The sequence below is a fragment of the Erpetoichthys calabaricus genome, chromosome 15, assembly GCF_900747795.2.
Source record: "Erpetoichthys calabaricus chromosome 15, fErpCal1.3, whole genome shotgun sequence".
Classification (NCBI taxonomy): Eukaryota; Metazoa; Chordata; class Cladistia; order Polypteriformes; family Polypteridae; genus Erpetoichthys; species Erpetoichthys calabaricus.
The window spans coordinates 75,424,634-75,560,500 of NC_041408.2; the positions used below are offsets into that span (position 1 = coordinate 75,424,634).

Genomic DNA, 135,867 nt, shown 5'->3' on the forward strand with positions numbered 1-135,867 from the left:
CAGCCGGGATGCCTGGAAGGACCGGGAGGTGGTCTATACGTCCCCCGGGCCATGAGGGGGCAACTGCCCTGGATGTTGAGGGGACTACGGGGAAGGAGCAAGGAGCCAGGGGGAGCCCCGAGCGTCGTGGAGCCCGGGAGATCGACACTTCTGCCACACCTGGGGAGGTGGAGGAAAGACCTTCCAGGAACACCTGAAGTGCTTCCGAGTGCAAGGGCAGCACTTCCGCCACACCAGGAAGTGGTGCCGGAAGAATGTCATTGAGCACCTGGAGCACATCCGAATGGAAATAAAAGGGGCCGCCTTCCTACAATCATGGAGCTAGAATCGGGAGCGAGAGCAGGACAAAGCTCCCGTGAAGAGAGGAAAGGCGGCCCACAGAGACTGAGACAGAAGCCCGTGAGGAGGGTGATTGGTGCTGGGAGCACTGTGTGCTGTGTGGGACTTGTTTATTTAATAAACCCGTGTGTTTTGTGTAAAGTGCTGGTGTTAGTCCGATGGTATTCGGACCCGAGCTCACAGTGGGTAAAGGATGAGTGAAAATAATGATAAATCAATATACACGTCTGGCAAACAAAAGCCCCAATACGATTAGGCTAGAGTCGAGGCCAACGCTGCATTTTCCCAGTGGAACACTTCAACTGTAAGAGTGGTCAGTGTGATGAGCGATGCCAAGAGGAAGCAGCAAAAACAGGTGGCTCTATCCAAAGAGGAAGAGGCTGCCGCAAGGGAAAGTGATTGGGTGCGTATTATTATACCAGACCCATCCATCCATCCATTATCCAACCCGCTATATCCTAACTACAGGGTAGTATGAAATAAAAAAAAATAAAAAAAAAAAACACGAGGTCTACATTGATTACTTAGATTTCGACCCAAATTAGGATCGGCAGCACAGCTAGAAGTGGTATTAAAGTTAATAAAAAGCCAACTGTTTTCTCAGTTTTAGTTCCTGCTTATTAAGCTTATTTATATTTATTTTTTTTTTATTTTATTGATTTTATTTATATTTATAATGAGAAACAGAATTTAATGTTAGCACAACATGAAACATAGACGTAGTCTAAAAATCTGACATTTTGATCAGAATACGCCTGCAGCAGGTTTTCAACACTCAACCTTGTAAACATCCTACTATAATGCTAATTTTGGCATAACATGAAGAGGGAGCGAGGGAATAAACACAATAGACAAGAATGGAGTACATCATCATCTACACAGAAAAAAATTATTCACAATACAAAGAAAAAAAAATGACCCCATTCTGATGCTACATCCACAAAGAAATGAAACCAGAAATGCATCAGCTTCTTAGCATTCTGCTGCCTTCAATGGAAGCCTTTCAAAATTGTAGCATTTTATTCACAGAGGGCATTTTGTGCCAATGCAGCTTCTGTTTCATGTTACAGTAAACTTGTAAAAAGCTTTATAATCACATTTACAATTGGAGTCTCATATTAAGAACGGGTGCAATTCTTGGATCAAAACCAAAACAGGCCAATCAGCCCAACAAGCTCGTCACTCCAGTTCACCAAAAGCTGAGATTTGCTGGTCCCTAGAGTCCTACTCTCCTTGTCCATGTACTTTCTTTTGACACCCGTGTCTAGTTTTCTGCCATAAACGGTAACTCCTATGTGACCAGTTTTCCCATTCCTTTTTCTGGAATGTGATCCCATTTTCTCTCCATTACTGCTAGGCTGCATTTTCTTACCAACTTTCCAATGCTGACATCTGTCATCACTGTTGTACCTTTCAGTGCACAAACCTCACCCATCAGTCCCTCACATTCAGTGGCACATGTTTGACTATTTCCATTTCAGTCCTGCAGAACTATAATGATTTTCTACTGATGGTTTTTAATGGAGATTGTTTTGGTTTTTCTCCTTGATGGTGCAGTACAGTTCTGCAGTCCGGAGACTGCTCAAGTTCTTCTTGTTTGTGTTTTGTTTCCTTACAGGCTTTGTCAATAATATATTAAAACGTATACAGTTTTATTACTTAAGAGTACTTACCGAACATAAAAATTGCCTGCTGGGAAGCTTGACAAATGGATTGACTCATCATTTGGTTTGGGTGGATCTGCAACTTGTGGGGACACAAAGAAAGCCACAGACACATTCGTCAAGTGTTTCTGATCTGTCGTTGGAGCTACCCGAGTAATAACTGGAGTAGTCATTGGAATCTTCTCACCTATTAAGCAAAAATATTATTTGTTGAGGTTGGGAAGAATTATGTACAGAAGAACATAGAAATCAAGGTATGCCCAATTTTCAGAAATACACCAGACCCATTAATCTCCACACAGCATATGTAAATTCAGATACTTCAAGCACATTCCAGAACATTCAGTTTTGGCCACAGACCACCATTTTCTTGATACTGACAACAAACCCAGTTGATACAGATTAAAAATGATCGTTTTAAAAAAGCAATTTCCTATTTAACTTTACACAATGTGACATTCCCTCTAATTCCTAACACATTTAATTGCCCATTTAACACTACAGAATGTCTGATTACAATAAGGGAGCAAACATGCCACCTGCACCCTTTACCATCCACACAGCCTGACAACAAATGTTCTAGATTTGAACATGAACCCAAAAATGTAGAAATAATAAGAGAGATTCATTCTAAAGAGGCCCTGAATATTCTGTAATAACTCTTGCTAGGACAAAGCAATCTGAACGAAACAACGTGCAATGTGCTCCTCAGTATATGGAGCGTCGAACAACCTGGGATGCCCCGGAGTCGTAGTGATAAGGTAGGCGCCGGATAACCGTTGCAACGTTTAACCTCCATTTGCAACTTCTGGGTGCATACTCAGTCACTCGACTTCTCATCAGGATGGTGGTGTACAGTATTGAGCAGCGCGTCTTCATGGTGAAAACCTATTGGGTCACCAATTCATTTAATCGATGTCAGAATCAACTGGATGATCGTGAGTTACTTCGTGTCACACATTGCCAAGCAGCATGGCAGGAATTGGGTCCTTCTTCGGTAACAGGGTCATTTCAAAGGGTCTTTGGCCACCACAGTCGCTGGATCTGACACCACCACACTTCTTCCATTGGGGTCTGCTCAAAGGAAAAGTCTATCGGAACAAGCCTAGCACCGTGGAAGATTTGAAGGAAAACATCCAACATGAAATTGCTGCTATTTCCCCCACCAAGACGACATGCCGATACGTTCAAGAACATGGAGCGCCACGTCGTAATGCATTTGGCAGAAAACGGAAACCACTTCCAGCATCGCACGTAATGCAATCGATTACACATACGTCAAGGTGTACAGCGTATTTGATTGGTTCAGATTGCTTCATCCTAACGGGAGTTACAACAGAATATTCAGGACCTCTTTCGAGTGAATCTCCCTGTATAATGGAGCTCACTCACAAGCAAGCAAGAACATGCTGAAGAATCAATGCCAAAAAAACTGCAACTGTGTGCAAATGACTTTTACTGCTGATCAGAAAATGTTTAGTAAATGAGAGCTTTTGACTCCTGTGAGGAAGAAATGAAGGCTTCCATTCCCTTTCTTTCTTCATATGTGAGACAGGGTGTGCGGGTCTGACAGCGGCCAATCCAGCACTTGTGTGCTGATGAATGAATGTAAGTAGTTTAGTGGAGTGAAGCCAAGTTATTTAGAAGTCCTTCCACATCCTGTCAAACAATGGCAACAGTCTTGTTTATCAGTAACAATAACCGCTGGGAGACTTGTGGGATTCCACCAGTGCTCATTCTTTTCATCTGCTACATTCGGCCTTTCAAAAGATCAGTTTCTTATTTTTTTCTGAGCTCATTTCTCTTTCCATTTTTTACAGAATAACAAAGCTGATCAGTCAGAAACAACACTCTTACTAGACGTCTGCTGCTCGGCAAGCTTCAGTAACTGAGGAAAAAAAAAAAAAGGCGTTAATTTCACCTACCAGCGGCATTATTTCCGTTGATGTACCAAAAAAGTCGCATGAAACCCAAGTATACAGCACGCGTGTAGGACCCTTCAAGTTCAGTTGTCATCCAGCAACTTGCCTCGTATCTCCGTTCTTCAAAATTCTGCAAGATAAAATCAGCGTGTGTAAAATGCCGACACTTGGGTTTTGTACAAGCCCCGATGCTTCATACAGAGTTTCTACAACTTGGCCAATTCAATAAATAGACAAGGATTCCACGAAGGGTTTCTAAATAGGCAAGCAGTGTCGTCTAGTGGAGTGGTCCTCAACGTTCAGTCCGCAGCGCCCCCCTGTGGCTGATTGTTCCAATCAGCTTCTCGATCAGTTTGTGTTTTAATTGACCTCATTGCTTAAATAGCTGCCTTATTTTTCTGTTTATTTTGCATTAAGGAAAGTGCCGTAGTGTCCAATTTATTTACACTTACAGGAAATAAAGACAGGTCTGTCTTTTTTCTGTATCTTTAAACGCTTACTTTTTTAAATTACCTTTTTCTGTGGAGGTTGCTTTCTTAATTGTATTTGAATACATGACAGCAGAGACCAACACAAATGTCTCTGAAAGGAGCAGACAATGTCAGTGTTAACCACTTGTGTGCTGATTAGTAAACAACTGTCTAAATGACCAGATTATTAAACATTATCTCACATTGCCACAGGGTCACAATCCTTTTACCAACTTGACGGCATATAAACACCCTGTGTGGTGAAATGAAGATTTGAAATTTTGATTTATCTGTCCATAGACTTTCTTCCAGTCTGCAGTAGTCCACAGCTGGTATTTCAAGGCTCTATTTTGTCCTTTAAGGAATGGCTTTCTTATTGTCACTCGCCCTGAAAACCTGCAGCACAAAGTCTCCTCTTTACAATGAGACTGACACTTACTTTTGTAGACCAGATGTTGTGCTGCGAGGCACCTGTGATCACACAAGCTGGTGACCCTCAGAAACTTGTCTTCTGATTGGCTTGTGACTTCGAGTCTCCCAGATCTCTTCCTTGCAGAGTTTCTTCCAGTTTCCAGTTCCTTTGGATTGTGCAGGACACCGCCATACTCACTGACACTTTGATTTTTTTTTTTTTTTTTGCAATTTCTCTAAATGAAAGGCCCAACACTTCAAAAGATAACGCTCTGCCTCATGTCATTTGTAAATTGCCATGTTCTTGCCATTATCACTGGAATTTGCAACTTTCTACAGTGTAATATTGTCCAAGCAGTACTTCAGAGGGTGTAGTAACACAGTCTGTTCCAACTCTGCTTTAAGACAGACACAGGGGGTTTTAACGCTTAAACCGCCACATACTTGGGGTTTAATGCACCCCTGGACTCCAAATACTTTTTTGCTGCACTTTTTAAGTAAACGTAACAATTCACAAAGAAAATGTGAAATTTTAATGGAACACATTTTTTTTCATGCAAAAAGCATCACAATTACTGCAACACTGATCATTTTACACACTGCCAATGAACTGTAAAAACTACTGCAACAATCAATTATTATACGTACAAGGTGCAACTGACGCCATTAATGAAATTCAGTAAAATCACCGAGCCAACTGTGCTTGAACTGGCTACACGCAAGCACACAGAGGCCAACGCTAGCAGTTGCAGGCTCGTCTAGTGCAGCGGCTCAATCCCAGGGACAGTGATGCTGCAGTGCTGCCGGGGCCGGCAGTGGTCATGAGCTGGCTGCTCAACAAATATACGAAACGGACTGATCAGCTCCGGTGTGCTGGCAAATTGCTCTGTGAAGTGACTACAGCCAGTTGCAGCATTCAATGAATGTACGTCACAAAATATACTCTGCTCCGGCGTGCTGGCAAATTGCATTGGGAACCGACTATAGCCGGTTCCAGCGGTTTAAGGGTTAAGTAATTGACAGAAGTTGGGACACCCCTGAAAATTGTTTGCTTCAACTTCCAAGACTGAATTTTCTTTAACTGCTGCAGGACATCTGTTGCTTGTAACCAATTAGTAGTTCCCTGAAGAAGGCCCATTTGTAATATTCTGAAATGTCCTTTTTCAGTTTTTGCTAACCTAAATTTTACATTTAAACCTCTGGCAATTTTGCGCGTACCTTTTCACCGCTTTAGGTCATCTGTTGCATTTCAACTGGGTAAATTTGAAGAGAAACTGAGGTGTTCTAAATCTTTTGACTGACAGTGTACACGTATTTGTTGTGTACATATAACTTACCTGATCTTGTACAGTGGAACCTCGGTTCACGACCATAATTCGTTCCAAACCTCTGGTCATAAACCGAAGCAATTTCCCCCATAGGATTGTATGTAAATACAATTAATCCGTTCCAGACTGTACGAACTGTATGTAAATATATTTTTAAAAATATTTTTAAGCACAAATATAGCTAATTACACCATAGAATGCAAAGTGTAATAGTAAACTAATGTAAAAAACATTGAATAACACTGACAAATATCCAGGCTCCCTGCTCAGCTGCACGTACAGGCTCGCTCTCAGCTGCACGCGCTCTCTCTCGCTCTCTCTAGCACGCGAGCCTGCCTGCTCTCTCTCTCTCTCTCTTACATTGCAGCAGTTCAGCAGTTCACGTCTGACCGAGAACAATGCAACATGTGTGGAAATCATCAGTGCGCACAAACCAAAAGGGAAACTGGCTTGTTCGTATACCGAGTGTATGGTCGTGAACCGAGGCGAACTTTTTGGTCGTAAACCGAGTTGTACGTGTACCGAGGCGTTCGTGAACCGAGGTTCCACTGTACATGGTTGGTGTTGTATTCACTGCCCACTGTGTCTAACATGCTACTGTCAATAACTTCTAAGTGACACTTGTAGCAGTGATACCATGGGAAGAACTCCATTTCCCAGCAGCCCAAGGGTGATTACCCGCATAGGATGACTGAAACGGAAGCAGTTGCTGCTGGGGAGGAAAGAGGCCAGCGGGAAAGTTGAAAAGGGGGGCCTGGCGAAGCGACGGGAGATCAGTGTTTTTTGTGTATCCTGTCCCAAAGTGTCGTCTGAAAAGTCAATTGTACCCTGGCTTGTTTCCCATTAGGATAAACGGACTGTCACGTACCTGCCTGTCGTGTGTATAGTGGTGGATTGATCTTAGTGCATCTTCAAAATGAGCGCTCCTGCAAATCTCACCCCTCGCCGCTCAGGACTACCGGTAGGACCGTTTCACTCATTTACTAAGGAAGTTGTTCTCGAGATTGTCATCTTCACGCCAAACCATTTCATCCGCTTCTTGCTGTATTGGACTGTATAAGGACGTTGTCGTGAGTGTTTATTGTTGTGGTTCAATGTTATGCCGTAGGGGAAAGGGGAGGTTTGTGTGATTATTGAGTTTTCATTTAATATATTATTTATTCATTCGTGGGCTTTGTATCTCTGCTTGTGAGTGTGTGCGGGTCGGGCCAAGGCTGGGTGCGTCCCTGGAATCTCCCCAAAAAAAATTAATAAATCACCATGTGAATCTTAGCGGCACCGGACCACTACACACTTAAGAATCGCATTGTGCTGTGTACACATAACAAACTTGAACTTGAATGTTGAAATCAGAGATGGATCAATTGGTACTTCATTGCAGTTGCGTTCATATGACATTTGCAGAAGGAGCATTTGGGCATAGCAGGACCAGCCACCACTTCTTTGACCTGTGAGTAATAAGCACAGCTTAATTCTTTGGTCAGTGCCATGCAAAAATTATGCACTTCCTTGGTCAAAAAGTGAATATCCACCTGTTTGACAGATTAAAATTTTATGAGGAGACAATCCAGTTGTTCTGTTGAGGAAACCCTAAATTGACATTAGGATGAGGGGAACAGCATGTGTCCACTTCAAATCTATTTCTGCACAAACTTTATGTATCTTAACTTTTAATAGTTTGTTGCATTCACTTAACCACTCCTGCTGACCGAGAATAATAAGAACAGTGCAAGTTATGCTCGATTTGTAATCTTTTACAATCGTCTTTTAAAACGTCGTTCACAAAGTGTGTTCCGCAATCACTTGAAAATATTCTTGATACAGCAAACCTTGGAATCGATTCCTTTAGCCAAAACTTTTACATGGAACTGCTTCTACCCACCTAGTGAACTTACCCACAATTACAAGCAAATACTCCAAACCCACATACTTAGGATCTGGCGAAGCTACCATTTCAGTGAGCACGAAGGGGCTTTGGACAAGCTGCACCAGTCTTTTTTGGTGCTTTGTTTATGTTACCTTGTTGACACGTCTCACAATGTCAGCAATGATATTGAGCAACTATTGAAAACGCCAAAACAAATCAAGTCTGCTTTAGCAGCTCAAACATGCTTGTCTTTGAAAGATGGCAGACCCCATACGCTGTAAGAAGGACAGATTTGTTTACAACTGGTTGACCATCACACAACACCCACAGTTTATCTAGGGCTCTAGAAACGCAGACCGGTCTGGATGAGTCTGGGTTGATGGGTAGGATGCAACTCTGAAATTCACTGGAGGATGTTGGCTTGTGCAGATCAGTAAGCTGTTTGGGTACCCACTTTGCACAAACTTAACGGTAACCCCAAGTCATCATGCACTGTGGCACGGGCAAATCCATAGCGGATATCCAAATGTGCAGCAAGAGCAGACAACATAATCGTCAATCTTCTCTGATGAAGGCATTCGCCATTTCGATGTGGGCTTGTGTATGTGTGTGATGTTGCTTGCTAACCAGATCGAGCTTTGTTGGTTACACTTGTTCTTCCCGCTTTAAAACTCTTCACCCCGTCATAAACTCTTCATTCAGTCATGGCCAGTGCCGGTGCTAGGTTATTTTGTGCCCTAGGCCAAGCTTTTTAGTCTGCCAACCAACTGTTTGGTAGCTAATCCGTGCCCCCCTTATGATCTGCACTCTAGACGAATCCCTAATTCACCTTAATGGTGGCGCCGGCCCTGGTTGTGTCTGTTTTCACTTCCATACTGAGCCAACATCCTTTGGTGAATTTCAGCAGGTTTCACTCCCTCTGCCCAAAGAGGTGCATTGTTTAATACAGTAAAACCTTGGATTGTGAGTAACTTGGTCTGCGAGTGTTTTGTAAGACGAGCAAAAATTTTTAATAAATTTTAACTTGATAAACGAGCGAGTAGTACATATACACTTTGTCTGCCGAACGTCACGTGATCACAGCTGAGCCAACGGTTTTTCTCTCTCCGTGAGATTGTGGGTAATCGTCTCCTATGCTTGGTCTCAGTCGGCATGCCTTACTCATATAGTCAACATCCATAAGGGCGGATATGGTTTACTATAGGATTGTGACCGTATGTGTGTGTGTGTAAAGCGTTTTTTTATTTTGTGTGCAAGCAATGAATCTGTTTAATGACAATGCAATGTCACATTCCCGCGAAATCCTCAAAAGCAGGCAAAAGCAACTGTCGTTGGATAGATTCCTTGTTAAAAGTCACCAAAAACGAAAAAGATTTCAGTAAGCCAACAGACAGCAGTGATTCCATTAGTTAGAGTGAAAGTCGTCCTACACAATAACCCTCCTCCTCCTCTTCTCTCTCTCGTCTCCCTGACACCAGCCATAATTCTTTTCAAAGGTAAAGTGCCCATTAATTTGTTTGATGTATTTTTACGTTATATTTTGTATTAATCATTTTTATATGAATATTTTTGGGTTATGGAACGGATCATCTGAGTTTTCATTATTTCTTATACAGAAATTCGCTTTGATATGCAAATGCTTTGGATTACAAGCACGTTTCCGGAACGAATTATGCTCGCAAATCAAGGCACCCCTGTAGTTCATAATCCCACAACACAGTGTCCATGCTCATTTGACCTTGGCTGCAACTAGACGAGTGGTCTCAAACTCCGGTCCTGGAGGGCCGCCGTGGCTGCAGGTTTTCATTCTAACCCTTTTCTTAATTGGTGACCAGTTTTTGCTGCTAATTAACTCCTTTTCTTTTCATTTTAATCAACTTGTTTTTTAAGATTTGTTCCTCTGAATTGCTTCATTTCTTTCCTTCAATGGCACCCAAACAGAAATGAAATGTGAAGTGAGTGCGCCAACAGAAGATCAACTAAGTCAGGGCCTCAAACTCTAACCAGTTGCTTAATTAGGCACCGCGTCTTGTTGTTAATTAAAGCCGTTCTTCAATTCCATGGTTTGTTGTTGCTCTCATCGTGCAATAACATACATTTCCTAAATTGCTGATTTTCCCTTTTCTAAGAGCGCACTGGTGAAATGTTTTGTAGACCTTAACAGATCAATATTCCTGAGACCTTTACCTTCCTTTATTTTCAGATATTGTGTGATGGACACAGTTTGCTGGTTGTGTTTTGGCTCATTTTATATCTCATTATTGTTTGGCAGCTAACAAGTCAATTACAATTGATTCAAAAGAAATTAATTATGTGCAAAAACTGGTTACTAATTAAGAAACAGGTTAGAACGAAAACCTGCGGCCACTGTGGCCCTCCAGGACCACTCAACTAGAGTAACTGCTGAGCACTGTGCTGTGTGTGCTCAAACTACTCATAAGCCATTGCAAACGTGTGCAGCATCTGATTCTACTTGTTGCAGTTACCATATCATTTTCAAATTGACTTTACTTTTTGATTTACCTTTGTATTTAGTCAGACAGATTATTGAAGATGACTATCTAGGGAAAACTAACAGAAGAAGACACTAACTTAGTTAATTAATTTAAAGCACACTTGACAGAGCTTACACTTGTGAGATGTGATCCTCACTTTCCTGCCTTGTTCACAGGTTTGTCCTCCCCTCCCACACATGTCCTGAGTAGCTGTGAGGCATTCTGGAAAAGTCACAGGTAGAATGGAGGCTTTGTATATGAATTTTAACTAAACAGATGACCACTCTCAGATGGTGGAGTTGTTGATGTGCCGGTCTATGGGGGTACAACAGCTGTTTGTTTTTTTCAAGCCACTATCTCCCAGCACGTTCAGATGTTTTGAAAATGAGAGGTTATAGCGATAATCAAGCGGATACGGCAATCACCACTGAAAGCCACACAGGCACTTTGAGAAAATACGAGAGCTCAGGAAGGGGAAGTGGATCATGCAGGAGTGGTCCATCAAATTCCCATAGTTGTGGTGATTTGCTCATTATGTGGGCACTAAGTCTGGGTCTTGTATGTGCTTACATCGTAGGACAAGTCAACTGGGAAAAAAAAAAAGATGTATCGACGTGACACAACTCTGGGCGTTACTGCGTTTTATAGGACTTCTCTTTGCACTGCGCTGTACTCAGCTGCACTTCTGATCAGTAACTGAGGCCTTGCATCTACATTTGCATGGATTTCAGCACCATAGCAGTTGATGCATGCGACGTCAAGCACCTGGCAATAACTATTTTTGTAATAAATATTTTTGAAAATGAATAGTAGGAGGTGTTTCGTGGCATTTTTGTGAAAATAAGAAAACTCGAAAGATAACTGGAAATGCAATGTAGTGGTTGAATACTGGTTCATACCAGCCATGCTCTCAGGGTCTGAGTTACAATATATACTTGCATTTAAGCTCTCCCACGGATAAGTCGGGGCTTGATATTACTGTATAATTTCCTGTATTTTATAATAATGTCAATGGTATAAGTCGAATGCTAAAAACTCACACTATTGGTACAAGGGATTATGATATGCTAACACCCACCTCAGAGAGTAACCATGGAGCACACGGACGTTTTTTTCCTATGTATTGTGCCTACATGACCACACGGTAATACCTGAACTATTCCGAAGAGATGTTTGCACTGATTTGTGTTTTTTATATCTCACACCCTCATACACCTTAATCGTAAGAGCGTCCCTTATCTACGTTCGATCAGAAGAAAATATGAAACTGGTTTTAAATTAAAATTCATTGAAGTGGCAAAAGAAATTGGTAACTGCGCTGCTGCAACAAAATTTGATGCATCTGAGAAACTGATGTGAGGTCTGAGGCAAGAAGATGTTAAAAAAAAAAAAAAAAAAAAAAAAAAAAAAAAAATAATGAAGGGTCGCATTTTTGAACGAGCGTATAAGTCGGGGTCTGATTTTATGATCGATTTTTTAGGTTTCAAGACACAACTTATATGCAAGTATATACGGTAAAAATAAATAAATAAATGAAGGTTGCCTGAGTCAAATGTTGTGAAAGTCCAGTAAATAATCATCTCCTAAGGTAGCTTCTCCTTCAGCTTTAGTTCATCTAGTTCAAGGGTCCCGTGTCTATATTTTACCACTGCGCCTTTTTTAAAGTCATTGTCATTAGAAAACAAACTTTGCTGATGACATTGTGATCTGTAGCGAAAGTAGGCAGCAGGTTGAGGAGACGCTGGGGAGGTGGAGATATGCTCTAGAGAGGAGAGGAATGAAGGTCAGTAGGAACAAGACAGAATACATGTGTGTAAATGAGAGGAAGGTTAGTGGAATGGTGAGAATGCAAGGAGTAGAGCTGGCGAAGGTGGATGAGTTTAAATACTTGGGATCAACAGTATAGAGAAATGGGAACTGTGGAAGAGAGAGTTGAAAAAGAAAGTGCAGGCAGGGTGGAATGGGTGGAGAAGAGTGTCAGGAGTGATTTGTGACAAACGAGTATCAGCAAGAGTGAAAGGGAAGGTCTACAGGACGGTAGTGAGACCAGCTATGTTATATGGGTTGGAGACGGTGGCACTGACCAGAAAGCAGGAGACAGAGCTGGAGGTGGCAGAGTTAAAGATGCTAAGGTTTGCGTTGAGTGTAATGAGGATGGACAGGATTAGAAATGAGGACATTAGAGGGTCAGCTCAAGTTGGACGGTTGGGAGACAAAGTCAGAGAGGCAAGATTGCGTTGGTTTGGACATGTGCAGAGGAGAGATGCTGGGTATATTGGGAGAAGGATGTTACTGATAGAGCTGCCAGGGAAGAGGAGAAGAGGAAGGCCTAAGTGAAGGTTTATGGATGTGGTGAGAGAGGACATGCAGGTGATGGGGGTAACAGAACAAGATGTAGAGGACAGAAAGATATGGAAGAAGATGATCCGCTGTGATGACCCCTAACGGGAGCAGCCGAAAGAAAAAGAAGAAAGCTCAATAGGGAACAATATTGTAATAAAAATTAAGATAATTATGACTAATAAATTATATCCAGGAAAGTATAAAAGAGATCATTTGTTCACAGATTATAAAAAAAAATATGTTACCACTAAAATCAGAACAGAATATCTTTATTTTCCTGTCCCCCAAAAAGCAAAAGATGGGGAGTTTAGCATTTTGAACAATCTATACAATTTTAATGGCTGAAATTTAACTTAAACTGCAACAACTGTGTTTATTGTAATGATACAGAAACTACAGAAATCGTCTCATGATCCACTGTAATGGAGCCAAAAGTTTTTGGGGTTCTGTAAACAAATAGCTTTTTGCAAAAAATGTGACCCTACACACATTCCAGTTAGGAATATTGTATTATCGTAGTATTTCCCTCTACTTACCCTTTACCTGTTTTCTCAAGGGTAAATGTTCTCGTCTAGTTCGATATCGGGTTGGTCTAATGATGCATTTTAAAATGAACACACACACACACATAGATAAACACACACACACAGGCCCTAACCACAACAGTGCCCCATGAATGACACACACACGCTGATTAACCCTTAGCACTTTAAACTACACATCAGCCTGTCACTCAGCACTTCAAGAGACTTACTTATTATCGGCACGAACAACATACAATGTTTTAGTGATATCTCAGACCTAAATATTACTTTTGGTCTACAAGAATACATTTAAACATACAAAGACTCAGCACTCTTGACTATAGGCCATTTATCAGCCAAGAATACCTTCTTTTTATCATACTGTCCCTTCTATTGAGTGGCGCCCTCACTCTCAGCCTTATAAACCTCACAGCACAGATATAATGGCAAAAAATCTGGCTACACTAGGTGCTCAAAGAAATCTAACTTATTAATTCAATCACTCTAGACATTAAGACAAAGCATAGAAAGTTAAAAGCAGCATGGTATGTATTACAAGAATAATAATATACCACTGGAACAAAGAATAATAGAAAATAGGTACTGATAGAAAAGTCTGAATATATATAGTCTTTAGGAAAAGCTTACGAAAAAGTTACAGATAACAAGGATGAATGTCCCAGGGAGGCGTTTGATATAGCAATCGATGTTCATGATGCCTTTCTGACGACCAGTGCCGTCTTCGTCTGTTCCTCTTCTTCTCCTCCTTCTTCTCTTTGATTCTTCTCCTTCTTTCTGCTCTTCTTCCTCTTTCAAACCAAGGTATATTTATTATGAAATGTCATGCCTTGGTTTCACAACACATGCACCTGATTGGCTGGCTGTCAATGTGATTGATGAATTTTGCTCAAACTCTTTCCCAGATAATAAAGTTCTTTGATATTGCCTCAGTCTCCCTTTCCCAAGCCATAAACCCAATTGTTCTCCCAGATGTCCATCCATAAAGTACTCAATAGCCGGAGGTATCAGCTCAGGCTTCCTTTCCCAAGTTATAAAGTAATTGAGCCACCAGAAATGTCTCCCTTTCAATGTTGGAAACAGCTGTTTTAAAAGTGAGGTGTAAGAAAACCTGCTTTGATTTGTCTTAGTTCATCTGTTGTCTTGTCTCGAACAAAATATAATGGAAACCAAAATGTACAGATTTTATACACCATAACAAATATTAAATTTGGTTTGTTAATCACAGAATGAGAGATTCTTTTCAATCAACAATATTTTTGATACACAAAAGTAGATTTTTTTTAAATTTCTTCCCATCATCATGTGTTAAACAATTCCTATTATTCTTTAAATTCATTCAATATCAGGAAGTTAATCACACCCTAGCTGGAGAGTTTCACTTAGCTTAAGCCGCTCTTTTTCTTTCATTGTTATAAATTCTATTATTTCAAAATAGAATGTAGTGTATTTTAATAATTAAACTTCTCAGATGTCAGGGGGTTTCTTTAAGACTTTGACAGGGGTTTGCAGGGGTGTCAGATAACTCAATGGAGGCCTGGAAAGTGATATTTTACAAGTGCCTGAATATACAAGTTCACACCTGCTGTGTACAGAGGGTCCTAATAAAAAACGGCTTCCTTAGTCAAATGTTGCGAACGTCAGGTCAATGATAATAATCTCTTAGACTAAAGTATCAAAATCCTGAGGTGCTTTAAATAACCAACAGAAAGAATCCAAGAGAGCTAAGAATTAAGGCCGACCAACACCAGTATACAATATGTGCCCACCCGCAATGTTCGTAAGGTAATAAAAAAAATGTAATTCTCATTAATTTTTGGCAGGATTTCGATGATCTGTTATATAGTTTTTCAAAGGCCAGAATAATAACTCGGAGCAGCAGTGTAAAGATAAAGTTTGCAGCATTAGAGCACAATATGCCGCGTTAGCTGCCCACCACTTTGCGCCTGCCATGTTTGGAGGGCCACAGTAAGTCAACTGGCAGAAAATACAACGTTGTTTCAGAAAAGTGAATAATAAATTCCTGCTGCCTTTGAAACTTATGAAACCTTTTCTAACATTTCTGGGCTACATCTAAATTTAAACCTTGTGTCTATTCACGAGTGTAACATGTCAAGTTCATATAACATACCTGTTAAAACGAACGTTAAATATTTAGGTCTTACTTTAACCAAAGACCCTGAGGTATGTGAAATGGTAAACATTCTGAATACGTTAAAGTACTAGGGTGTTGTACCGTGTTAGCCATTATGAATGTAGAGAAAAGCCAAGCAAAATGACACCTTTTATTGGCTAACTAAAAAGATTACGGATTGTCCATAACGAACACCATGTTCAAGCATAGGGGTGTTCATATGTGCACTTGGCACCAGGACACCCTAGGCCTCAGTTCGATGATCGACTTTGTGGTCGTGTCGTCGGACTTGCGGCCACATGTCTTGGACACTCGGGTGAAGAGAGGGGCGGAGCTGTCAACTGATCACCACCTGGTGGTGAGTTGGCTTCGATGGTGGGGGAGGATGCCAGTCAGGCCTGGTAGGCCCAAACGTGTTGTGAGGGTCTGCTGGGAACGTCTGGCAGAGCCCCCTGTCAGAAGTAGCTTCAACTCCCACCTCCGGCAGAACTTCGACCACGTCCCGAGGGAGGTGGGGGACATTGAGTCCGAATGGGCCATGTTCCGTGCCTCTATTGTTGAGGCGGCTGACCGGAGCTATGGCCATAAGGTGGTCAGTGCCTGTCATGGCGGCAATCCCCGAACCCGCTGGTGGACCCCAGCGGTGAGGGATGCTGTTAAGCTGAAGAAGGAGTCCTACTGGACCCTTTTGTCCTGTGGGACTCTGGAGGCAGCTAATAGGTACCAGCAGGCCAAGCGGAATGTGGCTTCGGTGGTTGCTGAGGCAAAAACTCGGGCTTGGGAGGAGTTTGGGGAGGCCATGGAGAATGACTTTCGGACGGCTTCGAGGAGATTCTGGTCCACCATCCGCCGTCTCAGGAGGGGGAAGAAGTGCAGTGTCAACACTGTATATGGTGGTGATGGTGCACTGCTGACCTCGACTCGGGACGTTGTGGGTCGGTGGGGGGAGTACTTCGAAGACCTCCTCAATCCCACTAACATGCCTTCCAATGAAGAAGCAGAGGTGGTCAAAAAACTCCTTGGTGGCAGGGCCCCGGGGGTGGATGAGATACGCCCGGAGTTCCTCAAGGCTCTGGATGTTGTAGGACTGTCTTGGTTGACACGCCTCTACAACATCGCATGGACATCAGGGACAGTGCCTCTGGATTGGCAGACCGGGGTGGTGGTCCCCCTCTTTAAGAAGGGGGACCAGAGGGTGTGTTCCAACTACAGAGGGATCACACTCCTCAGATTCCCTGGAAAAGTCTATTCGGGGGTCCTGCCGACTTGAACATCACATAAAGCGTTCATTTTCCTGCAGATCATCTAATGTAGTCTACCTAATTCTCTGCATGAAATGTCCTGACACTTCACTCTATGTGGGAGAAACTGGACAAACACTCCACCAGAGAATGAATTTGCACAGGTTCCACATTAAACATGGCAACACAGATGTTCCTGTAGCGGCCCACTTCAACAGCCATGGACACTGTGAGAGGGACTTTAAAATCACGGTGCTTATGGGTAACTTCAAAACACAGCAAGAGAGAAAAGAATGGGAAGTTAAACTCATGCTAAAATTTAATACATTACAACATGGATTGAATAAAGACAAGAGTTATGGCCAGATATGAGGATTGTTTACATCTCTCAGAATGGCAGACAACCTGTCTACAGATCCACATTGTTTTGAAAACTCATTACAAACTTTGTTGAACAGTTATCTTATCCAAACCATCCTTGACCATACATTGTTCTTCTCTCTCTTGTTAAATTAACCTTAGCCTGAATGAATCTATTAATTTTTTACATTTAAAGATTTACCAATGTTGTTTCTTGTCCTAGAGTGTGTATATAAACACAGGGAACTCTAGTTTCTGTATTACATATCGCCTGAAGAGGGGGCCTGAATTGCCTCGAAAGCTTGCATATTGTAATCTTTTTACTTGGCCAATAAAAGGTGTCATTTTGCTTGGCTTTTCTCTGAATACGTTAAAGAAAAGGAAGTTCACTTTAGTTTCGTGGCTTCAGAGGGATGTTAAAATTTTTGGAGGAGTGCTGCTTACCAAAATGGAACACTTGTCTAGAATAATTCATCCTGCTTCTCTTTTAGTGATGGCCTCCAAAAGTCATTAAAAAGGCTGAGGAGTTGAAAAGCAAATTTGAGGAAAAAAAAAAAACCCCATAACACGCCGGGATAAGCTTTATTGAGTTTGTTAGTATGAATGGTGAATTAAGACTGAAACAGTTGCAATCTCTTATTTCTCTTAATCAGTCGGTTTGTTCTAAAACCCTTTTAACAATCTTCAGCTAAAGTAGGTGAGGTGGAATTTCGTTTAAAATAGGATTTTGAATTGTCCAGGTTGCCTATAAAATCGTCTCATTTTCACCAGCAAGTCCTTTAAACATTGGAAATCCCTTCACAAGCATTGTTTTTCTCCCAAGAATGTGCAAAAGTGGAACAACAGGTGTATCAGAGTTAAAAGGAAATCTGTGTGTTTTTACCAGAATGGAGGGGTGACGGGACTTGGGGTTTCATGGACGATAAGGAGCTTGGCACAAAGTCCAGTTTAAATTGTTCAGTAAAATATTACAAAACAGTTTTGAAAGCTATTCCTTCAGCTTTAGTTAATCTCCTATTTTACCACAGTGTCTTTTTTAAAGTTGTTGTTATTAGGAAACAAACTTCAAAGGTAAAAAAAAAATGGCAATGATACAATTATTTTGATAATTCCGAGTAATAAATTCTATCCAGGAAAGTGATCATTTGTCCAAAACTTATATGAAAACAACTAAACGTACAACAGAATATCTTTCTTTTCATATCCTCCAAAAACAAACAAAAAGGCAATTTCAATTTTTGAAACATATATATATATATACACCTGTCTAACGACTTTTAAACATTGCCATTTAATCTGGTTAGCAAGAATTGCTTTTATTTTAGTCATACAGAAACTACAAATCATATCTTGATCTGCTGTAAAGTAGTTGAAAGTGCTTGAGGGTTCTGAAAACAAATGGCTTCACGCAAAAAATAAAAATATCATCCTTCATACATTCCTGGTAGAAAATACTCAATTTGGTTTGTTTATCATGGAAAAAGAGTGGATTTTTGATGAACAATATTTCAGCTTAACATTTTATACACAAAAACAGATTTTTAAAATCTCTTCCTATAATCATTTTTTATAAAGAATTAGTGGTCTTTATTCCCTTAAATATCGGTAAGTGTAATCACGCAATATAAAGGTATCCTGTCTCTTTGGAGAGCAGAATTTAACTCATTTCTTTAATTGTTACATACTGATATTATTTCAAAATATAATGTAGTCTATTTTTTAAATTACTCGGATGTCTGCCGTTTATACAGATATTAATATGCCTCTGATGTCTAAATTTTTAATTCTAATAAAGAATGTTTTACAAAACAAATCCACAGTAAAACTCGGTACACAGGACTCGTGTTCGTTCACCCAGCAGCGTGCGAAGTCGGAGAAGACAGAAACGACGATCCATACCAATTGAACAACAGTCAACACCGCCATCTACAGGCTACATAGGCAAACTACAAGGGCATTTTGGGGAGAACGCAGAATGCGAGAAAATAGGGGGCGATCAAGCGAGAAGGATCCAACTGGCACTGCAGAGCCATACGCCATAGAACAAGTAGCCAACTTCAGCCCCGTGTAATGAAGCCAGACAAATGTACCACAAAGAAAGTGCAGACGATGCTCGTATTTCGGATCAGTTCGTTTTAAGTTAAATGGTTCGTAATGCACCGTTTACCTAACGTTTTCACAGTTACATAAAAAAGAAATATTGAATAACATAGTGTCCAGTTATTACATCGGCCTCGCATCATTAAGTAGTTGCATGCGACTTCCTCACCTCATAACTCTTGACCACGACGTACGCTGGACATTCGAGTTCACGGCAAAACCAGGGCTCCCCCGACTCCGCTGAGTTCTGAACAGGAGCCGAAAGCAGGAGCTGAACTCCGTGCAGAAAAATGAATAAAACTGGGATGCGGCTGTGCATGACGAGGCGAAAACTGGCTACAAGCTCTGGAAATGACACGAAGCCTCTTAGGATTGACAAGCCGACAGCCGCTCCGCTAAATCAACCGACGATGTTTTGAAACGCAGCTTCGAGGCGTGTGTTATAAATGCCCATGGTACGTCGTTATTAGTTCGTCACTAATACTGGGCGGGGCAACGTTTGATTGACGCATTGTCCAAGACAAACACCTGACCCCAGATTGGTATGCTTAAATGTTGTACAAGTTCATCAAATTCGGCAGCGAAGGGCATTTTGATTCCCTTTACTGATTATAGTCCTTCTAACTATCCATTGAAGTGAATCGATTCTTTTGATTGATTTGACTCATCAATACAGTTCGGGGGTTGCGGCAGTAAAATAAAAAATCCTTCTTCACCTTTGAGTTCGCTTCCCAGGTCCTTCCTGCGTGGAGTTTGCATGTTCTCCCCGTATCAGCGTAGGTTCCTCCGGATGCTCCGGTTTCTTCCCACCGTCCAAAGACATGCAAATTAGGTGCACTAGCGATCCTAAATTGTCCCTAGTGTGTGTTTGGTGTGTGTGTGTGCCCTGCGGTGGGCTGGCACCCTGCTCGGGGTTTGTTCCTGCCTTGTGCCGTGGCTGGGATTGGCTCCAGCAGACCCCCGTGACCCAGTGTTAGGATATAGCAGGTTGGAAAATGACTGACTGACTGACTTTTGAGCGGATCGAAGAAAAAATGTTCTCAATTAATTCATTGTTATATGCTGGATTACACATTCTGATAATTCATATCATATAACGCCCTGTTTGAAAACATGAAATATGACAACATAGTAAAAATGCATAATTACAATCTGACAATATTGTAGCACTGTGCTCCCCTGTGTTGAGTGCCAATGGATTCTCAGTTTTTACATCGCTCTTTAGGTGGCTCGCTGTAGCCGCTCTAGTTGGAATTCATATGCGACTTTGGCAGACGTGCCATTTTCACAGGCTCCCCTGCAGCTGGTACTGTGGCTGCTCATTTGCATGACAAAATGCCAGCTTGTACAGTTGGTGGCTCCTCATAGTGTCAGCCCAGGGTGATACCACTTGTCAGTGCCACTTGTATAATTACTTTGGAGAATCATAAGTGAGCAAGAATTCTACCTCTTATTCGCGGGTAATGATTTAGTTTGAACTTGAAAGAATCATAAATGAAAGTGAAGGAGAATCATGTGAATCAGACTGGCAAACTTGCGCAAGCAAAGACTGATGACATCACGCATGCGCCACAGAACTCCTGTTGAGCTCCACTTAATCGATTCATGTAACCCCCTCAAAATAATCAACGGTGTGGTTTCCATCCATAATTTGTGACTGAAGACAACAAGTTATGCTGTAGATTTGTAAAGAGCTTTGCTCCACATGGTCATGAAATTAAATTTAACCTCAGGATTTCACGCTTAAAGTTATAGATATTCCAAAAGAGTAAATTACAATATCGAGAATTGCTGACCCTAGCGGGATTTTTAAGAAATGACATAACTACCACTTGTCATGGGATTGCCCCCACTTTGAATGCCAGGATAGCCATAAACCTAATCTCCTCTCTCTCTTGAATCCACCAATTCTTCCCTACTAAGTTTATCAGAACATATTAACTTCAAACTCAGGACGAGCTGATCAGTTAGAAGAAGAGAGTCAATTAAAGACAGAAACCTCTTTTAAGCGATTTGCCGATTAGACAACGAGAGTTGTCCTCGATTTCAAGATTGGGCAGAAGATGTGGTTCACAATGACAGGAGTCCGCCAGAGGGTTCCATTCCAGAAATTGAACCCAAGATTCATTGATCCAAAGGCGTGACACGTACGGTATCATACAAACTGTCACTTCTTAAGCTGATGTCACATTGTGGGACTATTTGACATGGAGCCAATGTCAGATTTGCCGATCGAAGTCATTGACTTCGTCGCTGCACCATGTCAAATAACACGAATGAAAATCACAACCACATTACCGGCCGAGCGCCCAATGGTCCAGCAAAGTTGGGTATCCGTCAATAAGGGCGCGCACATAAAGGCGACCTTCAAAAGGGCGACCTCAATTGGGCGCGGTGAATAAAAGCGCACATAAATAAAAGCGATCTTCAAAAGGGCGACCTCAATTGAGCGCCGAATAACTGCGCGCATAAATAAAGGAGTGCTTCAAAAGGGTGACGTCAATTGGGCGCAGCGAATAAAGGCAAACGCAACAAAATTACAGAAAATTTATTAGATAAAGGCAATGATTGAACGTATAAAAAGGTGAAAGCAAGTTACACTTGAAGCTGTAGATTATGTGCAATGCCACGTAGATATTCGAGATGCGGTCTATTAGCATAATCAAGGACAATTAATTTAATTCGCTCCGAAGGTCATCCTTTTGACCCATGTCATGAGCTGATATTCTATCATTCAAATGAGCGCCTATAAAACGGAGCTCCAACCAGTGCAGCAAAGGACGGCGAGCTGTCCTTATAGATAGACAGATAGATAGATAGTTTATTAATCCCAATGGGAAATTCACCACAGCGAGCCACTTACAAGAGCCATGTAAAGCGCAAAAAGGATCCACTCTGGCACTCAGCAGCAGCGCTAAAATATTCATATATTTTCATACACAATTAACTTTCACAAATGCAACTAAAGGCACGGAAGAACGAACGCATCTTATGAGGATGTGACACAAAACAGAATTCAAGCGATGATGAAATGAATCGTATAGCGTGATGTACCTGAATGCCCCAGAAACAATCAAACGTCATTAAATAAGTTGATTTAGATATAGCATAAACCTAAAGTGGGGACGTGTTTCGCGTGATATTTCTAAAGTTATAATATACGCGTACATTTCTTTCCTCTTCGCTTTCGCTGCCTAGATCGAGTTTTGACTGGCCTATGATTAGTACGTCGCTTCTGATGCGCAAGCCACGCCCTCACATGCATGACACCGCAGTTGGACCCTCTTCAAAACAAGTCACTGCAGGGCTACGTGATGTGACAAATGCTACACAGCGGAATAAAAACATCGCCGGAGTCTCTGTTGTGTATTTACAACGTTCATGTTTTATCAGAATATGTTTATGTTTTGTGTATTACACGTTGTGGTGACATACACACAGAGAAAGTTCTCGGATGCTGTTGACTACTTCTCATACTAAATTTAGCTGCCCACTCTACATAACCAAATGTCCACCCCAGAATGGCAGAAATAAGATGGCTGCAAGGAAGAAGTAAAATGTAGTGATCAGGGAAATGTTGGAATGTTAAAGAGGATCAGAAACGGAGCAGACGCATACGGCTTACTATCCGATGCAGGTAATAGAATACTAACTGCATGCCTAGGCTGCTGGGTACACTACATTTCCCAGAATGCTCCTTGCCGAGGTGGGGCATTTGTAGGTACACTACATTTCCCCGAATGCTCCTTGGCGAGTCTGGGCATTTGCACGAGCTCGGTGACTTCCGCAATTACGGCGCACCGGTGTGAATGGTGTCTATCGGTCTGAATAAATCGTTTCTTTTAACTCTTATTATTTAGACATGGAAAGCCACGAGTGCAGCACAGTTAAAGCAATTATGTTTGATTTGGACAACACACTGATTGACACTGCAGGAGTTGGAGTGCTTGCATTGGAAAAGGTGCGTTCAGGAGTTTGTGCGTCGTGACGTGACGGAAGGCGTCGTGGAAGGACTGGGAGGTCGGTGACGTGGATGTGCCGCCATCCGCATTATTGAGGCGAAGGGGAATGCTGTTGAAATTGTTTTAAGCACTTAACCGAAAACACCTTTTAAAAGCAGTTACAGTAGCGCAAACTGTCACTTTGGTGTCCACAACGACCATTTAATCGCTAGGTTTGTTAAGCGTATCTTGCTTATTTAAAGAACGTCTTTAGCCTGGACTGACGCTTACGGGTTTATTCTCGGAGCTGAAGTAATCATTATTATGATTTATTGTTCATTTTTAAAGGAATCCACTACATATTATAATAAGAGTCCTCTTAGATGTGATTGTAAAACTAAGAAAAAAAAAGTGCAGTGGGATATCCTTTAAATACCCAAAACATTTCATAGTTTAAACCAGGGGTAGGCAACGTCGGTCCTGGAGTGCCACAGTATGTGCAGGTTTTTGTTCCAATCCAGTTCCTTAACGAGAACTCAATTATTGCTGATGAAGCACATATTGCTTAAGTGACATTTTAATGCTTCATTTTAGTGGTCTCGCTTGTTAAGGTTCTCCAACCTTAATTGCTTATTTCAATCTTAAACTGCTGCATTCAGTGTTTTAATTGCTCCTTATTAGCAATAAGATGTAAAACGGGTAGGCAATGTCGGTCCTGGTGAGCCGCAGTGGCTACAGGTTTTCATTCAACCCAATTGCTTAATTAGAAACCAATCATTGCCAATCTCAGACCTTATTTAATTTTATGGCTTGTTAATCTGTGCAATGTAAGGCTTTTATATCGTAGATTTTTTTCCTTTCCAAGGATATCATCCAAATGATTTGAAGCCTAAAACAGATCATTTTCAGTCTGTCACATTTTTCTATTAAGTGTTTTATTAAATCAAACAGTGCATGATGAACACACACAGATGTAATTGGAAAAAAGCTAGCTGGAGAACTGCTGGCTGCTTTGTCTTTTACATCTTATTGCTAATAAGGAGCAATTAAAACACTGAATGCAGCAGTTTAAGATTGAAATAAGCAATTAATGTTGGAGAACCTTAACAAGCGAGACCACTAAAATGAAGCATTAAAATGTCACTTAAGCAATATGTGCTTCATCAGCAATAATTGAGTTCTCGTTAAGGAACTGGGTTGGAACAAAAACCTGCACATACTGTGGCACTCCAGGACCGACGTTGCCTACCCCTGGTTTAAACTTTCACGGAATACATTGGCATCCGTGGCAAATACGTGGGAATTAGCAGTACAGGTGGTAAATACGGCAGAGTCCGCGATACTCCAGGCTCTTTAATATCACAGTTTATTATGCACGAGCCTGTTATTAAATTAATGTGGGTAGTTCACAAATATAATATAGACAAATGATTCGGGTTCATAATCCTAGCAGAATACTGTATACCAGGGGCGTGCAAAGCCATTCCTGGAGGGCCGCAGTGGCCGCGGGTTTTTATTCCAACCCAGTTGTTTAATTAGAAAACAATCCTTGCCAATAATTACATTTCATGGCTTTTTAGTGCTTTAATTCTGCTATGTCAAGTCATTCTCAAATCCTAGATTTTTTTTTCCATTCTAAAGATATCCAAATATTTTGAAGTGTAAAACGGATGGGTAATTCTCAATCCTTGACTTTTTTGTCTTCTCTTTCCTTCCAAGTATTTAATTAAACCAAATAGTGCATGATAAATACACACAGGTGTAAAGGGTAACAAGCAAAATGGATAACTGCTGGTTTCTTTTGTCATTTGCATCTTATTGCTAATAAGGAGCAATTAAAAACCAAGAATGCAGTTGTTTAAGACTTAAATAAGCAATAAGGGTTCAAAATCTTAACGAGGGAGATAACTAAAATGAAGCAGAAGTGTTTCTAGAGCAATTAGTGCTTCTTATTAAGCAATTGGGTTGGAACAAAAGCCTGCAGCCACTGCGGCCCTCCAGGAATGACTTTGCACATCCCTGCTGTATACTGACCGTTTTTCAAAATCCTTTTTATAGGAGCTCCCCTGATTGACAGTGTGACCCCATGCAACTAAACTGCATTTTAAAGAAATTATTCCATACTGATGAAGTAAATGTAAAGTGTTACAGTAGTTAGCATTCTTGGCCCACCGTTTCCTGGGTTCAAACCCCAGCTTTTTATGGGATTTGAATGTTACCCTCATATTAGTGTTGTTTTTTTCTGAATTTTCCTGTTTGATTCCAAATATCAAAGATACGCCAGTTACATTGATTAACAGCGGGTCAATTTGGAGCCTTGTGTTTATTTGCCTCAATAACATATGGTGCCTGTTAGGATAGAACCTTTCCCACCAACTTGTATTGACATAATGTTTAAACAATTCATAAATTATCAGGTTAAAAATGGCATCCTGTCCAGGGATTGTTCCTCCCTCACCCCCTATGCTTGCTAGGATAGGATAAAGCAGGCTTCAAAAATGAAATGAATTATTGTATGTCACAAAGTAGGAACATCGTCTGGAGAGGGTGCCAGTCCATCTCAGGGTGAACACCCACAAATGGTCCAATTTAGCAGTGCCAGTTCATTTAAATCTGCATATCTCAGGACTGTGGAACACGTGGCACGTGAGCCCTGGTCTTCTTACTGCAAGGTAGCAGTGCTACCACTGTGCCGGCGTTTGTGTAACACTACAGTATATGTTATCTCTAACTATTTTGTTTTATTCAAAAGGTGACTGAACTTCTCCAGTCAAGACTTGGTGCTGAAAACAATGCTGCAGATATTTGTAGAAAATTCTCTGTCAAACTCCTAAAGGAAGAATTTGACCCCTCCAAGACGACTATAGATGATTTAAGAATATCACATTGGGAAGAAGCCATACAAGAAGTTAAAGGTACTGGAGCCAGTAGGTCATTGGCTGAGGAATGCTATCTTATGTGGAAATTCACACGTTTACAGCACCTAGCCATTGCAGAACCTGCGAGGAACATGTTAGTTGAACTTCGAAAAGTATATAAATTACTACTGCTTACTAATGGAGATACACAGACACAGAGAGAGAAGGTAAATGCTGTTGGAGCCGAGGCGTGGTTTGATGCTGTGGTGATAGGAGGAGATTATAAAGAACAAAAGCCTGCCGCTTCAATATTCCTCACATGTTGTGAAATCTTGGATGTAAAACCTAGTTGTTGTGTAATGGTTGGGGACTCCTTCGATACAGATATTCAAGGGGGAATCAATGCAGGCTTTAAAGCAACCATCTGGCTGTGCACATCTGACAAGAAATTCAAGGAAGAACTCATCAGTCCTCCATATTTAATAAACTCTGTACTTGATGTCCCTAAGATTCTGAACATTATAAACAAGAAACAGTCAAACTGAAAACGTGTGTGTGTTTAAGTATAAAGCAGGGTGTGGTAAATAGAAAAATTAAGCTTAAATTGATCCAATGGAGTGTAATTGCAGACCATAGTATCTATGAGGTCAGTCAAGCAACATCCCAACATCACGAAACGCCTATCACATTATACCGTGGTTAAGTTTACGGTTGTGGGAGGGTTGTCCGACACAAAGGTTGTTTCATGACTGACGTTGTGGCCATTAACCTGACCCAAGTCATAGGTATTGCAGGCTGCAGTTAGACCCATCTCAACTGATCACCATTACATGGAATTTTTGTAATCTTTTAAATGAAGGAAAATTGAATAATGGAAAAAAAAATTTGTTGTTGTAATAAATTTTCTAAACAACTTGCTTTGTCTCCTGCAGGTACTGGATACTGGCCTTCTATTGTCTTAAAACATTTTAGATAGACAGATAGATAGATAGATAGATAGATAGATAGATAGATAGATAGATAGATAGATAGATACTTTATTAATCCCAATGGGAAATTCACATTCTTCAGCAGCAGCATACTGATACAATAAATAATATTAAATTAAAGAATGATAATAATGCAGGTGAAAAAAAGACAATAACTTTGTATAATGTTAAATGTTAACGTTTACCCCCCCGGGTGGAATTGAAGAGTCGCATAGTTTGGGGAAGGAACGATCTCCTCAGTGTGTCAGTGGAGCAGGACAGTGACAGCAGTCTGTCGCTGAAGCTGCTCCTCTGTCTGAAGATGATACTATTAAGTGGATGCAGTGGATTCTCCATAATTGATAGGAGCCTGCTGAGCGCCCTTCGCTCTGCCACAGATGTTAAACTGTCCAGCTCCATGCCAACAATAGAGCCTGCATTGATCACCAGTTTGTCCAGGCGTGAGGCGTCGAAGAGGCCGCTCGCCACAACTGTCTGATAGAACATCTGCAGCATCTTATTGCAGATGTTGAAGGACGCCAGCCTTCTAAGGTAGTATAACTGGCTCTGTCCTTTCTTGCACAGCGCATCAGTATTGGCAGTCCAGTCTAATTTATCATCCAGCTGCACTCCCAGGTATTTATAGGTCTGCACACAGTCACCTTTGATGATCACGGGGTCCATGAGGGGTCTGGGCCTCCTAAAATCCACCACCAGCTCCTTGGATTTGCTGGTGTTGAGGTGTAGGTGGTTTGAGTCGCACCATTTAACAAAATTAGGGTTTAATTAAATTAACTAATTTTATTATACACATGGAGTTTAGCCATTTAAATTTTCACAATAAGCACAGCCCTGTTTAACTATCAAATGAAGATGAGTTTGCATCCAAAAAGACTTTATGTAAAAAATGCTTTAATGCTTGAAAATGCATGTTGATGAAAATGGTTGCATTTTACAAATACTGATAAGACTTTTCTCCATTTAGTTTTAGCAGATTGCTTGAAATGTTATGAAAAAATGTAGTATAAATGTTTTTGATAGGAAAGCGGCACCATGATGTTAAGGGGTCTTTTCACCAATCAAAATCCTCCCATCATGTGCCGAGATCACCAATGGAGAATCCCGAGCCCACCCGCTTGACTCTCCACACACGTTAAACAGCAGGCTGCCCATGTGCTGCATTGTTAAGTGTGATCAACATTCTGCTAAGGAGCTCTTTGTATTCATGCAGTGACACAGGCGCCCATGAGGATCATAATCCAGCCCTGGGTTATCGTATGACAGGATTTTCATCACGTTTATTCTCTTTTGAACGGCCATGCATACTGTAATGTCTAAACAGAGTAATGGACAGTGGTCTTACTGACCCCAAAAGTTACTCCCACAACTCTGTACTTGGCTGCAGTTGCCAATTTGTACAGAACTATGGCAGTGTGCCTTCAGGTTGGAATTGGCAGTTGGTAGCTACCTAGTGGTCAGACAAATGGTAATATGCAGCTACACAGCACTTCAAATGTTGATGTTAACGTTCTAAAATGTGGTAGCCAAAAACTTTCAGGAAAGTGGTTCTCGGCTATAACCTCCCAGAACTTTCTGACATGCGGCCTTTTCCACACATTTGAATTACCATGTAGATTAAAAGGCTAGCTACTTGTAGGCCTATGATGTGAGCAATTGCCTCATGTTGGTGAGAGACAGAGGTGGAGGTGGCAGAGTTAAAGATGCTAAGATTTGCATTGGGTGTGACAAGGATGGATAGGATTAGGAACGAGAACATTAAGAGGGTCAGCGCAGGTTGAACGGCCTTGGAGAAAGTCAGGGAGGTGAGACTGCGTTGATTTGGACATGTGCAGAGAAGAGACACTGGGTATATTGGGAGAAGGGTGCTAAGGATAGAGCTGCCAGGGAAGAGGAAAAGAGGAAGGCCTAAGAGAAGGGTTTATGGATGTGGTGAGAGAAGACATGAAGGGTGTGAGAGCAAGATGCAGAGGACAGGAAGATATGGAAAAAGATGATACGCTGTGGTGACCCCTAATGGGTGCAGCCAAAAGAGGAAGTCGTTGTTTTCAGATGTTATGAACTGTAATGGTTAACCGAGGCATAAAAATGATTAGAAATTGGCCAAGCTTATAGGTTTCTAGGGTAATTAATGGCACACGTACAGAGTACAATAAAATTCTTACTTGAATGTAATAATCAACATGCAGCACATCTTCATTCTCCAGTACTGTTATTAGCAAGTATAACAGTGAGGAGTGTGATCTCTTGGTAACTAGAACAAAGCTACTTGCACCTCTTTTTTTAAAGATGGAGTGCCAGCCCACTGTGCCTGTCCCAACTCACACTCTCCACCTTCCACACAACATTAAAGAGGTGTGTTAGCCAAAGCACTCCTAAACTATCCAGTGAATTTAATATTTTCAACACAATGTGGCATTGCCACACAGAGCAGTGTTAGTACGGCAGAGTCTTTAGGTGGTCTACCCTTTTGTGCACTGAATCTCATGTGTCTAAAATGTCTGAATACTATAAACAGTTAAATTGGTTCATACAAGCAAACAAAACTCAAAATCTCATTTAGGCGACTCTCCTCTTGTAGAACAAACTCCAACTTTGTGGCACTCTGTCAGTTGTTTGTGAGACACACCACAGCCATCTAGGGTACTTCCCATGAAGCAATGCCAGAGTTGGAGATACCACCCTTGATGGAGAAGCCTGGGGAGCCAATGCCATGTGTAGAGGTGGATTTGTCAATATCTAGTTAGGCTTCAACTTCCTGCGAGGGTTTAGCCTCTGTTCCCGTCTGTGGAGTTGCTATTTGTGGTGGTTTTATGGACGTTAAACGCATTACAATACAATACAGTTTATTTTTGTATAGCCCAAAATCACACAGGAAGTGCCGCAATGGGCTTTAACAGGCCCTGCCTCTTGACAGCCCCCCAGCCTTGACTCTCTAAGAAGACAAGGAAAAACTCCAAAAAAAACCTAGTAGGGAAAAATGGAAGAAACTTTGGGAAAGGCAGTTCAGAGAGAGACCCCTTTCCAGGTAGATTGGGCGTGCAGTGGGTGTCAAAAGAAGGGGGTCAATACAATACAGTACAGTACACAGAACAATTTCTCAATATAGTAAGAAATAAAAAAAAAAATATATATAAATTTTAGAAGTACAGAGCAGAATTTAACAGTAGATGATATATCCCATAATAAGATTTGTATTTGTATAGAGTCCTGGAGACCTCATCCTTCAAGCTGCCTCCCCCATTTGGCCATTCCACAGCTGAAACAGTGCTGGGCCAGCCAATCCGATGAAAGGACCCCTCTCTCCCACGATTCCTGCGATCCTCCATCTGGGATGACTTTTCCTTAGGCAGGCAAAACAACTTGGCAGGTGGGCCATGGCACCAAGTGCCACATTTGAGTACCGTACCATTAGCGGGTACGAGTTCTGTTTTCATATGTAAACATTTAGAGGCAATACAATGTTTTTTGTGTCTAATATTAATGAAATTTTAAATGCACTTTTTGTTCTTGGTAAGTTCTTTAGGAGCTCTTTTTTTTTGTATTCCAGAGCATTTTTTCCTCTAGTCTGGTGTGTTTAGGCAGATGTCAAAAATCCCAATTGCACTCCAGTGCAGACCACAGCAATTGGACCAAACGTGCAGTACCAAGCAAACCCTGCAGTGATTCACGTTGAGGTATAAATGCGATTCAGCACAAGACCAATTCAAGTACAGAGAATACTGTGCATTATGGGAACAAAAGTGTTAAAAAAAAGCCATTGTCATCACACTACACCATTTCTGGGCTATAATTATGTAATCTCAGCATAGAAATAAATCCACACTTAGAAGTTCACCTATAGCAGGTTGCACAAGTACCAGTCATTCAGAACACGCCTAGCCCCAGACTGAGGCTCATCCTCTCTCTATCTCTCTCGTGACTGGATATCAGTTGACCACGTTAAATAAATACTCCCTTGTGATCAGGTCAATCAAACCACATTTTGAGGTGTTGTTCTCTGCAACCAATGATCAAACCCTTAATTGTACCCCACAAGAGTGGTGCATACAAGTCGATATCTTCTCAAAGCAAATCGCTCCATTAATTTTGATACTGTGTAGTAAATGTTAAACATTTTAAAGTGAACATTATTAACAAGTATTTACCGGCCTAAAGACAGACATATGATTCAATATAACCTAGAAAGTAGTGACATTAAGCTGGAGATATGCAACAAACCTACTGTACAATGAAATGAACTTCACCCCATACATCTAATGTCTAAATGAAACTGAAGCTATCACCGTTTGTCCTCAACACAGTTGCCCCCTTTCCTGTAGTCGCCTTGATGAAACGTGTCATTTGTCGCATGTGAAGAATCATTTTCATGCCCACTGCTAATATTAACACAATACGCTTTCTATTCAGAGTTGTTTTGCTAAATAAACCACAACATTACAGCAAATGTGGAGGCCGATACTTCATGATAATTTCCCCCATCGTTTTTATTTAAAGAAAGACATCCATGACGTGCCCACGGTGTGTTTATTGTTATTTCCATTTCACTTGAAAATCTGTTGTGTGTTACGAAACCGAACTGGAAACTGAAACAAAGTAACTAATCATCTCCAAACTTGAAGTGTGAAAATAATTTAAACAAACCTTAAAACTGGGCCATTTGCACCATTCTAATGTAATCCCAGATGACATATCCATCTAAGAATAAAATGGTTACAAGATATATTTATCACTCTTCTGTAATATTCAGATTTTACTGCCAGAAAATAATAACTACATGAAGAATATTAGGTCTTCTTTTTTGTTACATAATAATCAACCTACATTATTATTGATTTAATAGGAGAAATTTTTGACCTTGCTTTAGAAAAAATACTTAATGTAAAATAAAACAAATGATTTGATCAACATAAGGAAAAGTAGAAGTTAAGGCAAGGTTGTCTTGAATATGTAGATTCACAATAAGAAATGTAATTGAACAAGTAGGTAAATACTTATTTAAAATAAATATTTAATTCAAAACTATTACATTTTGTAAATAAACCAACATATAAAATCTAGTAGTTTACTATAACATTATATAGTAATCAGATTCTTCAAAAATACAGCTTGCGCTGACACTTATTTTAGCATTCATTGATCCATTGTGTCGTGTACCTGCTTTCACAGTTCACACACAATATGCAATTGCACTTTTATCTACATATAGACATACAGCTTGCATGTTTTGTTTGAAGATTAAATACATTTAATCTTTATATTTTACATATAATACATTTATATTTTTTTATAAAGCTTTAAACATGCATGAAAATGTGTTTAAGAATGGTTGAAAGAATTCAGCGTTGACTGAGTCTGACTTAACGGTCAAGGACTTTGCTTCCAATTACATTTTTATCGTCAGTACATTGATTTGTACTTGCACTAAATAAAGTAACCCTGATGGAAATGTAACTATTCATACTGTACCTGCAAATTTCAAGGCACATATCTTCATGAAAGCTGTTGAGCAAAACTTCTCCTGGATACACTGGCACTTACAGTCCATTATCATATGCTGAACAACTTAGAAATAAATTCTTCACTGTTCAGAAAAGTGAAAAATTCAATCCGCTAATTAATTAACCAAATAAAAAATGACAGCCATTCCCATTCATTTCTAATGAAATGTTCATTTTCAGTCTTGACCAGTTCGAATTCCTATTTCACGTCAAGTTTGACTTTGATATTCATTGCAGCCAATTCAGCTACAAAATAACGGAAAACATAAGGTACAGACACCACTTCAACAGATTCACTTTTCTTACAGAGGGTGCAGATATATTTTCTGTGTCGTGTGGCTGACCAGTGAGGTGGAGGTTTCTCCAATAATGGAGACAGCAGGCTTCCACATTCTATACAGACATGGGCTACTGAGCGGTCAGAGCAGTTAAAAAGACGATCATGAAGTAGGAAGGAGGTGCCATGTGCAAGAAGAGCATCCCGCTCCATTTCCCCAAATCGGATGCCTCCCTGAATATTTCTTCCTCCAACTGGTTGGTTTGTGACCTTATCTCTTGCACCAGTAGTCCTCACCTGAAATTTGTCAGAGACCATGTGACGGAGACGCTGATAATATACAATGCCAATGAAAATATCTGCCTCCAATTCCACACCACTGATGCCACTGTACATCCGTTCTGTGCCATAAAAGTTGTATCCGGCTGCTTTCATCATCTCTCCAAAATAGTCTAGGGCGGAGTTGTCCTCATTGAAGGTGAAAGGGGTGGCATCATGGCTCAGTCCATGTAAAGCTGCCGACTTGCCTGCCATGCTCTCGATAAGCATGCCGATTGTCATACGAGATGGGAAGCCATGAGGGTTGAAGAGGATATCGGGCACCATGCCACTCTCTGTAAAAGGCATATCCTCTGTGGGCCACAGTCGACTAAGGATACCTTTTTGTCCATGACGGCTAGCAAACTTGTCACCAATGGTTGGGTTGCGGGGCACTCTGGTGGTGATGCAGACACGTTTAAATTTGCCAGTGCCACTTTCGTTGCTGCATACTTTAATGCTGTCCACAACACAGCTCTCTTTGCTCCTTCAAGATGGAAAATAAAAGCAGTGTGAATTACAAATTGAAAGGCAACTTTCAATAAGCAGTATTAATGAATCTTCAAAAAGTATTAGATATGCATTAAAGCAGAAAATCCATCTATGTATGGTGATATTTATCAGAATGTAAACCAAATATATGTTAACAAGTAAAAATGTTTTTTTTACAAGAAATCTGTGAAATAATTAATAGGTCTTGCTACATATCAGTCTTCCCTTTAACCTTAACCAGCCAGCATGATGCTAGCATGCATTACAATGTACACGGTTTCATATTTAAGCATGGTTTGAGAGTTAAATTCACAAATATCAATGCAAATAGTGACTATGTGCATAATTTAAATTTCAAGTATTTTCAAACCTTTGTCAACACGTGAAATGAACAACAGAAATAGAATGGAATACAAACAGCCTGGGTGATGAACCAAAGATTTCAAATTTTGATTCATCAGTCCATACGACTTTCCTGTCCTTTTCCTGTCTGCAGTAGTCCACAGCAGGTATTTGAAGGCCCTATTTTGTCCTCTAAGGAATGGCTTTCTTAATGTCACTCGCCCCGTCAAACCTGCAGCACAAAGTCTCCTCTTCACTTTGAAACTGATACTTGCTTTTTTCAACCACTGTTATGATATGCTTGAAACTGTTGTGCTGTGAGGTGCCTGTCACGCAAGCTGGTAACCCTCAGAAACTTGTCTTCTGATTGGCTTGTGACTTTGGGTCTACCAGATCTCTTACTATCAAGAGAGAGTTTCTTCCAGGTTCCAATTGCCTTTGGATTGTGTAGGACACCACTGGACTCACTGGCACTTTGATTTTTTTTTTTTTTTTTGCAACTTCTCTAAATGAAAGGCCCAATACTTCAAAAGGTAATAACGCTCTGCCTCATGCCGTTTGTTAATTGCCATTTTTTGCCATTATCACTGGAATTTACAACTACCTGCAGTGTAACATTGTCCAAGTAGCACTTTGGAGGGTGTAGTAACACAGTCTGTTCCAACTCTGGTTTAAGAAAGCCAGAGGGGTTTTTAAGTAATCAATAGAAGTTGGGACACCTGTGCAAATTGTTTGCAAGGCTTACTTAACTTTAATTGCTACAGAACATCTGTAGGTTGTAACATATTACTTGTTCCCTGAAGAAGATCCATTTGTAATATTCTAAAATTTCCCTTTTTTTCAGTTTTTGCTAACCTAAAATTTAAAATTTAAAACTCTGGCATGTTACTGCTAACTTTTTAACCATTTTCGGTCATTCATTGCATTTCAGTTGATTAAATTTGAAGGAAAACTCGGATGTTCTAAAACCTACCTCCAGTAGTGTATATAAATCGTAATCATGAAAATACAAGTATGTTTGGATCACTGACGACATTTTTACATACCAGAAAACCACATGGAATGCTGCAAAACTACAAAAGAATAAAGTTACTTGTTCATTATTCAGACTGTTCAAAACCATTTACTTACTTGTAGTATACAATAAAACACTCCCCACTATTAAGGTTAAGGTAGCTGTAATACGGATCGCCATAGTTTATAACAGCTCCAATGTAAGGAAGTCCATCATCGTCCAATTTATCAGTTTTTCTTGGATCATTAGGCTTAACGCCAAAAACCATGCAGTCATCACCCTTTCTGATCTTTTCATCAAGGTCTATCAGCTCGGTCTTATAAACACTGCCATGAGCAAAACCCCTCTCCCAGGATGCTTTATTCACGATCTGCAGACAGTACATAGAAGAGTGTAATTATACTGTACAGCATATTACTGTGTATAAGAACAGTTTAACACAAGATGATTCCTGGGCCTGAAACTGTGGACTAGCAGTTATTACAAAACTACAGTCTAAATATTGAAACTGAATTTGTACAAGATTTGTGCTATGAGAAATTAAGATTTAAATAGTTGCCATAACTGACAGAAGAAAATACAACATTTCAACATTGTGCAAGTTTGGACAAAATTACCAATTTTTAAGTATTACTTTCTTCTTTAAAGCTTTGAAAATACACAAATGAGAGAGCGGTAATATAAATGAAGCTTGTCTTGTAGACCAGGGGTTGCCAAGTCCGGACCTGGAGGACCACCGTGGCTGCAGGTTTTCATTCTAACCCTTTTTTTTTAAATGAGTGTCCTGTTTGTGCTGCTAATTAACTTCTTGTGAATTCATTTTAATTGAATTGTTTTTTTAAGATTTGTACCCCTGAATTTCTTCATCATTCCTCTGAATTGCTTCATTTCCTTCCTTAAATGGCACCCAAACAGAAATGAAAAGTGGGGGAGCCAACAGAAGACCAACTAAGTCAGGGCCTCAAACTCCAAACAATTTCACTCCAACCAGCTGCTTAACAAGGTGCCAAGTCTTGTCATTAATTAAACCCGTTCTTTAATTCCATGGCTTGTTGCTGCTCTTGTTGTGTGACATTTCCGAAATTGTTGATTTTCTCTTTCTAAGAGCATACTCGTCAAATGTTTTGGGGACCTGAGCAGATCGACATTCATGAGACCTTCATTTTTCTTTATTTTCAGATATTGTATGATGGACACCAGTTGTTTTGGCTCATTTTGTATCTCATTATTGTTTGGCTGCTAATTAAAGAAAAAGAAACAACTAATGGGTCTGAGTCTTCAAGAACAAGTCAATTAAAATTAGTTCAAAAGAAGTTAATTAGCAGCAAAAACAGGTCAATAATTAAAAAAAGGGTTAGAATGAAAATCTGCAGCCACAGTGGTCCTCCAGGACCGGAGTTGGCAACCCCTGTTGTAGACAATGCCTGAGGTGTGATGGCACAATACCACGTGTAATGAAAGAGCTGACTTGCATGCTTGAAGTAGTCAATCTAGAAAGTGCATTTTGGTCCCCTGAATGTCTTTTTTTACTCAAGTCAATGAGAGGATGAGTTATTGTGAATGAGAGGGTTGTGCTCTGTAATAAATGTGGCAGTGCATATATAGTAATTATGGAACATAGCAGAGGCTGTTGATTCTGCCAATACTGATGTAAACTAGAGAGCAATAATAACTGTCCTTAGCATTTTAACCTGCATCTTAGAAAACAGAGTGCTACAAATAAGCACAATGTAGGGATGACTTGAAAACTAGGTTTTTAGGAATCAGTTGGTTGCTGCCCTCCATGGACATTAAAGTAATTTATGGTAAAGTGCTACCTAACACTTCTTTTTAAAAGTGAACACATAAATACAGCGTATTTTAGTATGTATACACACACACGTGTGTGAACAAGCCCTCCATAGCCCGGCATATCTTCCCAGATTCACTGGATGGGTGTTATTCTCTGGGTTTGTATTATATTTACAAGAATTTCCAGTGCTGTGCTTGTTGTTGTAATGTACTGGATTTCGTACTGTAATACAGGAAACTCTCTTATGTTAAGATATTTGCTTTCTTCTTGTATTCTACTTCTTCATATTAGCTGATTACAACAGGTTTTAATTATACACAATAAAACAATAGATATCACTTACCATGGCATCCTCCATATCATAGCCCGTGTAAGAGATAACAGCTACCACCGCATTTGTCCCAATGGGGTAGTTGTCCATATTGTAATAATCATACATGTATGGTCTCACCAGTGGACTCTGAGGTGTTTGGAGACGGTATAACTTGTTGTCAGATCGGTCTAGGTATGTATATAAAGGGAAACCCATAGTTTGTTTACCTGAGAATATAGTATAAAAAGAATAATCAATGTCTTATGCAAAACATGAACACACACATTTTCATCTTCCACCTTAAATACTGTATTTTCATATTTAACTTTCCAAAAAAAAACAAAAAACCACAAATACACAATATATTGTGAAAGCTATAAATTTGTTATTCCAACTTCTGCTGTATCATGCTCCATGTCCATTTGTTGAGACACTTAAGTGGTCATAGGCTGTGTGAGGTCACATTATACATATAACAGGCAGTGTAGTGTTAAGGCTTTGGACTTCAAATCTTAACGGCTGTGGATTCAAATCCCACTACTGACACTATGTATTGATGAGCAAGTTGCTTCACTTGCCTGTGCTGCAGTTACAGGTGAAAAAAAAGTAGCCAATTGTATCTCAAAAGTTGTAAGTCGCCTTGGATAAAGGCATCAGCCAAATAAGGAAATGTAAATATAATAAATGTTGACTAAAAAAAAATGTATAACTTCTATCAATTTATATTTTTAAAAATTTTTCTGAGTAAAACAATTACATAATTAATCAGATACACATTTTAACATAACTTAGGCACATGCAGAAAATGATGTAAGAAATGCTAAATGATCTCAAAAATATAAACTGTTACAGTAGAAACAGGGGGGTTACAGGAATTAAGTGACGTAGAGCAAGAAGAAAACTGTCGGAAGAGGCAGAGAAAGGCAGCTGCTTCTGATTGTGCCTCAAGAGGAAAGACAAGACCTGGGGTGATAACACCTGACCAAAAGGCCAGATGCAGGGATAGGCAAAGAGACGTCAATGCAATTGCTCCACCACCAAGAGATATACCAGAATAAGGAGTAAACTGTCACTGAACAGTGGAGCCCCCACCCCCACCCCAAACATCGACTATGTAGCTGGCCAAAGGGCATTGCTGAAGGTGAGCCAGGCAGAAATTCACCATTTCCTTATAATTTCAAAAGCCCTCCCTCACAAAAGCAAGTATAACAATATTTTGGCCATTGAGCACCTTTGATCAGGCCCTAGCCTAATGTTACTCAATTGTGTTTACCTCTTTTGTAAGTCACTTTGGATAAAAGTGCCTGTTAAGCTAATAAATGTAAATGTAAATCTTGCAATAGTGACATTTTATAAGAATAACAGTTTTTACTTAAACTGTTACATACATTTATTATAATAGAATGTGACCATTACTTGCTTCCAAACTACCCTGTCACCTACAGTTGTAAGTATTAAATCAACGGTGAGAAACAAAGGATAACCTGATCCCCCCCCCCCCATGCTGATGCATTTAATGAGGCCTCAAAGTGGATGTTTTATGACAAATCACTATTATAAACGGAAACTGGTAATTGCTTATGAAAGAGTGACAATTTCAGGAACCACAACTGGCTGTGAGTTAAATGTGCAAGTGTACAAAACTGTTCGCTTTAAAGTGTTGGGTATTATGGATCTGTCTGCCAAGTTTTTCTTTTCTGTTTAGACAGTACAAGTTATTTGAAAAAACTCACTGTCTGGAAATGTAATACAGCAGATAAGTAGAGGATGAAGCAGTCCAAATCTGTACAGCTGCAGGATATTATTATTTTCTCATTTGATTAGTTCTTATTGAAGGAGAAATAGATAGATAGATAGATAGATAGATACTTTATTAATCCCAATGGGAAATTCACATTCTTCAGCAGCAGCATACTGATACAATAAATAATATTAAATTAAAGAATGATAATAATACAGGTGAAAAAAACAGACCATAACTATGTATAATGTTAAATATTAACGTTTACCCCCCCTGGTGGAATTAAAGAGTCGCATAGTTTGGGGGAGGAACGATCTCCTCAATCTGTCTGTGGAGCAGGACAGTGACAGCAGTCTGTCGCTGAAGCTGCTCTTCTGTCTGGAGATGACATTATTTAGTGGATGCAGTGGATTCTCCATAATTGATAGGAGCCTGCTGAGCGCCCTTCGCTCTGCCACAGATGTTAAACTGTCCAGCTCCATGCCAACAATAGAGCCTGCCTTCCTCACCAGTTTGTCCAGGCGTGAGGCGTCTTTCCTCTTAATGCTGCCTCCCCAGCACACCACTGCGTAGAAGAGGGCGCTCGCCACAATAGCCCTCTGCTATATTTTAAATCCGAGAAGACAGTATTTTAACTAAATTAACTGTGATCATTTTTTTCATTTATTTTTAGCATTCACAAAAACAACACTGAATCAAATTTTTTTTTTAATTGATATTATAATAAAAGCCTTTATGTGGTCAGGAGGAGGAGAAGGCAGAGTAATTAATTGTTTAGTTAACGAAATGTAAAAATACAGTCTAAATTTATAAATCCAATAATGCCATTTTCATATCACAAGAACCTTGTTTCCTCCTGCTACTCAAAGATGTAGTAAGTGTCATAAGTGTTTAAATACTACTTCAATTAGCGATTCAAGAGTCTGTGGAATGATGGTGATGGGGCTGGGATCAGTCAGTAAATTAAGAAATTATGATAATCATTTTAGGACATGTGCCTTAGGAAGAATAGTGCTTAAAATGTAACTATTAAAAATTATTAAACACAAACTCCCCACAGCTGACTCTTCTAGCACCAGGCCATTCCAAGAACCTGACTTATGGTATCGTGCGGTTTTGGGGGGTTGGGGAGGTGAGTTGATACAACACAATTTCATAAAAAAAGATAAAACCTAACTGAATGAAATCTAATAAAGGGAAAAAAAAGATAAATCATTTACCCATCTGACACTGGTACATGTTTCTGGGACTCTGGTTATGGTCGGAAAATGGGATGAAGTTGGCAACAACACTAAGCATGCTGTGTGGGAACAGCTCTTGATGAGATGTAACTCCAGGAGCAATTTCATCTGGCGTTATTGCAACATCAATGAAAAGCTAGAAAAGGAAATTGAAGAAATGAACTCCAGTATTCTTGCAAATTACAGCCACTTTCAGACTAGGATTGGATATGTGCTAGCAACTGCATTGTGATCATTTTAGTTTACCTGAAAATTGAAAACTATATTACTTTAAAAAATTAAAAGGCATTTATCCTGAAATAATTGCCTTAACAAAAAATACTCTGAAACAAATTATTATTTATACTTTTCACTTAACAAAAACAGCATGGTGGCGCAGCATTAAGCACAGATGCCTGCCTCACAGTAAGGACACTGGGGTTCAGGTCCCGTGTCCTCCCTGCATGGAGTTTGCATGTTTACCCCGTGTCTGTGTGGGTTTCCTCTGAGTGCTCTGGTTTCCTCCCACTGTCCAAAGATATGCATGTTAGGCGAGTTGCCTACACTAAACTAGCCCAAGTGTGTGTTTGTGCCTGCGCTTGCCGTGCAATGGACTGGCACCTTGTCTAGGGTTTGCTCTTGCCTTGAAACCCTATGCTAGCTGGGATAGGGTCCAGGAGAAGAAAAAACACCGAGCCCACCCTCCAACCCCCATGAACCTGTTCTGGATTAAGCAGGTTAAAAAATGACAGGACTTAAAAATACAATCTATGAACTACCAATTTGTGTTTTCCAATAGTAGAACATGTTTAACTTAAAAATAAATGATATGAATAAATATGCACATACTGAACAAGTCAATTAATGAAAGTTAACAATTTATGTTTACAACTAACTACTCATGTCTGTGTTATAATTATTTATCAGTGTTAGGGAGTTTTTGCATGTTTTAAAAGGATTTCCCCTTGGGTATTAACAAAGTATATCAAAATAAAGAACAATACATACCCAACACAAATACTAACTGCCCACTGGTCAAAAGTGATATATTTTCACTTTTAATATGTAATTGCTAAAATGGCCTGTAATTTTTTTGTGTGATCCTTAACATGCTAAAATTTTAACAGAACAGATGTTAATAATTAATGGTCTGACATGACTTATGTTCAGAAACATGCTTTTGCACACCACTGCTATAAAAAGCTGTTATTTGAGTATTTCTAGCCTATCAGTTAGCTTGATTGAGTACAGCCGTTCTACTCGGACCTCTTCCCTAAACATTTTTTCTCACTGAATCCCAGGCAGGCAGCGGATTCTAAGATGCCATAATGACCATTTCACATGAAAAAGGTCTTCTCAAAATCAAAGTTGTGCCTTACCCATTGTAATATTTGGTTAAAAAAAACAAAACCTACTGATCAAGTTTACATGCTTTCTATATTATGTATATGTGTATATTATGTGTGTATTATCATTCACTTCCGTTCGAATATTTCCATGACATTGTCAAACTCATGGCAAAGTAAACTGCAGGGTTCGCTCATCACTAGTAAACAGGTAAAAAGTATAATGTGGTATCCTTGCTATTGAATTATTATCTTGTGCTGTAAGATGAAATAGTTTGTATAAGAAATGAAAACACACGTACAATAATTACACATATAAGATGTGAGTTCAAAAGATCAGATAACTGCACCATAATAAAACTGAATAGTCTCAGGTGAAGATCAAATTCATTTTCATTAATGGGATAATTATTCTCAGATCCTAAATCATAAGTATGCTGATGAAAAACTAAAGTACCAGTTAAATTCCTTTTTTTTTTTTTTTTTACCTGTTCAAAAGTGCCAATCAGTTCTTCTTTTCCCAGTAGTAAATTCTGGACTGGTCGAACCATTCTGCAGGGTGTAGTGAAGATTAGCAGTCCTGGGTAAATACTAGCTTTTCCAGTCATCGGAACAAGAACAATTTCAGTTGCTGGTGGGATCTTCTTTTCCTTAAGTACCTGTGGCAATGTTCATTGTAATTTTACTTAGATAGTCCCTTTTACTCAGTTCTTTTTAATTATGTTTACAATATATAATCATTAAGAGACTAGAGGGTATTAGGAATATGTAAGCAGTGATGCAGACTGTAACACATTATCCTTGGGTTTTAATCTACAGTACAAAAACAGTGAACAACATTATTATTAATACTGCTAATACTGTGGGGTGGTAAAATCGAAAAAGTATTCAGCAGTCTTTGCTAACATTATTAACGTCTTTGCAGTCTAACCAAATAACTAAAGGCAGATGATTAAAACACTTGTAAAAACACTCACTGTGTGAGATTAAACTTTGTAAGTCCCCAAAAAAATGATGATAAAACACTGAAACTTTCTGCCTGAAGGGCCTGATGGTACATGATGACATGTGGTCTGTATGCTTTAGTAGGTAATACTGACTGCACTTACTGCAAATGAAGATTCAAAACCATAACCAACATACAATAAACCCTTTTACTATTATTACATCATAACTGACTGCATTTCAAAATGTATTGATTATTTAATGTAGCCAAACATATCATGTCACCCACTGCACTTTAACTGTTAGTACAACTGAAATAAATAAAGCTTTGACAGAATTAATAAATTCTCAAGTTACCTTAAATTTTCTCAAAGCACTTGCCACAGCAGGAGCGAAATGCCTTTCAACCCAGCCTATCATGTTTCCATCCAAAACCACAGGGTAGCTTTCTGAGTAAGGCTGACATGGAGTGGCATCTACTGGCGTAACTCCTGAAACACAAAATACAAATGCAAAAGGTCTTCAAACACTTGTGCTATCTGAAAAATAAAGCACTAATAAACATTACTTATTTGAAAATCAAAGTACTGTACCTTGAAAACAGATAGACAGAAAGACAGACTAACAAAAATTCCTTTTTAACACACGGGGAAAATTTAGATTTTTAATCAAAGCTTATTTATTAAATAACTCACACACTATGGTCTGAACACACTCCAGAATGACTAAAAAGAAAGAAAACTTGACATTTTGGAGGTAAATCATTAAATATAGAAATTGCTCATGAAAAATCACTACTTATGAAACTTTATCCATTAACAATAAGACAGGAGCAGACTAAGCTTAGTTTTCAGGATCCAAGCATGAAACTGAATTTGCATGACTCATTCTTGTTCTTTATGCAGCACCTGTTCAAACCAGTAACCTCTTTACAAGATTGTGATGAAGTCACAGTCACCAACTGTGTGCAACCTCTACTGCCACATTGCCAATTTAGTTGTTTTATAAATGCTCACCTCAATTGTTTGTAATTGTGTATTTCTTACTTTACACAAACTAGAGTTACAAGTGTTCTGTCGAAACAGAAAAGTTACATGCACTTACTGACATTGTTCAGTTCAACTTGGAAACTTAGATTCATAAAGTACAGCAAATAGGAATATCAAAAAGCTGCAAGTATGAGAAGCCATACCCAAAATAAAACACTGAAGAGAATAAAAACTCAAACAGCAGCATATATACATTGTAGGTATGTACAAATGTGTGTTGGTAACATCAAATGTAAGAAATCTACAACTAATACTTCCTACTAGTTTGTAAGAGGATAAAAAAAGCTGGAATTAGGCTGTCAGCCTCATTCTGGCTCCAGGTGCCAAAGGAATGGGGCATTAAAGACATTAGTCTATGTTTAGACATTAGTCTTTAAGATAATATAAATCATGCATCAGATGGTTTTCATTTATCTTATTTTACCAGTTAAATTCTAGATATTATTTTATATTACCTTCTTTGAAAAAGCATGTTACCATATTTAGGATGCAAAAAATCTCATTATTAAAACTCTCCACGCTGCAAAAAATGTAAATATCAGTTTATTTAAATGCACACTTAAATGTGAAAAAAAAGTTATTTATTACTTGTACTGGTAAATCTATTTGTGCATATAAACAAGAGTTGTTTACTTTTTAAATGAAGGGTAATATACATTTAGAAGTTATATCTTTTGCTTTGCAGTTTTGAGTCCAGACCTCAGGCACACAGAGATGCTGTGGCAGCGCCATAAATGAGCTTTACGTAATTAAATGCTATAAAACAGGGGTCTTCAATCACAGTCCTGGAGGGCCGCAGTGGCTGCAGGTTTTTATTCTAACCCAGTTGCTTACCGTAATTAGAAAGCAATTCTTGCCAATAATTTAATTTCATGGCTTGTTAGTGCTTTAGCTCTGCCATGTCAGTTCATTCTCATATCCTAGATTTTCTTCCCCTTTCTAAGGATATCATCCAAATGATTTGAAGGCTAAAATGGATGTGTAATTCTCAGTCCTTCACTGTTTTCTCTTCATTTTCCTTCCAAGTATTTAATTAAGCCCAATAGTGCATGATAAATACACACAAGTGTAAATGGTAACAAGCTAAATGGAGAAATGCTGGTCTATTTTGTCATTTGCATGTTATTGCTAATTAGGAGTACAGTCGGACCTCGCTAAATCGAACTCAAAGGGACCCGAAAAAAAATTCAACTTACTGAGTTTTTGAGTTAGGGAAAACAGCGTAATAGGCACGGGTTAATCAAGGACATTATTTTTCCGGCTTAATTATTATATAACCGTTTATTATATTGTCGTTTTATACATATACATGTAAGCTACATACCGGTACATGCATCTACAGTATGTACTATGGAACAGTGCAATGAAACAGGTTACATTTAGAGAGAAAAAAAGTCTGTTAACTTCGTTTGGTATTGATGTGCCGATGCATCTCGCTCGACAATCTCCTCAATCTCGTCAATGGACCGAAACAAATTTTCCTCAAGATCCGGCGTAGCTTCCAAGAATCTGTGCAGTATGTCAATAGCCTGCCTCGCTTCTTTTCGGCTGGGGACAGGCTGAGTATCGACATTGTTGCCGTACTCTTCTTCATCCCCACTCTCATTTTCCTTTTGTTCCTCATTTGCCACCTCAGCAATAATGTCAGCATCTGTTAGTTCTCCACAAACATTCACCACACTGTCAACTTCGAGAAAATCTTGAAAGGACACTTCCTTATTGACGCCAGTAGCTGTCAGAACCGTGGACCATTCTTCAGGACTTGTAAGTGCGTCGTCTGTTTCCATTGACATTCTCTCCAAGTGCTCCACTGAATCGTCAACGGTTTGCTGTCCAAAACCTGCTTTTTTGAAGCAATTCTTGATTGTTTCCTCCGGAACTTCATCCCAAGCTCTCCGGGCCATTAGCATCGCTTCTGGCAGGTCAATTCCTAGTGGGCGTTTATCTTCGAAATCCTGCAGCAATTTTCTCACAATGAGTTTGCGGTATCGCAAGTTGAAATTGTTAATGATGCCCTGGTCGAGAGGTTGAAGCTTAGATGTCGTGTTCGGCGGCAAAAGCTTTCATGACAGGGATATGGTTATGTGCTGTGCAATTGTCAATGAAAAGAATGATTCTTCTTTTCTTCCAGACCATCGCTGCATCCACTTTCTTCAGTTACTTGGAGAAAAGCTCTGATGTCATCCAAGCTTTCTTATTGGCCTTGTAATGCATAGGTAGCGATTTCACATTTTTGAAGCATCTGGGTTTCAATGATTTCCCAATCAACAATGCGGGCAATTTTTCTAACCTACTCATGTTTGCGCCCAAAAGAACAGTCACGCGCTCCTTACTTTTCTTTCCGCCGTGGCAAGGTTCACCTTTGAAAGCCATTGTTTTGTCTGGAGTGCATTTGAAGAATAAACCAGTTTCATCTGCATTGAAGACGTTATCAGGACTAATCTTCAACAATTTCTGGCAGTTTCTGCATCTAAGGACTGCAATCTTCTTCTGGCACTTGCGCACTTTCGCCACATAGCCTATTAAACACAATTCCGTGTCTTTTCTTGAATTTGTCCAGCCCACCATTGCTGGCTTTAAATTCTGAATGGCCCAACTCTTTGGCAAATTCTTCTGCTTTTGCTTGCAAAAGCTTCCCGTCAACAGGAACGTTCCTATTCCTCGCTTGCACAAACCACTTCAAAACACATTGTTCAATGACGGGATACTCACATTCCCTCATCCTCTTCTGATGGTCACATGACTTCTCACTGTACAGTTTCAAAATATTTTCTTTTTCTTTCAGAAAAGTAGACAGTGTACTAGTGGGAATGCCGAATTTCTTTGTAATTTCCACTTTCTTTTTGACGCCCTTTTCAATGGCTCTGATGACAGTAACTTTTCCGCGATTAACAACGTTTTAAGCTTACGCTTACCAGTTGCCAATTTTGGGGCACGTACCATACGGGAGACTATGGAGAAGCACACAGACACAAACACTATTCAAGGCTCCTCCCGAGAAGAGACTGACAAAGGTGAAGGGAAAATGGGTTAAAAACGTCTTTCTTGAGACAATTTGGAAATTCCAGATGCCACCCGGTTGGTTATGACTCATGGAGCACCGAAGGGACGCGGATTATTCCAGCCACTCCCTTTAGTTTTCGGACATTTTTGGTCTCAAAATAGATGTCCTACCCTCAGAGAGTCGCTTAATCCCTTGTGGAATGCATTAAGATAAGACTTTGCATCCCTTTTCTTGGTTTTCCGGACCACGTGTTCTGAAATGTATCCTCAGAATAATAACCCAAAGGCCATAGAAAATTCGACTAACGGAGGTTGTGAGCCGAAAAGTTTTCGAGTTGAGGAGATCTAAAATATATTGGTCTTATGGGAATCCGGCCGGGGACTAACGAGTAATTCGACATAGGGATGTTTTCGACCTTAGGGAAGGTCGACTTAGCGAAGTCCGACTGTAATTAAAAAACAAGAATACAGCGGTTTAAGACTAAAATAAGCAATAAGGGTTCAAAATCTGCAAAACCTGCAGCCGCTGTGGCCCTCCAGGACCGTGATTGAGGTCCCCTGCTCTGAAACATAAATAAATTGATGTACATTTCCTCCACAACAACATAAGAGGATGCTGCATTTAAATATGTAACATGCAGCTACCATCAACAAGGTTAAGCTTTACCCATATCCTTAACCAGTTTCTAAGAAGTAGTTTTGAAAGCCCATGCCAGTTCTTATCAATGTGGAGGAGTTTGCAGGTACTGCTTATGTCTTTGTGGGATTTTACATGGTATAACCAGCTCTTTCTCCCCAAGAATGTGTTTCTTGATGCAGAACTGACTAGATCCAAAACCATCCCTTTTGTACCCATGGCGGAAAATAATTACAAGAGAGAAATTTGGTACAAAAAGAGAGATACTGTATATGTATTTAACTTGCTTTAAAAGATAACATTCATTCCCAGAATATAATGTATAATCCTTTATACATACATACATATTCAGGCCAGACAAAAGCAAAGAGACATCACAGCCAAGTGGGAGAATGCTGAGACACAGATGTCCCATCCAGCAGCAAGGAATGTCGGTGGCATAGTGAGACACTTCTGACGCCTTGCTGGATCCTCATCATTATAAACACTCACATTATTACATATTTATAGAATTCATGTCAGATATGGGTGACAACCAGAAGAATTGGTTGCTTATTAATACCTTCAGTGTCTCTGGGTTTTTTTTAAACCATTTTGGTCAACTAGACATCAGTACCTTTTAAAGTAACCTGCTTGTGTCCTTTACATGTTTTCTGCTTATCTCCCTAAACTGACTTACACCTGTCATTTGTCAATCTCTCTGGAAGTCTCTCTTTCTCTCTCTCTCAGCTGAATTGCATGGCTTTGTGAAATAAATTTCACAAATTACATCTGGCACAAATAACCTTCTTCCTACACATGGGTGGATTTTACCCCATAACCCAAAAATGTACGCGGATTACCGGCTCTACATTGGCCTAGTATAAATGAGTGCATACATGTGTTGTGAATTAGGTTAGTGCCCCATTTAGGTTTAATTCCTACCTTGCACTCAGCCTGGCAAGTATAGGATCCATAATGCCGAGACTGGACAGAGTAGACATTTTTTTCAATCAATTCACCCATTGTTGACCCTACTTAATCCAATTCAGGATAATAGTGGCTGCAGTCGAAAACAGCAGCAGAGGACATAAAGAGCCAGTCCATCTCATGGCACACTCACCCATACTCACTCAAAAGGGACCAATATAGAGTTGTCCCTTAATTTAACACAGCATATTTAAATTGGGATGTACCAATTTGAATTTTTCCAGCACCTTGCTCCTGCTCCCTGTTTCCACAAAATACTGATCCAACAACAGAATTGTATCTTTCAAGGTGACAGAAGATTTACCTTCCATCCAAAAATTACACTGATCAAACAAGAGTAATTTCTCTTAAGAACACAAATATTTACAAATAATAGTTTGTCTGCCTACTTATGCTGAGCGTCATCTTACATAAATTGCATACTATAAAAAAAAAAAAAAGAGAAAATAAAAACAATGGAGACTGATTTATAATGTTAAAGTCATAAAGCAACAATTTTTGGTTATGTTCCTTAAAAGGGTAACGTTATTAAATAAACCTATTGCAAACACATTATACTAAAGCAGTGGTTTTGAAATTGTTAGCTGCATGAAGCATTTTACTTTTTTTAAGAAACGATAAATGAAAAGAAAAGCAAGAAAACTTCAAAAAGTGTTATTTGTAAATAGATCACTTTGAAGATATATTTAATAATATCAGTGTGCAATAGCAGGCAATACACAGTTAAACTGCCAACTGAAGACTAACACTTACCAAGTGAGCAGAGTAGAGCAGCTATGGTAGGTGAAACTAAACATTCAGACACAATTTCACATGTGGCAGACATATGATTCATAAGACCACAAGGTTCTCCGTCAGGTGTATGAACAGGACACAGAAAACCCCAGGACTCTGGCAGCAGTCGCCGCACTGTGGTGGTCCTCATCTTGGCAAAAGCAGCACCTCGATGTATGCAACGAAAGTGAGACAAGTATCGAATAAAGTTCAGCTTGTCAGCCACTACACAGAGACCAGAGTCCTGCAGCATTCCCAGGCCTAAAATAAAAATATACGTAACATCAAATAATTAACAAAAAGTAATCAGCTGCTCAGAGTAAAAATAAATACGTATTTCTAGATTTTTTTATATGCAAGGTCATGAATCATCCCTACAGAACTGAAAAATGCAGAGCATTTACATGCATATACCTGTACATAATCCTCTTATAGTGAATAACCCAATTAAATAAGAAACCTGATTTATGAATCCACTTTTACATGTGTTAAGTTATCGTATGGAGTTCTGCTTTGGCAAAACTCTCTTGACATCATTAAACTGTGCACAATCTGAAGAAAAGCCTGACACCCATGATAACTTTCTTATCTTATATAGAGAAAAGCCAAGCAAAATTACACCTTTTATTGGCTAACTAAAAAGATTACAATATGCAAGCTTTCGAGGCAACTCAGGCCCCTTCTTCAGGCAAGATGTAATACAGAAACTGGAGTTCCCTATGTTTATATACACACTCTAGGACAAGAAACAACATTGGTAAATCTTTAAATGAGAAATTTTAAATGTAAAAAATTAATAGATTCGTTCAGGCTAGGGTTAATTTAACAAGAGAGAGAAGAACAATGTATGGTCAAGATCTCTGGATAAGATAACTGTCCAACAAAGTCTTTTGAAGTTTGTAATGAGTTTTTTCAAAACAATGTAGATCATTTTATTTAAATGAGAAATTTATCTTATATATAAACGTCTACACGTGGAAGTGTGTCTGTCTGTCTGGCCCGGAACTGAGAGGTGGAGTTGGGGTAAGGGCTCCATCCCTGAGGAAACAAAAACTCGCTTAGCCGCTAATACACAAGCGAGGCCAGCATGTCATCAAAATGAATCTGCTTAGCCACTAATACGGCGAGGCTAGGACATCAGCAAATCGGTATCCCTTTTACTTTTCCTCCCGCCGCTAATACACAAGCAAGGTGAGCGCGTCGGCAAAACGAAACCCCAAAGAAAGACAAAGATGAATAGCCGCTAATGCACAAGCGATGTGAGCATGTCGGCAAAACGAAACCTCCTAGGAGAGAGATGTCCAGAGTAGTTCCTTTCAATTACCAGACATCACTACATTTCAATTTTTTTTCTGACGATTTCAACAGTTTCTAGGACCCCAGGCTTTTTACAGCACAGGCTTACACAGCTGGTATTTTATAAATATGTTTAGTCAAACTATGACTTATTTATATGTTTCTGTTACCGGAATGCACAAAGTACATTTTTTTCAACTTGACTGAGCGCCTGAGCCCTGCAAATTACCTAGTACGTGTGCTTCTTGCCTTATACTCAGTGCTGCTTGAATAATAACAACGTGGGTTTTTACTTCAATAAGATCCTCCAAGTATTGCATTAGGTTACGTGTTACTTTAAAAAGTAATCAGACTACACAATAGACATTACTTTTATTACAATACTGCTCTCAAGATTGTGTTGCTGAGTTTAGCACTATATATTCTGGTCATCAACATAAATGTATCTATTTCTGAAATACTGAGACAGATTATTTCAGCCAGGAGAAGGAATAACTGGGATAATAAATGCACTAATAGTTTCAACAAGAAGAAAAATGAATAGGATTTCCAAATTAATACCAGTTAACACCTTATAATCATTACTGAAAAGTACAAAAAATGCTTTGTGTTGCAGTTGTTTTTTGTTATATTAAAACAGATTAATTATAATTTAAATTATTGCTCTGAGGTCTTCAATGGCACGCCACTGATAATGAAAAACATGTGCAGAACATAGACTGACTTGAATTCATATCATACAAAAATAAATGTGTCCCCAAACTGTGACATGGAGAGCAGCAGTATATTAATGTTGTCACTGCAATTTATTTCAGAAACTAAAGTTTTCCTTTAACTGCATCTCTTGTTCTATTTACAAGTTTGTAAGCAACAAAAGACTCCCAAAGAAATGTACAAATCAGAACGACACAACTGTTAACAAGTGTATGCAAATTAAGCAATGGCAGGTCAGACTGATAACACACTTCCAAATTTTAAATATCTACACTCTGTATGATGGCACCCATTTTCATACCTAACTGACCCAAGTGATTCATTATAAATTTTTCCTCTACATTCAATTATGTTACAAGCGCTCATGCAATATTTTCAAATGGAGCATAGGACAAGTAGCATATTAATGGACTGGGACACAAAACTTAATATTGGAGCAAGTGACGCCACATTACCCAACACAACAAAGATCAGAGCGACACACACAGTATTTTTCTGAGGAACACTGCTTTCCCTGATTCTATTGACAACTCTTGCTGAATATTTGGCAAATGACTAATCTAAATTTTTTTTTAATAACAGAAATGGCTCTTGTTATTTACCAGTTTTAGATCGAAGATTTCCCGTTGCTAAAAGATATTCAAAGGCTCTAGTAACTTCCATTCCCATATTAAAAACTTTTATGAGTCCTTCTGAGGTTAGAGGAACATCTGTTTTCTGCATCTTTTTCTCCATAGCAATTTTTACAGATACCAGCCAAACCTCCATTCGCTCCTGTAGATTAAAAAAAATATATATAATTTCTTGAAATGGATTCTTTATCAAGTAACAGCAAGGAAATTAAAGCATACTATTTCAGCTATACTACAAAGTATATAATATCAAACAACTTTGATAGGTTTCCATGGGCCTTCCTTCAGGAGTCTCTTGATTTTATATTATGCTTCATAAATAAGGTATATATTTAAACCGTATTAATATAATTTTATATTATAAACGTAGAAATAATAAAAATAAACAATTTCACATATGCTATGAACCAAACCTGAAAAAAATTTACACAGAATATGAACACTAACTCATTTGACCAGTGTGTGTTTAATTTCACTAGGATACACATTTTAATAGTTTTATACAGTCCTTTAATGATAAGCAAGAAAAAGTTAATCCCAAAGAGATATGTGACAAGTTTGTGAGTGTTACGAATGGTACCACAGAATATTAAACAACCCAATACCTTAATAAAATCTTAGTTACGGATGGTTTTTCCCAACAAGTGCACTTTATATAAAGAACAACTTTAATGCAAACAGGACATTTGCCAATATAGTTTACAAATTCCTATTCAGAGAACTTCAGCAAAATATGATAAAGTCAAAATGTGAATGTCCCAGGAGGTACTATTATCCATTACACTACTTCAGAACTTATTTAATCCTCTCTGTGAAGAAAAATGCTCCCAAGAGCTAATTAAAAATACTGTAATTTTAAAGTAACAGCTGTTACCCCACTATACTAATTTCCTTCATAATTTTGAGTACTTCTATCATTTCCTCACTCAATCTCCTCTGGCCTAAACAAAGAATGGTCATTTCAGCTCATTCAATCATTCCTAGTAACTCGTACCTCACAATCATGGAATTAGTCTAGTCACTCTACTCACTCATTTTCTTTCTGCAATACCCTATCAAAAGCTTTTTGACAGTCAAGTTAGATAGATAGAAGATACTTTATTAATCCCCAAGGGGAAATTCACATACTCCAGCAGCAGCATATTGATAAAAACAGTATTAATTAAAGAGTGATAAAAATGCAGTGCAAGTTAAAAAACGCAAGGTGGAGAGTGCGAGGCAGGCATAACAGTCAATAACATTGTACAATGTTAACATTTATCCCCCCGGGTGGAATTGAAGAGTCGCATAGTGTGGGGGAGGAACAATCTCATTATTATTATTATTATTATTATTATTGTTAAACTAGGGGGCTTCGCCCCGTGCTCCCTTCACTCGCCAACCCCTGTGTTTGGTTTTCTGGATACACACTTTTAAGATTTTTTTTTTCTTTGAATTGTTGCTATTTCATTAGTTTCACTTTTATTTCAGAACTTTTGTAAAAACAATATTTGGAATCTTTCGAGTCCCAATATGCTGAATCTTAAATGAGGTCAGGGAGACGTGTTTAATGACGTTGTACCATAATTCAGGTTAGGTTTCTCCGTTTGGAATTTCAGCACAGACAAAGCGATCTTCATCATCAGCAGTTAATCATTTTTTTTTGCAAAGTAACCAACAAATGCATGCGAGGTAAACCCATTTTTGAAATTCTCTTGGCTTAAACTTCAAAGCCTTACAATATTTACATACTTCTGACATATCACCTGTGTCCATATATTCGATCTCTATTCGCCTTTTAGTTATTTCTCCGAGTAATAATTTCTCTTTTTTTGCACTAATGAGATGTTTACTTTCTTTTTGACACGGTCGTTTTTTTCTGCTTTCATATTCTGCATCTTGCTCTGCATGTGTTTCACGCCTATGTGTTTTTTTCTTTTGAATTCCAGTTTTCATTATCTATAACCTGCTCTGCATGTGTTTGGCCCCTTTGTTTTATAACCTCTTTATGACGTTTTACTTTGTTTTTTACTCTGTCTTATTTCTGACCTCGCTCTGTCCTGCTTTTTTTTCCCCAATGACACCTGGTCCGTGGTGATTATTTTCCCTTTTTCGAGTAATAATTTCCATTTGTTTGCGCTACTGCGATCTTTACTTTCTTTTTATTATACTTTCTAATTTTCCTACTTTCATATTCTTTAACTTTCTCCACATTTGTATCGCGTGCACTTTTTTTTTTTTTGAGCTTTTCGAATTCCACTGCTTTCATAACCTGCTCTGCATGTGTATAGCGCCAACATTTGTGAACAGGTTTATGAAATTCTACTTTGTCTTTTACTCTGTCTTTTAATTCTGAACTCGATTGGATGTGCTTTGTTTCAGTTCCACTTGTTACGGGCTGATAATTACTTTCCTTATTTTCTGAATTTGCACCTAGATTATTTTTTCTTTTTTGCTCTTTTTTCTCTCCAACGCTTTTGAGTCTCTTTTCTCCGCACTGCTTTCTTCTTCGTTTAGTCGTCGACGTTTCATTTATAATGTATTGTCCTTATACGCTTTATATGCGGGAGACCCTGGATCTGTGTGTGCTCAAATCCCTCACATGACTGAATGTTTTTGCTGCCCCGTTGTCTTATTTGATATTGATCATTAGTAGGGCGTTTCTTGCAAGAATCTCATGTGTAAGGTCCTTGCGGGTCTTTTAACTGTCTTCCGTGATCTTAACGTGAAGATCACGTCTCGACGCCCTACTGTTTCTCTCCAGGATTTTTTTTTATAATAGAGAGACAACATCATATCACTCCTCTGGTCAAATGCATTTGTTGTTTTGCTATCAAACTCAAAGTGTCCAAAACTGCAGGTGACATTTCACTGGCACATTATAAGAATCAACTTCCTAGATTTGCACTTCAGACTATATATTATGCACCCAAATATGTTAACCTCCTTAATTGTTTCTGTACACTGCCTGGATACAGATGGTGATGAATCCACTATGTCTCGAGAGTCTTCCTCAAAATGTGGACTTGCAAGTTTTGCACTCCTGATGAGTAACCCGTACCCAACATTTTTAACTAAGTGCAACATTTCGCATTTATTTACATTAAATTTCAGACTTTGGTCCAGATCCATCAGTAATGATTCTATTGAGTCTGTGAACCCTGCTGTTACTCCTACGATGGGTCATCTGCTAACATAACAGTCTGTTGGTTACATTTTTATCTACATAATTTCCTTAAGTTTAAAAGGTGACATTTAAATGCAAACATTAAAATCCTTAAGCATTCTAGGATAATGATTATGCAGTACTGGGTAATTTATTTCAGCCTTTTTAATCTCTGCAACACTTCTCACTCTAAAGCCATTTAGTACCCTCTCAATAGTCTCTGTAGCAAACAGCAACTGAGAGGTTATCGACTTCTTCACAATTCAAAAAAAATATGTAATCTATTGCTGTGTTGAGTTGAAAACATATTAACCTTTGCAGTTCAGTGTAACAGTGCCCATGCTGGAGGTTAGGGCAGTCCTTCGTAAGGCACATTCACACACACACACACCCTGACAATCATAATCTAATCTGCACACCTTTGTGACGTAGGAAGAAATGCAGAGAAGCCAAAGAAATTTTATGCAAATACAGAGAAAGTGTGGACACTTCAAAAACACACACACACAGAGGACGTTGTTTTGGAGAATGAAATCTACAAAACTGAAGCTAAACATGTCACTCCAGTGTTAAAAGGAAATATGCAATTTGCTTATTTAACAAATCTTTTATGTAGTTCAGTTCTTTCCTTGCTAAAGCATATGCAAGACTTGTCCAGTCTCAGTCTTGCTTTACATAACAAAACAAAAGTACACACACATTATATATTATATATATATATATACACACATATACACAGTAAATAAGCCGCAAATTATCTTAGATGATGAGCTGATTGTAAAGCCACATGGGAACTTCTCCCATGAACAGCTCACAACAGCTGTGTAGCTCAGTGCTGCTCCTAACCAACCTACCTTTAAAAACATCAGGTAGAGCTGTCCAGGAGTTAAGACCTCTTGACACATTAAACTGTCAGGGTTTTCTTCCATGCATTCTTCCTTGGCAAAAGCGAACAACTTCCGTGTCATTAAGCACAGAAGATAAAATTTTTCAGAATTAAATTTTAAGTGAATGCAAACACATCGACTGCAAGAAAAAAAGAACAGAACAAACTGATAATCCATGCTAAAGTAAATGCATTACACAAACCTTAGTTTTAGAATGCAAGCTGTTCATTTATTTTTAATATATAAAACCTATATCACACACCAGCCAATTTTAAAACCTAAACCTGGAATAATCATTTCAAACACATGGTGTATTGTTCAATAAAATGTACTTGATGTATTACTTAATCAATCTTAAGGATTTAATTACAATGAGTATGTCAAAAATTATTGGTTTTCAATTTTTAAAGCTTTCTCAATAAAATATTTCTGTATATGGCTGGTGACAGCGCCTCCAGATGGAATGTTGTACCCTGGCTCAAGATTACTGATTAAAATTCAAAGGCTTTTGAGGTCAACTGTGTTGATGGCCTGTTTTATCATTGTTTCATCATTTATCATTGTGATTATCAGGGAATGCCAGTCAGACTAGCTTTCCATCTTGGTGCTTGCTGCCTGCATGTGAAACTGTTGCAGTCCAACCTCAGTGTCAATTTATTTATAGAGCACAATTAAAACAACATCAGTAATGCTGTAACCAAAGTGCTTTACTTTAAAGCATACAATGAACATAAATAAAACAAATAGAAATAAAGTACAATAAAATGAAATACAGCCAGTGGTGAGTTAAAGAAAAGAAAGAAGATGACTAAGAGTAGTGCAACCATCAGTATCGGTGAAGGTTACTGAAAGCTACAGAACAGAAATGGGCCTTCAATCTCGTTTTAAACAGTTCAGTTGAAGGTTACTTCTTAATGTAACGAGATAAAGAGTTCCACAGACGATGTGCAGCAGCTGTAAAAGCCCTGTCCCCCTTAGTTTTACACTTATTGCGAGGAACCATAAGAATTAACTGACCGGTAGAAACCTCAAAAGTGACACGCTTGTTTGTTTAAGTTGTGTTGTAGATTTGCAGCTTTTGTATTTGAACATTATAATACAAAGTTTGCAGGGATGTTTATTTCTCTTTTGCATGAAATGCTTCCAAACCAAGCTTCATTTAAAACACTTTCTTTTCTGTTTCCACGTGCAAAACAATCATGTTTAATTAGAATATTTTCCTCAAGTGTTGATTTAAATGAACAACACGTATTGCTATATTGGGCAATAAAACAACAAGACAAATAAATTTCACAAGGCAAATTAACCACATAATAACTAAATTTGGTTTAAACAGTGAATATAACTTAATAATTGTAAATATCCCTAGTAAAACTGAATGGAATTCTGAGCTTTAGATACAGCAGATCAACAACTAAATGACTTCACAAAATAATTAACCCGTTTAAAAAATATTTTTTTTATAATAAAAATCCAACACATTTTAACTCCTCAAAAAGCCTGTTGCACACCCAAGAACTACATTATATTTCTTTATTTGATGTCATAAGGTAGAAAGGGGAGAGATAATGTATCTATCTCATCAGAGATATGTTTTCTTTCACTCGGATGTAGTGTATAACAAAGAGCAACTGTCCTCTATATTACAAAAAATTATTTTTCTACCCATTCTAATATCAGTATAATGAAAATACAACACTGAAATTTAAAGGTGACATAAACATTGTCTAATAAAAAAATGTATAATCATAGAAAGTACAAGTGCAGAAAAATCTACTTAACCAACAAAATGATCACACAAAATCAAGACAGACTATAAATCTGTTTTGATTTACAGGAAAAAAGGCATACTCACTCTAAAAGAATTTCTGCACACTCTTCATTGGTGGACCATTCTGGCAAGTTCATCTTCACTCTAAATCTCTCACCAAGATAGTTGAGAACTTGTTTCTTCGTTATACATCCTTCTTCCATCACCATACGTAGCATTTCAGTCACACAGTTTCTAAAGAAGGAATTGTCCTCTCTTCCTTTGATTAGTTCTTGGTATATCTGATAATCTGTAAAGTCAACTAAAGCCTAGAGGAAAAAAAATTAAATAAATACACATCATCAGGAGACATTTTTGCCAATCTATAACATAACTAACTGCAATACAACTGTTCTGTTTCTACATAAAAACAAAACCAAAATCACTTGAATAGCACATATTATCATCCCTGAACATAACTGGTACGCATTCCATAATCAAGACAGGTTTTAATCATTTTAAAATGCCTATAAGAGTAATCAAATTGATAATCTGCGGTTTATACTTGGCAAAAACCAGGGCTATGTATATATATGTGTATATATATATGTACATATGTGTATATATATATATGTAGCTATGTAAATTTGTATATGTATATATATGTATATGTGGATGTGTATATGTATGTATATATATGTATATATGTATATATATGTATAGGTATATATATGTTTACATAACCTCTTTAACACACTACTTCTCCGCTGCGAAGCGCGGGTATTTTGCTAGTAAATAATATAAATAGCCACGACAGGATTACTACAGCCTTTCAACACAAAGTTTAACAGGTTAAAAAGTAGCCTGATGATTCACGATGGCAGTGCTAAAATGCTTTGTATCTTGTATGTTGGGTGCTTTCAGTCAACAAAGTAAATATTCTACTGTTCAAAACTTTGGGGTCACCCAGGAATTTTAATGTTTCTGATAGAAAAATTACACTTTTTTTTATCTAGATGCCATTAAATTGATTTAAAAATATTGCCTCGGCATTATTAGTGTGTACACTGACCATTATTGCTTGAAATGACCGATTTTTAATTTATTTCTCACATTTGAAAAACCAATAGACTGATATGTTTCCTGAGGAAGCTGTTTCATTTTGGTTATTTATGAACCCAGAACTGAAATTTAGGAATGCTAGTACCTTGCAACACAAGTGAACAGGATAACAGGTTTCAGTGCTGCTAGTGCAGTTAAAAAGGTTTCTCTAATAGCCAGTTAGCATTAACACATGACTAATTAATGACAACCATGGGGAGTTTACCACTATGACACTAAAAGAACTGCTGCTGAAAACAAAGCTATGCAGCCATATACAAATAATAAATTAAAAATTAGTTATTTCAAGCAGTACTAACCATTACACACACTAGTAATGCCTTTGCTATATTTTTAAATCAGTTTAATGGCATCTTGATAAAGACAGTATCAATGTCTATCAAAAATTCTGGTTGACCAGTACTATATATTGGCTTAAATTACAAATAGAGGAGTTGGAGTCGGTGGTACCATAAATTGAGGAATCGGAGTTGAAGATTTTGTGTACCGACTGTAAAGCTCTGGTAAACACAGATCTGTGTCAAATTACAAAAAAAAAAATTCAGAACACACATTAGTTGCTCTGTGCAAATTCTCCAATTTACTCTTGGTGTTTGTCCAGTGGGGGCTCAGTTGTCTCGTGGTCTCAGACCCCTACAGATTCTGTTGTATTTCTAAAGCCCCTGGATTTTTTTTTTTGTTGTTTTTTATATCCTCCTGGCTATCGGACCTTACTTTATTCTTTGTTACTTAGCATTGCCTAATCTTATTTTTATATATTTCTTTTTTCTTTCTTCATCTTGTAAAATACTTTGAGCTACATCATTTGTATGAAAACAAGCTATATATAAAAAAATATTTTGAAATTAATACCGTATTTACTCATGTACCACGCACACATTTTTTCTCAAAAATTAGCATTAGAAAATCAGGTGCGCGTCATACATGAGAAATTTTTCTTCTGTAATGTTTACTTCTTCTGCTTGGGCTCTCTCACTCGCGCGACAGAAAAAAGAAAAACTTTCGTCATGCAACAAAAACAGAAGGGCATTTCACAGAAAACATGCCCTAAACGCTTCCTATACAATCACAATGCACGTCGTACACGGGGGGGGAAAAAAGTTTTTCGCGATTTTGTTTGTAAAAATTAGGGTGCGCATCTTACACGAAGGTGCGTGGTTCACGAGTAAATACGGTATCTATCATATTTCACTGCCCCCACTTTTTAGCAAAATATAAAAAGTGATTTTAATATCTACAACTGTATAGTAAAACTGCTAAATCAAAGACAATGTGTTATTTTTCCATACCTTGAGTGCAAAACCCAGTGGAATAAAAAAAAGTTCTTTGTTGTAAATGAAATTAACATTTACAGTTCCATTGTCCAAATAATGCAGGTTCATATTAATAGCAGTGTGCTCGTCCCTTACACAACGCATTGAAACACCTGGGGAATAAAAAAAATAAACAAACAGGGAGTGAAATATGGGAATGGACTGAAACAGCAAAGTCAAGGACCCTGGCCAATAGGCTGTCACACTAAACAATTTATAAAAAAAATCATGATGACGGCTTTACAAAAAACCTACTGAAATACTTTAACATGTCAAAGAAATATAAATTACACAAGAATGATAATTTACCATACTGAGTGTAGCCTTGACCTCTGCTCTTCCACTTTGGTCTTGCCAATGCAATAGGAAAATTCCTTCTGGGCATAATCAACATTCTTATTACCTTCTCTATTCCATTTATTATGAAATATCCTCCCATTTCCTATTAAAATATTTATTAAAATCAAGTCAATAATTAAATAAATATGATTATTGATGTGTACATGAGCATATAATACATCTTACATTTGCATAAAAGGAAAGATATCTGTCATAAAAAGAAAATGTCCTTTCAAACACTCCATGAAAACATTGAATTTATTTGTTACAAAGAATTCACAGTGTGGAGGTATGAAGAAAAGCAATTCAAAAATCTGTAAGCAAAAATATGTACTTACTTCAGAATAAGTAACATAAATATATTCACAGTCATATGAAAAAGTTTGGGAACCCCTCTCAGCCTGCATAATAATTTACTTTCAACAAAAAAAGATAACAGTGGTATGTCTTTCATTTCCTAGGAACATCTGAGTACTGGGGTGTTTTCCGAACAAAGATTTTTAGTGAAGCAGTATTTAGTTATGAAATTAAATCAAATGTGAAAAACTGGCTGTGCAAAAATGTGGGTCCTCTTGTAATTTTGCTGATTTGAATGCCTGTCACTGTTCAATGCTGATTACTTGCAACACCAAATTGGTTGGATTAGCTCGTTAAGCCTTGACCTTCAAAGACAGGTGTGTCCAATCATGAGATATAAAGGTATTTAAGGTGGTCAATTACAAGTTGTGCTTCCCTTTGACTCTCCTCTGAAGAGTGACAGCATGGGATCCTCAAAGCAACTCTCAAAAGATCTGAAAAAAAAAGATTGTTCAGTCTCATGGTTTAGGGCAGTGGTCCCCAACCTTTTTGACAGCAAGGACCACTTTATTAGATGCAAATTTTTCCACGGACCGGTCGGGGGGGGGGGTATGGGGTGTGGGGGGGGCAATTTTATACACAATTTACATAACATTTCTTTTATTATTAAGTTATTAAGCAGTTCGCATACGTTTGCAACCTGAGATTTTTCTTCTTTTTTTTGCATATAACAAAGACATATGCTTTGCATTAGCCATTCCAACAGATTGCACATCACAAACATTAACACTGTTATCGTTTTTTTCGTGTCTGCCGTTTCTATAGGAGGGTGACAATGAGTTAAATTCCAATGGATGTTTTTCAAATGTTGACAAGCAATAAGCAAAAGGTATCACTGAAAACCACAGAAAACAAAAACAGCAAAAAAAAAAACAGTACGAGGAAAGTTCGAAGAAAGAATTTTTTTTACAGTGTTTCTGTTTGGGGATCGTTGTGCAAACATGCACATCTGAGCTGCGACCACAGATCTAACTGCTCTGTGGATGATTCATTCAGGCATTTCAAGGTCACTTCGTTGTAATGAAAGCATCTAGTGAATGTACTTCGTAGTAACGCGATTTCTATAGACTCGTGTCATATGGGGAAACTGTCGGGACAGTAACAATACTTTGTTGTAATACTCTCTCACCTCGGTCTCTCTCCTCTCTCTGCGCCGCTGCAAAGCCCCGCCCACCAAGCATTCTGAAAAGTCTGAGTGAGTCTCCGTTGCCAGCAGTTCTCTCGCGGCCCGGTAGTGGGTCGTGGACCGGTGGTTGGGGACCCCTGGTTTAGGGGAAGGCTACAAAAAGCTATCTCAGAGGTTTAAACTGTCAGTTCCAACTGTAAGGAATGGAATCAAGAAATGGAAGGCCACAGGCACAGTTGCTGTTAAACCCAGCAGGTCTGGCAGGCCAAGAAAAATACAGGCGCGGCATATGTGCAGGATTGTCAGAATGGTTACAGACAACCCACAGATCTCCTCCAAAGACCTGCAAGAACATATTGCTGCAGATGCTGTGTCTGTACATCGTTCTACAATTCAGTGCAATTTGCGCAAAGAACATCTGTATGGCAAGGTGATGAGAAAGAAGCCCTTTCTGCACTCACGCCACAAACACAGTCGCTTGTTGTATGCAAATGCTCATTTAGACAAGCCAGATTCATTTTAGAACAAAGGGCTTTGGACTGATGAGACAAAAATTGAGTTATTTGATCAGAACAAAAAGTGCTTTGCATGGCGGAAGAAGAACACCGCATTCCAAGAAGAACACCTGCTACCTGCTGTCAAATTTGGTGGAGGTTCCATCATGCTGTAGGGCTGTGTGGCTAGTTCAGGGACTTCAGGATAATGTTCAAGCATCAGTCACAAAGTTGAAGTTACGCAGGGGTTGCATATTCCAACAAGACAATGACCCAATACACAGTTCAAAATCTACAAAAGGCATTCATGCAGAGGGAGAAGTACAATGTTCTGGAATGGCCGTCACAGTCCCTTGATTTGAATATCATCGAAAATCTATGGGATGATTTAAAGCAGGCTGTCCATGCTCGGCAGCCATCAAATTTAACTGAACCGGAGAGATTTTGTATGGAAGAATGGTCAAAAATACCTCCATCCAGAATCCAGACACTTACCAAAGGCTATAGGAGGACAGCGTCTAGAGGCTGTTAGTTTTGCAAAAGGAGGCTCAACTAAGTATTGATGTCATATCTCTGTTGGGGTGCCCAAACGTATGCACTTGTCTAATTTTGTTATGATGCATATTGCATATTATCTGTTAATCCAATAAACTTAATGTCAGTGCTGAAATACTACTGTTTCCATAAGGCATGTCATATATTAAAAGGAAGTTGCTCCTTTAAAAGCTAAGCCAATGATAAACAAAAATCCAAAGAATTAAGATGGGTTCCCAAACTTTTTCATATGACTGTAATAGGTAATAAAATAGATATAACTAAAAGAAGAAAAAACAAAAACATTGTCATAGTTGAAGTGTTTGACTAACATAATATAACATGAATTCAAAACTACATGACGTGTGGCTGGGGTCTTGAAGCTTGATTATTAAAGCACTCTAATCTACATGTATTGTATATTATACAGTGCATACTATAAAACTGCTTGGAACAAGGATATTGGATATGTCAGGATTGTCAGGATGTTTAATATCCTAGCCTCTACTGTTTTTCAGCAGTTTTCAAAATTTTTTTATTTTTTTTTTTATTTTAACTTACCGAACATTTACAAAATAAATGGATAAATGTTTATCTTTAATTTTTATCTTTTTCATAAAGCAAAGATTTGTTTTAATTTACATCAAATTAAACACTTTTGCAATTATGTCTGGGACATTTTTAGTGATTAAGTGAGGTACTGAATGATTTTAAATTTCTTTTAAATCACCATTGGTAATATCAACCAATTCTGGAGAAAACCACAGACAACTAGACTTTGGCCAAGTCTATACAGGCTACAGGGTCACAGTGGTTTGGGGGGGGGAATTACCTCTCTTTTATTAAGTAATACATCAGTAAATGTAAAATATGTAAGGCATTTTTTATTACAGCTGCATGTTTTTGCAGTTTCAGGTTTGCTCTCATGGACAAACTCAAAAGACACAAACAAGTGAACCACAATAGAAAATAGCTATTTCTGAAGAAGCATGGACAAGCCTAATAAAGGGAGACAAAATAAGAGATTGACTTCAGGATCTTCGTATAGTATTACCACTACTACTACCTTTTGAACTGATGTGGACATATTTGACAAGAAATGTATGCATTTTTAATTCGTAGTAGTGATGAAGGAAATGAAGAAGGCACTGTAAGTAAATAACATTTTAAATTTAAGACATACTGACTCGGAGCCATGATTTGTGTTTACACTGATGTGGCCTTGTTCCTACAAAAAACATTCCAATTACTTTAATTCCAAACAGTATTTTTATTTCTATTGTAACTCTTATTTGCACAAAATCATCTTGTATCATCAATGTACTCAATATATATTTGCAGTACATATTGTGCCTGTAGCAGGTCAGGTCAGGGAGCATGCACTGGCACAGCACGTTGCCGCACCCACCACACGATGAAACAGCTCTGAATCCTGGCTGGCAAAGGTAGACACACAGTCCAGTCCCCCCCTCCGGAAAAGACCGTCTATCTGCTGCAGCCAGGTTTTATATGGGCCTGGTCCAGCCACTCGGGTCCTCAACAATGGAGATCCTGCAAGCTGGATCACCCTTGGGGAATCGCGCCACATGGCCATAGTGCCATAACTGACGCTCCCTCACAATGCAGGTAACCTGCCTTATTTGGGACTCCTTGAGCAACCACAAAGTTAAACCAGTGGTACCCAAGAATTCTCAGAAGAGACACAATACCGACAGACCCCTGTCTTTGTCTCAGGTCACTGGATAGCGCCCATGTCTCTCAACCATATATGCAAAACAGGAAGCACCAGGACTCTAAAAACTCAGACCTTCATCCTTTTGCATAGATACCCGGAGCACCACACACTCCTTTCCAACCACCTCATGACCCCCCAGTCCTCCTACTGACTTCATAGGAAGAGTCACCAGGTAAGTAAACCTCTCAACGAGGTTGACACTTTCACAGACAGACACACTGCCGATGGCTGTGCCTAAGCAAAAATTTTAAAAGTAACAGCGTGTTTAATTGTTCCTATAAAGAAGCCAATTATCACTTTGCATGTTTAATAAGATACATGGAGATAAATATAAACAAGCAACTGGAATGCTATGGCCATTCTTACCTCAGCTTCTTCATGATGTTCAATGAGGCCCTCTGGGGAAAGGCGGTGTAGATTGCAGAGCTTCGATTTCACCATGATTGGCAAATAACCAAGGGACTGCTTAATAATTCCCTTTGGAATGCCATTAACAGACCAGCTAATATCTGCCTAGGAATAAAGAAAGAAAAAAAAAAAAAAGATTTTAAATTCAAATGTATTTTAGAAAGTGACTATTCATTACTCATGATAAATGTTTTAGCTAAGTTGCTACCATTAAAAAGAATTAATGAAGCCAGAGTTCCTGAACACTCAGTCTAATTCAGGGTCACTGTAAGCTACAGTCGCTGCAGCAGCATCAATGCCCAAGCAAGGAGTCACTTCTAGATGGGCACACTTTCACATACACACACTGGTCTAATTATAAAATACCAATCATTCATTATCTTCAGGATGTGGGAGAAAACCACAGTATTCTGAAAGAATCCACATGGTCAAAGGGCAGAAAATAGCAACTAAACTCTATACATTTTGCTCCATTACTGGTATAGAAGTTCAGTTCATTCAAATATGCATATGGGGGTCACAGTCTTAGCACCCCTTACCTGTTCTGCCTTTGCATAGCTGCTGTTCTCATGAGCAAGTTAACCCAGGTTATGTCATGATAACATAATGAACCTTTAATGTCTTAGGAAACCAACAGAATACACAGATACTCCAGGCTTAAATAATCTTAACCCCTTTCATCCATTGCAAAACTCATTTACTACAGTTCAGAGAATTAGGCAGTGGAGTTCATTTAAGCAGTACTGAGCTCAAGAAAGATTACAACTGGGGCGGTGTGGTAGCTCTGAGGCTAAGGATCTGCGCTGGTATCCAGAAGGTTGCCAGTGTGAATCCCTGTCACTGCCAAAAGAGATCATATTCTGCTGGGCCCTTGAGCAAGGCCCTTAACCTACAGTTGCTCCAGGGGTGCTGTACAATGGCTTACCCTGCACTCTGACCCCAAAGGGTATGTGAAAACTAAAATTCCTAATACAAGAAATTGTATAAGGCGAAATAAAGAACAACTCCACAGTAGGTACATTCATGCACATAACTATTTTCTGTTCACAATTTCCAACATCCATGTCTTGAGAAAGTGTGGGGAGTAATCCATAGAAAACCTAACCAGACACTGAGAGAAGGTGCAAAGTCCACCGAAAAGGCTCAAGCCAGAAAATGAACCCAGGATTCCTGAAACGTGAAGCAATATTGCTAACCACAATTCTGTGTAATCTTGTGCAGCCAAAATAATTTATATTTACCATTAACAAATGGCTTAAGAAATCAACACTTTTTAAAATTATTTATTTGCTATAAACTTAATATTTCAGTACTGAACGTGTATAGCTGTCTACTTTAAAGAAACAAAATTTGAAAACTGAAATGTTCCAGGCAACATGCCTAAAAATCAGGGCTGTGGAGTCGGTAGATAAATCCTTCGACTCTGACTCCTTAATTTCTGGTACTTCTGACTCCGACTCCTCTGTATTTAATATGCTAATGTATTTTCCATGTTGACTGAAGGAAGGCAACATACAAGTCATTTAACCACAGAACTACTGGCTAGAAAGTTGACTTTCTACCATATTGGCCAGTTTAAACAAAAGACAAGAACCCCTGAACACACATCAGGCCATAACGCACACCTCCACCTCCATCATTACACTTGTTTACACTCAAATTAACTTGTTAAACACATTATATCTGAAATAAAATGAAAACACTTTTTGTAATGCACCATAATCCAGATTACAATATGTGAATGTCAGGTTGTATAATAGCTCAGCTGAACTTCACACTAGTAGTAACACAACTATGCACTGGGCTTTATTCTCATATTAGAGAAGTACTTAATTATGACTACTGTTTGTGAAATGGGACATTGGAATTTTCTGTATTTTTTTTTCCATTACAATTTAAATTTATTAGGAGTAGGAGTTGTTACATCTTTGCCGACTCTGACCCCATCTCCAGGTACCCAAAATTGTCTCCGACTCGGACTCCACAGCTAAAAATCACCTTTATCATTATTTTTAGTCACCTTTTCAGTATCTTTCCTAAAGTTTAAACAAAACTCCACAAGCAGTTAACAGAACGATCAATGTGATTTTTTTTTCCCCCCCAAGGGAAGCATCTTTCCATAAAGTAAAATGAAGGCAAGTATATTCCCCAGATTAAAATAAATAATTGTAGTTACCATTATCTTTCCTCTGTAAGTACTTTTACGCCCTCTGCACTCCGCTGGGAACACTTTTGTTTCTTTACAAATACTTCCTTTTGGTACCGCTGGTGAGTGCACTGCAGCATCGACAAATGTAAATGTGAGCCGATCATTTTTGTACATCATCTCCAGAGGAGATATAGCCTGCAGGAATAACAATAACATTTTTTTTTTTAATTAATTTTTGTGTTGGATTGCTGCTAGATGTAAGCATAATTTCATAACTTCCCTTAAACTTTACTTGCACCAAAACATGTTGAATTCATTAACACTTGGGCACTTGACATAAATGACACTCTACTTTTGGTAATAGTCACACATGAATGCTCCAAAATAAAATAACACTCTTAAGCTTTCCACATTCAGGACCTGACCTGGAAGTGTTTCCATGTGACAAACTTATTGCACCAGAAGTACTCCCCTGCTCAGGTTAAAAAGGAAATGCTCCAGGTGTGCCAGGAGAGTCAGAGTTGGGTGACACTCACAAGGGCAGAGTGGAGGAGGAAAGAGTTGTGGATTGTTTGAATGCTCATCTGGAAATAAAAATGCACCGAACACAGCAACAAGGAATAATGTGCATGCATACTTTGAACCACAGAAATAGAAGAGAAGCTTGTCTGGCTGATGTCTCGTGTTTTACATGTTAAAAGAGTGGGGGAAAACAATAACCATCCTCTATTATCCTTATAAATAAATTGTATTATTTGGTTTATTGTGGCAGATGTGTTTGGTTTATTTCTTGGAAATTAATTTTTCGCCAAGTCCAGGTCACAACAGAGAAAGGAAAGGTTATTTCACTTTAGCCGATATATAAACCTACTTTATAAATTGTACAGATCTCTGTACAGATTTCTGCCGTCCTAACTGGAAAGTGAAACAGACATCCCTCACATCTCCTACACCAGAAATAAAACTTGTGATCAACAACAACAACAACTGCAATACAAACCTTGCTTGAGAATGGGTGGGATAAATACTTGTGCTTGCTTTCTTAATCTAATATAAAAATAACTGCTTCATGCTTTAGATATTGTGACACTAACGGCATCCTTTTTCAATTCTAATTAAATACACTTTCTAACTATAATCAGTACAAGCTTTAAAAAAAAAGACGGTAAAACAAGAATTAACCACAGAACGACCAATTATGGTGATTACTGTCCTAGTCTAATGACCCAGGGGACATCAACTCCAGTCCTGGAGGACTACAGTGGCTCCAGGTTCTCATTCTAACTCTTTTTTTAATTAGTGACTTGTTTTTGCTGCTAATTAAATTTTTTAAATGAATTTTAATTGATTTGTTTTTTTAAGATTTGTTACCCAGAATTGCTTCATTTCCTCCAGGACCGGAGTTGGGTATCCCTGTTATAACCTGGCTGATATAAACAAACTAATGAAGTACAAGCTTGACATTTACTTTTTATTTCACTTCAGAACACGCTCTTGTCAGTTTCGTATTCTTTCTTTAAACAAGCAATCCCCAGCTACTTCATTAAGCTCCACTGGAGCACACATACCCACGTGTAGCCCGCAGAAGCCTGCGGCACGCCGTATCGTTACAATGTACCAACCTGCACCGCTCGACACAACCCATTTGTAACTGCGTGATCAAACGACTCAATGTGAGCTCTCGTCAGCTCCTGTACCGCCGCATGCTGTTCCGCAGGCACTGAGCCAAATCCCGAATCAGTTAAATGTTTCAAACATGGGGCAGCAGGCAGATTCTTCCACTTCGAAGCAGAATCCATGTTTTCTCTAAATCAAGTGTAGCGTATAGTCGAGGTAGCTGTAGAACATGCTTTTCTCCGAGGTGGGTAATGTAGTTTTCTTTTAGTTGGATAACGACGCACTTAAATAAGTTTAGGACTACAATCCCATAAACCAGTGCGACACACCACACCCACACAAAACGCAATATAGGGGAAACAATTCGGACCAAAAGTCATTTCAGGTTTCTGACGGGCACAAGACGAAGCGAGAGATGATGAGCGTTCCGCTTGGCTTAGGTATTTAGAAGATGTGAAGAAGCTTCTTTCTTAAACTCTCTCATTATTCGAGTTAGTGAGAATGACATTAAACCGCACGCACGCCAGTACTGGAATAAAATCGGCAAACGATGCTTGGCTGTCTCCCATTTTATTGTGCTTTTATGTAGCTCGCTGTCGTTGGATCAGTTTTTCTCAAGTTCAGTTCCCTGGGATTTCAGGTTTTTGTTCCAAACAGTTATCGATACCTTTAATTGATCCCGTTGTTTAATGACAGTGGTATCAAATTTATATTTATAAGACATTATGACAAATTGTTGGGTCTATTCAGCTTAGTAACAACTCTATCAGCAACAGTTTACAGTTCCTTCAGTGGAATTCCTGGGCCCTTGTATTTTTTCTTTAAGTGCTTACTTTTTAGTTTCAGTCACTTTTTTCTGTGGAGGTTGTTTGAGATGTATCAGAATAGTAACAATTAAGGATGAGCAAAACAGGTGACACTGTAAACTGTTTCTGAAGAATTGTTGGGTCTGCTTAGCTTAGTATGGTTAACACTTGGCCAAAGACTAAAAATCAGAATTAAAGTTTGCAGACAGAATAGATTTAATCCATCCATACGATATAAATAGTGTGGCAGCGTTGCACTTTCTCCTGGCCAGTTCACTGGAGTTTGCACATTTTATTCCTATGTTTCTTCCATTCCTCCTTCATCCCCCAATATGTGCACCTTAGGTTGACTGATTATATTACGGGGGGGGGGGGGGGGGGGGGGGGGGAAACTGGGATAGGCTCCAGCTTCCCATAATCCTGTATTATGGAAAGCAATTTCAGAAAATTGGCCACTGTGCCAAATCAGACCTCAGTAGGTCATTGTTGGGGTACTTGTGACCTGGCAGTGCAGAAGCTATTTGGGTTAAATGTGAGATGGAACAGCGCAGCACAAATAGCAGAAATGGAGACTTACACTACTGTGTCTCTTTTGGTGACTCAAAGTAAATTACAATTTTATAAAAACAGAGCAATTCAGTACAAAGAGTTATTGCAGTAGACTAAGTGAAGACATTCACTTTTTTGTGCTGTCTTGAAGAAGGCATGTAGTTTTATACAGTGGACGTTTTACCATTCAATGTGTCAAATAAGAAAACACAAGCTTACATATTAATAAATCACATTCACAATGAGAGCAAGACACAGCTTTATTTTTTCATGACAGTGTTCTGAGGAACCTCATGACGCCATGCAGCATTCTGCTAAGCAAAGGTTATAACACAAGACCGCTTAATATACAGACTCGATCAAATAAAACTAGTTTACTCGTAGTTTAACGATGTCTGTTCCTTTAGAAGATTTACAGTCTACTTGGTTTCTGTAAAATAACAGCAATCATACAATATGTTTGAATGTTACACAGATTATTGCAAACAATTTCCAGAGCAAAGCGCTTATAGTGTTTCTCCCAAAATAGTTGTTAAACATGAACAGGTTTAAGAGTATATGCTATACAATATTTGTCAATTTTTATTAAGTCATTTCCCATTTCACAGCCCTACTTTCAAACCAGCATATTCATTTTGAGCTATTCCATTACATTCCTTAACTGGAGAAGTTTATATGGAGGGGAAAAATTAAGTGATTGGCTGTACTGTAGTTATTAGAGACTGGAACTTGGAAAAAATGCTGGAATTCCCCACCTCATCATGCCATAACATGACAACGGAGCACGTGTTATGACATGATGGCATTTGTAATACCTGTAAAGTATATATTTTTGGTTTTCTAACAATTCAGACTAATGCAAACGTAAGTTTAAGTTCATTATTTTCAGCAAACATCTTCAGAAGTGAGAAAAAAAATAACAGTTTAGGCACATGACCAATTTACAAAGATTTTATAAAATTGTGGTGTCTTATTCAAAAGCAGTAAATCATGATGTATTAAATTTCAAGCGAGTGTTTTATACACGAGCCATTGTACATACAGTCTTTACTTGTCCATGCGTTAGGCTGTTTTTGCATACAGAAACTTGTAATTAAATCCCATTTTATTTTAGTACTTGCTCTACAAGCTGTATCAGTTTCTTTATGCTAAAGGTGCTTGCATTATAGGACACTCTGTGTAAACCTTAAAATGGCTTGTACTCAAAGCAGAGTTCTACACCTACTTGTAAGCTTTGACACCAAAACACCCACATATAAAATAAAGACGTCTTTTAGCTTTGGGCAAATTGTGATTTAAATTAAAGCATGATTCGAGTTTACATAAAAATGTATAAAAATTAAGCTTTACATGAGTTTTGGTTTAACTTCATTATTATCAGTAAAGTTCTGAAGCAAACCAGGATTTATCCTGATTTGCACCTGATCTCTTACTTATTATTTGGCCGACATTTTTATCCAAGGCAACTTACAGTATTGGTTGTATTTCTTTTGGGTTTCCCCCCCCCCCAATTGGAGCACAGGCTATTTATGTGACCTGTTCATGGTCACTTTGGTCTCAGTAGCAGGATGTGAACCCCCAACCTCAAGGTCTGAGGTCCAAAGCCTTAACCACTACTACACACTGTCTACCCAAGTGTGTATGCAGGTGAACATTCATTTGGTTTGCTTCTAACTGTCCATTTTCTACACCTGCATACTCCATAACAGGATCATAGGAATTGTGGGTCTACCCCTGTAGTAGTAAACTCTGTATGGGAAGCTGTCCATTGCTGTTGTAAACTTCATTTACTGTGATTATGAACACGTTTTACAAACTAAGGTTGGGTGGGACTATAAACTTTTTAGTAAAATTAAATCCACAGAGATGGAGTGGTATTTCACAGTACAAAAACTCAATAATGGAAGATACATAAAAAGCAAAGAGTTTTTCTATTTATGCAGTGAGAGTTTATGAACACTACATATCTACAACGTAATTTCCTACAAAATAGCTACATCATATTTAACCACATCTCAATTATTGAGAAGTGTAAATGCCAATTATTCATCAAGCATATCTAAGAAGAAAAAAAGCACCAGTTGCAAATGAATAAAACACATCCAATTTTATAAAGCAGGCAGACTTGAATGAATTTTTACAAGGAAACTTATTCAGAAAAGTGCGAAGGAAATTAATTGTAGAGAATGAATGATAATCACAAAATTTTGTACACCAAACTAGAAAAGAAAAAAAAGATACAAACATTCTTAATCATTCTTTAGCAAATTATTTTTCCACATATTCAGAAAGGGAAAACACATTCAGTTGTCATACTGTTAGCTGAAAAAGAAGACTTTGCATGGTGTGCAGTGTCGACTGGATCAGAAACTGACCTTTCACAGTTCATTGTTCTAAAATCACCTTTACATACAAGGTGTCCTATACTGGTTATTCCAATTGGAACAAATACTTTTGATAACCATTACAGTCTTCATCGTGTTTATCTGTTCTATTATACACAAAGGCATGTCAAAAGTTTGCAGTGACAAATAGAAAATAAGTCAAGTTTGGTTTAAATGACAGGCAAATCCATGTTGCCAAGAGGGATGATAGGCAATATAGGTGTAATCCTGAGCTTCCTTTAAATGTGTCCCCAAGAGGCTAGGATGTACATAACAAAAAGGACTACGGGTGAACAAAATTGGACATTTTACATGGAATCTTTTTTTATTTTTATATAAAGTTTGTATGAAATCTGACTATAATTCAATAGAAAATGCAGCTGCAAACTAATGCTAAAGCCAATAAGGAATTTTACTATTAACTGAAAAGTGTACAAAATATTCCTTTTATCTAAAATAAAAAAGGCTCTACTTTTTTCCTTATATATTGGTGATGGCAGGTTCTAGACATTCACTTCATAAACCAAATCTACCTGTCAGTGAAAAAGAAAACAGCCTTTAAAACATTTTCACTTATTAGCATTTACATTTGAAAGTAAAAATAGAAAAACGCTTACATCGACTTTCAAATCAATCTTTAAATCAACACATCTATCCTTCTGCTTTATAAGAAAACTCCAAATAAATGAACAAATAATAACATTTCTAAAAAAAAAAAAAAAAGTCACCTAAATTTTCTATGAAAATAGACAACATGGTTCTTCAAAAGTATACTTGATCAAACCTAATAAAAATCTCATAAGGTGCTATTCTTTAATGCCTATCCAGTACTATTATGGCAGGAAAATATTGCAACTATTATTGCTTAAAAACATACTTAACAAAACCAACTGAATAACTGGGGAACCAAGCGACACCTTATTAGAATTATAATTCTGACCCTGATTGTGGTTAACTCGTTTGTTTCCTTTATAGTGTGAAGAATATATTTAGAGAAAAAAATTAGACTTTTACTTCAGCTTCATTTTTTCAGTTCTGTACTATCTTCCTTTTCTCCAAACATGATCACAGTTTTCAGAATCAACCAATCTTAAATAATAAAAGCTAATGTATTTATCAAAATACATTTTCAAGCACCCTTTAAAATGTATGTATTGTCTAGCAAACAGAAGCAAAAAAATTGTCGTACAAGGAAACAATTTGCTAATGTATTATGCTTAGCTTATCTAAAAACAAACTTTCTCAACATGCTGTAGCCTTTACCTGGGTAGTTTTTTTTGGTCCTTCATTTATTTATTATAAATAAAAGGCCTGTCCTTTCTTATATGTAAAAAAAAAAAACTCTTTAATTGAAATAAAAACAAAAACCAATTCAAATCAAAAATATTTCCTATAGCTCACAGTGTCTATAGAATTTGAGATTTAATTTTAAATTATCAGCTATCACATGACATGACCTCTAGTCGTGGGGTATGTCAGACTTTCTGACCTCTGTTGCTGATCTTGTCACTGAACCATATCGATTTACACAAATATCAAATTACGTGACTCTGTGCCAACCCTCCAGCATAGTTGTGATCATCCCTTTTTGTGACAGCCAATAGTGTATTGCTTGATGGAGCCAGTGCCATTACGAATGGCTAACAGCTACGGCAAGTTCAGCCTCAATCTCTGCCTTTTTTTTCTTTTTGCATTCTGTTGTGGTACATAAAACATGAGACATCAGACAGACAAGTTTCTCTTGTGTTTGTGAGATCCTAAACACCCACATTTTTTTATTCCTCGTTGCTATTTTCTATGCATTGTACTTCTGCATTAGCATTCATTTGTTGTCAGCTCTCGTGGACAGAGAGCCCATCCCTACAAATAAAGGCAAAAATCAAACCTGTTTGATTTTATCTGATTTTGTCAGAGCAAGTCATGGACTAATTAGAGTGAGTTGCTGGGTATGTCAGACTAGGTGATGGACTTCACAGGCACATACTGCTGGCTGCCTTGGACTCCCTAAGGTTATTTTAATGAAGGCTACGGACTGAAAATTGCTGGAATAGGTGCGTAATGTAACATGGCCTAGCTAGTAGTTAGCTAGTAACAGATCTGTCCAATGTAAACTTAAAGAATAAAATGAAAAAACATTTAATAAGTATCGGCAATACATCGAATTCATCACAAGTTAGAGGTCTTAATTACAGATTTTTTTTCTGGAATTCAACTGCAATCAAGGTTCAGCACAACCTACATGTGAATTTCCCTGAAAAGTCTAAATTATCAGATAATGTGATGACTCATTGAACATTAATTATCTGCTCAAAATGTGAAAATATATAGTAACATTGATTAAAAAAAAATACCTGTGAAATACAAATGTTCAAACAACAAATTACTACTTCTAGGAAAGAAGCATTTAAAAGGACACCTATTCTAGGAAATCTCTGTATGTAAGTTTTACTGGTCAATGGATCATTTTATTATTTAACAGCCACTGATATATTTAAGTAGCGCAATTAAGGCTTTACTAGTCAGGTCGGTCAACATTCAATTAAAATCTTAACATATTAAAAAAAATGGATGGCTTTTAATGATGGTTTTTCTGCCAGATTATGAAGAATATTTTAATTATTCTTAATGAGTGTGTATTGTAACTTATTTAAATCGCAGTGACTATGCCATTACTGTGCACTGGCAATATGGAACATACATATATTCAGCTTTTATCAAATGGTGAGTAATACTTTACATTCGTAACAAAGGTACCAGAAATCTAGATATTTTACTGTCCATTACCTTGTAACAGATGCCAGATTATCTCACCATTAAGGATATCTGCTGCTAAGTATGGCATGACAAAAACTAAACAAAAAAAATTACCAAGTTTAAAGCATGCAGGTTTTACTGAAAGAAATGCCTTTCTGCACTCACCAGGATGCATAAAAATGTTACAATTATAACAATAATTATGCACTTCTACATGTATGTCTTAATAACATGAAACTTTAATCCCTTTTCATTATTTTTTAGATACCACACTAAAAAAAAATCTTGTATCTTCCATTTGTGTGAAAAGATGTAAGGCACTAAAGTCACAAATGCTATATGATAAAGTATGCAACCCTCATAACTATGAACGGCAGAGCCGTCCCAGTGTTCATGATTATGCAACAGCTTGTCATTTGTAGAAGGACAATTGCCAACACGAAGGAAAAAATGCATCCTTGAATATTTATATCCTGGCAATTCTACCATGTTCCCATAATAGGTTGAGTATTTTCTCCTACTGTATCTTGCATGTCCTCGGCACCCATAGTACATACCAAAGCATGCCGATAACCCCCATCTGAGAACAAAAGTGGAAATCCCACTGCCCCAAAAAATTAATTCATGAATTCCACTTCATCAAGGATTAGAAGTGCAGATGATTGTAGGTCTCTTGAAAATTTTGTATTTTCCATCCATTCCTTTCTTGTTGCATCATTCCACATGTTGTTGCCAAAAAATAAAAATGAAACAAAATGAAGAAAATTAAATCCAGCAAATAGCAGTCAAATGAAGTCTTGGAGAGAATTTTGAAGAAGCAGTCAGATGTGAAATACTTGGTCTTTCAAATACTGTATATTACAACTTGATAAATATAGACTGTTGGACAGACGTTTTTTGAGAAGAATCATTCAATGGAAATATGGTGGAGATTGCCATATCAATGATGCCTTGGCACAGTTCAGGATACAATTTCCTTTTTAAAAAAAGAAGAAAAAAAAAGAAAAATATCAGCATCTATAACCACTAATTTAGTACATCTTACAGAGTACACATCTATAGAATCAGCACACACTTCTTTCTTTACAATAATAATGCTCTAAAAATTACAGTCAAATTAAAAAGTTTGGGAACCCCTCTTAATTTTTGTTTATCATTGGCTGAGCTTTTAAAGGAGCAACTTCCTTTTAATATATGACATGCCTTATGGAAACAGTAGTATTTCAGCAGTAACATTAAGTTTATTGGATTAACAGAAAATATGCAATATACATCATAACAAAATTAGACAGGTGCATATATTTGGGCACCCCAACAGAGATATGACATCAATACCTAGTTGAGCCTCCTTTTGCAAATATAACAGCCTCTAGACGCTGTCCTCCTATAGCCTTTGATGAGTGTCTGGATTCTGGATGGAGGTATTTCTGACCATTCTTCCATTCAAAAATCTCTCCAGTTCAGTTAAATTTGATGGCTGCCAAGCACGGACAGCCTGCTTCAAATCATTCCATAGATTATCAATGATATTCAAGTCAGGGGATGGTGACGGCCATTCCAGAACATCGTACTTCTCCCTCTGCATGCATGCCTTTGTAGATTTTGAACTCTGTTTCTGGTCATTGTCTTGTTGGAATATCCAACCCCTGCGCAACTTCAACTTTGTGACTGATGCTTGAACATTATCCTGAAGAATTTGTTGATACTGGGTTGAATTCATCCGACCCTCGACTTTAACAAGGGCCCCAGTCCCTGAACTAGCCACACAGTGCCACAGCATGATGGAACCTCCACCAAATTTGACAGTAGGTAGCAGGTGTTTTTCTTGGAATGCGGTGTTCTTCTTCCGCCATGCAAAGCACTTTTTGTTATGACCAAATAACTCAATTTTTGTCTCATCAGTCCAAAGCACTTTGTTCCAGAATGAATCTGGCTTGTCTAAATGAGCATTTGCATACAACAAACGACCCTGTTTGTGGCATTAGTGCAGAAAGGGCTTCTTTCTCATCATCATCCTGCCATACAGATGTTCTTTGTGCAAATTGTGCTGAACTGTAAAACGATATACAGATACACCATTTGCAGCAAGATGTTCTTGCAGGTCTTTGGAGGTGATCTGTGGGTTGCCTGTAACCATTCTCACAATCCTCCACATATGCCGCTCCTGTATTTTTCTTGGCCTGCCAGACCTGCTGGGTTTAACAGCAGCTGTGCCTGTGGCCTTCCATTTCCTGATTCCATTCCTTACAGTTGAAACTGACAGTTTAAACCTCTGAGACAGCTTTTTGTAGCCTTCCCCTAAACCATGAGACTGAACAATCTTTGTTTTCAGATCTTTTGAGAGTTGCTTTAAAGAAACCATGCTGTCACTCTTCAGAGGAGAGTCATAGGGAAGCACAACTTGCAATTGACCACCTTAAATACCTTTTCTTATGATTGGACACACCTGTCTATGAACTTCAAGGCTTAACGAGCTAATCCAACCAATTTGGTGTTGCAAGTAATCAGAATTGAGCAGTTACTGTACATGCATTCAAATCAGCAAAATTACAAGGGTACCCAAATTTTTGCACAGCTAGTTTTTCACATTTGATTTAATTTCACACAACTAAATACTGCTTCACTAAAAATCTTTGTTCGGAAAACACCCCAGTACTCAGATGTTCCTAGGAAATGAAAGACATACCACTGTTATCTTTTTTGTTGAGAGTAAATTATTATGCAGGCTGAGAGGGGTTCCCAAACTTTTTCATATAACTATTTCAATTCTATGTGTCATTTGTTTTCTTAAAAATGTATGCTTATTGCCATGTCCAGGTTAAAATTAATAGTTGATGTCTCTTTTGATTATTTATATGTTGATTATGTGTTTCTTTTTTTATCTGAGGTTTTAAGTTGCCCTTGTTATGTTCCATGTGTTTTGTGGGTGGTGCCCTAAGAGGTGGAAACACCTGCCAGCCACCGCCAGGAACTGCCCTCTGCCGTTATAAATCCAGAGTTTGGATTTATAACACTTCTACAGTTCCTGGCAGTTCACTCAAATGCACTTAGGAGCGACAAGTTCTTGTGCTTTTTGTAAATGTTATGTGCCTTGTGATTTTTTTTTCTGGATATTTTCAACCTTCCGCCCTGTGTTTTTGACCTTGCTTTTGGAGTCTGTAATAAGACTTGTTTGATTTGGATTGCCTTCATGTCACAGGCAATTCCATTTTGCCATTGTGCTCTATGGAGCTTCATTGTGATTGGAATACTTTTTGTGAAGAATAAATCTTTTCTCTCTATTATATAAAAAAAAAATCCTTTGACCAGACCTTTTGGAGATGAGACTTTTTGGAAGCTTTTGTCAACACACTTCCTGCACTCTCAGCTCTTATAAATTTTAATGTTTTTCTCACTTTAAGTTCCCAATTAAAGAAGACGTATTATGTCCAAATTTAATTTAAGAATTTCATTATGAAGGGTTATCAACATAAAAAATGAGTACATGCACAATCCTAGCACCGAGAAATGAGGAAGTCAAATAAATTAACGCCAAAAATGTCAATCAGTTACACATCAAATTGGTTAAATGCGTCCAAAAATGTTGAACGGTTACACGGCAAATTGGTTGAATGTGCATCAATAAACAATGCTGAAACAGTTGGTGGTGATCATGCGGAAGATGAAAACAACAACTTACAATATCACAAAGAATATCTACAACCATTAACAACGTCCGGCCTTACAACGCATGAATTACTGTAGAAAAAAGGATGTATCCAAGAAAGGTAATGTAGTACATCTTCCGCGGATAACATTAGACAATAAAGGAGATCTTGATATGCCATTCGTACTAAAACGTTAACAGTTCCTGGTTAAAATAGCTTTTGCAAAGACAATTAAAAAATCTCAGACCCAAACATTCGTAAAAGTCTTTATTTAATAGAGAAAAAAACGAAATTCAGTCATGGGCAGTTATACATTGCATTGATGCATATATAACAATTCCATGAAAATAAAAATCTGTTTAAATTGTACATCCGCATCCCCATACGTGAGCAGCAGAACTGCAAAGAGGCTAGTGTGTTGCGAAGGCAAGGGGGTTGGCGAGCAAAGCAAGCAGGGGGCAAAGCCCCCTAATATTCTATAAAGATTTGGTGCTTGCTCTTATGACTAGCCAGGGTTTGACACCGATATCCACCTCTAGCAGGCATTATTGAAAGTGTTTAAGACTGCGTGGTTTGGAACTCCTAGTTCAAGACACTTATAGTCCTCAAACTTTATATAAGTTTAGTGATTGCCTCGGTGCCCAAGAACTATAGACCAAAGGAAATGATCAGTCTGCAGAGGTTCACTGCTCTTAGGCTCTAACCAGTATACTCACTTTACTGACATAAAATCACAGTCAATAAGAAAATATTTCCACTCTTTTTACCTGAATATCATATCTAAATTTGTCAGTAAAATCAGAATGATTATTTGTATCTATCCAGAATTCATGTACAAGTGCATTTCTCATTTTAAAGAAGATGGTTTCACATTTTTAAAACAATATGATAAAAATTCCCCAAGTGCTTCACTTATACATCCCTTAATTAACACGCTTACTCCTGGGCAGTCAGATGCTAGGCAAGAACTAACCCTGGGTTGGTCTTTAACTGATACTGGGACCCATATAATAATGTAGGTATCATTGGCTACTCAGCACTAAATCTTTAGCATTATAAAAATAAGGACAGCGCTATACTTTTATTTACAATTTCTCACAGGAAAAGATGAGGCAGCATCACAAACTAAAGAAGATTTGAAGCAGACTGGGTTCCATAATGACTAAGCACTTAAATACCAAGGCTGTTCATAGATCAAAGAATTGCAGAGAACAATACAAATCTACACAAAAATTCAACAATACTAACCTATTCTGTGTGTACACTACATAACATGCCCTTCTTTATATAGTTCATTCATTCATGTATTTTGCAAGCCCACTATTTAATTTAATGTTGCCGATAAATTAAATTAAGCAAAAATGCACAGTTTCGAGATTGTATATAATAAAAGCTCTGGTTGTTCACCAGAACTGCCAAATTTCCCATACAACAGAAATACAAATATCAGCTGAATGAAAAGCTTCTTAACAGAACTTGATGTGATCTTACTGGGCACATGCTGGAGCTCCATTGATTTCAATCAACCAGACTTTAAGATCTTCATCCACCATGAAGTCAAAACCAAACAACTGAAAGCTCTGATAAGACAATAATTTGGTGCTGATAGCAGGTTCAATACACATGAGACAGCTCCTGTATATAAAGATACATTAAATGTTATCAATGTTTGTTCTTCAGTATCACAAGAACATTGTAATTACAAGCCATTTTAATTGCTGCAATTCATGATCTACATATTTCTAATATTCTCAATTCTCATTAGCCATAATTATAACGTTTTAAATTTCTAATTATTAGCATTGTGAAAAAAAACACACCTTTACCGGTCAATGGGTGATGCAGTAGGAGATCATGCCATCTGTTATATTATTAAATGTAATGGATTATGAAAGTGCTTCTTGACAATCTTACTTAATACAAAGTTGGATGTGACTGTAAAGAACAATGCAAGAGTGTCATTTTTGATTACAGTTGTTACACTTGTAGGTAGTAGCACCAGTGTGATGAATGATTTTCTTCAGCAAGATGCTGAAGTTTCTCCTCTCCTAGTTTAAGGTAGTTAAGCACATTGTGACTGTACCTGGATCGGTTGCTACCAATGTCTCTTGGTGCTTTGTATGCATGCCAATCCTACACATCACCTTGTGCATAGATGTCTAAAACACAGTTTGAGGCATCCTATCGATCACTTTCACCATTATGAACAGTTCTTCATATTCAACTGCTTTGGCTGCACCAAACATGCTTGAGCTATCAAAGGCAGCATTTCCTTAACAATGTGTGTATGTCTTACACACCCCAATCTGCTGCTTTTCACATTGTATATAAGGAATGTGGTAAAGACAGAAAATCTTCTTCAAAGTGCAAGCCTGCATTTCAGAAGGGTGACTGGGTAGTGTCTGTGTGCAGTAGACCCCCCTTTCTTCCAATTTTGTATTTTCTGGTGGGTTCAGAGAAATGGTCAAAATCAATATAGTTTGGCACCAGCAATTTCACAGGAATACCCCAAGAAAAGCTAAAGTCAGCATCTGAATGGCTTATTAACTCTGACCCTATATATTCTATCAGTTCTCACTACCTTAGATTTTGTCTTTCCAAGAAGCACCCAAGGCTGTGGAGGCAGGAAATATAAAACCTGTGCAAGTCCGATTAGTAGTATCCATAATATTTAGTGCACTATTTCTGAAATACAACCTGGTTATGTTGCTATTTTTTTTCCACAGTGAAGTATTTGACAAAGTAGTCTTCAACCTCTTATGCAAAACTACAGTATATTCACAATGTGCATGCAAAATATTTATTTATAAAAAGAACAATCAAATGCATATTAGTTAAAAATGTATAGATACCATTCTCTACTATAAAACATTTAGTCAGTGTATCTAGAAAAATATTATACATCATGATACAATTTCAAAGGATGCAATAAAATTAAAAAATAGTATTTTATTTAACACTAGCCATCCCCCGCGTCTCCGTCCACCTAGTAGTGAAACAGGACAGTGAGGAGGGCCCTGCCCAGCTCCCCACTCCTGATGTCACGCAGCTTCTGTCTCAGATTAGCACAAATATATCGCTCCTGCAAGTGAACTATGATTCTTAGCGCGATGAGAGAAGTCGCAAAATCAACCGGAATGTTCAAGCAAATTATAGAAAAAAAACCCGATCTAAATCCGTAAAGTAGTTCTCTTGTTTGCTAGCTAAGCAGAGGTAAGGTACACGCCCCGAGGCTGGCGTGTGAGTGATTCAATATACTGTATTAAGTACTTTAAAGGCTATGTCAAAATGAAAAACAAATCTTATTTTTTCCACTTTATAATATATTCCATCACATTTTACAACAGGATTAGTAATAAATTGCAACCAGTTTACAGTACAGCTATTTGTAAGATGCATTCAAACATTACCTTACTATTTGTTTGATCTGAGGTAAAATGCTGCTTTCCAACGACGTATTGCAGGAACACTGCAGGTATTGTGCAAATTCATCGAAAAATATTTCATTGCCTTCTTCATATTTCCCAAAATTTCTGGAGTGTTCTTTCTGGATACAGTGATTTGTCAGGTGACTGGTTTTGTCATTAAAGTCAGAACTGTTATATGGTTCCGAGGATGTCCGCAATACACCCTCTTTATAGAGGTAGATACTGTACTGCTGATCCACAAGCACCCAGCTTCTGCAAAAGCAAGGAATGAAAAGATTGGTTTCCCTTTTCAAGTTTATAATAAGCAATATTTTTTTCATAAGTAAGTCATTTAGTTTATTGCCTTGGAACCCACATGTTTTCACTCACCTCTGTTAGAACCAAAACATAATTTAAAATTCATTACATTTTAAAATATAAACTAAGGCATAGGTCTATATTCTAATTACTACAACATAATATTTGCAAACATACTTAATCCACTGCAGGGTGGTAAGGGAATGGAGCCATCCTGACAGCACTGGATGCAAGGCAAGAAGCAGCCCTAGAAATGGTGCCAGTCCATCACCTACACATTTGCTCACACAGGGCCAATTCAACTCTAAACACACAATGACAGGGAGCATGTCATCAAGACACATTGCTAGATCCATGTACCTGCAGCACTTACTCATTATGCTATCACTTTTGCAGAGTGGATAACAATAGAACAGAATTTCTGACTACGGTGAATCAAAACTGACACACCAACATTTCTTTATCAGTCAACAGAAAGTTGTCTTCTTCCTCCGGCTGCTCCCGTTAGGGGTTGCCCCACCAGATCTTTTTCCGTATCTTCCTGTCATCATCGTGCTCTGTCACACCCACCTCCTGCATGTCTTCTGTTACTACATCCATAAACCTTCTCTTAGGCCTTCCTCTTGCCACTTTTCACAATACAGCAGCAAGTTGTAACTTCCATCCATCCATTTTCCAACCCGCTGAATCCGAACACAGGGTCACGGGGGTCTGCTGGAGCCAATCCCAGCCAACACAGGGCACAAGGCAGGGAACCAATCCTGGGCAGGGTGCCAACCCACCGCAGGACACACACAAACACACCCACACACCAAGCACACACTAGGGCCAATTTAGAATCGCCAATCCACCTAACCTGCATGTCTTTGGACTGTGGGAGGAAACCGGAGCGCCCGGAGGAAACCCACGCAGACACGGGGAGAACATGCAAACTCCACGCAGGGAGGACCCGGGAAGCGAACCCAGGTCCCCAGATCTCCCAACTGCGAGGCAGCAGCGCTACCCACTGCGCCACCGTGCCGCCCAAGTTGTAACTTAATTCCCAATAATCTTCCCATTGGTTTGAAATTAACACAGCACTTGACTGTAGGAGAATTACAGTACATGGTGTAAATTTTGGAAGAAGGGCGGCATACAGTTAAAGAAAAGGAGTGTTCACTGGGTCAGTCTTATCAGCAAAGGACCACCTCAAGTGCTGACAACTTAAACCTAAAATTTACAATAATAAAATAACTTATCTAATAATTTTGGACCTGTAATAAAAATGGTAAATAAAAAATAAAAATAAATAGCAATGCAAGTATGGAACCAAAGATAAAGTAAACATAAGGCAGAGGAGGATGGAACGTGTAACTTGATAAATGGCACCATACACAATACTTCTGTTTACTGAAGGGAAATACAAAGACATAGCTGCAAAAATAACTACACAAAACATTCCTCTTAAAGTTTATAATAAGCAATATTTTTCCTTAAGCAGGTATTTTTGTTTATTGCCTGGGAATCAATGTTTTTTCCTAAAATGTCTTCTAAATGTTATGAAAACAATATGAAATAACTTAATTAAGACTTGAAAATAATACCACGGGCGGCACGGTGGCGCAGTGGTAGCGCTGCTGCCTCGCAGTTAGGAGACCCGGGTTCGCTTCCTGGGTCCTCCCTGCGTGGAGTTTGCATGTTCTCCCTGTGTCTGCGTGGGTTTCCTCCGGGCGCTCCGGTTTCCTCCCGCGATCCAAAGACATGCAGGTTAGGTGGATTGGTGATTCTAAATTGGCCCTAGTGTGTGCTTGGTGTGTGGGTGTGTGTGTCCTGCGGTGGGTTGGCACCCTGCCCGGGATTGGTTCCTGCCTTGTGCCCTATGTTGGCTGGGATTGGCTCCAGCAGACCCCCGTGACCCTGTGTTCGGATTCAGCGGGTTGGAAAATGGATGGATGGATGAAATAATACCACAATGTTAGCATTCATAGTAAAGAAGACAGTGCCATAAATACACACAGTATGTTACTCTGTAAAGCTGATTTTAAAGTTTTGGATGTCATACAAGTATTTACATTACATTTACATGTAATCCATCCATCCATTATCCAACCCGCTATATCCTAACACAGGGTCACGGGGGTCTGCTGGAGCCAATCCCAGCCAACACAGGGTGAAAGGCAGGAAACAAACCCTGGGCAGGGCACCAGCCCACCGCAGTACATGTAATGATAATGATAAAATAATACAAGTAGCAGATACTTTTATCTAATGCGACTTACACAAGAGGTTGACTTATATCAAGTAACCATCAAGCTGGGGGTCTACTTGGAACAAGTGCTATAGGCACAGTTACAAAACTGACCATGACAGAGATTAGAACAATACAAGCTACTCCCAAGAACCAATAAAACCATTATCAATTAGAGAGAAATCCAAATTCCAAACATAGTGTATCGTGTGTCTTTGGATTAGGCTCCTATCATCTGCATTGCAATTAAGTTTAGAACAATACAAACATGCGACTCTACTCTTTTTTCAGCCCTTAAATTAAAAAGAGAATTTAATAAAAGGATGAGAAAGAAAATCATACAATCCTACTATGAATGACACTTTGTACAGCTAGCCATATTTTTTCACTAACATACTGCATAATCCTTTTCCCTCCTTCTGGTTCAGTCTAGAGCACCTAATGCATTAGTCATTCTGCACAGTTAATTGTGCACTAAACAAAAGAAAATGTTTTAAACACACCCAAATTTTCCATGGAATAAATCTGTTTTTCATATATTTCTGAACTTGTAAACTAAGATGGTGATCACTATAAATAGGTGGTATGCAATTTTTTCTTTCTATGCAGTGACTTTGTATTTTTGTATCTAGATCAATTACAAATAAAGTTAGTCTTCAGTGATTAGGACAAAAAAAAAAAAAACTAGAAAAAAGACAAAACGGATGGAAGTTTTAACATAAAATGCACCCTCATTAAGGTTTAGAAAGAGAATGGGTTTTTCATGTAGATATTCTTCTTCATGCAAGTATAGTGTAATAAAATAAGTTAAAACAGAAAGCAATTCATTTTAATATAATAAAAGAGTAGTACAATAAAAGTGAAACCCTACCTAATATCAAATTTGCGATGGCCTGGTTCTAACAAAAGAGGTCTTTCCAAATATTTTTGAATAACGTGAACCTGACCTTGATTGTCAATAAACTCCAGCAGTTCGTTGGCATCAGAAGAAATTACTATTCCAGCACCTGCAATAAAAAAAAAAAATAACAAAAAGGTAGTACATTATTAATGCTGAAATCGTAATCTGTAATCACAATGAAAAGCAAAAAACAACAGTTGTAAATAAATGTGAACTTGAACAAATATATTTGACGAAACATGAATAACAGTTCACTTTGGGATGAATACTCTACCCAAAAATGATATGTTACTTACCCTGTGTAGTCTGGTAAAAGATGGCTGAGAAAATTATTAATCTTATGTTTTCGTGAAGTACAAGAGAAAAATGTTCATAATAGAATAGAACGTAATGGTGACCAACTCAGGATAATGCTAAATGATGTGAGGAAAAAAAAAAAAAGAAAAAAATTCTACCTAACATGTGTTGCATGATTCATACGTCCGCTGTCTAACTATATGCTCAAAATGTGCAAAACATGTGCATTTTGTCACTAAAATATTATTAAGAAATAATAGGAAAAATTAGCGTACTTCATACAGAGGAAACATTACCAAAATACTGCATTTCTGAACGGAAGGCAGGACTCTTGACCAGTGAATGAGGGGGAGAGGCAAATGATGTATTCAAACTGTCAATGTCATTTGCAGGAATCAGCCTGACTTGTTCCTCCTTCGAGAATAAATTATAAAGTACTTTGAATCAGATACTTATAGTAAATCGATCCATCTTAATTCTTTATAACTTGGGAGTTAAAAAACCAGCTGCTCTCTGCAACATGTAAAAATGTGAAAAAAAATGTTAGTTAATTGCCAACACTAATAGACTCCTCATGTCTAAGTCATTACTTATAAAACACTGTTGTCAAAAGAGAAACTAATCTGGCATTCTGAGCAAACACCTAAATGATAAGTGAGCTAAAAATAAAAACCAACGCAAAATGTGTGAAATTAGTCAGGGAATTTGACCATATGACACAGTTTCAGGCAAAGGTTTTATTTATTTGTACTGTCACACGTGTGTGCCTTTGGGACAGCTTAAAGGCTCTGGTGATGGTAATTCAATGCCAGTCTACAAGGTGGCAGTGTATGCAAACACTTCTTCTCTTCCTCCTTCTACAGACCAGATGATTGACAGCCTGACCACCTCCGACGTCACTTCTGGTGTCTGTCCCCTGGACCTGCCTCTTCTGGCCTGTACTTAACAGGAAGTGTCATCATTTTTGTCAGTCCGGTCTTAGCCTCATGTCCCGAGGAACATTCTTTTTTTTTGCTGTAAAGCCCTTAAAACTTTGCCTTTATAATATATGGGGTCACAGTGTTGCCCCAAATGTTTTTCATTTGTCTTGTCTCTTTTTACAGTATGTAGCAATAAATTGACTCTTGGAGGCATTCCTGTAGGGGGTTCCTTAATATTTAATCTGACACTGTATGACACAAAACAATTTTAAAGATCCGGGTGGGAGGATGCAGAACTAAGGTTAATTATGTGTTTGTGCGTAAAGGAGGGAGATAAAACCTGTGAAACTTGCCCAAGGTAAGCATTAGGCCTCACTACAATAAGCTTTTCAAACTTCCCCCACAAATTCCTCTGCTGTGAAATGGATACCTTTAATAAAGTAAAAAAGTAAAGCTAAACATAGGTGCACCAACCGTAACATACATACCACCATTAATTATCTCCCAAAGGAAAATATACTTTTAAGATTTATTTTTCTTTGTTATCAAAGTGAATGGCTATATTCTTTCCAATGATTTCATAGCTATACAAAAATCTCAAAAAAGTATTTCAATGTATATAAAATGCTAAGGGTTGTTGGCCTTACACACAAAGACTTGCGCACCCCTGGCCTTTAAAGCTTGATCTCATTTGACAGCTTTTGTCGTGACACATACACAACACGACCTATGATTTTGTCATCTGAGCAATGTGTGCATCACTGGACAAGTAATGCACGGCTGTGTGCGTGCTTGACATAGCTGACACAAAAACTATGACCAAGCGAGGTCCCCACATGTCTGACATGAAAACGGAAAGGGAGGTGTAGGCACACAGCATTGCCAACAGGAACAGAAACTCTGGTGCCATCAGCAGAAAGGCAGAGCAGCACATTCACAAACAACTCTCTGAAACACATTGCACGGGCCACTTTGGAAAGGCAAGGTGATGTGGCCCAAGTTTAACATATGAACATCACTGAAAAACAGAGTGATAAATACCATTAGGCTGAGAAGACGAACTACAAGCAAGACCGTCACGGACAGTGAAGTACATTCCACATGCCAATGAAACGCAAACACGACAGCTACCTGAATACCATGGGCCTCCATCTCTGCTCCTGGAGTACAACTGTGGCTGCAGATTTTCATTCTAACACTTTTCTTAATTAGTGGCCAGTTATGCTGCAAATTAATTTATTTTCTCTTCATTTTAATTGGAACAATTCAGAGAACTGAATCTTAAAAAATAACCAACTTTTTCCTTAAATGGCACCCAAATAGAAATGAGTCAGCAGATGACCAGCTAAGTCGGGGCCTTCGACTTCAACCAATTTCACTCCAACCAGTTTCTTACTTAGAAGTCAATTCTTGATGTTAATTAAACCCATTATTAAATTCCAGTCTTGTTGGTGCTCACATTCTGCCACAGCAGACATTTCCAAAACTGTTGATTTTCCTTTTTTCTTAGAACACTGTCAAAATGTTCGTGGACCTGAGTAGACTAGCATTACCGAGACCTTGACCTTGCTTAATTTTCAGATATTGTATGATGAACACTGGTTCCTGGTCATGTATTGGCTCATTTTTTATCTTATTATTGTTTGGCTGCTAATTAAGGAAAAAATAAATAATTAAGGAGTCGGAGTCTTAAATTGCAAGTCAGTTATATTTAAGGCCAAAGAGATAATTAGCAGCAAAAACTGGTCACTATCTAAGAAAAGGGTTAGAATGAAAACTTGCAGTCAGGTTGGTCCTCCAGGACCAGACTTGAAGACCCCAATGTTCAGTGTACTGCAGGACATCCTGTAAGAGATCAGCATGAATGCTTCATGAAATTTTGATTATGTGTAAACAATATGGCACCTAAACAGCAGTCCGTTAAACCAATTAACAAGTTTCAAAGCTAAAGTTTCAAGGCAGGAATAACAACATGCAAATACAACCACAATGTAACCTTTAGAGGCAGTAAGGAGTACCTGTAACTACTCAATAGACTGATGGTAAAAATGAAAAAGAGGGTGAGGCCACATCTTGGTGAATGACCACATCTGATGAGCTTCTTAAGCACCAGTGAAGAACTTACTGAAATGCTGTTACAGAATATACCGTATGGAGGAGAATGCATTCTTGCAGTTATCAGAGCGAGCTTACACTACACGTTTGACATTAATGCTTTCTAGACATTCTGCATTTTCAACATCCAGCTTCTCAAAAGCTTCTTTACCTTTGGCACCAGCAGAAGATTTGGCAATCCACACAGTCCCTTCATTGTTCTCTTTTCTTCGATGGTAGGATGAAAGGAACACTTCACGTTCATCAGTCTTTGGATTGCTCTTCATATGGTTGATTCCATTTGTTGCTGGAGCCACAGGGGTGTTGAGATTTGTGGGATATATTATATATGATTCAGGAAACCAGCTGCAGGACTCGGAGAGTTCTGGGCATGTCTTTATAAATCTGTAGATAACAATATTTTGAGAAGCATTGTTTTAAACTTCAGTCTGTTTGTATTCAAAGCAGTTTATTATCCCCCAATGTAATATTTTTTACTTGAGCAGGTATTTCTCTTTGGACTTGCAGAAGCCAAATGAATTTTATTTTGCCCAGAGCAGTTTAACAATCTGCATTGCATATTAGACTTTAATTCCATTTTTGAAAATATCAAACAAACACCAATGTATTATAATCATCTAGCATAATCTATGTATAAGGTCCCACTACTGCAATGGACAAAGTATATAATCGCCCTTTTAAGATTATAAACTTGGCTAAAGTGTTTTTAAAAAAACATCCAGACACATGTAAAATTGTAGTTACCTACAACATATCTTAAAAAGCTAAATTGTCTCACTAAAAATACAATACATGTGTATACTTTTGTTTCAAGGCATACAATGTTATATAAAAGAGATCTAAAATTGCGATTTTAAACAGGCTTTCTGTGGTCACAGATTTCTAAATTGTTTTGCAGCAACTTCTGCAACAATACATTAGTGTGGACACCAAAAAACCCACACTTAATTTCAAAACATTACAATATTTCATCAAAACCTTAACCTACAGAAAACATTGTACACACAGCTTGTTAATCATTTCTTTGTGGTTTTTGTTTTCATCAGTTACATTAATAATATGAAATTTCAAAGTTATAAGTTCAGGTTACCTGATTTGTTGTCAAATGTTTTTACAAGAACAATAATGGAGGCTTAACATCTTTTTTTGCATCTGTTTTTACTATAAAGAGATCACTAACTGTGTAAACCTACAGTCAGATAATTTCCAAGTTTTAACATTTGTAATTGTCGATAATCTCATACAGAAACTGTTTAAACAGTGCAGCACTGTGAGTACGGTGGTGGTGGTGGTGGTGGTGGTGGTGATTATCTATCTGGTACTATAAACTTTTTTTTGTTTTGTTTTTTTGTTTTTTTTTTTTATTAATACAATATTCCAAGTCATTGAAAGAGATTACCTTAAATTTTAATAGATGACCTTGGCAAATTCAAATATCTGACCGTGTTTTTGTATTAGAATTATAAAACCTCTCAAAATGTGTTTACCTTAATCTTTTAGTGAAAACGTAAGTGACACAGTGACTGCAGAGTAGCATCCATTCTGCTGGACAGGTTTGAAAATGCATGCAAACAATGTTTATCTTCAATACATTGAAAGTATGCATCTTTTCCCATGGAAAAAATTAAAAATGGGTAGCCTCCTGTCTATTGTGTTACAGATTTTAAGAATGAATAATGATTTAAAAGGATGGCTCAGCAGCATAGTAATTAGAGATACAAGGCTTCATGGCCCTACTAGAGACCAGCTTCCCAATCCTAATCCTACTATGTGTTTTCTCCTAGTACACCAAATATCATCCATATCCCAAAGATGTGCAGGATAACTGGAATAGTGACAGTAAGTGCCTGAATGACTCTAACTGACCCTCTGTAGGGTCAGTTCGTCTCCAACACTGCTGCAACATACTATCACCAAAGCCTATACTATAATAAATTTGTTCAGAAAAATAGTGAGTTGAGTGACGCCTTTATCCAAGGTAACTTGCAACATTTACAATACAATTAGTTACATTACTTTTGGTTTTCCAGTTGGAGCCCAGGCAGGTCAAGTGATTTGCTCAGGGTCACACAGTGTCAGTAGTAGGATTTGAATCCACAACCTCAGGGTTTGAAGTCCAAAGCCTTAACCACTATATCACACTGCCGGCCTTTAATTTTTGTATTAAGCAAATGACGATTAGGAGGTGATATAATTGAAATGTTTTTAAAATTTTAAAAGCAAATTGTTGCAGTAGATCCCAAATTCTGCAACAGGACTACAGGGACACAGTTGTAAACTTGTTAAAAGACAGATTTTGTACAAATCTTAGAAAGTTTTTTCTTAATGCAAAGAACCACAAATACTTGGAATAAATTACCAAGGAGTATGATGGAGAGCAGAACTTTAAGGACCTTCAAATATTGACTTGATGTTATTTTGGAAAATCTAAGTGAATGGGATGGACAAGCTTCTTGGGCTGAATGGCCCGTTGTCATCACAATTTTCTAATGTTTATAGAATTTTTGCAGATAAAGTAAAAGTAAACTCTTGTTTTGTATCCCCTAACCTTATTACAGTTATTCGGTCATTTATCTTACCAGTCCTTATCAATTAAAAACGTAAAAGGTCAATATTAGCAATAGCGGTACATACTTGACTAATGAAGCTTTCCGGCACAACTTGTCTGCCCCTCTGTAATAGTTCACAAGCTGCATTAACCCTGGCTCATGACCTAAAAGTGGGGAAAAAAGAAAAGTTATTTTGAAATATTCACTTAATGGAACACTAAATAAGATGATAAGTTGCTAATCAAAAACCAGTGACAGTACATTGTATACCAGGTTAAGAATGGCATGTTAAATTGTGAATAGAATATAAAATTTCCTGACCGAAAAAATTACTTCATATTCTGCGGGACAGTAAACCATAAGATAGCAGGTTCAAGTCCCATCATCAGGTTACTAAATGACTCTGGCGAAGTCACTTAATCCACCAAACTTCAGTAGTAGCGGTAGTGTCATGTGTACAGAGTACAGTGAAAATCTTACTTGCATGTAGGAAACAAGCTAACAATAACAATGTTATTATTATTATTTATTTAGAACATGCCTTTATCTAAGACAACTTACAAAGCAAGTTATAATACAAGAATGAGTTGAAGGTGCAAGCATCAAAAGCAACAGAGTACAAGATACACATCTGAGCCAGAGGGAGTAGTAGTATGTAATTATACATGCTGCTACACTGAGATGGGAATCAGTCTCCCAACAGCAGGTATCTGGCAGAAGAGAGACTAAGTAGTTCCAACATACTATATTTAATGAAAAGCTACAATTTTCAAAAGATATCTAAAGAATTAGTAAATTGGGTGCAGTTCAAATCGACAAAAGGAGATCATTCCACAGCTTTGAAGTAAGAATGAATAATTGTCCAATCTTGGCATGTCTGGCAAGAGGAGGGACAGTCAGCAGACAGGCAGAGGTAGAACACAGACTTCTTGAAGGGATACATGGAAAGACCAAAGACTGGAGACACTGAGGAGCAGAACCACTCAGACAACAAGTCAAGGGAAGATTTTTGAACTGGACCCTTGCAGCCACCAGTCAAGCAGCTAAACTCTGGAGGAGCTGAAGAGATCTAAGAACAGTTGAAGGAAGCCCCACTAGAACAGAGTTATGAAAGGTTTTCAAGTGAATGCTTAGCAAAAAAATACACTTTTTTAAGTCTACATGAGATTGAAAAGTAAAGTCGCTATACCAAATAATTCTCTCAGTTTACCTGATTGTTATGTTCTGCCAATTGTTATTATACATTTAGAGTATATAATAATGTGTGCAGTTCTGGTCACCGCACTACAAAGAAGACAAAGCAGCAGCAACGGTATAAGAAAGACATAGCAGAACTTGAAGCTGAGCAGAGGAGATCAACCAAGCGCATCCCAGGACTTAACATGTCGTGCTCTGACAGACTCTGAGAATTAAAGCTGTTTAGTCTCAAGCTGAGGAGACTGCATGGGGACCTAACCCAGGTCTTCACAATTCTCAAAGGCATTGATAAAGTAGATCCAGTAGAGTTCTTTCAACCCAATGGTGAATCACGTTCTTGAAGACTTAACTGGAAATTAAGAGGAAGAGCATTTAGGACTGGAGCCAGGAAGTACTTCTTTGTACAAAGGGTTTTGGGAATCTGGAACAAACTACTGAGACATGAAGATGAAACAGAAACTTTGAGAAATTTTTAAGAAGAATCTGAATGAGATATGGGGACAGCTTATCTATTAGCTAAATAAACAAGCTTGATGGACTGAACTGTCTCCTCTTGTTTGTCAAATTTCCTATGTCCATGTTTGATACATTTCTGCGTATGGGAGGAAATGGTGAATTGGAATGAGGGTTGTGTATGGTTTCAAGATTCTCATCTTAACATATTCCTCCTATACGCAGAATTCAATGGAAATGGCACTTTACATCATTTGACACTACCAGGTTTTTCTGATCATAATTTACATTGAGATACAGTGCATCCAGGAAGTATTCACAGCACATCACTTTTTCCACATTTTGTTATGGTACAGCCTTATTCCAAATTGGATTAAATTCATTTTTTTCCTCAGAATTCTACACACAACACCCCATAATGACAACGTGAAAAAAGTTTACTTGAGGTTTTTGCAAATTTATTAAAAATAAAAAAATTGACAAAGCACATGTACATAAGTATTCACAGCCTTTGCCATGAAGCTCAAAATTGAGCTCAGGTGCATCCTGTTTCCCCTGATCATCCTTGAGATGTTTCTGCAGCTTAATTGGAGTCCACCTGTGGTAAATTCAGTTGACTGGACATGATTTGGAAAGGTACACACCTGTCTATATAAGGTCCCACAGTTGACAGTTCATGTCAGAGCACAAACCAAGCATGAAGTCAAAGGAATTGTCTGTAGACCTCCGAGACAGGATTGTCTCGAGGCACAAATCTGGGGAAGGTTACAGAAAAGTTTCTGCTGCTTTGAAGGTCCCAATGAGCACAGTGGCCTCCATCATCCGTAAGTGGAAGAAGTTCGAAACCACCAGGACTCTTCCTAGAGCTGGCCGGCCATCTAAACTGAGCGATCGGGGGAGAAGAGCCTTAGTCAGGGAGGGGACCAAGAACCCGATGGTCACTCTGTCAGAGCTCCAGAGGTCCTCTGTGGAGAGAGGAGAACCTTCCAGAAGGACAACCATCTCTGCAGCAATCCACCAATCAGGCCTGTATGGTAGAGTGGCCAGACGGAAGCCACTCCTTAGTAAAAGGCACATGGCAGCCCACCTGGAGTTTGCCAAAAGGCACCTGAAGGACTCTCAGACCATGAGAAAGAAAATTCTCTTGTCTAATGAGACAAAGATTGAACTCTTTGGTGTGAATGCCAAGTGTCACGTTTGGAGGAAACCAGGCACCGCTCATCACCAGGCCAATACCATCCCTACAGTGAAGCATGGTGGTGGCAGCATCATGCTGTGGGGATGTTTTTCAGCAGCAGGGACTGGGAGACTAGTCAGGATAAAGGGAAAGATGACTGCAGCAATGTACAGAGACATCCTGGATGAAAACCTGCTCCAGAGCGCTCTTGACCTCAGACTGGGGTGACAGTTCATCTTTCAGCAGGACAACGACCCTAAGCACACAGCCAAGATATCAAAGGAGTGGCTTCAGGACAACTCTGTGAATGTCCATGAGTGGCCCAGCCAGAGCCCAGACTTGAATCCGATTGAACATCTCTGGAGTGATCTTAAAATGGCTGTGTACCGACGCTTCCCATCCAACCTGATGGAGCTTGAGAGGTGCTGCAAAGAGGAATGGGCGAAACTGGCCAAGGATAGGTGTGCCAAGCTTGTGGCATCATATTCAACAAGACTTGAGGCTGGAATTGCTGCCAAAGGTGCATCGACAAAAGTATTGAGCAAAGGCTGTGAATACTTATGTACATGGGATTTCTCAGTTTTTTTATTTTTAATAAATTTGCAAAAAACTCAAGTAAACTTTTTTCACGTTGTCATTATGGGGTGTTGTGTGTAGAATTCTGAGGGAAAAAATGAATTTAATCCATTTTGGAATAAGGCTGTAACATAACAAAATGTGGAAAAAGTGACGCGCTGTGAATACTTTCCAGATGCACTGTAAGTTAAAAAATGACAGTACTATTGCATTGTATTTTTGTCAACTGTTCTGAGGAGACATGCAAGTAAGAATTTCACTGTACTACATACATAGGCTCCTGATACTCCATTAGTCTAGTGTGCAGTGCAGGCAGAATCTCAATGCTTAGGTTTAAGAGAAGTCGTTCTTGCCCACTATTACTGTTACTCTTCTGTGGAATTGTGTTCTATTTACAGTGATTCCTAATGACATGTCCTTTGCCATGGCATTAACATCAGGATAGCTTGGAACACCCCCCTGTGTTACCATTGACTGTTGTATCCAAATATAGAAACCATCTTATTTTCTAGTGTCCCAAAGCAAAAGAGTCAGATATTTCTGCACAATGCTGTCTTAAAAACTAGGTGAAACAGAACTTGGCAAACTGAAACAAGTTCAATAGCCTTTGGGGGTTTGTTAGTGCAACCATTTGGCATCAATGGTAATTAGTGCAACAATTCCACAATTGCAGTTGGTGCCAGTAAAGGGGGGGTGATGATCACTGATTTACAATGTCACAACTGAAGTGGGCGGCACGGTGGCGCAGTGGTTAGCGCTGCTGCCTCGCAGTTGGGAGATCTGGGGAAACTGGGTTCGCTTCCCGGGTCCTCCCTGCGTGGAGTTTGCATGTTCCCCCCGTGTCTGCGTGGGTTTCCTCCGGGCGCTCCGGTTTCCTCCCACAGTCCAAAGACATGCAGGTTAGGTGGATTGGCGATTCTAAATTGGCCCTAGTGTGTGCTTGGTGTGTGGGTGTGTTTGTGTGTGTCCTGCGGTGGGTTGGCACCCTGCCCGGGATTGGTTCCTGCCTTGTGCCCTGTGTTGGCTGGGATTGGCTCCAGCAGACCCCCGTGACCCTGTGTTCGGATTCAGCGGGTTGGACAATGGATGGATGGATGGATGGACACCTGAAGTGAGTTTAAGCCAGCAGCAGGCTCGGTAGTTTTGGGGTATTACTGGCAACATCATGGTAGTACACTGGAAATGTTGTTCAGCCGAAGTTAACTACAAAAATGATTTAAAAATACAATAAACAGAAGCACACAGGATCCCTAAATAACGGATCTGTTAAGGACACCGGTCAAATCAGGTTAACTGGGGTGTGTTTGGATGGCCTCTGAAGACAATGGCAGTGTCACGTGAGCAAACCCCACCCTAGTTCACAAGATGCAGAAACATCCGTTTTAAGGCATCGATTTATGTTAAAATTTTGAAAGCAACGTTACAATTAGAACTGATATAAATCAAATTAAGTGCATGGTTCCGTTACTGCTTTTCTTTCCGGTTTTCAATTCTGACAGTCAAGAGCCACTGGCTACTTACCAAGCCTTCCAAAGGGCAGCCGGTTCCTTTCTCCCAGCATTAAATTAAATCTGGGATTGTCGCGTTTTAATTTCCTCCATTGTCCTGTGGAGAGAAGCATTTTGGAAACTTCGGCATACACGCTGCTATTTTCGTCTCTGGTGACGAAAGTGTACATGGTGGCACCGGCGCTTAACGAAACAAAGCCGGCTAAACGCGCCTTCTCCTCCTCCACGAGTGGCGCTCCAGTCTGCTGCCGCTGTGACCGCCGACTCCGCTCTGACTCATCAGTACCGCTGCACCCGCGGCGCGCTCGTTATACGCCGGGAGGACAGCAAGTTATTTATAGGAAACTCTTGACCACTCACTTACGGTGCGCGACGAAATGAAAGCACATTGACAATTTGCCGTCCAACGAAGATCTCGGTCTGACGCTATTCTGTTTCTGAAGTCTTGAGAACATTTCCCCAGTCTGCGCTTTTCAGAAGGGCGCGCAGTTTACAACTAATTTAATCCACAGGCTTCTGCTAAACAGATCCATAGATAGTAAATGCACAAAAGTTCAACTGTCTTTATCAGTTTCTGTCCGTTCTCGGTTTCTCCAACAGCCACCACAGAACCCAACCTGTGTCCTTTTTATTTTATTTTCCTTTATTCCTGCTTGCAGCTGTCAACGCCAGTCCGCGATCGCATCTTAATTACGCAAGCGTACGGCGAGCCGTATGGAATTCTGGGGAATGTAGTCTTGTGTGTAACAAACGCCCAGCATAGGCAAAGGACTCTGAGGTACATGGACTGTCTGACCAAATTTACATAATTCCAAAACCGGACACAATTTATCATTCCAGGGGATGTAGTAGACGTAGATTAATCCATTTTATGAAAATGAGTGGCATCATCTGAAGTTTCGAGTATGTTGTACAAATGTATATTTAATCGAGAAGTGGCAGGGTGGTTTGGCGGTTGTACCCTTGTAGTTTTATGTGTGTTGTAAAAATTGACATTTATTTAAACAGTTCACTAGACGCTGGGGGTTTCTTCCTTGGATATCCTTGTGTATTTATTCAATGATTGATTGGTCTTCTCTATCCTCTGTCAATGGAGGAACACCTTATTCTGTGTGTTACACTTACCTAAAGGAATATTCCACCCAAATATATATATATATATTTGTATATGTTACCCCATTTAGTTTGTAGTGATGCCAGAGAAAAATGTTTAATGTCATGTTTTCATGAAAAACATAGCTAAGAAAACATGATGTAATACAGTCCAATGGTGATCAAGGCTGTACAATGGCAATCAACGTGGAAAACATTCATGGAAAAAAAAATTAAGTTACGTGTCCCGCATAATCTACATGTCAGCTGTCCAGTGGTACCATTACAAAAATAAATGAGATAGACTGGTGGATCTTGAATTCAAAATCTCAATCTCATGTGACTTGGGTTTCCTGCTTATGATGTGCTCGGATTTTTTCAGATGTATCTGTTCAATTCCTTCGTTTTTCACCTCCAATGGTCTCCATCCATCCTGACAGAGCTTGAGAGGATCTGCAGAGAAAAATGGCAGACAATTTCCAAATCCCTGTTTTCGGAGCGTGTTGCGTCAAACCCATGAAGACTCCAAGGCTGGAGTCACTGTGAAAGGGGCTATGTGATATTTCACTGTCAAAAATGTCTAATTTCCTCTTTTCACTTTGGGAGTATTGAGTGTTACTTGATGAAGCAAAATATTGAATTTAAATAATTTTAGCATAAGGCTACAACAAAACAAAATGTGAAAAAAGTGAAAGGATCTGAATACATTTTGAAGGTGCTGTACACTTTCCTTCGTTATCCTGCCTTCTGCTTGATACTACTAAGACAGCCACCCTTGAATGGAGAAAGTGAATATGAGACATGGATCAATAAATGAATTCTCACTTTACATACAAACTTTAATAGGAAAACAAAGGCACTTTACAAAGCCAAGAAGTTCATGATTCTAAGTAACAAGAAACAATAGTACAAGACTATTAAAGGCATGATAAATGAAAATGAAGCAGTCTTTGAAATAAGCATGGATGGATCCCAGTAATCCATCTGAGAAAGGATACAGGCATGACAGTACATTTCTATTTTCAGAGGAGGAGAGGAACACTCAGATGGTGTGCCCATCAGAAAGTCAGTCAGTTAGTCATTGCAGTCATCTAGTTCTGAACTGGGTTGTGGGAGTCTGCTTGTGCCTATCCCAGGCAACATAGGGTGCAGGAACAAACCCTGGACAGGTTGTCAGTCCATCGCAGGACAAACACACACACACACACCAGGGCTAATTTAGGATTGCAAATTCACCTAACCAATCTGCATGTCTTTGGACTGTGGGAGGAAGCCAGAGCACCCAGAGGAAACCCACACAGACATAGAGAGAACATGCAGACTCCATACAGGGAGGACCCAGGACGTGACCTTGGTCTCCTTACTGTAAGGCAGCAGCACCACTACTGCACCACCACGCCACCCCCTTCAGAAGGTTTGACTTGCAAAACTAAGTGCCATCAAGCGAGGTTTCAATACTGATGATGGTGAATAACAGAAGAAAGGTTTCAGAATGGAGATCTATTGAGAAGGAGACAAGGTTTTTGAGTTGCGGTGGCAATCTCTTACAGAACAGTCCCGTTGTGTTCATATTTTGCTGTGGGAAGTTAACTACTGTTATTAAGGAAAGCAATGAGTTTGTCCATACCTGATATGAAGCCTAAAGTGACCTTCATATTTAAAAATCATCATTGGGCCATATGTTTTGGGCATGCACCAAATTAACATAATTCTGGACCAAAATCTTTAAAAGCCTTTCAGAATCCCAGTGACAACATCCAAGTATGACACATTAGTATTGTAAGCACTGGAAGTCATCACAGGAGGGACAGCTGTGGACTACTCAAGTGACCACCAGACCAATGAACTCCATTTCTCTACAGAGGTTCATTCCAGCACATTCAGTACATGGTTTCAGCTGCTTTAGGGGAGCGTTATGATCAGCAGGATGGAAGACAGAACTGAGGCTAAGAAGAAGTACCTCAAGCAGTAATCCAGGATCAACAGGAATGTGAAGGTCAGTTATAATATGTGAACGGTCCCACTGATGACTGAACACATTTAAATAGACGTGAATGCAATGAACGCATTCCATTTACTTTCTAGTTCTGGAAAGAGCTAAAAAAAAAAAAAAAACTGTTATGGGGAAGAGTTTCCCACACCTCAAGCAATATTATTACAAGGCTAAGGCACGGTAGCACTTTGCTTTTCTTCTCTCGGTCACTCTCTGCCTCCTTCTCCTCTGCTCCTCTCAGCAAACTTTGTCCTTCTTCCTCTCGCTTCTAATTCCCAGAGTTGAGGCTGGCGGCTTCTTTTATGTAAAGTGCTTCTGGTGTCCCATAATTGTGGCCCAGAAGCACTTCCGGGTGAGGCTGGAGCCCTAGTTCGCAAGTTTTTTCTGTGCCCCCTGGCAGTGTCCATGAAATCCAACAGGGCTGAGTCAAAGAACTCCAGTTCCCATGATGCTCTGTGGAAATCTGTGGCACTGCGCATCTAGAATTCCAGGGGAGACAATGCACTGTGCAGACTATCTCCCAGAGTCTTTCCAAGCTGTGGGCATTCCTGACAAGTAAGGTTCTTGGGTGGCAACCCCCATAGTATCTACCCCTTTAGTAACCATGGGGGAAATCATGGCACAAAATATGAAATATGTTTAACTTGCTTTAAAATGCAGCTTTCGCTACCAAAATGCAATGTACTACATACACATCCAAGCCGAAGAGAAGCCACTAGAACAGTACAATAATCTTCAAGCTCTTCAGTGGGGAATTCTGATGATTTTATGCCCATTTCAGCGGATTGCAAGGCAGCATTATTCTTGCAGACAGCCTCTGGCTTCTAGATGGTTCATCTCCATTATAAATACTCACACATTTTGCATATTCAGTGAGCTTTTCATGAAACTTGCCAGGTATCGGTAGCTCTGTTATTTATGAACCAAAATAGCACCCTTTTAACTACCTGTGCACAGATGGCTTCTGTCTTAAAGTGATGGGGCAGGCCTGTTTGAATCAACCACAATCCCAGCCTGACAGAACTGGCCTTACATCAGCTGCATTAGGCTCATAAATCACAGTTATCAAATAGTTAGTTTCCATTTGTGGTTACAGGGAGTGAATACTTATACAATCAGTTATTCTGTGGTTTATATTTGTAATTAATTTGGACCACTTTGTTGAGATCTGTTTTCATTTTGACATTAAAGAGTCTTTTCTTTGTTGATCAATGTAAAAAAAGCCAAATTAAATCCACTGTGATTCAATGTTGTATAACAATAAACTGTGAAAACTTCCAAGGAGATGGATACTTTTGAAAGGCACAGCTTTTTTATGTTTACCTTGCACTTTTTTAAGCCATTCTAAATTTGTAATCATTGTTGTTAAACGAGACATGTTCTTGATATAAAAAACTGAATTCAGCACCATCTCCTGGCTTATACTGTATATACAGTATATGTAGTGGGTTACTTTACAGTGCTGCCAGCTAACTCCACAAGTGTAATATGAGTCCTCCAGCTTAGCAGTTAACGTCAGCATAAAGAATACCCATGAAAATGCTGTGTGTGTTTGGGTATAATACTTGTGACCACCAAGTGGTGCCCCAGCTGCCCAAACCCAACACAAACAGACGCAAGGCACAAGTTCAGCACAACACACTTTTTTATTTAACTGTGGGAAACACTTTCACTTGTTTCCCACCTGCATAGCACAGTATGCACCAAGCACAATAAATAAATAAATAAAGCTCTTGTCTTTGTCTTTCTTCTCTCTTTCTATTTCTCTCGTTCCGCCTCCACTCCTCGTCCAGCAAGCTTCGTCCCTCTTCCTCCTGACTCTGGCTCCTGGAGCAGTGGCAGTGGGCTCTTTTTAAACCACACCCGGGAGCACTTCCAGTCAGCCTTCTGCTTGATCTGGAAATACTTCTGGGTGAGGCAAAAGCCCAACATAGTGGGACTCCTCAGCCCCTGCAGCACCCCTGGAACCCAACGGGGTTGAGCCAAACTCCAACTCCCATGGAGCCCTGAGGGAATACAAGGCACCATTACAACCCGGGGGCCTGCCATCTAGTGCTCTGGGGGAGATAATGCCCAGTGCAGGCCTGGCCTTAGGCATAGGCGAAGTAGGCGACCGCCTAGGGCCCCGGCGTCCGGGGGGCCCCGAAACGTCTCCTTGGTCTAATTTTCACGCATTTCGCAGACCTTCCAGGGGGGCTCCGCCCCCCTCAGGGGACACCTGGACCCCCTTTCGCCTACGGCCCCATAATACCTAAGACTGGGCCTGCCCAGTGCATGTTCTCTCCCCAGGGTCCTTCCAGTCTGAAGGCGTCCCAGCCAGGCAAGGGCACTGGCCGTCCACCACATACTATAGGACCAAAGTAAAACATCTGAATGTGACTCCAACATGTCAGGTTTGTCAGCTCAAAGTACACATTTCTACATTCATTATTTTCCCTAAAAGTCTGGAGTAAAATATTAGAGAATTTGTACATCGTGACCTGAAGAGGAGGAAATGCTTCAGCTGTTCCTGCTGCACCTCTGATGCTGTCTTTGTTTAAATCAGCTGACACGCTAGTTGCTATGCAACAACCTGCAAACCTGATGACACCTGAAACTGTGCGCTTAGGATGTGCCGGTGACAGACAAATGAAGTATTCTCGGTGGGGTAAGTAGTAAAATTTACTATTTGAATTTTTATACATTTTTAATACACAGGACATTTAGTTTTATTAAATTTAGTTGCTTTATTGCAGTACATCACAAAAAGTTGGAATGATATTAGAGTGATTACAGTATAGTATTGCACACAAGGATATATTTACATTCACAATGCATGCATATTTTAAAGAGGCTGTGAAAATACTGTCATTTCTTTATAACTGTGCAAAATGTTTTGATTGGATTTTGTAATTTAATGTTTTCCTTTGGTGTTTCAAATTTAATATAATAAATAAGTGTGTGCATTAACAAAAACATATAGACGGAGTACCAGTGTGACGGTCTGGGTTGGTTCCACCACTCATGGCACTTCCCAAACCCAAGACCTTCGATAGGCTCCACTGGCATGAGCCAGCAGGAAAGAGATGGTGCAAAGTGCATACAGTTCTTTAAATCCAAAAAAATGAAGTGCTCCAAACAAAGTGCAGTGTAGGTCTCATTTAAATATACAGTATACTGTATAAAATAAATAATCTGCAATAAAAACAAGTCATCAATGAAGGAGTAAAATCAGTCAATAAATAATAAATGTTAAAAATACAACTTGGAAAGGTAAAACAAATACACACAGACACATATGGGCTTCTTTCCTTTCACCTTCTCCGGTCCTTGTTAGGACTGATGCACATCCACCCAACATGTCCCACCACATTCACTTTGATCTGCCAGAGTTTGTGAGGCTCAAGGACTGTGTGAGTAACAATGGAGCACCACAAGAAACAGGCCTGTCTGCTTTCCTCACCACTCTGTACAACTCAGGCTAGAAATGTAACAGCAGGTCATGTCACCTAACAGGAATTCTCAGAGGATCCTGCCCTTATGGGGGGCATTGATAATGGGGGTGAGACAGAGGAAGGAATTAGGGGGAGAACTTTGAGAACTGGTGGCAACTTAACATCCGCAAAACCAAAGAACTGCTTATTGACTTTACCGAACCAAATAGCATCTATGTCCAGTCACTACTCAGGGTAAGGATGTAGAGGTAGTCCACTCCTACAAGTACTTGGGGAGGTCCATATTAATGAAAGGTTGGACTGGTCTCAGAACACAAAAGAATTATATAAGAAAAGGCAGAGCAGACTCTTCTTCCTTAGGAGACTTTAATGTGGGTAGTGACATCCTTCACATCTTCTACAACTCTGTGATGGCCAGTGTGATTTTCTATGCTGTGGTGTGCTGGGCTGGTAACATCACTTCAAGAGAGGCCCACCGAACAAGCTAATTAAAAGGGCAGGCTCAGTAAGGGTATACACTTTGGACCCCCGAGACGTTGCAGCAAAGGAAAGAATGAAAACAAAATTAAGTGCCATTATGAACAATGTTGCACATCCACTCTCTGACACACTAGCACTGTAAAGACTTTCAGACAATGAAATGTTCAGCAGAAGCGTGTGAAGAAATGCTATGGGGGTCCTTTATACAAACAGCAATACACCTGCATAATGCCTCATTGAGACTGGGACTGTCAAGTCAGAACTTTTTTTTTCTTTTTAATTTTCTTGCATTTCAGTCATTCTGGTGTGTGCTCAGACCAAAATGTGTGTGTATATTTATTTATTTATCCATTTATTTATTTGAGTTATCCGTAAGAAGCCAAATTTCACCTTAGGGCCAACCAATGGAGCAGGGTCCTGGTAAGTCTATGCATTCGCCTGCCTGTTCCAGGTCAGTCTCTGAAAGGCCGTACCTGGCACTTGGGCTTGATGTCTGTCTAGACTTGGATGTAGGTTTAAGTTTCCTTTCCGGTTCTTTCTAACCCCCTTTCTTGTTACTCATGTTTATATACTGTAGTGGAAACTCCTCGGGTCAGATAAATACTGGATACCTCAAAAATAATAAGAAATACGTGAAAAAAAAAAGCCGCTGCTAACGGAGCTCCGCTTCAGACGTCCATCTCCTCGTCCCCCCCCCCCCCCAAAAGTTAATACTTTGCAGAGACCCTAAAGTTCCAGTTGCAAGTCTCCTGTTGAATGTCTCTGTTAGCTTAGCACACTTCACCACCTGGATTTTCAGGCATTCCTTCAAGTAAAACTACTCTAACTCCTTCAGGTTACATGGGTTTCGTTGGTGTCCAGCCACTTCAAGTCGTGCCACGAATACTTCATTTGATTGAGGTCTGGGCTTTGACTCGGCCATTCAAAGACATTTAATTTAAATGTTTCACTTTACACCACTCTAGTGTTGCTTCAGCAGACTGTTTAGGGTCTTTTATTGTCCTGTGTCTCAAATCTCTGGCAGACTGACGCAGGTTTTCCTCCAGAATTGCCTTATATTTAGTGTCATCCATCTTTCCTTCAATCCTGACCAGTTTTCCAGTCCCCCCAACATGATGCTGCCACCACAATGTTTCACTGTGGGAATGGTGTTCTCAGGGTGATGGGGAGTGCTGAGTTTGTTGCACACAAGATGTTTACCATGATGGTCGTAAAATTCAGTTTTACTTTCACCTGACCAGAGAACCTTCTTCCATGTGTTTGTGGAGTCCACCACATGCTGTTGAGAAAGCTCCAAATGTTTTTTCTTTTTGTTGTTCGTTTTCTGGTCACACTTCCATAATGCCCTGATCTGTAGAGTGTACAGCTTAAAGTGGTCCTATGAACAGATACTCCCATCACTACTGTGGATCTTTGTAACCCTTTTAGTGTTATCCTTGGTGTCTTTCATGCATGCTCAGTCTGAGTTTTGGTGGGCGACTTTCTCTTGTCAGGTTTGTAGTGCGGTCATATTCTTTCCATTTTGTTTTAACAGTGCTCTGTGGGATATTCAAAGTTTGGGATTTTTTTTTCCTCTGTACTTCTCCACAACTTTGTCTCTGACCTGTTTGGGAGTGCTGCTTGGTCTTCATGTTGCTTTACTCAGTGGTGCTGCCAAGTCAGGGACCTTTCAGGACAGACATTATGTGACAGATCATGTGACATTTTGATTGCACACAGGTGGACCCTGATCAACTAATTATGTGACTGTTTAAGTTAACTGGTTAGACTCACAGCTGTTCTAATATATATATGAGATGTAAGAATATATATGTTTTTAGATCTGAGTCGCAATCTGATTATTTGGGTAGTTACTTATAACAGGTAACACTTGTGGTTGGTCAGCCAGTCAGCAAACATCTGCCATATCCTCTCAGTTGCAAGAAGCAGATCACTGATATGTGGTACAGTAAGATAAACAAAGAAATTTAAAAAATGGCATAGTTTGAACAATGACCTTAAACCTGAACTTTAAACAAAATATTACTTGTTGCGAGTACAACCTTCATTTGAAATCCTTCCTAAAAGGCAAGTTTAAGGCAAAAAGGTTCTACTGATGACTGATTTAACTGAAAGAATAAGCATCTCTTAAATGGACATACAGTAAAACTTCTGTTAAAACTCCGTAAATACTACCCTCAATTGTTCATCACCGTTAACGACTTGATAATTATACTCTGTACAAGTGTTTTTCAACTGGTGGAAATAACAGCGTAGCGCCCTTAGATCCTTACATGAGAGAGACGCGATCCTCAGGCGGCCGAGACTTGGCTGAGGAGGACTGGACTACCTCGAGATGAGGACATAAAAGTAGCCACGTGATAGCCTTAACTTTAATCGCACTCAGGACTCGCCTAACCCCTCCATTGCGTTACGGCCCAGAAGCACGCCGCTCTTTTTATGTCGCTCCCTTCTACTCACTCGTTAACTCCGTGCCGTTTGTGCACACCGCGCAGCTCCTTCTCGTCCGCATCCTTACCTGGGGACTCCTGCGCTCCGTCACCAATGCCGAACAAAAGCAATTCCGTTCCTGTCTCTTGCACGCTCAAGTCCATCTCTTGCGCTCCTTTCACCTGGACTTCCTCCTCACACTCAGATGTTTCATTTGTTTGAAGGCACTGCGCCGTCTGAAAATCACTGGTGTTAGTAGATGTCATCTGCATCTCCAGCCTGATCACTGCAGTATGATCGCTTCTTAATTAAAAAAAAAAAATGAAAATGCCGCCTTGACCGAATCACTGCCTGAGGTGTTTGCCTCGTTATTGGTCCTGGATGCGACACGATTTTTAACGCGATGAACGAGCCACTTTAATCACAAAAACTAACGAGTTAACTTTCCCAGGCCTAATACATACACACCGCTGTCACCAATGTAAGGCAACTGGTCTTGAGAACAGCGTATTGAGTCCAATGTAAGGAAGGACTGGCGCGAAAACAAACACAGTACATCCCCCAATTTCCTCTTCCCGCCAGGAACCATATCCGGACTCTTCTTTTCTCATTCAAGGTACATACGTGGTAACTCACAGACACTTTAACAATCAACAGTCTTACACTTTATGTGTGTATATATATATATATATATATATATATATATATATATATATATATATATATATATATATATATATACACAGTGCATCCAGAAAGTATTCACAGCGCATCACTTTTTCCACATTTTGTTATGTTACAGACTTATTCCAAAATGGATTAAATTCATTTTTTTCCTCAGAATTCTACACACAACACCCCATAATGACAACGTGAAAAAAAGTTTACTTGAGGTTTTTGCAAATTTATTAAAAATAAAAAAATTGAGAAAGCACATGTACATAAGTATTCACAGCCTTTGCCATGAAGCTCAAAATTGAGCTCAGGTGCATCCTGTTTCCCCTGATCATCCTTGAGATGTTTCTGCAGCTTAATTGGAGTCCACTTGTGGTAAATTCAGTTGATTGGACATGATTTGGAAAGGCACACACCTGTCTATAGAAGGTCCCACAGTTGACAGTTCATGTCAGAGCACAAACCAAGCATGAAGTGAAAGGAATTGTCTGTAGACCTCCGAGACAGGATTGTCTCGAGGCACAAATATGGGGAAGGCTACAGAAAAATTTCTGCTGCTTTGAAGGTCCCAATGAGCACAGTGGCCTCCATCATCCGTAAGTGGAAGAAGTTCGAAACCACCAGGACTCTTCCTAGAGCTGGCCGGCCATCTAAACTGAGCGATCGGGGGAGAAAGGCCTTAGTCAGGGAGGTGACCAAGAACCCGATGGTCCTCTGTGGAGTGAGGAGAACCTTCCAGAAGGACAACCATATCTGCAGCAATCCACCAATCAGGCCTGTATGGTAGAGTGGCCAGATGGAAGCCACTCCTTAGTAAAAGGCACATGGCAGCCCGCCTGGAGTTTGCCAAAAGGCACCTGAAGGACTCTCAGACCATGAGAAAGAAAATTCTCTGGTCTGATGAGACAAAGATTGAACTCTTTGGCGTGAATGCCAGGCGTCATGTTTGGAGGAAAACTGGCACCATCCCTACAGTGAAGCATGGTGGTGGCAGCATCATGCTGTGGGGATGTTTTTCAGCGGCAGGGACTGGGAGACTAGTCAGGATAAAGGGAAAGATGACTGCAGCAATGTACAGAGACATCCTGGATGAAAACCTGCTCCAGAGCGCTCTTGACCTCCGACTGTGGCGACGGTTCATCTTTCAGCAGGACAACGACCCTAAGCACACAGCCAAGATATCAAAGGAGTGGCTTCAGGACAACTCTGTGAATGTCCTTGAGTGGCCCAGCCAGAGCCCAGACTTGAATCCGATTGATCATCTCTGGAGAGATCTTAAAATGGCTGTGCACCGACGCTTCCCATCCAACCTGATGGAGCTTGAGAGGTGCTGCAAAGAGGAATGGGCGAAACTGGCTAAGGATAGGTGTGCCAAGCTTGTGGCATCATATCCAACAAGACTTGAAGCTGTAATTGCCGCTAAAGGTGCATCGACAAAGTATTGAGCAAAGGCTCTCCGGCCTTACGTACATGGGATTACGTACATGGGATTTCTCAGTTTTTTTATTTTTAATAAATTTGCAAAAACCTCAAGTAAACGTTTTTTACGTTGTCATTATGGGGTGTTGTGTGTAGAATTCTGAGGAAAAAAATGAATTTTGGAATAAGGCTGTAACATAAAAAATGTGGAAAAAGTGATGCGCTGTGAATACTTTCCAAATGCACTGTATATATATATATATATATATAATTTGTAACAAGCACAATCAGATAGGCAGGAAAGAACACCCATAAGCATTTCAAAGGTTGGAAGCCATTCAACTTTTATTTATTGCTCCCCAGCTAAACTCCCATTGTTCCAGTCGTGGGCGACGCCTTCACATTTTACTCCTAACCAACCCCATGTATTTTTAAACCTATTGGTCTTCTGCTCCCCGCAGCACGAGGCACTTTTTTATATGTCGTCAGGGACGTGCGGTCTCAGCGGAGGTAAAGCCTCACCTGTCATTATGAAAAGTAAAAAAACTAATAATGATAACATAAAATAAATTTGTCCACTGGTCTGTGCCGTACATTTGTTTTCTGTATGATTCCAATAACTTTGATCAGTTAAATAGTCAAAATCGCTGAATTGGCGCATTTCCTGTTCAAATACAGGAGAGAAACACGAAGTGCTGCGCTCTCTCTCATACTCGGGATTGATGCATGCACTTGACAAGTGCCTGTTGCTGTCTCTGTGTATGTGACCAATATTATGTTTGCAGACATGTTTATGATACACCATGACTTCCACAGTCTGGCTAATATAATGAATGTGTGTGACATATTTAGTCTTGCTGATCAGACATAAAAACGGCAGTGAAAAGGCACAAGGTGAGGCAGACAGTACCGTGCCGCCCTGAAGGGGGCGCATGTGAGCCCAACCGTGCTTGTTGCTGCTGTTGTTCTATACACAGAGGCGCCAACAAGTTAGCGATATCAGAAAGTCAAGTGTACTGCAGCAGCCCATTTATTTTTATTTTTTTGTTCCGACTGACTGCCAAAATGGAAGATTAAGATTTTTAAAATTAAAGGAAAATCGGAGGTTTGCCACATTGAATCCAGTAAATGCCAATAGGGACTCTGCTCTGTTGGGCCCTTGAGCAAAGCCCTTAACCTGCAATTGCTGAGAGCTTTGAGTAGTGAGAAAAGCGCTATATAAATGCAAAGAATTATTATTATTATTAAAATACTGCAGTGGGCTGGCACCCTGCCCAGGGTTTGTTTCCTGCCTTGCACCCTGTGTTGGCTGGGATTGGCTCCGGCAGACCCCCGTGACCCTGTAGTTAGGATGTGGCGGGTTCGATAATGGATGGATGGATTATTAAAATAAGGTGGACTTTTACAAGAAAGTGACTGATATTTTCGTGGAGAAGAATAGGCGCATGGACTTCCTTTACAAATAAAGGCAAGACCATAAACGGTTTTCAATTTTATAAAAAAATGGGATCAGACTAAGAAAAAAAAAACAATCCAATATTTAAAAACTAAATTATGACCTTAAATAAAATATTCTTTTGTTTTTCTTGTTATCCTTTTGTTGAACAGTGCATATTAAAATTGATTAAAGCATCAGAATTAAAAGCTTGTAAAAACAACTAAATATTTCAATAAAGGTCAAAATTGAATTCCGTTTTTTGTACACCTCTCTATACTTTCATTTGTATTGAATGAGTATGAATTGTGGAACTGCACATTTAGAACACATGGAGTGTGCAGAGCAAATGCGCTCTTTCCGCGCTCTCTTGCGGTTCTATTCAATAAGGGCGCGCACAAAAAGGCGACCTTCAAAAGGGCGATCTCAATTGGGCGCGGCGAATAAAGGCGTTCGTTGGCTCTGGTATATGTGAAGAGCAACAAAGGTGCAGATCTACTCGTAGTCGAAGGCTATACATTCAGAAAGGAGAAAACTATCAACGGGAAACACATCTGGAAATGCACTGAATATAGGATTGGAAAATGTTTGTCTCGCTGTCATACCAAAAATGGATTATTCGTCAAAAGACCATCTACGCACAACCATGTTCCAGATGTGGCAAAGATCGAAACAAGGAAAGCAATAGTGGACATCAAACAACGAGCAACTTCTTCTACTGACATACCGCAGGAACTCGTGGCTACAGCAACCCAAGGTCTGTCATCAGCGGTCGTTGGACAACTTCCTGTTTTTCGTCACCTTAAACAAACTGTCCGTCGCGTTCGGCGTGTCAACGAGGCAGCAATGTCAAACCCAACTAGTCTGGACGACTTGACTATACCTGTTGGATATTCTACGACTACTGCAGGTGAGCAATTTCTTCGATATGACAGTAGACCAGGAAACCACCCATTCTTAGTCTTTTCAACGCAGGGGAATCTGCAGGTCCTTGCCGAATGTGAAGTTATTCGGCGCGCAGTTATTCGGCGCTCAATTGAGGTCGCGCTTTTGAAGGTCGCTTTCATTTATGTGCGCCTTTTTTCGCCGCGCCCAATTGAGGTCGCCCTTTTGAAGGTTGCCTTTTTGTGCGTGCCCTTATTAACGGATACCCTGTCTTGCAGCTATAAATGTAATTGTATTTCTTAGCCAAATATTTACCTTACCTATGTGTGTGTAAAGAAATGGTGATGAGATATTAAAAATAACCAGTAGTCAATGTGCATGCCACCAAATTGAATAGTGAATAAGCCTTTCTTTGGGGTTCATATATTTGTAAATCTGACTCTGAAGGAGACAGTGCCTCATCAGCCATGAACTTCACCGCATGTCATTCCCACACGTGCCACTCCATGTGCTTGACTTCCACTCCTCCTCCTCCTGCTGAGGTGCACCTTCTAAAGCCAGCACAGTGCTCCGCTCCCGTCCAGTCCCATGACCCTCCGAGTCTGTGGCCCGGCCACTACAATATACTGTATGTCAATTCAATATGCCCTGCAATCCGGTTCACTATGGAAAGAGAAATGAACCAACGCATCAATTTCCTGGCCATCTCAATTGAAAGAGGTAGCGATGCCACTTTGATTACGACTGCTTATCGTAACGAATGTAATGTAGACAAAATATTACATTTTTCTAGCAATCACCCCTCGTCCCATAGAAGGAGTTGTGTTAAGACTCTGTTCAAAAGGATTTACACCCATTGTAATAAGAAGGAAGCAAAAAATAATGAAAGGTGCTATCTTTTCCATCTGTTCGCATCAAACAGCTACCCCAGGACATTTATTAAACAATTCTTACACAGGAGACGCCAAACTACTGGCTCCAACATGAACCCCCATTCCACCTGGCAGAGCCTTTATTATCATTACAGGGTATCAGAAACCACAGCACGCATCCTCTCCAGGTCAGGCATCAAAGTAACACAAAAACCAGCAAACACTCTACGGGCAGCTCTTTATAATGCCAAAAGCAGAGACGCAGGAGCGCAGTATAGGAAAACCATTGCAGTGCAAGCCCAGCTGTATACGTGGGACAAATGATGGCAGAAGGAAGGACCCCTGGTCTCTCATATACACACATACAAGTTCAACTGGTCACACGTTTAACTGGGACTCAGTGCAAGTAAAATTCTAAAAGTGTCAGAGAGCTGCCTGAATCGTGGATATCAAACGAAAACGCTACCAACAGACACTTGGACATGAACCTAGCATATGCAGGACTGAATAGAAGAACATCCATCCATCAGCCCGCTGTATCCTAACTACAAGGTCACGGGGGTCTGCTGGAGCCAATCCCAGCCAATACAGGGCGCAAGGCAGGAAACAAACCCTGGGCAGGGCGCCAGCCCACCACAGGGCGCGTGCGCGCGCGCGCACACACACACACACTAGGGACAATTTAGGATCGCCAATGCACCTAACCTGCATGTCTTTGGACTGTGGGAGGAAACCGGAGCAGACACGGGGAGAACATGCAAACTACACGCAGGGTGGACCCGGGAAGCGAACCCGTGTCTCCTAACTGCGAGGCAGCAGCGCTACCGTAAAGAAGAACATCCACATATTAAATAAGACATTATGACCAACACCACTCTCTCCATTGGTTATTAACTGCCTTTGATTCCTGTATGTCTAATCAATTTCTCTGATGATGACTCCCAGTAGGGATAGAAAGCTTAGGAATAAAAAACTATTTTAAGATACAAGTCATCTTCTCCCTTTATGGATTTCTAGCCAGAGGCGTAACTAGGGTTTTCAGCGCCCTGGGACAACTGAAGATTTCGCGCCTCCTCCTGTTTGCCAAAATGCAATGGGGAAAGGAAAGAAAATTTTAAAATGTTGCCCCCTGGGTGCTGCGCCCCCCCCCCCCCCCCCCCCCCCCCCTAGCCACGCTAGAAATTCTAGCTACAAATATAGCTTATATACTGGCCACAGTCAGATCGACATTTCGTGTGTTTTTTGCCTATAAGGATGGTCACTATTGCTGGCTCCTTTCTCATAGCCACATGAGCTGCGGAAACAGCAAAGGCTAGCCGTCTGGTTTCTTTCACCTTCTCGACCTAATCATGCAAAGATGACGAACTGTTTGCCATCCTCCAGAGCAAAGTGCGATGCACACAGCATACTAGCGTGTCCATGTTGTCGGTTTTAATACCACGAGTCATCTCTCAGATATGTTTCTTGTTGTTGATGACGCTGATAACTCGTGCACGGACATATCAATGAGCGTTTTAGTGCCGATTCAGAGGACAGACGCGTTCACATTACAGTTAGACACAAATACGATCGAAGCAATCAGAACTGAGCGAAGAGGATTGTAACTGCATCTTTTCCAGGTTCCCAAAATCAATCTGCTGCTAAGTTGACAAGGAAGGACCCAGCAGGAGTTAAACACATAACAAAGGAAATTTCTCTCAGTCCATTAAAAATGGTTAAGTGAAAATTCAAAGCAAAACAGTTCACTCAAAAATAGAGAAGAAAGTCATTACACGGGCAGGATAAATGGTAAAAAAGGGGGAAAAAAGTTTCTTCTGCAAGCTTAGCTTTTTCTTGTTAAACTTCAATTACTTTCTATAATGAAAAGTTGGGTTATTTCAGTATGGTAAACTTACAAGCTTTACTTATTACATTCAATATGCTCAATACGATACGTTACGGGACACGGTTTGAAAGCTATTTGCCCTCCATGCCTTACCGACTGCTAGGCAGATCATAAACTGGGACTAATCTTTAGTCAGTGGGACAAGAAATAATTTGAATATTCCATTTCAGTTTACCTTGTCAGGGATATAATGCAATCTCCCATAGACTATGCATTAATATATAGGCAAATGTTTTAACATAACAAAGTACTAGGGTGTTGTACCGTGTTAGCCATTATGAATGTAGAGAAAAGCCAAGCAAAATGACACCTTTTATTGGCTAACTAAAAAGATTACAATATGCAAGCTTTCGAGGCAACTCAGGCTACTTTTTGCCTGAACATAACTAAGAAAACACTTCTATCAATTTAACATAACCTTACTAAATAACAAGTGGCTCTTACAAGGCTTGTCATGTGAACGTAGCCCTTGTGTCTCAACCTCTCTTGCCTGGCGCTTCCTCTGTGTATCGTGTCTCCAAAGCCAATACCTGGAAAAACCTGATGCACAGACAGACAGCAGCATTTCATTACTCAGTAGACAGCCCACTTTACTTTTCACAGTTGTTAAAGACGTAGTTAGCCATCAGATCATTTATGCTCACCCCATGACAGCTCTCAAGTTCGCAGCTCCTTCGAAAGGCAGTTGAGACAGGCCGCCACTCGGGTCTGTTTCGATAGCAGCATGCCATCCATTTAATTGAAATATAAAGAGACTGAACTTTAACAGTTAATGAAATTGAAAACTGTAAAAAAAAAATCAGTAAATTTAACGGTAAAAATACTGTAAATGGTGAAAGTAAAAGACCTTTTCTGAAAAAAAGGAAAGTTACCTTATGTACTACTGAAGATTACCTGCATATCTTAAACAATACATTTCATTATTTTTTACAGCCAAGTTCTGTAAAATTGATATTTTTCTACCTTCAAAATATGCTAAATACCGTTTACCTGATTTATTACAATTACACTGAAAAAATCTGTTAATTTTACAGTGTAAAACTGTTAAATAGCGAAGGTAAACAACCATAAAATGTAAAACGGTAAAGCGCCGTTTCAGTAAAACCGAAGTTACAATATTTGCATAAGGACACGCCCCCTTTTACAATATTGTTTCTGGTGAACCGCATACCTTTGAATAGTAGGGAAAAAAACTTAAACACAGTTAGCAGATGTACTGTATTTTTCCCTGCGTGCTGAAGGTTTTTTGAGGTTATGGAAGCTGAGTTATGGTTGGTTGTACAGTATTCGATAAGCTGGCTCAATGTGTATAATTAAATGGTACCTGTTTGCTATTGGTTGTTGTTACTTTACTGATGTAACCTGTGTACTGGGGTTTGACCCTGACAGTACTTTCTAATGGTTTATTGATTGGCATATTTATTACACTACATGAATGTCTGGGTATGGTTAAACATTCCCTTCTGTTGGAATGTGTTGCAAAGAAAAAACAAATTTACTACAAAGTTATACCGTAGACCTAAAAATATTGTCACCTTATTTATTACAGTAAAATTTTGGCAATACAGCTGCTAGTACTTTACCGTAAATGTAACTTTTTTTTTTTTAAAGTGTACCATAGACCTAAAAATATTGTCACCTTCTTTTTTACGGGAAAATACTGGCAACCCAGCTGCCAGTATTTTACCATAAATTTAACATTTTTTTTTTACAGTGTACAAAATAAAAAAAAAGATTCTGTAATGACTACCGCATGTCATTGTGCCTAGAAGTACAAATAATGCTCATGGTATAAAAAAGTCTATCCCGAAAGGTTTAAGTTTATGAAAATATACTAACTAATCAACCTTCACTGTAAAAAATGTTTTGTTGTATCAATCTAAATGAATTACTTCACGAGGTAAGAAGCAATTTAATTGATTTCTTTCAAATTTTAAAAAGTATTTGAGTAAACTTAATTCATTTGAGTTTGTTTTAACCTTTTCAAAAACTTGAATAAAAGCAAAAAAATGTATTTAGCTCAAACCAAATTTCTTTAAAAACTCAAATTAACTGCGGTGGGCTGGCGCCCTGCCCGGGGTTTGTTTCCTGCCTTGCGCCCTGTGTTGGCTGGGATTGGCTCCAGCAGATCCCCGTCACCCTGTAGTTAGGATATAGCGGGTTGGATAATGGATGGATGAACTCAAATTAAAATTTTGTCCATTATTGTATTCACTGTAATGCCAACTTAAATTCTTAATTGGACTCAACTAAATATGTTCTTTATATGGTGTTGAATTCACTGTTTGTTAGGGTGAAATTGTTTTTAATAAAACAAACCACAACAATGTTTTGCTTTAAACAATGGAAGCAAATTTATTTTAAAATTAGTGCTACATTTTGTACAGTACCTTCAAACATGAAACATATTTTTAAACTGATCTAATGTATATATATATATATATATATATATATATATATATATATATATATATATATATATATAGTCACAAACTCGAGACAGAGTCATATAAAGGTTTGGGGCAGCCACCCGTATAATTTGGTTTCCTGGCAGCACTGATGTGCACAAAACCGAGTCCAAACAGAACTGAGGGAATAGGGAAAAGGTGCAGGCTTTTAAAGGGGGAAACAGGAAGTGAAGTCAAAGGGGTGGGGCTCATGTAGGTCTTCTGCCATTGGTGTGAGCCCGGACGTGACATCACAGGGGTCAGAGCCGGCAATGTCTCCAAAGCGATTTTTTGCTTTAAACTAAATAGAAGAAGTTACATTAAGCGACAGCAAGGTTTTTCAATTTGAAGTAAGGCAAAACATTACGTTAGGTGAACAAACATATTAATATAGTTCATTTCAACTACTAAAATTACCTTAAATCAAAAAGAGCCCTTTTTCTCTTTTTAGAGTGTTGCAAGGGATGCCCCATCATTGTTTGAACATCACATGTAAATGGATGATCAACTAATAAAAAAGCTAAAATGAATCATTTGTCTCTAATGCCCAGGGCCTGTTCGGCTCATTTAAAACAAAAAGGCTTTAAAAAACAAAGAGTGTCAAAAGTCTAATGCAGCATCAGAATATTAGAATACGCCACTAATGTGAAACTAATATATATTATTGAAAGCTTTACGGTAAAATGGGACAACAGTTATCATTCTCTGTACATTTCTCCACATTATCAGCAGGTTACCAAGTATGGCATCACCCTCAATGAGTGGGATTATCTTTGGAATGAAGACAAAGTCAGTGGAACGAATTGTCGCTCCCATGGCAGCTCAGGTTTATCACTTAGTTATCATAAATGAATGGGGAGCTGCTGGAGAGCAACTGGCAAATTTGGAGGAGGAAGCACACAAGGTGACTGAAGCTACAACACACCTGGCATCTGTGGCACTGAGGTATTGAAGTTCTTTTTAACAGAAATCTATTAAATATGACAACAAAAGTGGCGTCTTGATGAAGTGAATTTGAAATCAGCTTTAAAAAGGTGTTACAAATGAGATGTTGAAAATTAAAGTATTCAGAATAATCTGTGTATATAATGCTTCCAATAGACAGCATTGTGTGGGGAACAGCCTGGACACAGACAGGCAGACATGATGGTTTTACCACACACGTGTTTATTTATACAATATATAGTGCACATACCCAGTGCCTCAGCACCAATCACCCCTTAAGTCCTGGCCACACGCACAATGCCTTTTAGTCTCTGGTCTGCCTCCACTCCTCTCCACCAAGCTTCGTCCTCTTCCACCCGACTCTTGCTGTTGACTGGAGGGAGGCGGCCCCTTTTATTCCCCCCGGCAGGACTCCAGGTGGATCCTGAGGGCTCATAGGCACACCCCTGTGTGGCGGAAGCTCCCACGGTGAAGCCGGAAATTCACCGGGTGTCTTCAAGTCACTTCCCCCCGATACTTCCCGGTGTGGCGGAAGTACTGAGGGCCAACACTCCCAAGGCATTGGGGCACCCCCTGGCGGTGACCACGGGACCCTACAGGGTTGAGCTTCCAATCTCCGTACCCGTGGTCCCCAAAGCCACCAGGGAGGACGCCCTCTCGTGTCCTGGAGGAGGCACAAGCCCTCCTCCACTCCTCCTGGGCGTCCCGGCCGGGCATGGACGCCCGCCGGGCACCACAATTGATATTATAATTCTGATTTTCATAGCATTAAGATTTTTTTTTACTTACTGAAAAGAAAATGGTGAATAAACAAACAGTGTCATTAATTCTAAAACCTATTATGAAATCCTAATTTGTTTATACATAGTAAGTTATCTCCCCAGTCAAAATTGAAATTCAGGTCTCAATTTACACGTTGTTGCTGTGTGACACACAATTCACGGGGGATTGAGTTTCTGAGTTGAAGGCAGGACCCTTGAGCAAGGAAGATGGGTTGTTCCATTCAAAAGCTCAGTCCAGTGGCAATTGTATTTTCTATTTATGGCCAGCACTGATTTTTCCAGATACATAAATTTAACAATATTTTAGCAAAAAGTGCATGTTGAAAGAATATGACTGGATAACTAACATATGAATATGCAACATTAGTAATCGTGAGATTCTTTTTTAAATATTTTTGTGGAAATTTTGAATGTTGTTTGCTGCTGTCCAGCACTGGTCACGATAACTCAGCAGCCTCATTTATAAAATTTTGCCTGGTTAAAAGTATGAAAAAAAATGCATAAGCCAAAAAAAAAAAAAAGTTATAAAACCTGGCGTATGCATATTTTTGCACAATTTACCCAATTGCCTTGTAAATATGCGTACGACACCCTAATCATGCATATGCAATCACGATGCTACAGCACTTTATTGGCTGGTAGTTGAGCAGCCCTCCTCCTGGTGCATCAAGACCCCACCCCCTGCATTGAGAGGCACCTCACTAAACTTTGCAACTGGGAGTACAAGATCCCATGTGGCTTTATAGCACCTCTTCTCCGCTTTCTGTGGGGTCAGGGAACAGCGTAAGGTGCTAGCGTCTGACCCGGCAGCCGCTATTATCTGGCACAAGTAATGATGTGACTGCTGTTACAATGAAAATAGCACAGGAGATATGAAAAACGGAGGGTTCAGCCAGTTAGCTACACAGCCCTGTAGGTGTCAACCAAACAAAGAAAAATCCATTCAAATGAATTACCTAACTCGTTCCAATGGATTATTTTTATTTTTTACCCCCACCCCCCTCGACTCTCATTTCAGCACTGTGGAACTCCTGCTCCATATTAGTTTGTTTGAACAGATAATTATTTTTCCACCTTGTAATCCAGTTATTACGGAACCCCTTATGGTTTTCTTGGCATACTGTACACTGAACCATAAGTAAACTGTAAGGTACTGTGTTAAATTCAGTGAACCAGAAGAGAAAGTAGTTGGAAGCCAACCACAGTTGAAACAGTTATTTTGAGGAATCCTGAATCAAGTTTCAAATGCAGAAGTTACCAGAATGGATTTATGGAATTTTCTCTGTGAATGTGATATTCTAGAGTCAGTGGTGGAAACGTCAATAGAAGAAAAGGTAAAAAGGTAAGTTTAAAATCTAGTCAATAATGGCACTGAACAACGTGCAGTAGACTGAAACTATTGGCTGGCTATACTCTTCCGGTTCACTAAACTGCATATTAGGAAAAATAAATAGCTACTGAAATAAAAAAAAAATTAAAAAATCAAATTACGTATTTTTTTGTTTGGCCCGACACCTACGGGTATCCATAGTTACCTTACCAACAAGCCATAAAATAAAGTATTATTTCAATCCTTAGCTTGACACGAAAAGAACAAATCTGACCACATTTCTTCAGAATTGCACTGCTAGTTTTAATACTCTAGCTACTTCTTCCTGTTCAAGATGGTAGTCTTTGCCCAATTATAGTAATTTTGGTGTTATTTTTCTTATGTATATGAGTGTGTACTACTTTTGTATTGTTCATGACTATTAGGTTAACTGTGTGGCTCTGAAGAAAAGCAGCAGCCAACACCACTTTGGCTTGCGAGATGATTATCCAGGTTAGATTAGAGCAAATCCACTCAAGCCATCTGGTCGATTTTCAAATCCTGTTATATCCATGACCGTAGAGCAGTGTCACATGTATACTGTAATTATTAGATACATCTCTCTAGTCCCTTTGTATATGGCAAAGTGGTCAGCACTGCTGCTTCACAGCTCCTGGAACATGGGTTCACTGTCTGTGTGGAGTGGTTGCCCTTCTGGAAGTTTCCCCATCTCCACACAGGTTCTCTGGAGTTCAGCCAGAGTGACCATCAGTTTCTTGTCCACCTCTCTTACCAAGGCCCTTCTTCGCCACCGATCACTCAGTTTGGCCAGGTGGTCAGCTCTAGGAAGTGCCATGGCTGTTCCAAGATTATTCCTTTTTAAGAATTATAAAGAACAATGTGCTCTTGGGAACCTTCAATGCTGCAGACATTTTTGTAGACTTCCCCAAGATCTGTGCCTCAACACAATGCAGTTTCTAAGCTCTGCAGGGAATTCCTTTGACCTCAATGGTTGGAATTTGTGCCGATGTATATTGTTAGCTGTGGGATCTTCTAGAGACAGGTGTGTGCCTTTCCCCTAGTCATGTCCAATCTGTTCAACTGACCACAGGACGACTCTGAAAAAGGTGTAGAAACATCTCAACAATGATCAACAGAATGGGATACACCTGAGCTACAGGTGCTGGTCATAAAATTAGAATATCATGACAAAGTTGATTTGTTTCAGTAATTCCATTCAAAAAGTGAAACTTGTATATTAGATTCATTCATTACACACAGACTGATGTATTTCAAATGTTTATTTCTTTTAATGTTGATGATTATAACTGACAACTAATGAAAGTCCCAAATTCAGTATCTCGGAAAATTAGAATATTGTGAAAAGGTTCAGTATTGAAGACACCTGGTGCCACACTCTAATCAGCTAATTAACTCAAAACACATGCAAAAGCCTTTAAATGGTCTCTCAGTCTAGTTCTGTAGGCTACGCAATCACGGGGAAGACTGCTGACTTGACAGTTGTCCAAAAGACGACCATTGACACCTTGCACAAGGAGGGCAAGACACAAAAGGTCATTGCTAAAGAGGCTGGCTGTTCACAGAGCTCTGTGTCCAAGCACACTAATAGAGAGGTGAAGGGAAGGACAAGATGTGGTAGAAAAAAGTGTACAAGCAATAGGGATAACCGCACCCTGGAGAGGATTGTGAAACAAAACCCATTCAAAAATGTGGGGGAGATTCACAAAGAGTGGACTGCAGCTGGAGTCAGTGCTTCAAGAACCACCACCCATAGACGTATGCAAGACATGGGTTTCAGCTGTCGCATTCCTTGTGTCAGGCCACTCTTGAACAAGAGACAGCGTCAGAAGCGTCTCGCCTGGGCTAAAGACAAAAAGGACTGGACTGCTGCGGAGTGGTCCAAAGTTATGTTCTCTGATGAAAGTAAATTTTGCATTTCTTTTGGAAATCAAGGTCCCAGAGTCTGGAGGAAGAGAGGAGAGGCACAGAATCCACGTTGCGTGAGGTCCAGTGTAAAGTTTCCACAGTCAGTGATGGTTTGGGGTGCCATGTCATCTGCTGGTGTTGGTCCATTGTGTTTTCTGAGGTCCAAGGTCAACGCAGCCGTCTACCAGGAAGTTTTAGAGCACTTCATGCTTCCTGCTGATGCCGAACTTTATGGAGATGCAGATTTCATTTTCCAACAGGACCTGGCACCTGCACACCGTGCCAAAGCTACCAGTACCTGGTTTAAGGACCATGGTATCCCTGTTCTTGATTGGCCAGCAAACTCGCCTGACTTTAACCCCATAGAAAATCTATGGGGTATTGTGAAGAGGAAGATGCAATACGCCAGACCCAACAATTCAGAAGAGCTGAAGGCCACTATCAGAGCAACATGGGCTCTCATAACACCTGAGCAGTGCCACAGACTGATCGACTCCATGCCACGCCGCATTGCTGCAGTAATCCTGGCCAAAGGAGCCCCAACTAAATATTGAGTGCTGTACATGCTCATACTTTTCATGTTCATACCTTTCACTTGGCCAACATTTCTAAAAATCCTTTTTTTGTATTGGTCTTAATTGATATTCTAATTTTTCGAGATACTGAATTTGGGACTTTCATTAGTTGTCAGTTCTAATCATCAACATTACAAGAAATAAACATTTGAAATACATCAGTCTGTGTGTAATGAATGAATCTAATATACAAGTTTCACTTTTTGAATGGAATTACTGAAATAAATCAACTTTGTCATGATATTCTAATTTTATGACCAGCACCTGTATATTTCAAGTGTCACAGCAAAGGGTCTGTACACTTACGTCAATGTGACAATTCAGTTTTTATTTGTAATACATTCGCAAAAGTTCCTAAAAACCCTGTTTTCACATTGTCATTCTGGGGCCTTGAGGACTACAGGATAAGAGAAAATAATTTGCATTATTTTAATATCAGGCTGCTACATAATAAAAAATGATAAAGGTAAAGGGGTCTGAATAGTTTCTAAAGTGACCGTGCGTTCCTCCACAGACTATCAAAAGTACAGCCTCGTGGATACAGGTGGGTACCAGTAAATCCACCTCACTCACTCATTCTGACAAGTCAGTTATCCTGCCAGCAGTTCAACTCTAGAGATATTGTAACTTATTATTTTTCCAATTCATAAATTACAATGTGTAAAAAACAGCCAAATAAATTAATATAAAATAAAAGTATATTCTTCACACAAGGCACCCCTGTCTGGAATCCAAGAAAGTAAAACTACCTGGACTTCCACCTAGAATTAATTATCAATAAAACGTAAAGTGAGGCTTTTTTTAAAATTTTGTTTTAACAATAAGTGTTGTATGATCATAATGCAGAATTGCTGAACAGTCTGAAGATGATTTGATGAAAAAGGAAATGGGACCTGCAACAGAGTCTTTAATTCTAAATGGTAATAAACTACTGCTGGTGGCACAGAAGCTCTCAATTGAACCTCAGTTTCAAGAACACAGAGAAGAGCTAATCGTCGTCACTCAGAATATCTTACTGGACACCCAAAAGGTGAGACACATGGGACAGAGAACGTCACTGTTAATTTAAATGTTTGTTTGACATCACTAAGAACTATAACACATTTTGGTGACTTAATTTCAATCAATCTAGAGTAAATTTAAGATTACAAAACCGTTTTTCTCCTCAATTGTACTTATCAGCCATATCTCTATGTAAGTCATGACCTGAAGTGTTATTTGAACTTTTTTTGCAGTCATTCCTCAGCATCGTTTTAGGGGTTTGGGAAGCCAAGGAACACAATAGTTACGCTTGTTTTATTTAGACACATTCTTAATAATTTTGATCCATTTTTTTGTGACATTATTTTTTTTAATATGGGTAACAGCTGTTCTGTTTTGTGCATTTTATTTGGTCTGGCTGCACAGCATCACCAGGTCAAAGGTACACAGTAAAAGGTTTGTTCAAGTTTATGTACAGAACCTTGAATTCTAGCGCTATTTTCTTTTAGTTTAAATTTGATTTCTGGTTTCAAACTCTTTTTTTCTGTCCCTTTGACTATTTTCTTTGACTTATGTTTTGGTCTCTTTTAAATGTTTTCAGAATTTGTTTTCAAATTTTTGACTCTTTTTTTTCTTGATTTACACTGTCCCAGTTTTCACCTTGGCTAGTTTATTCTGGTACCATTTCTTTTTCGAAACCGCTGCTGCCCAATGTAGTCAGTACATGTACATTTACAGAAGATGGAGTACTTCAATAAATAAAGAATACACAATTTAATATTTAGGTTTATCAGAGGAAAATAAGTCAGATTTAAGTACATCAAGATCTAGTAGTTAAAGTACTGAACTATAAACCACAAGGTAATAGTTTCAGTCTCTGTGCAACTAAGAAAAGGTTGCTTAACCTCCCAGGGCTCCGGATATTAAACAAGGATACAGTCATACCAATATTCTACCTGTAAATTACACTGGTGTTCCACAAGCAAAATCCAGTCACATAAACAAAAATGTCTATAAATCTGAAATGAAACAATACTTAAAAGATTCCTAACAACCTCAATGCACTACTGCTGAGGTCCTCCTCCTTGTCTCTTAAATTGGCACCTCCGAGCAGCCATGAGTCAAGGTAATTCTTGGTAGCGAAAACCAATCAGATCACTTTCTGCTACCAAGATTCTACCAAGAATTGAAAGCTCGGGCCAATCGCGGCCCGTATCGGCTACCACGAATTGACCATTCACAGCCCGGTTCGGCTACCAAGAATTGGCCAATGACGGCTCGGTCAGCTACCAAGAATTGGCGAATCACGGCTCATGTTGGCTACCAAAACTCAGAAAGGGTGGGCCGGCCTCTTGTCAGTTAATGTATTCTGTAAAAGCTTGTTCAAGTCTGCACACAGATGCTTTGCGTTTCATTTTGAACTTTCTAAAAATGTTACTCACGAGTGTCGGTTTGTGCAGATATATTTAAAGTCATGTACACATTTTTTAATCATTTTTTTTAATCATTCTTGGTGGAGTTTATTACATTTATTAAATATGTGTGCAAAACATGTAAAGACAGATATAATAATGTATAAATATAATAAACATTGAATTGTATAATCATAGTTTCATTTTTTATACTTAACACTTATTTCACAAATCGTTCATATCAATGCTAATACAGAATAATAATTATAGTTATACTTGATATTAACATTGATGTTATAAAATATGCTTATAAAATAGACCTACACCTGTAATACTCAGACGATTCGAATTGTGCTGTAGAACAGCATGTATACATATAACAGGTCGTAACGTTTTATTTATTATAAACATGTTCTACTTAAGTTTGCATATGCTGGATTTATGTCCAAATGTTTGTTAATGGCGTTTTTGTCTGATAGCCAAGATTTAGCCAGTTCTCTGGCACTTTTAGTACTGGCCTTAAATTTTACTTGTACATTGTCCCAGTTAAATGTATGTCCTGTTGATTTTGCATGCATATAGATCTGTGATCGTGAGTCCTTCCGACGGCGTTGCGATGTTCCTGTATGCGAGTTGCAATTCTTTTTGATGTTTGTCTCATGTATACTGCTGGGCAAAAACTGCATGGAATGCTATAAACTTCGTTTCGTGTTTCTGCTGTCAATTTCTTGTTTTTTGCGTTGAAAAGGACAGTGCGCAGATTGTTCACGGGTTTGTGTGCTATGCTGATGCCTGATTTGGCCAGAATATATGTAAAAGATGATCCGCTGTGGCATCCCCTGACGGGAGCAGCCGAATGAAGAAGAATATATATATAATTAGCTAAATGGTGTGTGTGATGTTTACTGTTTAAGTATATAAACATTTCCCTTCGCAGTATTCCCAAATATTTATTTTTACCTACTTCAAATTAATTAAATGTCAGCATCAACTAGAATATATTACTTCCCAAATTTTATAAATACATACAAACACAAGGCTGTGAACTATTATTTATTCATTCTTATTGTGCTTTTTATTGTACCCCTTTTGATTATCTTTGCAGCCGTCTGAGACCATGGTAAAGGTGCTATATAAGTAAGTGAAATGTGTTATTATTTGTTATAATTATGATTCAATAGAATTTTCAGGCAGTTTGTTTAATTGTGATTTTAACTATGCTTGTTGTCCATGTGTTCCTTAACAAATCAATCACTCATTAAACAGTCTTTGCTTAATCAAAAAATAAAAATAAATAACTAAATCTGCAAAGCAGAATTCAAAGAACCGTTCGTCAAAGAGAAAGTTTAAAAAAAGACATATTTTAGATATATTCTTCCATTCAGCAATGTGCCATGAGCGGGATTCGAACCCTGATCTCTATGATAATTCTTGGTAGGTCGTCTCTCAAGAATCGCAGCTATACCTCGACTAATACGCGATATCCTTAGCCAGAGGGGGGTCTCAGGAGTGGTGATGGATACCACCAGCAGAACACAAAGAATGGAGTTGCACGTAAAGGAACACCAATAAATAAATAAATAATCTAACTTCAAAACATGACAATAATTAATAAACAAAACATTGACAAAAATAAATTAAATAAAATACAAGTCAAAGAGAAAACTCTGGCTGTAACATAACAGAGTGAAGCAGCACAAAAACACAAACAGTGGTCTAGTGGGCAGTGAGGGAAATAATTCATAGAAGGCATCCATCTTGTGAAGTACAGGAGTACTGCTGTGGTGAACACCAAATTAAGCCCACAGGTCAAAGAGATTGCTTCCCACTAAAAATGGTTCAATCAAATGGTTTCAGGCTCATGACAACAATGTAAATCATACATTGTGGTTGCCCCAGTCACCAGAGTAATTTATAGGGGAATCTGGGGGATTGTCCTCGTACAGTTCCATATATTTTCAGAATCCACATCAAGGAAAACTAAAGCACTTCTCTTGGTAGCCAAAAGCTTTTCTAATACCATGTTTTCTTTACTGTGTCAATTGGCTGCACATATATGATTTGTTGATCGTGCAAGATTATCTTCAGCTGTTATAAAGGCATGCTCCGTACAAAGAAAATGTTTTTGCATGAAGCTAATAATACACATGATTTGTAAGGCCATTTTATAGACTTTTAATTAAAAAGCTTCAAAAATCACCTGGTATAACAACATTAACCAAGTATTTCAATGTGTTTCATAATTTAATGCATCATTGACATGTTGTTTGCAGCCTGGCTCTGGCCTTCCTTGGTGCCAAGTTCTCTCAGGTCATTGACTTCCCTTTCTGTCAACCATAGCCTTGTAAAATATAACCCAGTATTATTATTCCTTATTGTCTGTTTGACATCTTTTCCTTTGGGTGGTTCCCATTAAAAGAGATGTGCAATACACCTTTGACTCATTTTCAAATTTTTTCTTCTTCCAAAACCCTTTCAAATTCATTTAAATTATGTACCATTCAAATGTCTATTTCTGTTTATTACCACCACTTCTGAAACACCTTTAGTCTTCTGATGTCACTGTTGCTTAAGGATCTATTGAGTAGTACACTTCAGTAGTTCCTCTTCCATATCTGTTACTTACCCAGTCTGTTTCATTCTTTTGTTGAGATTCAGCCTCTTGTTGTATCTAATTTACTAGAATTGTCAGCTTTTTCTATTATTTTTCCTTTTGAGACTTAGTATATTTATCAAATTTTCCAAGGTATTGGTTTTAGTAAACGTTTCAATTACTCCTAATAATGTATTTACTTCATTTTTAAATTATTATTATTACTAGGTCTGTGGCATTTTTGGTATCTGTTTTTATATTTATATAGTGCCTATGAAACGTATTCAGCAAAAAAGAAACATAAAAATAGAATAACTAACAAAGGACTGGCCTAACAGGCAGTTCAAGGCAAATGAGTCTCAATGCAAAATCCAAATGTAGTAATCCAACAACAGAAGAGAAAAACCTAATAATCCAAAATTTAAAGAAAAACTGTACTTATGCTGTAATACTCCTGACGAGCTTAATGATCTACTAAAGAATTCAGCCTCACATATAAAGGCTGAGGGTGTTTTTTTTAGCAGTGATGTCAAGGTGGCCCCATCTCTTGGGGTTCCACCCACAAAACACAAGAAATGAAAGAACATAAATAATAAGGAAACCCAACAGAAATTATTTAAAAAAATGTTAAAAACAGTAACTGAAAAATGGCAAAAGCAACAAAAAGAAAATTAGACATCAGGCTGTAACATACAACATTTGGAATTTGTGTGTGTGTTTGAAGGGCGATTTTATTTGTTATATTATTTGAGCCTTGACAAAATGCAAAATTTCCTCTCAAGACAAACAAAGTGCTAGGGCCTAGAGCAATGAAATTCTTTAAAAGTAAAAATGTAATCTGATTTTTCTGCATCTGTTAATAAGCTTTCATATGTTTGATTTCATTTATCTCTACATAGATCCTCTTATTAGAAGATGATGCAATGATTCGAAGAATAGTCAGAGCTGCCCATCATCTTCTGGAGAGTCTCATTCAGATTGAATCAGCCAGAGATGTAACGACTTTGTCAAAGCTACTAAATGAATTCTCAAAGTCTTTAATTCTCTTAAATGATTTATTAAACAGTCGTGTTTCTGATCTCATTGATCACATGAAGCAGATGCATTTAACCAACTTTTCTGCAAGACTTAAAAAATGCATCTCCATGTTATATACAGCCACACACGGCTGCATTAAACATCCACAAGATCCAGAAATGCAAGCTGCTAAAAAATACATAACGTATCAAATCCAGACTGCCATCTTCAGCATAATTTCATTTATCAACACAGATTCAAGTCCTCAAAACAAGGCAGGATTTTACACACAAACAATAAATGTTCTCTGCCAGTTGTTGTCCAGGCAAATATTGTCCCCAATAAAAGACTGCCATTTTGATATTTTAGTAAGAAACCTTGTCTTTCAGTGTATGGGACTGGCAAGTGCCTCAAGAGAACAAAGTCAGCTCACTCTTGTTCAACACTGTCAGCGATTATTGCAACACAGAGCAAAAATAATGATTCAGATAAAACTGTTAGAAAATAATGCTGATACGAATATCCAAGAGAGCTTATATAACCACTACAAAGCCATGAAACATGAACTGATGAACCTGAAAAGAAGTATGGGAACAGCTGTCATCTATCAGATCCTAGATGCTTTTAAATATATTGAAGAGCCTTTAAATGAGCTTCTTCGGTCTGTTATAGCACAATCTCCAGATGCAAAAAGCTTCAACAAAAAGACAGACTTTCATTTATGTCAAGAGTCATTCCACAGTCATGCCAACCGAATTCTACAAGTAGCAGGAAGTGTTTTAGCAATTTCTGATGATATTAAGAATATCCAGGATATCGAGTCATCAATTGTTTGTCTAAACCAGCGAAAGGATGATATAATTGTCTGTCTGTCAGCATTAGGCACAAATTCATTTTGTTCAGACTTTTTGCAAAAGCTGGATACTCTCTCTCAGCAATGGAATGATGAAACGAAACAACTGAAACGCAGTATTTACAACATTTTTGACATCAGGGAAATTATTGACCTTTCAGTGAGCGAACTAACAAATGTGAAAAGTCAATGTGAGGAGGCATTTAAGTGTAAGGATGTTCAGCTGCTCCACAAACAGACAACACTTCTCATCAGGCATGTTGATCACATGATTGAGGCTATTAAAGGGTATATTGATAAAAGCAATGACCCTATTTTTCGAAATGGGTTGCTGGTTCTTCTTAAACAAGTGGAAATACTTATGTATTCAGTTAACCAGAATACTCATAACTGTTTAGAAAATATGTCAAATCCGCACAAGTTGGAAACCTTTTCTGAAAAGATTCTTCAGCTGATCAAATCAATTCACATTCTCAGGAATGGTTTAGATGGTGCTAACCATCCTGATATTCTTAGCCCTTTGAGAGATGATATTCGGCTACTTAAGAGCTCAAAGATGACTTCTTTTGGGGAAAGAAAATCTGTTCTGAATAGTGAACAAAGAACTGCCCAACAGACGACATATTCACAGAGGTTTCAGACAATTTCAGGCAAAGAACACTGCCTGCTTAAACTGAACCAGATCTTTCCTGAACATTTAGAGGGTGCACAATCCAAACAAGACATTGATTTTTTACCTTTGATACATACCATATTTGTAGCAATACAGAAGAAATCTTGGCATGAACTACAAACTGCATGTATTCATTTTCAGGAGTGTTCCAGTTGTTATACTGAAGCAGCTAAGGAAGCAATTGCTTTAACTGAGGGATTGGAAAAAGAAAAACTGCAGCTTCTAAGATCCAAACTATTGTTTGCATTGCCTGAGCTTGTAAAGTGCGCCCAAGAGATAACAATCAACCCTGGATTGGACATTTGCAGGATTTACATGCAAGCTACTTTATGTTCTGATTTGATCAGTGAAATAAAAAAAATACTTCTGTGCACTTTTGGTGGTTGGCATTATGCCATTTGCACTGCAATAGTTAATAGATCAGAAGGATGTGCTGGTCAAGTCCTGGAAGATATCAAAGAAATAATGTTATCTTTTTCTGAAATTACAGAATCAATATGTTCAAATATGTTTTCTATAACTGGGTCAAAACTAACTCAAAAATGTGCTGTAAACATGCAATTAAGTCTTAAAAAGGCCCAAATCAATTATGACCTATTGTGCACTAAAGTGAAAACTTCCCTGAAAGATCCATCTTGCCTCAAAGCAAAATGTGATGCCTTTTCTGTTTTATGGTGTGTTTCTATCAAAGTACTCCTTATCGAAATTGATTGCTTATTAGTGGGAGAAATGGTGCCAATACTGCAAAAGACAATAATGCAAGAGTTTTTTTGCCATAAAACACTAAGGACAATTTCTGAAAACTCTCTTCGAATTCACCATGCTGCCAAGTTATCAATCTTTTGCTGTAAAGACAACATTTTAAATAAAACTATTCAAAATCTTCAAGAAGAAGTTAATATTTACACTGAAGACTTCATACAGCTAGCACAGACCATTACTGCCACACCTACGTTTAGTATAAAAGTACTTGCTAAAGCAGAAATACTTCAGAGGCAGCTTGCTTTAAAAACACAAAAGCTGACTACACTAACTGGAACAGTAAATTCCCAGTATATTGACTCAATCAGAGATGTAGTCTATCTGGCATATGCACGCTCAAATACACCAAGCAACAGTGAAGAAACAAGGGATGAATTTGAAAAAGCTGCATCTGTTTTCATGAAACGTATAATGACAGTGCAAGAGAATATAAAAGTTAGCCTGTATTATATTAAAAATAAAAGGTTGCAGAGTATTTTGAATCTCACAACAGAGCATTTAGTTCTAATAACTTCAGAGATAATCAGTAAGTCAAGAACAGTAACAGACAAAACCTGTGTTACAGATGTACAAAGACTTGAAATTCTCATACAGGAATGGGGTGCAAAGGCTAATTATATCCTTACACATCTTCAAGCAATAAAAGAGATAAACAAGGAAACTACAAACCTAATCAGACAAGACTTGTGTAGCAAGTCTAAAGTGGAAACTCATTTTAAATATGCAAATATCCAGCAGCAGTCCGAGGCCAAAATTACAAATGCAGAGCAACACAACAATCTGAAGCTGGACCAAAAAAAGTCTACATTGCCAGTAGACCACACTGCTCAAGAGGCTGAATCTAAAAAGGTTTGATATCATTTATTGTTCTTCTGTATATTATTACATTCCCAACTGTTCCTAGATTAGAACAGACCTTACAAGAAAGGTAAATATGCATGCCAATAATGTACATAACATTTTTTATTATTTTAAAGACTATTTTATGTCATTAGTCATCTAAGTGTAGACAAACCTAATGTGGTAAGGATTGCTACCTCACAATGCTTGAGCTGTAGTGTAATACAAAGCTGACATGCCCTCTGTGTGGTGTCTGAATATTCTCATGGGTTTCCTCTGGTTGTTACAGTTCCTCTCCTCATTGCAAGCATATGTTGTTAAATTGACTGGCAGCTAAAAGTTGGTCAGACTGAGTATGGCCTGGAAATAATTTTTATGAATTATAAATATTCCGAATTTTAAAAATTGTAACTAATTGCCACATTCTGCCGGGTTCAGCTATTATGATCTGTGACCACGTAATTAAAAATGTACAAAATTTGGATTAATATTAACAATAGACAAAACACTTCCTCCAGTGTATCTCAGAGCTTGTTGCAACTTCAGCATAATAAATTCTTTTTGCAGGCAATTTATAGGACCAACATTTGATGTGAAGACTAATGTAAAGAAGGACGAACAAGTTTAATTGAATTTGATTATTTTATTAGGCCCACTGCTCGTCACACAGCATACAATCCCTTGCTGAGGCTGCCCTTTTTCTGAAAAGCACAACAGAAACCTGGGAAGAAGAAAACAATCACATTGTCCTAATCATTAAAGATATGAGTAACCAGATGTACCACATGACCCAGTTCTTGAAAAAGAAAGGACCTCTGAAGGTACAGTTAAGTGATTGACCTTTACATTTTTACAGATGCGAGTCTTTTCAGGTTCGATTAAGTATGTAGTAAACAAGAATTCAAGACAAGGAAATATTGGTTCAGCATGTTTGCATTACGTTGACTCAAAAAAAAAAAAAAAAAGTACTAGTTTATTCCTCCCTTTACAGTTTATATACGGTAAATTAACAGTGCAAGAAGGTGAGGCAGTTTAACTTCATAGTACATGGACTACCACTATTCAAAATTACCAGATAGGAATCTCTTTCAGCAGGCTAGATTGAAGAATGATCATTATAAACAAACATTTTTAGCAAAAAAAAAAAATCAAGTTGAAAAGCAGAAATAAAAAAAGTTTGCATATATTTTGCTGAATTTATAACTAGATCTCTTCTGCTTATACTAGCATCCACTTGATTTCAAAACAATGGGCTGATACGTACCTACTAGCATGTGTAATTTGGGCTTTTCCACTTCTCTTTATTGACCAGGAACTATTTTTATACTTCGATTAGTTGTTCATGGAGCATTTCAATTGAACTTCTGTGCAAATACTTATAAGCTTAGACCTCTAGAATAAACTTTATATACATACTTGTTTTTGTCAGAAACTCCTACACTAACATTAAAGTTATGTTATTAATAAAATTATGTCATTATTTATTTTTCAGAACAAGGCAGAGCTAACCATCGCAGCAAAACAGATTGCTCAATGTGGTGAAGCAATTGGAAAATTTACATCCATTATAGCAGATCACTCCCTTGACAGACACTGTGCAAAAGAATTACAATCTATTGCAGACCAGATTTACAATACAGCCAGTCAACTAAATATCATATCCAGGTATGATATTTCTTCAATCAAAAAGGCCAAAAATATTATCAAATTTCAGTTTACACAAATCATATTTGTAAGGTGCCCAAGTGTGCCTCATAATAGAGTATACTCACTTTTGATCTGACAGCCTCCAGCTTCTCACATTCTCATAATGGAAAATGGATTGGCAAACCATATTTATTTAAAACATCAAATGAAAAATTACTAAACTTACGTAAATAAAACTAATACATTACGACAGTTTAATCACAACTGCATAAAAGCCAGAAAAATTCAAATTTAAAACAATTTTTTTTTTTCGCATAAAAAAACTCTATTCATTAAACTGGACAGCACTATGGAATAGTTGCTTGCTGTCTTGTGCCCAATGCTTCTTGGAAAGGCTCTGGCTTCATGCAACTCTGAAATGATTTAAGTCTATTTTATTTAACTTATAAATTGGCCTTCATTTATTTCATGTTCCTTTGGTTTACTTTGCTGCTTTTATTTGTAAATATTTAAAAGAATGAATGGGCTTTACTTTATTCTTTTAACTTTTACACATAAAGCAATCTGATTATGCCTAGTTAGGGCTGTAAAAAGCATATTGGAACATGACTAATATAATCAGGTTAAAGGGCTACCTTAATTATCATAAACAGAAACCTCATAATTGGTTATCGTGTAAATATAAGTAGAGACTACGCAACAATCTACTAAATGACTTTCCAATGATAAAACAAAAAAAATCTGACACCTATTAGCAAAGATAGATCTCTCTAAAGATACCTAAACTTTACTTTCTCTAAAATTATTAAATATGTATGTAATGCAAAAAGGTTTACTACTGTATTGCATAAATTGCAGAGAAAAACATATTTAAATAATGCAGCTATACTGCAATTAAAAAAAAAACTAATCACTCCTGCCAAATAAAATAATCTGAGCAAGTAGAAAACATGAAGAGTACAAAGGTTGATAACACATTAGTTATAACCTGAAACTCTGGGTATTCGGCTACTGTACTCTGTACATTACTACTACTATGACTAAAAATCTAAATGCTTCTGATCAGAAACACAATACATTCTGCTCAGTGGACAATGCCTTTAACAACTGAGAAATTTAGGAAGAAATCATGTATAAACCAGAAAAAAAACTTTATTTTACCTTTTTGTGTCATCTGTGGTCTTGGCCAAGAATTTACAAACTCCAATGGTTTCTGTAACTAAGTATAGTTTTTAAAAGTATACCAATGGAAACATAGAGATAAAAACCTCATTAACACTAAAGTATATATATTGTATTTGTATAGTATATATTCAAATATTTATTTTACAACTCTAGGCGTTACTCAAATTTTATCTGCATTACATTTATATCATGTATAATAATCTTTATTAATTCTAAAATGCCAAAAAACCAAGAATATTTAACATTACATAGTTACTCTTTTATTAAGTGAGCGAAAGTAATAATTTACACAACTTTTTATTTACACTCTGTGTTTCTCAAAGTCTCCAAAACAGAAAACATTATCTGTGAACAGCTACAATTCCTACCAATCAGCTATTCAAAATTAACTTTATAACATGGCCTCTGTGTGTGTGTACTTATATACATATACACAAGTATATAAATATCATATATATATATATATATATATAAATATCATATATATATCACATTATATATTATATATATATATCTCAATCACACATATATACATATACACACACACTGAATATACATTTTCCAACTGTGTACTTATCAGACACAAGGTGAAGGGATGTTACAAAAAATTACAAAATATGTCTAAATTAAGCAGTGTTTTAATAGAAAGAAGGTTGGCAACCATTGTAAAAATTATTTTGGATTTACTATTTAACACTATTAATAAAAAAGCTGCACATTCACAGTTTTCATAAGATGATCAAAAACTGTCAGAAAGCACAAGTTTTAGCACAGTTGTAAAAAATAATTTGGTTGAATCTGGTAATGGCAATATGCATATAAAGCAAGACATAATATAGAACAAATTTTAATATTCTGAAACTAATTCACTCATCTTTTTTCCCCCAATTAAGAGTGAATGCAGCAACACCAGCCTGCAGTTCATCGTATGAGATTATAGTCAAGAATGCACAAAATATGATCAAAACAGTTCTACAGTCTCTAAATGCAGTAGAAACGGCATGCATTAAGGTAAATTTGTTATGATTCACTTTATGCTTCCATTACTGACATTTTTTTTTCTTTTCAACATGTTGTTAGCTACTTCAAACCTCACATATAATGTATTCTATTTGCATTCACCAACACTGTGTATATGTATATATACATACATACATAGACACACACATCCACACACCTTTTTATATATTTTAAGTAATATATTTATATATTTCTGTAATCTAAATAGCAACTTGCTGTTTTCACTGTGCATACTTTTTGTAATTTAATATAGCAGGTAACTATAGTATTTTCAATTCAGGGTCTCAAACAACCTCATCCCAACACGGATGAAGCCAAAGCTGCATCTCTATGCATTCAATGGAAAAGAAAATTACACCATCATAGAGCTAAAGAGATTTCAAATCCAGAAACTGATGAACTTGGTCTTCGGAAAATAAATTTAGGGAAAACTATGCCCAGCATAGCAACTACTATTAAAATGTTCAACTTAACAAGGTGATCATGGTCAATTACTACAATTGTCAGCATACATTGAAATAAAATACAAAAATAGATGCCATCTGAACATATTTATATTTTTGTGGTAAATGATATAATAATAAAGTCACTCATCTTTAAATGGAAAGAAAAAAAGTATGATAAAATGATATACACACACACAGTCCTCCCCATAATTACTGGCACCCCTGGTAAAGATGAGTAAAATGGGTTGTAAAAAAAAAATAAATCACCTTTTAATAATAATACTTTTAAAATAATTTTTTGCATTTATATAGTGCTTTTCTCACTACTCAAAGTGCTTAACAATTGCAGGTTAAGGGTCTTGCTCAAGGGCCCAACAGAGCAGAGTCCCTTTTGGCATGTTACGGGATTCGAACCAGCAACCTTCTGATTGCCAGTGCAGATCCCTAGCCTCACAGCCACCACTCCGCCTTTAAAAGAATTACCTTAAACTCGCACTGAAAAATGACAGAAATCAAACCTTTAAGTGAAGTAAAATTATTCTGAGAAAAAATAATCCCTCATCAAGGAAAACCACACATGCTACAATTATTGACACCTCTACAAATTCTTATGAACAATGTTTCACTGAAGCATTTTTCCATTTATGTCTAAATTTGTAAGTTGCTCAGAGTGTACAGAATTTTTAAGCAGAATCCAAAACTTTCTGTTTCACTGTGGCATAAATGTGAGGTGGAACAGAGGCTAAATTCCCTTATTTATTCAATATAACATGGGAGAGATAAGAGAGCATACAGTTCAAATGAGAGAAAAGTGTGCTCAGCTTCATTAAGTCAAGAAGGCTATAAAAAAATTGTGCTCTCCTGAAAATTCCTATACCTACAGTTAGGGCAATAATAAAAAAAAAATCAAATCAACTGGAACCATTGACAAAGTTGGCTAGAAGTGGAACCAAGTTTATTTTGTCCTCATGTACAGACAGCATGATTAGAAAGATTTTTAAAAAATCCTTAAGGTTCACAGTTGGAGAAATACAGAAAAAAGTAGTATCTTGGGGTCACCAAGTACCCAAAACTACCATCGGAAGCCTGCTCTGTGCCAACAGATATGGAAGTCATGCCAGAAAAAACACTTTTCTGTCATTTAACTACAAGTAGAAATATAAATCGAGTGTTTTGGCAAGAAAGACTTAAGGAGGGTTGGAGTAAAAAGGATGGCTACATTGAAAAGAACACGATCCCCACTGTCAAGTACGGTGGATGTTTAGTAATAATGTGAGGCTATTTTTCTTCCAAAGGCCTTGGGAACCTTGTTAGGGTACACAGCATCTTGGACTCCGCGAAACACCAAAACATTTTAACTTTAGATCTGGCTGCCTCAGTCAAGGAACTAAAACTGATTCGTCATTGGACAATGATTCAAACCAAGATGAAAATGTTTAAAGGAACACTAAATCAAACCATGCCATGGCCATCTAAGCCCCCTGACCTAATTCCCATTGAAAACCGGTGAGGTGAGCTCAGGAGGAGAATTTACAAGGGTGGAATTATGACCCTGGATGACATGGAGAGATTCTGTAGAGAAGAATTACATCAGATTTTGTTTTCCAGCATTATAAGATGTTATAGGAGATGACTCAGTGCTGTTTTATTGGCAAGGGAGTTTTACAAAGTATTAAATGCAGAAGTGCCAACAAT

General features: G+C 38.6%; 5 protein-coding genes across 5 annotated transcripts in view; 2 read left to right on the forward strand and 3 right to left on the reverse strand.

Annotated features, from left to right (window-relative positions):
* soul2 (heme-binding protein soul2) overlaps positions 1-19,673 on the reverse strand; it is a 22,473-nt gene extending 2,800 nt beyond the window's left edge. The window contains exons 1-3 of the mRNA XM_028820711.2: positions 19,386-19,673; positions 3,929-4,055; positions 2,013-2,190 (exon numbers count right to left, since the gene is read on the reverse strand). Coding sequence (XP_028676544.1) covers positions 2,013-2,190; positions 3,929-4,055; positions 19,386-19,535 — 455 coding nt within the window. The 5' untranslated portion in view covers positions 19,536-19,673. The remainder of the gene's footprint in view (positions 1-2,012; positions 2,191-3,928; positions 4,056-19,385) is intronic.
* Positions 19,674-22,972: 3,299 nt separating this feature from the next.
* nanp (N-acetylneuraminic acid phosphatase) lies at positions 22,973-26,913 on the forward strand. The gene is made up of 2 exons (XM_028820264.2): positions 22,973-23,177; positions 25,910-26,913. The coding sequence occupies exons 1-2, from the start codon at positions 23,079-23,081 to the stop codon at positions 26,558-26,560; spliced, it is 750 nt and encodes a 249-aa protein (XP_028676097.1). The 5' UTR covers positions 22,973-23,078; the 3' UTR covers positions 26,561-26,913.
* Positions 26,914-31,992: 5,079 nt separating this feature from the next.
* On the reverse strand, positions 31,993-68,616 carry polr1b (RNA polymerase I subunit B). Its single transcript, XM_028820417.2, has 15 exons — positions 68,359-68,616; positions 66,764-66,931; positions 64,546-64,692; positions 59,904-60,036; positions 59,571-59,707; positions 57,265-57,488; positions 55,377-55,548; positions 51,348-51,519; positions 48,715-48,996; positions 42,661-42,794; positions 41,847-42,017; positions 40,013-40,169; positions 37,082-37,278; positions 35,063-35,316; positions 31,993-33,584 (listed from the first exon to the last, which is right to left on the reverse strand). Exons 1-15 carry the CDS (start codon positions 68,533-68,535, stop codon positions 32,702-32,704), a joined length of 3,408 nt encoding a protein of 1,135 aa, XP_028676250.1. The 5' UTR covers positions 68,536-68,616; the 3' UTR covers positions 31,993-32,701.
* Positions 68,617-69,950: 1,334 nt separating this feature from the next.
* Positions 69,951-96,831, reverse strand: ttl (tubulin tyrosine ligase). The gene is made up of 7 exons (XM_028820192.2): positions 96,152-96,831; positions 91,313-91,391; positions 88,830-89,062; positions 85,317-85,452; positions 81,904-82,173; positions 79,985-80,128; positions 69,951-75,822 (listed from the first exon to the last, which is right to left on the reverse strand). The coding sequence occupies exons 1-7, from the start codon at positions 96,306-96,308 to the stop codon at positions 75,705-75,707; spliced, it is 1,137 nt and encodes a 378-aa protein (XP_028676025.1). The 5' UTR covers positions 96,309-96,831; the 3' UTR covers positions 69,951-75,704.
* Positions 96,832-121,451: 24,620 nt separating this feature from the next.
* LOC127525927 (uncharacterized) lies at positions 121,452-134,864 on the forward strand. Its single transcript, XM_051919247.1, has 6 exons — positions 121,452-121,773; positions 126,629-129,883; positions 130,525-130,695; positions 131,367-131,539; positions 133,600-133,717; positions 134,007-134,864. Exons 1-6 carry the CDS (start codon positions 121,618-121,620, stop codon positions 134,205-134,207), a joined length of 4,074 nt encoding a protein of 1,357 aa, XP_051775207.1. The 5' UTR covers positions 121,452-121,617; the 3' UTR covers positions 134,208-134,864.
* The last annotated feature ends 1,003 nt before the right edge of the window (positions 134,865-135,867 follow it).

Excerpts from the sequence above, each read along its gene's own strand:
- nanp (XM_028820264.2), top strand. The coding sequence starts at position 23,079 with ATGGAAAGCCACGAGTGCAGCACAGTTAAAGCAATTATGTTTGATTTG. Across the intron at positions 23,178-25,909 it reads GAGTGCTTGCATTGGAAAAG|GTGACTGAACTTCTCCAGTC; the intron begins GTGCGTTCAGGA and ends TTTATTCAAAAG.
- polr1b (XM_028820417.2), bottom strand. The coding sequence starts at position 68,535 with ATGGATTCTGCTTCGAAGTGGAAGAATCTGCCTGCTGCCCCATGTTTG. Across the intron at positions 42,018-42,660 it reads GTGCTTTGAGAAAATTTAAG|GTACTTAAGGAAAAGAAGAT; the intron begins GTAACTTGAGAA and ends ACATTGCCACAG. Across the intron at positions 40,170-41,846 it reads TGATTGGCACTTTTGAACAG|CTTTTCATTGATGTTGCAAT; the intron begins GTAAAAAAAAAA and ends TTCCTTTTCTAG.
- ttl (XM_028820192.2), bottom strand. The coding sequence starts at position 96,308 with ATGTACACTTTCGTCACCAGAGACGAAAATAGCAGCGTGTATGCCGAA. Across the intron at positions 91,392-96,151 it reads GCTGCCCTTTGGAAGGCTTG|GTCATGAGCCAGGGTTAATG; the intron begins GTAAGTAGCCAG and ends CCCCACTTTTAG. Across the intron at positions 85,453-88,829 it reads ATCTTCTGCTGGTGCCAAAG|GTGCTGGAATAGTAATTTCT; the intron begins GTAAAGAAGCTT and ends TTTTTATTGCAG.
- LOC127525927 (XM_051919247.1), top strand. The coding sequence starts at position 121,618 with ATGAAAAAGGAAATGGGACCTGCAACAGAGTCTTTAATTCTAAATGGT. Across the intron at positions 121,774-126,628 it reads TCTTACTGGACACCCAAAAG|ATCCTCTTATTAGAAGATGA; the intron begins GTGAGACACATG and ends ATCTCTACATAG. Across the intron at positions 130,696-131,366 it reads AAAAGAAAGGACCTCTGAAG|AACAAGGCAGAGCTAACCAT; the intron begins GTACAGTTAAGT and ends TTTATTTTTCAG.